At 39.6% G+C, this 144,179-nt stretch overlaps 1 protein-coding gene and 1 long non-coding RNA gene across 6 annotated transcripts; both read right to left on the reverse strand.

Moving 5' to 3' along the window:
- Positions 1-47,485: 47,485 nt before the first annotated feature.
- Positions 47,486-51,902, reverse strand: LOC137162833 (uncharacterized). The gene is made up of 3 exons (XR_010922516.1): positions 51,679-51,902; positions 50,625-50,704; positions 47,486-47,609 (listed from the first exon to the last, which is right to left on the reverse strand). It is a non-coding gene; the product is annotated as an uncharacterized lncRNA (long non-coding RNA).
- Positions 51,903-71,473: 19,571 nt separating this feature from the next.
- On the reverse strand, positions 71,474-115,726 carry POSTN (periostin). 5 transcript variants are annotated; one of them, XM_067563030.1, is made up of 25 exons: positions 115,578-115,726; positions 114,015-114,113; positions 107,251-107,315; positions 105,927-106,084; positions 105,022-105,186; positions 104,016-104,162; positions 101,356-101,497; positions 97,931-98,143; positions 97,547-97,681; positions 95,700-95,848; positions 94,975-95,111; positions 93,667-93,797; positions 91,109-91,239; positions 90,821-90,923; positions 90,104-90,171; positions 89,237-89,282; positions 87,698-87,769; positions 85,873-85,935; positions 84,342-84,437; positions 81,304-81,393; positions 80,417-80,497; positions 79,708-79,788; positions 77,363-77,449; positions 74,913-74,954; positions 71,474-72,714 (listed from the first exon to the last, which is right to left on the reverse strand). In XM_067563030.1, exons 1-25 carry the CDS (start codon positions 115,697-115,699, stop codon positions 72,674-72,676), a joined length of 2,664 nt encoding a protein of 887 aa, XP_067419131.1. In that variant the 5' UTR covers positions 115,700-115,726; the 3' UTR covers positions 71,474-72,673. The 5 variants fall into 5 exon arrangements, with proteins under 5 accessions (XP_067419131.1, XP_067419132.1, XP_067419133.1 ...); XM_067563031.1 differs by lacking the exon at positions 87,698-87,769; XM_067563032.1 differs by lacking the exon at positions 77,363-77,449.
- Positions 115,727-144,179: the final 28,453 nt, after the last annotated feature.

Genomic DNA, 144,179 nt, shown 5'->3' on the forward strand with positions numbered 1-144,179 from the left:
AAAGTTTTTTCTTGTCCATTCAAATCTCATCCTGAAGCTACAGACGGTGAACTAAAATCTGCTCTCAGTGATGAATGAAAGTCAATTCAATTGAAGTCTATGTCTGCTATATAATGTTCTTGAACTATAGGTTAGAGACTTATGTCAAATGTACAGTAGCAATTGGAACAAATTTCACTCCCTTTCCCTGGCCTAATGACAATTTGTTCTCATTATGAACAAACTGTGGATTGCTACTGGCCCAGAAAGAGCTTGTGAGAGAATTGTGTGAAAGTGCCTGGGGATCTGCACTCAGCTAAGATGTAGCAGGAGCCCCAAGTTGCAGTCAACATGCCTGTAATGAATCATTTATACACAGTGGAACACCTCCAAGAGGAGAGATTAAGAACTTTTTGCCCCAGAATATCACATAATTTAGTGACTGGAGTATTGTTTTACAGTATGAGAGATCCAAGTTCAAATCCTAGCTCCACTGTTAGGCAAAGGCAGGAATGGAACCTAGGTCTTCCATATCCTGTGTGAGTGCTCTAACAAGTTAGTTAAATATTATATGGGGGGCTGCCACATCCCCCCAAAAATATTTGGGCCCAAGATATTTAGTGAATTCTCATTACATTTGCTATCAGTTTCAGGTGGAGCGAAACCAGCTTTTTTTGGTCAATAAATGTTCAAAAAATTTGACCCAGCTCTACTTCAGTGTCTCCACTCAAATGACCTACTCAGAATCCAGCAGAGTCATCGAAAAGCTCTGCTGATCTTAGAGCAGGCTACTCCCCTTCCCTTCCCTCAGTCACTCCTGTCTTTCTTTTCTGACTCTATACTTATTCTGGCTTCTTCCTGGAGTTTCCTTTACAGATTGCTCATGGATATATGGATTTTTTTTTTTCTTCATCTGGGGCTGAGTTAAACAGATTTCAAAAGATGTGTAGCGCAGTAATGCCTTCTTAGCAAAATGGGTGATCAATGCCACAAAATTCAGACATCCAAGATCAATCACAAACTATTTGAATACATGAATCCCTTTATGTGGAGGGAACAATTATCATGTTGTTACTGTATTTTTACATGGAACTACCTCAAATAGGGCCTATTTAGTAGATGTCTGATTCTGCTCCCAGTTAGTCAATGGCAAAACTCCCATGACTTCAACTTCAAAATCAGTCCTTTATGCTCCATATCCAGGGAGGCACCTTTGCCTCATCTGAGTCCGAAGTGTGAGAAAACAAAGGAGTAAATTAGATGCTTTAAATGAAAAGCATAAGCCACACTGAAAGATCACATCACTGAAGCCGTGGAGAGTTACGGGGTTAAATATTCAGCTGATGTAATTATATTGATATCAGTGTCAACTTACACTGGCTGAAGAGATGGCTCACTGGTACAGTCATGTAAGGCCCTACTAGTTTAGAACTCGGGTGTGGAGAACGACTAAGCCACTGACAGCTCCAGGCTACCACCTAGCAGCAGCTTGTGAGCTGCTTCCCATGACCAGCTATGGGCACAGACAATGGGACCCTTCAAGTCAAGGGTTTCTGATTGGCTCCTGCCCTGTATAAACCCAGGGGTGGTGCGGGAAGTGTCCAGGCAACAGTGTGGGTCTCCTGTGGCTGCTATGATGGTTTTTTATCAATTCCTGGCCTTGGCTTGACCTAGACTTTGTCTCCTGACTCAGACCCTGAAACCTGACTTGGACTCTGACTCTTGGTAGTGACCCTGGCCTGGAACCTGACTAATACCTCCTATGCTGCTCCCAGCCTCAGGTTTGACCCTGCTCTGTTCCTTGGCCCTGACTGCCCTTCTTTGAGGTCCTGACAATTAGTAATTGTAAAGAGTGGAAGGCCAAAGCTTCAATGGGTTTGGGATCAGGCCTCCAATTCAGATGTGTGTATGATTGCTCAGTAAATGCTTTTACTGTGCCATATGTCTCTGCCAAACTGAGGCCAGAAATCAGAGTCTACTAAAGGTGACATGCATACTTATGGTTTCTTTATATGTGCCTTTTCTTGATTGGTGTGTGTCAGACTGAAATGTTTATTTCCTCTGTTTTCTACTTTTATGTAAGGAATGTCAAGTCTGAGCTTCACTGCTTGCCAGAAGTCATTCTCACATGACTCCACTGTGGATTGGGAGCTCTCTCAGGGCTTCATTGAAGGGACAGGGTTGCTGACTCCTTAACAAAGGCAGCTTTTCTCACAAATATTTGATTTGCTAACTAGTTTACTCTCAAAAACAAAACAAAACTAGAGCTGTGTGGAAAAAGGGATACATTGTTAAAAATATTCTCCTTTTATGACAGAGTTTTGAATTTATATATCTCTAACCAGGTCTTCCAAGGAGTTTTAAACAGTTACCCACTCAGTTAATCAGGTTTTACTTCCAAGGCAGCGAAGAGCCTCTGGGAACAGACCTGCATAGTCTCTGGACTGGAACTCAGAGGAGAGGGTGGGCATAGGTTCTTCTACCAGGCTACTAGAGAAGGTAGTGCAGAAACACCCTGACACATGGGGAGAAGGGCTACTGAATTTGGAACTGGGCTTCCAGGAGAAATCCCTGGGAGGCGTTGCTTTATGGTATACAACAGCGTGAGGCACCTGAGAAGGGGTGAAGAGTCAGTGGAGGAGTGAGCTTAGGTAGAGACAAAGAGTTATGCTTATTTGAGTTTAGCTTTTTGAACTTTGTTTTCCTCAGAATGGGTGGGACTAAATGTGATTTGGCTGGAGGGTCAAGTTCCATGAAGAGGCAAAAGACACATAACTCAGATAACACTGTGGTCAGTGAAACTTCTTCAGAGCTACTGACACTCACTCTACCAATGTCTAAGGGAGTGTAAGTTATTTCTTATATACCAAGAAGTTACTTAACAGGAGTAAGATGGTGGTTTAAGACTGTTCGGAAGCAACTTACTAAGGCATGTGTCCCCCAGTTCTACTGTTGACGTGGATTCTCCAACAATGGGATTTTTAAAATCAAGTTTGGCTATTTTTCTAAAAGATCTGCTCTAATTCAAACAGGAATTAATTCAGGTGGTCCTATGGCCTGTGTTAGACAGGAGGTCAGAGTAATTGATCATTGTGGTCCCTGATGGCCTTTTCTTTGAATATATGAAAGTATAAGACTAAAGCACCAGTCTGGGATGCTCTAGTTATACTTAATCCTGCTCGACAGGGGAGCAATAGACTACGTGACCTTGATGGTCCCGTCCAGCCTTACATATCAATCAATACTTTTCCTCTTTACATGTATATGTGAAAAACATGGGTGGAGGCGGGGGGAAGGAGAAAGGACAAGATGAAAAGGTCAAAGTCACTGGAACCAGTCTAGTAGCAGATTGAACATGACACTTGCATATTCTAATATGGCAAAATAAGATAACAAGCAGGGAATGGTAATAGTGGAAGGATGGGTGGGAATAAAAGTTCATAAAAGGGATAAACCTTATAATGCCCAGTGAATGTAGGAAGACTAGCAAAGTTGACTGTACATGAAGAAAAAAGTTTTATCCTTTGGTACAAAGTCTATTTCTCATTGAATTTGTTAAATGTGTATTCTGAACTGTTAACAGCATGCTTCTGAATATAACACCTACTGTATGAGAAAACAATACACTATGCCTGACTTAGTGTTTTAGCTCAATCACATGTCCTCTCCTTAATGTTCTCTTCTATTCTCTGTGCCACGTTTTGATCTCTCTCACGTTGGTTCCACACCACTATAACTCCATTGACACTGTGAAAACTACTCCTGACTTGTACTGGTTTAAAAAAGAGAATTATTTTAGAAACTTTTAAACTATTTAATGGCAAATATGACAGCATAAAATTAACTTATGGGGAGCTTCTTTGTTTCACTTAGCCTTGTTATTAAAGGGGTTTTTCTTCATAGACATATGGTTTTATTTAACTCTGGTAAACCAGTAATTTCAAGTGAAGAAAATACATTCAGAATGGAATATAGTTAGATGTCCCCCAGCAGGGAGGAGACTAATGCTGGCTGTATCCAAGCACTGTAGAGAAGCCTTTTTTATTCAGTTAATTTGCTGCTGTGAATGGGGACTGTAGCTGGTACTGGGCAATTTATATTAATAAAGTCTATGTACATGAAGTCAGAAAAGGATTTCCATGGCACAGCTATGGACATAAGCAAAACCTCACAATGCAGATAAGAATCAAGGAAAAATTACTATGGGGTGTACAAGAGACTGTAGTGGAGGTGGTAGGGTAGCACTATTGAGCAAGCCCCAGATGATGACTAAGAAAAGGCAAAACTTTTGATATATACGGAGTTAATATTAGAGGTGCAGCAAACTGTTCACTTTCACAGACTCCTTATGTCTAGCTTCTCTGATCTTCCCCCACTCCTTTCCTTTCTGTCATAGCTGGTGTTTCATCCATCTCACTGCTTCCGATTCCTCGCTGGTTTCTCCAAACTCTCTGATTTTCACCTTGGTCCTCTCTTGGCAACAGCTATGATCTTTCCTATGTGCTAAGCAGCACAAATTAGGAGTTCCAGGAAGTGTTCTGCCCCTTTGAGGTACAATGCTTCCTGAAGTTATTCCTCTCCTTTCCCTAGGGCAAGGAGTCTCGGTCCCATCCCCCCACCCAAGATCAGCCTGTGGATAGATGTCACAATCAAGCCCTATATGAACTTGTTTTATTATGTTACAGGCAGAGCTAATAGCGACCTAACACTTTCCATTTATAAGACAGTGTTTTCAGTTGCTTGTAACTGCCAAACTTGAATTGTTTCAGCTGAAATTTTCCATGGTGGGTGTTTGCCTGAAGTTGAATTATAATTATTATGATTTATTGTTACTAAATTTTGGCTAAAATGCTTCAACTGATTCAGAGAATGAAGTTAGGGAAAATGCACAATCAGCCTTAAATCTAGCGTTTCCTAATGTTTGAGTGCTTGACTCTGCAATCTTAACATAGTATTTTGTATGACAGCGATAGCTATATATATCCTATTTAAAAAAAAAAAAAAAAAAATCTTCACATATGCTGACCTGGACATCTTTACAGCTGAGAGTAAAGATAGTTTTCTGAGTATAACACAGGATTTGAAGTCCAGAGTCCTGGCTTCCCAGCTCTCTACAGACTTTCAGTATGACCTTAAGCATGTTACTTTGGGCCTAGTTCACATGAAGTCAATGGGACTCTTTTCTTTGACTTCAGAGGAAACTGGATTGGGCACTATAGTTCTGTATGCTTCATGTTCAGTTTCCCCATCTCAGGTATATTGTAAGTTTAATATATGAAAAGCTATAGAATTGCATGGTATTGCCTCTATATAGGATATGAGTACTTTATCAGTCCTGCCTGTAATATTATTGTCCCCCCCTCCTTCCATATGCTCAGTAGAAATAAAGAAAAAACATACTGTAACTAAGTACTCTTCTATAAAGACTGTGTGTGTATGTGGGGGGCAGAGGGGGAGGGAAAGTCCTTTGAAATGTCTCGAGTCTTTTCCTCACATTCTTTTGCAACTTAATAAGCAACTAGAGTTGACAGGGAAAGTTTTTTGCAAAATAATCGTTCAAATTTGTTTCTTTCAGTGTGTGTGTGGAGGGGGAGAGACAAAAGGGGGTGACACTCACCACCCCAGATTAACCAGTAGCCTAGTAAGTAGGGCACTCCTGTGGGAGGCTCAGGTTCAATTCCTGACCAGCTCTCGATGCAACAGGGCAATCCAGACAAAGTTAGGAAATGTGTGAAACTTTGAAAAAAGTTATTTGATAGTGAACCAATACAATACACTACAAAAAGTAGTAGAGCTGGTTGGGAATATTCTGACAGAATGACTTTTGCATCAGAAAATGCAGATTTGATTAAACTGAAATTGTTCTACAGAAATGTTCCGGTTTTTAATGGACTTCCACTGAAATACAGATAGAGTTCTAACAAACCTGCATGGCTCCCTGCTGGCTTACCTGTCAGGCTGCAGGGGAACTGGGGATCCAGGATCCACACTTCTTAGACAGCCATTCCATTCTGTCCCCAGGCCAGGGCTTCCAGCTCCCTGCCACCATGGTTCTCTGGATGTAGGCTTCTGGCTCTGCAGCAAAGGCTGGGATCCCTAGCTTGAGAAAGGGGCTCTTGGAGCTTCTAGGCTCCCCGTTATGTGGTGGGTGTGGGGGGGCGGGGGAGAAGCAGTCCAGGGAGTTGGAGAAGCTGGCTTCTCTGTTTCCATTTGGTTTTTCCAAAATGAAACCACCTTTCAATTTTTATGAAATGAGAATTTTTCAGAATTTCCTTTTCATGGGAAAGCTTGAAATTTCTAATGTTTGTTCCAATTTGGATTGGGAACTGGTCAGAATTTCCCCTGAATGGAAATGTCAAGTTTAGACCGGCCTAATTCAGTAGCCTCTGTACACTAATTCCAATATATTATGTTTTAATACATAGTTATACTGACTGGATCAAGGCTTGTAGAGGTCTTTTATATATGTTTTAGTGTTGATATTAACCCTTGTTGCTTATTCCCTTATCGGTTATGCAAGTTTGTCAATAGTTTTATTTTCATCCTTGATTGGGAAAAACAGGTTTTTTTTAAAGAGATTGCTTGTTTCACTGCTGATTATTGTCCCTTGCTATCTCTAAATTTATTTCTCAACTTTCCACTTTGTTTTCACACTTCCAAACAAACATAAAAATGTAAAAGCTGATTGTTCAGAAACTTGCATGCAAGTTACACAGATTGTAGTCCATTTGGCTGAGTGTTCTAGAAGGTAAACATTCACTAATTTGCATGTCAAAATATACCCTTCTCCCTTTCATCAAGTAATCAGTTAAGTGCTAATTGAAAACCAAGTTCTCAATCTTTTCCCAAATGTATATAGATAATGTAGCTGTACATTACTTGGCAAAATGTAATATCTAGACAGGCCAGCTGCTTAGAGAAGTATACAGATTTGAGAATACTTTAAGGATGACCTTGAATTTTGCAAGCCAGTGCTCTTTATTTTTTTAAGATATTGGGTTTGATCAGCTGCCGCTTTCTGAAATGCAGTTCTCAAGGGCCTTAGAGCTAATGTCTTTCAAATAATTTGAGACTTATTTCTCTGTACTGCAGAGGACCTCTTCAGCTTATCCTATCAAATACATAGTGTGTGTTTGTTCTAAACTTGGTTACCGTTTAAACCTTGGCAAGTATGTTTGGCAAAAACAATTTCAGTCATAAATTCTCAGAGCAGCCATGCTATCTTGGTTAAAACAATTGTCTTCTGCTGACAAAGCAGTTGTTGGAGGTACACTGTATACTGAAACTCTTTATATTTCAAAATCTAGTCAGTCACAAAAAACATGAAAGAAGAGTTCCAGGGTTTTTTATAACCTCTTTGGTTATAAGTGTATGTTTTCCCTCAAGCGTGTAAGTCAAGTGATAAATACACTTTCCTGAGAAGAAAACAGAAAGACCAAAATCCAAAAGTTTGGTCTTTTTAAAATTAATCATGAGAATTTACAAGAACTAGAATTTCTTCTACATAGCCAAACTATGTATTTTCCTTATCAAAGAAAACTCAAGTAACTTACTTGGGCCTTAGCCCTGCTAGCCCACACTCATGCAAATAGTCACATTGACTAGTTACCTGCTTCACCAAGGTGTTGTGGTTAAATTATTTGTTTTTGTAAGTCACTTTGCAAACCTCTAAAAGAAGCTGCTGTAAATCCACCTCCTTTATATATTGGCTCATGTGATTAAGGGTTAACAGGACTAGGCCCTCATTAACTAGTCAAAACCATGTGTTCAGTACAGTTCTCAGGTTTGGCAAAAGTTCCCACAATTAATCTCCAGTTTTGACTTTATATGACCACAAATGAAATCTTAACTTTTTACCTTCTTGACTGGGTGGCGAGCATCTCTCAAAGTTAAAGCATCAAAAGGCAGTGCCAAAATTAAAGGCCAGTTTCAGACACGTATATAAGGAAACCATGGTCAGCGTTCAAGAATCCATTAAGCATTCAGTTAAATGCAATTGCACACTCATATAAATAGGATTACTTTTGGAAAAGGCTAATTAAACTAGTGGAATCTCAGTATTCGGTCAGCAGTTGTGATGGTTGTCAGGATACATAGGACTGTGAATTACCTTTTTTATCCCCTGCCTCTAGCCTTGCCTATGGTGACAGGGTGTCAGCTTGCTAACCCCACCAGGCTTTCAGATACTCAAGCATTCTCCTCTGGGCTATGCCAGCTTTGTCTCCACCTTGCAAGTTAACAGGAAGTCCCCAAGTGCCTTTGAATTGTTCCCTTGTGATATCCAGCCCCTAACACTGGCTACTTGCCAAAATCCTGTGTCCTCTGCCCCCACCCCCCTCAAAAGGAGCAGTGTTGCTCAGTTTACTAGTTTTATTTGTATCACCAGTCCTATATAACACACAGCTCTTGTAAGCACCTAAATAAATTTGCTTTTCTTTTATTATAAGAGAATGGAGAATTAAATAGAAACACTGGAATAATGGAAACAAATGGTTACATTACAAAACATAATAAAAAAATGCAAACCTGGGTCTATCTTTATTAATAGTTACCATTCCTATCTAATAAAGTAGACTTTTTCTCTCCAAAGTTCAATCTGTTGCGATGCTGCCTGGCTTCACAGGAACCAAGATCCAATTTTTAACGAATGTCCCTGCTCCCCAAGTGAAAGCATCCAGTCCTAGAGTGCCTTTTTTCCCCCTCCCCTCCCTGGATTATACTAAAACAGTCTCATGGCTTTATTGATAGGCAAGATGATTCTGTTCATAATATTCCTTTTTGTACCTCCAAGTGGTTTGGATTGTTTGCAGTTGTTTTTGGTGGTTTTCTATTGAATGTTGTGGAGCAAGGGTAGGCAACTGAGCCTTACATGACATCACCAGCTAACTAGGATGGGTGAGCCTCTTTCCTGACTGAATGGGTCATCACCAAGACACATTCTCTGACTAAGTCCATAACCCATACTTTCAATATAATTACGTTATTCCTTAAATATTACCTGTATACGTGTCTCACTAAGGTTATGAATCTTGACAAGTTACAAGTTTTTTTGTGTGGAAACCTTACATGTTTTGCTTTATGGATATATATCCTGTAAAACCTTTGGTTGATGTAATGAGATTATCAGGTTTGAGATGAGTTTTTGGCAAAGAACTGGTGACCCTTCGCCAAGGGGTCTCAGTGTCACAGCAGTGTTAAAGTTTGATTAGGAATAAGGGCTTTTCATGCTCTGTTTTGTGTTATATTCATTTAGGTCCAAATGCAGTCATGTCAAATCACACAATTTTTTTTTAAATGAGTTAAACCTTTTTGTGCTTGTAACTACAGTGTTCAAACTGCTCTTGCGTATTAGCATATTGAGTTTGCAACACTTATCAACTCATTTCCTTCATCAAGCTTATAACTCTTAAATGCCAATGTCTGTGAAAGAACAAAACAAACTGAATATTTGCCTATGTATCCTGTTAGCCTTTTATCTTTTTTCCTAGAACAGATGATGGCCATATGCTTCTGTGTGCAGTAGACCATGTGGGGTGAGGAAGAATTTTGCAAGATAATGAAAAGTGGCTGGAATGCTCCTGTGCAAGCAAAACACAGGAATGTTGTGTGTGATTGGGGTTGTGAACGATGCCCTTCTTGTTCCAAACCCCAAAGCAGGCGGAGGAAACATTGCCTTTGCTTCTGTAGAGGTTTAAGGGACTAGCTGAAGCAATCTCAGAACCTTTAGCAATTATCTTTGAGAACTCCTGGAGGATGGGTGAGGTCCCAGAAGACTGGAGAAGGGCAAACATGGTTCCTATTTTTGAAAAGGGGAACAAAGATGACCCAAGGAACTACAGACTGGTCAGCCTAACTTTGATAGCCAGATAGATACTGGAACAAATTATTAAACAATCAATTTACATGCAACTGGAGGATAACCGAGTTATAAGTAATAGCCAACATGGATTTATCAAGAACAAATCATGCCTAATCAACCTAATTTCCTTCTTTGACAGGGTTACCAGTCTAGGGGTTGGAGGGAAGTAATAGATGTAATATAGTTTTGGTAGATTTTTAGCCAAGCTTTTGACACAGTCCCCCATGACATTCTCATAAGCAGTCTAGGACAGTGTAGTCTGGATGAAATTACTACAAGGTAGCTGCACAACAAGTTGGAACAACTGTACTCAAACAGTAGTTATCAGTGGCTTGCTGTCCACCTGGTGGGAAATGGGTCAGTCCTGGGTCTGGCACTTGTCAATATTTTCATAATGATTTGGATAATGGAATGGAGAGCTTGCTTATAAAATGTGCAGAAAACACCAAGGTGAGAGGGGTTGCAAACACTTTGAAGGACAGGATTGGAATTCAAAACGACCTTGACAAATTGAGGAATTGGTCTGATTTCAAGAATATGAAATTCCATGAAGACAAGTGCAAAGCACTACACATAGGAAGGAAAAAAAAATCAAATGCACAACTGCAAAACGGGGAGTAACTGGCTAAGTAGTACTGCTGAAATGATCTGGAGCTTACAGTGGATCACAGATTGAATGAGTCAACAATGTGATGCAGCTGCAAAAAAGGCTAATATCATTCTGGAGTGTGTTAACAGGAGTGACATGTAAGCAATCGGAGGTAATTGTCCCGCTCTAGTCAGCGCTGATGAGGCCACAGCTGGAATACTGTGCTCCATTTGGGACAGTACACTTAATGAAAGATGTGAACAAATTGGAGAGAATCCAGAGGAGAGCAACAAAAATGATGAAATTTAGAAAACTTAACCTATGAGGAAAGGTTTTTTAAAAAGGTGGTGTATTTCATCTTGAAAAGATGAGGGAGGGGGGACCTGATAAGCCTTCAAATATGTTGAGGGCTCTTATAAAGAAGACAGATCAATTGTTCTCCAAGTCCACTGAAGGTAGGACAAGAAGTAGCTGGCTTAATCTGCAACAAAGGAGGTTTAGGTTAGATATTAGCAAAAACTTTCTAACAATAAGGGTAGTTAAGCTCTGGAATAGGCTTTCAAGGGAGGTAGTGGAATCACCATCACTGGAGGTTTTTTAGAACGGATTGGACAAACACCTTTCAAAGATGGCCTGGGTTTACTTAGGCTATGTTTACACTGGCGGTGGCGCACCAGATCGATCTTTCGTGATTGATTGAGCGGTCAGTGAGACCCACTCAATCGATGAGGGAGTCGACTGAATAAGTCCACCCCCTCAACTAGCGTAGCGCTGAGCCGATGGGAACAGCGCAATGTGAACAGAGCGCAGAAGCAGTCGACGGGAGTTATGCAAACTACTCTGCGTGGTTTGCGGAACTCCCATCGACTGCCGCTGAATTTCCGGGTGAGTGTGAACAAGCCCTTAGCCCTGCCACAATGCAGGGGGCTGGACTTGGTGACTTCCCTTCGAGGCTCACATTTGTTATTTGAATAGGCTTTGACTTAGATATTATATATCTGATCTTGTATCCACTGAAGATAATGGCTAAGCTCTCAGTGACTTCAGTGATGCAGGATCTAGCCCTAAATGAGCAAATATGAAGGTATTTTTGAAGCTCATTAGGGTGCAATTCACCATGGAGACTTGGGCACCAAACTGCCATTTTTAGGCACCTAAAGCCAACATCAGAGAACCTAAAAGTTAAGTGCTACAGTCATGAGCACAAGAGGGGCTCAGACATTGTAATGCTCATGATTGTAGCACTTAACTTTTAGGTTCTCTGCTGCATAGTGGAGTTAAAAATCCCAAGTTAGGTGCCCAGGGTCCCCATATAATGCATGGGGAGAGCTGAACAGAGGTATTGTGAATGCTGATAAAACCTAGATGTTGGCTTTAGGTGCCTAAAAATGGTTCCCATCATCTTGTGTCTGGATGTAATCTACTACAACAGTGAAAGGGATACAGTTCCACATTATGAATCAAGAAATTCATTTATTCCTTTTCTTAGGGAAAATTCAAGCTAGTCTTTAAAGAGTCTATTGCAGTGTTTCTCAATTGGTGTTCTCTGTGCCGTCGAGAGCAGCTGTTCTCCGCGCCGCCGAAAAAGGGAAGATGTCCTGGATTTTTCAGCAGAGGGTATCAAGTGTAAGTGTAATTTAAGTGTAATTTAATTGAGGAACGCTGACCCAGTTGTTTGTATATAATTTGCTCATTTCGACATTTTTTTTGGCCCCATATATAAAAATACTGTTAAGAGTTTGGGGGGTTCCACAATTATTTATCGAGTTCAAAAGGGTTCCGTGGCCAAATTTAATTGAGAAACACTGGTCTATTGTAACACCTCGGTTTTGCCCTTCTCCCTAGCCATCATCTGAAACTCCCCCAGCTGAAGCTCATTATTTCATTGGTCTCGGGTTTCCCTCCTCATTTCTGGTATAGCAACAAGGTATAGCAAGACAAGCTGTAGTTCTGTCAGAAAGAAATCAGGTATTTTTGCTGACACAGTATTTAAAGAACAGTCTTAATCAGCCCCTTGTGGAGAGACGGGCTCTTTGTTTTGCAAGAATAGTAAGGGTGTAAAAATCATCCTTTTGTGTGAAGGATGTGATTTTTTTTTTGTTTGGTTTGTCATGTCATAGCATTATAACCAGTTTTCTGTACAATTTGATCAGTTTCTTTGCATTGTATTCATGAAAATAATGTAAGGGGTATGTGAAGCATTAATCTATTTGTCAATAGATATACATACATCACAGTTAATTAGGCTTGGCAGAAGTTTTTAATACAGATGTTTTTAAATGTATTTCTGTAATTTAAATTTTCACAGTTAGATGAAATTTTTGGGAAGGCACACAATTATTCAATGAGAGTGTTGTGATTCAAAAAGTTAAAGCTTTATAACCATAACACAAATTGTCCCACATCATATATCAAAATATGTAAAGTAAGTGTCCTTACATCAAACTCTAAGTTCTCAAGAAGCACTGGCCTACCTGTAAATTTCAGTTATCATTGATGGAAATACTTTTTCATCTGTTTGTGTGTGCATGGTGAAATTGACATTTACCAATCAAAATCTAATCCTTCCAAGCCTACTTATTGTAATATATATGCAGGCACTCTAACTGCTACACTGAATCCAGCAACATAACACAGTTGATTCTTCCAGACTTACAACTGTATTGAAGCCTAATAATTACTAGTGAGCAGTTGTTAGGGAAATCTAAGTATTCCTGAGCTAATTCAAGTGTTCCCTTTGCTTAAACTGAACAGTGTGACGGTCATCTCTTTTCAGCTGGCCTTTTGCAGCTGCCTGGCTACATAATGACCCCCGACCCCCCCGAAAGCTGTATGTCATATAGAGGGGCAGTAACTCTAGTCACCTTCAGAAGACAGTCTGTGTGTGTGTGTGTGGAATGTTGTATTTACATTTATAACAAAGAAACAAGTGCCTAGTCAGGACTTTGGGTTTTGACATAACCTAAAACCAACAGCTGCCCCAAACAATCAAGCAGTGCTATCATAGCTAACCTATAGCAATACCTCACTAGATGGTGTCTTCATCTAGTTGCCTGGTGTAGAGAGTACAAGAAAGAGCACTGGTTCGGGATATATCAGCTTGAACTATATGAGCAAACTGAAAGCTATTATCGCTGTACTGCAAGAAATGAAGAATGGAAATAGAGGTGGGTGTTGCAATGTTTGACTTGCAGTTGGCAATCCTCGGTTCCTTTTGTAGAAGGTAGACTGCTACCAATAATGCAATTCATAAGAAGGCCTAGAGGACCAAAAAGTGAGGCAATAAATGGACTTTTAAATTGATTCCATCACTCCTGGTTATATACAGGACTAAGGTCGCTGATAACCTGGCCAAAATTGGAAGATCAGGAAGTTTTGGAATAGCAACTATTGAAGATATATTTTCTTTGATAGCCGTCAGTTAGCTTCAATATGTTATATTTATAAAATAAACAGCAGGATTTTATTTAGGGCGACAAGGCAATATGCCATGTTTATTGTGAATACAAAAATTTTAAAAAGCACTTGCCTGCATACACACACACACACACAAAGTTCCACAAAGATGGAGTATAGTTACTAGCTTTAGTTGCTTGTGTTAGTTTACCAGCCAGGTGGCTAAGCACGAGGGAGGGAGCAGGGGTCTGTCAGTGCGCACCGATGCTCCTGGAGGATGATTGTAGAGCTAAACATAAAGTTTTTATTTCTATTTTTTTTATAGGGGTAAGCTTTTATGCTACTTTATGGGTTTTGCTTTGTTATGCTGCATTTGCATTTTGGTGTGATTATTAATTATTTATATTTTGCAATTATGACCATTGTTTTTTATAGTTTATTTTGTTTTTGTTTTTTGAGGTGGATTTTAGGGTTATTAGGGTAGGCAGTTTTCGGCCGTCTGGGTCGTAAAAGTTGTTGTTTTTACTTTTTTGAACGTTTGAAGCTGGTGCTCTTTTTTGTTTTTGTTTTATATATATATATATATATACATTATTTATTTATATTAATTTTTTAATATTTATTTAAAACTTGTGACTGGAAGACCAGTGTGTTTTAGAAATAATTCTTTTATTTAAAACATTTACTATTATAAAACATTTGTATTTAATAGAATTTTTTTGTTTTAGAACATTTGTTGATGTTACTTTAAGCAGTGATTTTAAAACATATGTATTTTAACAATAGCAACAATTTTACAGAATGATTTTTGGTAACTTTACAAACAGGATAATCAATGACCAGATGTTAGTTTTGGACAAACAGATGGTGGTTTTAAACAAACTTACTAATAATGAACAGATTACTTTACATACTCAAAATGCAAAGCCTTACAGAGACTGCTGTGGTGGTTTGTCACATACTAAAAGAATAAGGGAATTTTACATAGAAATAATATAATAGAATTAAGCTTTGGGACTACAAATAAATAGTCAAAAGATAAAAGATGTTCTGATATTAAAGCATCTTGGGGGGTGGGAAACATCCACTAGAAATGGGACCAAGATATTTCCACTCTGCAAGATGTGTTGGGAGCAGGCGTTAATATATATGCCTGCACTCTTGAATGTAATATTGTAAGGAAAGTGAAACTTTTCAGATGTGACATCTTGAATCAAGCACTTGCAAAGCACCCTGTAAGAGTCACCAAACTGATTCTTGAACTTCATAGCCTAATATAATTGTTGTGGGAGACAAGAAAAAAACAACATAGTAATAGCCTAGCATGAGAAAGACTCAACAGCATGCTAACAAATACAAGGCTTTATCCTTTCCTGCACTGCTTGCATATGAGATACAAAATTAAAATTCCCTGCTGCCAGGAGCAATGCCTGTTCAATCCCTGACATACTACCAGTAACCAGGCATTTAACAAAGGTTCCACTTGTGATCACCTATAGCTGGCTTTAGCATCAGAGCGACAGCAGAGGATAAAGCCAGCTGCATGAGTTGAAAGATGAGTGTATCTGAAACAAGTCATTGTTGGAGAAACAAGATAATGCAAAAGGCAGTGACCTGGTAGCTATAGACATTTACAAGGAAAGAAGGGGATTTAAAAGCAGAGTGGATGAAAATATTGTGCAGCTGGTTTCAAATGGTTTGTCAGCAAGGATAACTCTGAGCATGGAATTCAGAAAATGATTGAGACAGCTGTGGAGAAAACCACAGATATACTGGAGAAATACTTAATAATGCATTTTGTTGATTGCTAAATATGTAAAAAGTGATATGAGCCATCAGCTTAGCATGTGGCTGAAATAAGAGGGAAATGGAATACTGGAATATAGCAACAGAAGGACGAACCAATCCAAATAAATTTGATGTTTAGTGTACAAAGCAAAGCCCTAATATAAAATAATGGGTTCAGTTGACTTTTTTTTTCTCCATTGGAAGGCTAGCACTGCCTTGGAGAAGATGTAACATAGAGAAATTATAACAATTCCAGCTTTTAAGAGTATTTGTAATGAGGACTGGCTAAAAATACTAAATGTTTTTACCAAAAAAATCTTTAAAGTAGCCGTATAACAGGATCTGATACAGTTGAGAAAGGTGCTGTCCACTAGTAGCCTGGCACAATAACTTGGCTGGCCTAGCAGCTAAAGAGCATCTAATCTTCTGGAGAAGAGGGATCGCAGCCAAATTTGGAAAGATTTGTTCTAACTTTAATTCCTAGTGGATGAAACATAAGAATACTCATACTGGGTCAGGCAAGTGGTACATCTAGCTCGATATACTGTCTTCTAACAGTGGCCAGTGCCAGATGTGTTAGACGGAATAAACAGAACAGGCAATTATTGAGTGATCCATCCCCTGTTGTCCAGTGTGAACTTTTGTCAGGGAAACAGGATCCCAGATTCCCATGACCTCAGTAGGTGCTACATAAACATATGTGCCTCCAAGCTCACATTAGCCAATAGTGAAAAAGAAAAAAAAGAGTGATCATAGATCCATAGAAGATTACGGTTAGAAGGGACCTCAGAAGGTCATCTAGTCCAACTCCCTGCTCAAAGCAGGACCAACTCCCACTAAATCATCACAGCCAGGGATTTGTCAAACCAGGCCTTAAAAACCTCTCAGAATGGAGATTCCCACCACCTCCCTAGGTAACCCATTCCAGTGCTTCATCATCCTTCTAGTGAAAAAGTTTTTCCTAATATCCAACTTAGACCTCCCCCACTGCAACTTGAGACCATTGCTCCTTGTTCTGTCATCTGCCATCGCTGAGAACAGCCTAGCTCCATCCTTTTTGGAATCCCTCTTGAGGTAGTTGAAGGCTGCTATCAACTCCCCCCTCACTCATCTCTTCTATAGACTAAATAAGCCCAGTTCCCTCAGCCTCTCTTCATAAGTCATGTGCCCCAGCTTCCTGATCATTTTCATTGTCCTCCACAGGACTCTTTCCAATTTGTCCACATCCTTTCTGTATTGGGCGGCCCAAAACTGGACACAATACTTCAGATGTGGCCTCACCTGTGCAAAATAGAAGGGAATAATCACTTCACTCGATCTGCTGGCAATGCTCTTACTGATGCAGCCTAATATGTCATTAGCCTTCTTGGCAACAAGGGCATACTGTTGTCTCAAATCCAGCTTCTTGTCCCGTATAGCCCCCAGGTCCTTTTTCACAGAACTGCTGCTTATCCAGTCAGTCCCTAGTTTGTATCAGTGCATGGGATTCTTCCATCATAAGTGCGGGACTCTGCACTTGTCCTATTGAACCTCGTCAGATTTCTTTTGGCCCAATCTTCCAATTTGTCTAAGTCACTCTGTATCCTAATCTCCAGTGTATCTACCACTGCCCCCAGTTTAGTGTCATCTGCAAATTTGCTGAGGGTGCAATCCACTCCATACTCCAGATCATTAATGAAGATGTTGAACAAAACCAGCCTTCCGAAAACAGCCTTTCAAGGGGAGCATTGGGGGCCAAAAACTTAACTGGCTTCAAGATTGAGCTTGATAAATTTATGTAGGGGATGGCACGATGAGATTACGTTCAATAGCATGTAGCCGATCTGTGACAGCTAGCAGCAAATATCTTCAATGGCCGGTGATGGGACACCAGATAGGGAGGGCTCTGAGTTACTAGAGAGAATTCTTTCCCAGGTATCTGCCTGGTGGATCTTGCCAAAATGCAGGGTTTAACTGATTGACATATTTGGGGTTGGGAAGGAATATTTCCCCCAGGTCAGATTGGCAGACATCTTGGGTTTTTTGCCTTTCTCTGCAGAATGGGGTCTGGGTAATTTACAGGTTTAAATAGTGTAAATGGCAGATTCTCTGTAACTTGATGTCCTCAAATCAAGATTTTAAAAGACTTCAGTAACTCAGCCAGAGGTTGGGGGACTATTACAGGAGTTGGTGGGTGAGGTTCTGTGGCCTGCAATATGCAGCAGGTCAGACTAGATGATCAGCATGGTCTCTTCTGGCCTTAAAGTCTATGTATAGAAAAAATTGTTTTGTTTTTAAACTCTTGGCTAACTGCTTTTATTCAAGTAAAATGTTTGTTAGGCTTAAATTAATCAATTTCATTTAATTGAATTCTTCTGTATGTTTTGCAAGCTTTTCCCTCTTTCACATGTGCCCTCAGGATTAGAGAATTGGTATGGCACTTTCATGAAATAGCTTACCATGAAATTATTTTTATTTCTAGGACATCATACCACACAAGTTTAGGCATGTAACAGAACACAAGTGTCTCCACAGATGCAAATTGATGATTTTCCCAAACATTTTAAAATAGTTTGTAAGACCCTTGGTAATTGTTTTCAAATCTTTGTAACACATTTCCTCAAGTCTAGGATAAACTTAGTAACACCAATAGGCAGGTGTGTTCCTCATTATGGCCCCTTCATACTACTCCAATGCTCTAGAAAGGTTGGATCTCCCACATGAAGATTTTTCTGTGCAAGGAAAAGCCATAAACTGGTTGAGAGCTGGAGTTCCCAACAACATTCTCAACCACTCTTGGCATGTGGGCTGAGCCGGGTGAGAAAGAATGGTCCAATGGTTAAAGCATTAGTCTGGGACTCAGGAGCCTAGATTCAATTGATTGCTTCATTACAGGCTTCTCTGGGACCTTGGGCAAATCACTTCTCTCTATGCCTCAGTTCACCATCTGAGAAGTGGAGATAGGACTTTTCCTCAGTAGTGGAAATCTAGTTGGAATTGTATCCATACTGCTTTTGGAGTTGCACCACGAGTGTCAGATTAAATTGTTTTTCCCAGGTGAGTATGATACACACACCCCTGCCGCACACTCATCTATCCCCTGTAGTTGTAATGATACTTTGTACATGTGTGTTCCTCTGGAACTCATAGCAAGTACCTAAAGTGAGTCATGCTAGAGTGGAGACTTATTTAGAATTTATTCAACTCTGTGACCTCATTTACATTGGATTTTTGGCAATTTTTGCTTCCTTTCATATCCTGCGAAGGCGATGAACCAATGACCCTCTGGTTACTGCCCCAGAAGCCATATTTGAGACTCTTTCCTGCCTGCTGTGTTTATGCATAGTCACAAGTTATGGCAGACTTACTACACAATCCTTTAAAAAAGAAAAATCTAGTGTTACCTTGAAAAGCTATTGTACGTTAAGGCAACTCTGTAGATGATTTCTTCCCTCCCCCTCTTTCCTACTGACCATATATCTCACTTTAAGTACCCTAGGATGAATTTCATCAGGTTCTCATGACATGAATACCTCTAAATATTATTTAACCTGTTTTTTCCCCTCTTCTGGTTTGGGTTCCTTCACCCTTGTTCTTCATATTAATTGTGAGTATTTAATCACTATTCACTTTTTAGTGAAGCAAAATAGGCATTAAGCAACTCAGCCTACTTGACTTCATTGTAATTAGCTTTCCTCCTCTTCTGTGTAGAGGACCTATATTTCCCTTTGTCTTTCTCTTGCTCCTAATGTATTTAAAAAAACCTCTTCTTATTCTTTTTGTGCTTTGCTAGGTGTTACTCATTTTGTGCCTTAGCCTTTCTGATGTTGTTCCAACATGTTTGTGCTATTCTCTTATACTCCTCCTTAACAATTCAACCAAGTATCTACTTTTTGTAGGAGTCCTCTTTGATTTTCAGGTAATTAAAGCTCCTGTTGGAGCCATATTGACCTACAATTCTTGCTATCTTTTTTTCACATTGGGGATAGTTTGCAGTTCGATGTTTAATATTCTCTTTAAGAAACTGCCAGTTCCCCTGAACTCCTTTATCCTTAACATTTTCTTCCCATGGGACCTTATATTTGCTTTTTTTAAAGTCTATTTTCATTATTGTGCTGCTCTCAATCCTTCCTGTCTTTAGAATCATGGAAATCATCATTTCTTAATCACTTTCATCCAAACTGCCTTTCACCTTCAGATTCAAAATCAGTTCCTCCCTGTTATTCGGAATCAAGTCTAAAAGGTCTGTCCCCCTTGTTACTACCTGCATCTTCTGAAACAAAATTGTCCCCAATACATTTCAGTGAAAAGACTCCCACTGAATTCAATAGGCTTTGAATCAGGCTCCTAATGAAGAGTGCAGCTTTCAACTTACGTTTGTCACTTACTGTGATTGCAACAGCCAGTGGTAATTTGAGGCAGATTCTGTTTTGAGTTACAAAATTCTTGCTTACAAAGGTCTAAATTCAGAGATTAATGGAATCTGCTATTAGTGAGAGTAGAATTTGGTCGTAGCATTACATTTATACAAATGTAAGCTTTTGACTTTTAAATATGTGACAATTTGATCTTGCTAACACCCAAAAACTTTAACTAGTTTATCACACCTGAAGCATTGTTAATATAAATATTGTAATTAAAGACTTGCATTTGTTACTCTCCCAAGTCCTCTTTTGAACCAGAAATATGAAACTGTCTTTTACGAACCAGTCCATCACAAAGATTAGATGTTGTCAAATATTCTTTTACTTGTCTACAAATGTTTGCCTCTAGTCTGCTACACTGAATAGATTTCCTTTTTTGGATGGCTGAGATTTCATATAGTGGTTTTGGGGGCAACACAAGTCATCTTGGTATAACTGGAATAAGGAGACAATAAGGGTAATAAGGAAGTGAGAATCACAAACAGTGATATTTATAGCGCAATAAAATTTAAGGGGAAGGAATGGAATGCTCAAATGGATTATTCACCAAAGAATCTTTGAGAAGTAACTACGTCAAAATAAATCTGTATGAAAATCCAGACTAATCAGACTTTTCTACATGATCTATTTTTGGCTTGCTGCTTTAATATCTTTAATCTTGTCAAAGTCATACTGCTTTGGGCATGATTCAGGCATTCTTAATATGAAGAAAAGTGTAGGGCCTTCAGTGATCATTTCTATCTCGCTTTAACAAAACTTCCTGGAATCTAAAGGGGAGTCTTGCCTGATTAAGGTCCTAATCCTGGTGGTATGTTCTATACTTAGATTCTACCAATCCAGTAACAAATTTGAATTCCTGTACCACAATATCATGTCACAGACAGTCCCTTGGGATACTCCAGCCTATCTTGCCACCCAGGCAAGCTGGACATAGTGATAATTGGTAACTTCCACCAAAAATCACAAAATATTCAGGGTGCTTCCAGTCCCAAAAGACTATTCACTTATTCCGGGTGAGTTTGTACCTTGGATCTCACACCAAAGACAATGCTAGTAACCAATTCTATAGGAAAGTAATTAAGGATTTATTAACTAGAAAAAGAAATGAGAGTTATTTACCGGTTAAAGTAGGCAACAGATAAACACAAATGACTCAGTCTATGATTCCAAAAGATGATAGATGTAGTAATCTGTCAGCACTGATTGTCCTTTAGGCCTAACCCAGGTTGACCTTGGGGATCTCTGCTTTTTGTTTCTTTATTCCAGCCCTTTTAAAAGTCCAAACAGCAAAGAGAGAAACATTTATTCTTTCTCAAGAAGTCAAACAGGTAGGACAAGAGCTCCTGCACATAACCTCTTCATGGTTGGATGGGGCAGCAAAGTCTTTGGCCTACAATGGCCCATTTAGTCATGATAGTCCTTCTTGATGGGCAGGGGTACCATTCTTCCTGTATAGGTTCACAAGTTTAGAACAGGCATTTCTACAATTATAAAGCAAAACTTACATAACTTACAAAACCTTATAGCACAAGATACAGACATTACAGGTAAGATTAATGCATGCAAGAACTTAAAAGCATTTATAGAGTCTAATACTGAACATATTCTTATAAGTCCAATTTTTACAAGTCTTGAACAATACTGATATATAGGTGACCTGGTGTGGTTTCCAACTGTGAATTTGTCAGTGCTCACCTGACATGTACAGACTTGGCGAGAGCTGGCACCTCATTTGCCAGCGTCAGTGCAGACTAGCCTTAAGTCCCATTTTTAGGCACCATTGTGATCTATAAAACTCCTGCTCAGCTGCCATTTAACTCTGTAGGTGCCTAAATTCACTTGGCATGTAACAGTTTGATTCCCTGTCCCCCTGCCCTCAAGAAAATGCACTGCAACCTCAGTATTGCTAAAGGCATCTGGGACCAATCTCCTGCCTGAGCTCCAGAGCAAATCACAAATTGTGAAAGATAAATGTTTGGCTGCCCAAGTGATAGGAACCTGATCTGGTAGACTGTGCCCCTAAGGTAACACACACAAAACAGCCTATGGCAGAGGGGACAATGCCCTCCCTTCCAATCATTGGGATACTCAACCAGGACATGGTAGACCCCTGATTCAAGACCCCCTGCCCCTGGAGAAGGGATTTTGAATATGAATCTGCCACCTCTCAAGAGAGTGCCTGAATCATTGGGCTACAGAATCATTCTAACTCTTTCTCTGGCCCAAGTAATATTCAAATATTTCACTGATTGTTTAAAGTGGAAATACTTGAATAGGAGAGTTTGAGGGAGCCCCATTGAAATATTTCATAGCCTAGAGATTAGGGCACTCACCTGAGAGGAGAGAGATCCACATCACTCCCTTCCTCACACCACTGGAAGGAAGGGGGACTTGAACCCAGTGGATCATCCACATCCTGTGAGTACCTGATCCACTAGGCTAAAGGTTATAAGAAAGGGCCTTTTTTTCTCCTCCACCTGACAGTTTTGTTTCTGCCACCATATACAGCTTAGGTGGCTGAGTACCTATCTTGCTCAACTTCATGGGTCACTAGCAGAGCGAGCTGCCTCTGTGTCACCAGGACTTAGGCACTCATCTGAGGGGGTGGGGCTTAGCACACCCCCTCTGGTTGGTGTCTCCCATTGGTCAGTTTACGCAGCATCCCCACCTAGCCTGCTGTCTTTGTGGATCACCATCTGAGACGCCTGTCCCTTCCCATTCATTGTACAGGGAATCTTGGCACATAACGCAGGCTTCGAGATTACATTATTTTTTCTCTGAATTTTGTCTAGGTACCTAAATGTTAGGTGCTATGACCCTCAGATTTGCAAGGCCTATGTCCCTTTGAGGATCCCACCTACCATAGCAAGACCTTGATCCTGTAGTTGATAGCACTAGGGGTGGACTGCGGTGTCTATACAGAGCCCCACTTAAGTCAGTGAGGCACAGAAGTCTCTTAGGTGCTATCAACTGAAAGAGGGGCCCACTTTTGTGTTTGTGTGTGTGTACTGTTAGGGACCAAGAGCAGTGAGAATTCTCTGCTACAGAATCCGATAGCATGCCGATGTCAATTATGTTGCCATTGTATAAAAGGTTGCCAGTGTATGCTATCAATGTTAACTGCTGCTTCATTAGTTCATAGTGATTTGAGCACTTTGAGTCTATCTGGTTAGCTTAACATAGAGAAGGTTAAAGGGTGATGTTATGTTTGGATCCTCAGAAGTTACTTGCACTCAGAGAGAAACCAGCAGACAGGAACACAGGGAGATGTAAACACACACTGCCTGGTTTTATTCTCCTACTCTAAGACCAGCCGGAACTGGCTGAGCTCTTCCATAATAGGCTAGCTCTGCTAGCTACAGCAAGCTAGGCAGGACACAAAGTACACAAGTGACTTGATTAGTCTATAAGTATCTACATAGGGAACGCATATTTAATCATGGGCTCTTCAGTCTAGCAGACAAAGGTATAACATGACCCAATGGCTGGAAGTTGAAGCTAGACAAATTCAGACTAGTAATTACATTTCTAAGTGAGAATAAATTAGCTATTGGAACAATTTAGTAGGAATCATGGTGGATTTTCTATCACTGAGAATTTTTAAATCAAGATAGAATGTTTTTTTTTCTAAAATAGATGCTCTAGAAATTATTTTAAGGAGGTTCTGTGGCCTGTGTCATACAAAAGGTCAGACTAGATGATCACAGTGGTCCTTCCTGGCCTTGCAATCTATGAATCTATTATATTTCCTTGGAATGTATAGGGTGGTACAATGCTACTTTTGTATCTCTTTATATTGCAAAGAAACTGGTTTACTTACTAGTACATGGGGAATGTGAAGCTATTTGTAAAAGTATTATTTTGTGAAAAATTCTGGATTTTTCTTCTTGAGGTACCATTAAAAGCACTTAAATATCAAGGTCCACAAAGTGCAGTCACAGGAAAATTTCTAGTGAAGTTTCTTTGTAATGATTCATAAACAAAACCAGGCATTGGATGAAAAACCCATATTAAACAAGATAAGAAATGCTGACATTAAAGAATTGTCATGTTTTCCAAACTCCCCCTTCTACTAGATTAAAGGGTAGAAAGGGATAATATACATATACTGGTTTATAAGACTGAAATATAAAATGAAGGATTGTTAAATGGTGTCTTTAAAAGCTTTGTTAGCTGTATTCCAATGATTTTTAATTCTGTATTTGTTCATTATCCATATGAGGTAACACACAAGTCAAGACTTTGCTGTCATACACGTGGTTTTGCCAATTCTTCCCTTATATAAAATTGCTGATCAGCTTAAAATGATGCTTTTTCTGTCAGCAAAAGCATCAACATGTTGTGTAGGAAGCGGTAATTAAGAAGTACACAAACACGTAGTGATAAATGAAACCCCCCTTTTCTGGGAAGGCTCAGAAACAGGGTGACCCAGAACAACCTGACCCAAAGAACTGCAAACCCAGCAGTGAAAAATGCAGAAGGTGGATAAATGAAGCTTGTGCATACATAATGAACGGGTTACCTAAAACCCAAAGTGGTGATGTGTTAAAAGTCAGTGGGATAAAGATTACTTAACCTGTAATGCAGAAATGTAAAAATGATCTAAGTGAATATAGGCCCAAACTGGAGAAAAAACAGACAAGAAACTGAAGGATAGATTAAAGGACCAGACAAAGGGATTAGAGAAGGCGGCTACTATTGTGGAAGGATTTCCCAGTGCCTTGGAATATGGTAACTTGGGCTCACTTAACAATTCAGTCTTGTCTGTTGTTTTGTCGGTCATAAATGTATGACCAGACACTATAAGTGGCCATAAATCTGTCTGACATTGTATAACACTATAAGTGACCATAATTCTGTTTGAAATTGTATAACAAGGCAACCTTCTGACTCGGTTTCCCAAATTTTACCCCCAACCATTCTCTTGCCTTACAACACTGAATTCATAAATCCAAGTATATTTAGAATTAAACTTTTTTCATTGTCTTTTTTTAAATCATTATTTCAGACGCTTATCCTGCTTCCTTTGAAGTGAACTGCAAAAGACTCTTCATGACTGAACAGCAATGAAAAATCACCAAATAACACAATCAAATGCCAGATTACAAAGAATCTAAAGAGACATAACTGGTTCAGAAATTGGGCTCTGCAAGTGTTTACCCTTAAGGCCCAATCCTGCACTCTTCGCTCCATCTGCTGGCAATGCTCCTACTAATGCCTCCCAGGAACTCTCATTTCAGGTAGTTAAAGGCTGCTATCAAATCCCCCTTCATTCTTCTCTTCTGCAGACTAAACAAGCCTAGTTCCCTCAGCCTCTCCTCATAAGTCTTGTGCTCCAGCCCCCTAATCATTTTTGTTGCCCTCCTCTGGATTTTCTCAAATTTGTCCACATCCTTTCTGTAGTGGAGAGCGTGAAACTGGACACAATACTCCAAATGTGGTCTCATCAGTGCCAAATAGATTTAGGTCCTGCTTTGAGCAGGGGGGTGACTAGATGACCTCCTGAGGTCCCTTCCAACCCTAATCTTCTATGATTCTATGACAGAAGTTCAGAGTCAGACTCCATCTAAGTAGGGCTATTTAAAGAGTGTCACCCAGACAGTCTTCGGCATTCCAACACACACCCTTTTATGAAGTTCTAAACAAAATCTTCTTGCATGTCTGTGGTGGTTCTGTTACCCTCTGCCGCCAGCCTGTGGGAGTCCTGCCTGTGCTTAGCTGGCTGTCAGCTCCTAACACTTTTCAGCCATTCAAGCATTCTCCTCTGGGCTATGCCAGCCCTGTCTTTGCCTTGCAGGTTAACAATAGGTGCAACCCCAGTCAGAGTCCCTTTGAATAGTTCCCTCTGTGATATGCAGCCCCTGAGACACCAGCTACTCTCAGAAATCCCAGATCCTCTGTCCCCAAAAGGAGTCATGTACCTCAGTTTTACCTTAAATTACCACTACTATAATATGCATGGCAATTGTGAGTACTTATAAGACAAAAGTAGATTTATTTTAGGAAGAATGGCAAGAACTAGAAAGTAGAGAGTGATGGAAACAAATAGTTACAACACAAAACAAAATGAATATGACTCTGATTCCATTCTTAGATATTAATAGAAATATAAGTTACAAAATAGGTTCCCACTCCCTAAAACTAAGTCTGTTGTGGAGCTGACTGGATTCACTGGAATGAGGATCCATTTTTCATGAGAACAGCCCAACTCCCCAAGGTATCTCCTCAGTGAAAGCATCCAGAGTGTCTTTCCCCATTCTGTTTTATATGAAAGAGACTTTTGTCATTATTCAGGCAGTTCTCTGTCTGTAGTGTTCCTTTTTATCTCCAACTGGTTCTGATTGTTTGCAATTGTCCATGATGCTTTTGCATTGAAAATCTTGGGATGAAATAAGGCTAGACAATTGAACCTTGCATTACGTCACTGGCTAACCAGTCAGGAAGGACACTTCTGGTCTAATTGAATGGGCCATCATTGAGACATATTATCCTTTGGTGATTAACTTTTGCTCTAAGTCCATAAAGCATTCTTTCAGTATACATACATTATTCCTTAAATATTACCTGTACATTCCTCATCATGATTCTGAATCTTGACAAGTTAGGAGCTTTCTGTTAAATGGTTTTTTTTCAGAATGGAGAGAAATAAAGAGTGGTGTACCCAGCAGTCTGTATTGGGACCAGGACTGTTCAACATATTCACAAAGAATCTGGAAAAAGGGGTAAGCACTGAGGTGGCAAAATTTGCAGATGATACAAAATTATGCAGGATAGTTAAATTCAAAGCAGACTATGAAGTGTTACAAAGGGATTCACAAAACTGGGTGACTGAACAACAAAATGGCAGATGAAATTCAGTGTTAATAAATGCAAAGTAATGGACATTAGAAAACATAATTCCAACAGTACGTACAAAATGATGGGGTCTAAATTAGCTGTTACCACTCAAGAAAGAGATTTTGGAGTCGTTGTGGATAGTTCTCTGAAAACATTCATTCAATGTGCAGCAGCAGTCAAAAAAACCAATAATGTTAGGAACCATTAGGAAAGGGATATATAAGACAGAAAATATCATAATGTCTCTATAAATCCATGGTACTTCCACCCCTTGAATACCATGTGCAGTTCTGGTCATCCCATCTCATAAAAGATATATTAGAACTGGAAAAGGTAGAGAGAAGGGCAACAAAAATTTTTAGGGATATGTAAGATAATCTCTCCTCATAAAGAAAAAGGCTGGGACTTTTCATCTTGGAAAAAAGACTGAGGGGATATGATAGAGGTCTATAAAATAGTGACTGGCATAGAAAAAGTGAATGAGGAAATGTTATTGACTCCTTCACCTAATACAAGAACCAATAAATTAATAGGCAGCAGGTTTAAAACAAACAAAAGGAAATACTTCTTCACAAAATTCAGTCAACCTGTGGAACTCATTGACAGGGGATGTTGTGGAGGCCAAAACTATAACAGGGTTAAGAAAAGAACTGGATAAGTTCATGGAAGATAGGTCCATCAATGGCTATTATCCAAGATGGTCAGGGAGGTAACCCAATGTGCTGAGTGTCCCTAGCCTTTGTTTGCTAGGAGCTGGGAGTGGATGACAGGGGATGGATCACTTGATTGCCTCTCCTGTTCATTCCCTTTGAAGTATTTGGCATCGGCCACTGTCCGATACTAGCTTAAATGGCCCATTGGTCTCATCCAGTATGGTGGTTCTTATGTTACTATTTATGCATAAATATTCTGCAAGACATGTTTGGTGTAATGAGTTTATAAGGTCTGAGGTAAGAGATGTTTACAAAGAATAGGAGATCATTTGCCAAGAAGCTTGTGTCACAAGGAGGGAGAACTATTGGTTTACATGTTTGCCTCTGATCAAGAAGACAGCCAGTTTTATTTCAGTCTTTGCGCAGCATGGGGAATTTTTTTATATCTGTGATGCATTTTTAGGTGTATTTTACTCTGTTTTTGTTACATCCCATGTATTTGTCAGATTGCATTTCAGACTGTTTGGCTTTATGGGCTAACTCTGATACCTCTCCATGAACAGAGACCCTTCTCTGTAGAGGAACTAGTTCAATTCTGCTCACATTGTGGAGACAGGCTTTAGGGAGCTCCTGCTGCAGGTGAACAGGGTGCTCAACTCTGGCACAAAGCAAGGAGCTGGGAGACGGACTCATCTGCTGGATCTGCCACAACACAGGTCAACTGGCTGATCTCTGTTTGTGTACATGGGCACGAGTCTATGACCTAGTGGGAGAAGTCCTTCCTGCCAGTTCAGGAAAAAATCCACAATGCACCACCAGAAATGTTTGTGCTGACAGACACTGTGGTTGTTTTTATTAGACTCTCAGTACACCTGAGATCAAACTCAGCCCCTCCTTTGTCTCTGTACAACCTCGGTGACTCCATGGTGTTGCGTGGCATGTAACTCAGTGCAGAATTTGACCCAAACTAGTCTAGTAGACTTGACAGATAGTAAATAGTAAGTGATTTTACTGGAAATCATTAATTAACAGTTGTTATTTGCTTGGGGATAGATTGTGATATTTAGCCACAGCTCATGGGGAAAGGGGCAGAGCAGAGCCACGCCATCCCAAGAGTTGCTCTGGGAAGCCTGCTGACACAGAAGCTGTCTTCCAGAATTTCTCATCTGAGCAACAATGAACAATGGCCCTTGAAGGAGTGCAGTGAGCTCCTTCCGCAGCTCCATTGAGTCAGCCTGCTCTATTGGTCTGTGTGGGTGAAGGGAGTCTAAGACTACAGTTACTCCCTGCACCCTTGTGAGTTAATGTAGATGCAGGAATGGTAACTCTGTCCAGCCCTTATATGGTGTGTGTGACAATGGGAAGCTCTTTCCTCTCTGCTTTGCAGCCATTAAAGGTCTGGTATTAATGCAGTGCTTCTTGTCTTTATTGTATATTACGCTTTTGTCACTGTGGGATTTCCAACTGCCAAATGCACAATCCCTTTCCATCCATACATTCTGCAGCCAGCCTGTCACTCCAATCCTCAAAGTATGGCTGTCTCATTGTGTCCCTCCATTAGCTCTCTCACTGCAACCTCCCACTTCCTCAAGGATTAGTAGAAGCCACTGTGAGTATCTGTGTGTGTGGGACGGGCGGGGAAAGCTTAATTGAACAAAGAGCAGCAATAACTTAGGAAACAATTTGCTGCTCAGTTACAGACAGTCACTATGTGAGAATCATGTAAAGCAGCTGCCCTCGGCATTGCACTCTTTCTGGCTGGCCACTCCCTCCAATGAACTAATTGCAGATAAAAGGAGATTTTGGGATGGAGAACATAATCCCATGTAGCTGCCATTCTCGTCTTTTGTATGCTCCCCAGCCACATTTCTCTAGGTGCAGTATAGGTAGCATCCAAGTTAGACAGTAGCAAAGAACTTCAAAATGAGGTTATGTATGTACACTGCTTTGCCTTATTATTTATCTGTCTTTTGTATAACATGAATGTTACTGCAGGTGGTTCCTTTCTTATGCTTAGCATTAATTTAATTTTTACTTTCTTCCTCAATCAATGGGCTGTCATGGGAGTGGGGGAATAGCAGTTGCTTCTTCATTTCTCAAAGCAGAAAACATCAATGTTTAGGAAGAATGCTAATGCAACTTTTATAACACACTTCACTGTGTGCTTGCCTCTGCCACCACCCAGCCTTGTCTACCTCTTCAACTGCTGTCACTGTAACCCCAAACTTGTGCTTGAGAAATTCCAGGCTCTCTGAATGATTTGCTGAGTTGTATGAAACTGCAAATCTTTCTCTAGTGCTAAATGGAATGAGGAAACTGTTAATATAGTGCTCGCTTGAGCTTTGTTTGACCATATCCTAGTCAATGGTAAATTATCAAACTCATTGAGGAGCTGCCAAGGAGAGAGAGATTGGAATAATATCAAACTTGTAGACCACAGAATTGTGAGGTACAAATTGTATCCAATTCTCTGAGTGAACTATCATAAGTTATGTAAACAGTGGCACCAGAACTAGACTTAACCTCTAATAAAGTAAACTCTTGTGTTTAAAAAATTAAATTAAATAAAAAATCAAGCTGAAGATTGCAAATTTCTTGAAAACATAAGCAATGTCAGCTTGGGAATTATCTGTGGAAGAACACTTTCATTCCATAAGATGAAATACATTTCACTGTTAGCCATGACTATCCTACTCTAGGCCAAAGTGCTACAAAACCAAAAACACAGCAGGATGCTGCAGAAAATAAATATATGGTGCTTCTCTAAACCTGTCCCTTTCTAGCAAAGACTTGAATTGAGCCCATAAGGCTTTGAAATGTTCAGATTTTTTTTTTAATTTATGGATTTTTGTGTTGGCCCAAACAGGAAATGCCAAAGTACCATGAGAGAGGCTTTATTTGGAGTTTTTCCCAGCTTATGATCAAAAGCAAAAGTGCCAGAAATCCTGTAAATAATCTTATTTGAAATTTCAAACCTAGTTATATAAACTCAAGATCTTTGGATACATATAACCAGAGATTTATCCAAATGTTAAGAATAAAATATTTTACCCTATGGTACATTTGTATGGCCTACTGCATGTGTACTTTGACATGAAGGGCTAGTTTTTCAAAGGGACCACAAGCTGTCTTCAAGCCTTCAATATTTTGCTGAATTATATGTGCAAAAGCTGGTTTTGAGGTCCCCTGTACCCTGGAGGGATTGGTAGTGACAGGACTCTGGAAAAACAGGGATGTGGGAGTCAGGCTGGAAGCAACTCAACCACATGGACAGAGTCGTAAACAGAGTCTAATCAACCTCCACTTGTTCAGCTTTACCTGCATTCATCCTTACTTTTTGCAAATGAAACACACAAGTGAACTGGTCAAATGTGCATGATCATTGTATCACATCTGCAGTTTATTAAATGGATAATATTCTGCACTACTTGTGGTTTATCTAAGTAATTCATGGCCCTCACTGTAGCATCTGAGTGCATATATAAAATAGGAAAACAGACTTCTCTTGAGATATTATTGTAAAATATACTATAAATAGGCACTTATACAAGGGAGAAAGGTTGGAAGTAATAAAGGTACATGTTCACGTTTCTTATAGATTCGTACAGTATGACCATTATAGAATTAAACTAAAAGTCAATCTACTGCCTTTATGCTATTTGACATTCCTCTAGTTTTGTTTTGCTGAGAATTTTTCTTTGATACAGTACTGGTGTCTTGCTATGTTCATGGAAATTTTAAGGATGTGTTCATATAATAAGACAATTTTAAAAAAAGAGCACCTACCAGCAGCATCTGTAGTAAGGAATAGCAGAAGTGGGAAGTCTCAAGGAGATTGGGGAGGGGTTAGGTAGATGGGTAGTGACAGTACAGAGGAAAACGGATGTGATACTGAACTCTAAAATGGGGTGGGGAGAGAAAAAACAACAACAATGCTCTAGGCAATTCCCATCTAGTAAATCTGTTCAACTCCCTAGTGAAATAATGGAACAAACAGTAAGGAAAAACATTTTTTGGCAAATAGGATGACAGAGCCAACAGCAGAGGTTTACAAAGAACATGCTGTGCCAGAAAAATTTCACTGCTCACTTTGATCATGTTACAAAATGAGAGAGATGGAAGGACTGCACTGAGTATAGTGTAATACGTTTAGACTTTAAATGGAAATCAATTGATAATGCAGTTTGGATTGGCTATGAGCACTGTCAAATGGACTGAGACCTACTTAAATCACCATTAAGAATAGGTATTGGCAAAAATCTGTGTATCGAGTTCTGAGAGCTATGCACAGGGAATTTACAGGAACCAATATAAAACATGGGTTTGTTAAACATTTTTATTAATTTTCTTAACTAAATGAGGAAAAATCTAAAATACTTACAGCCAGTAAATGGCCAGTAAATGACAAAAGGAGAACAGTATAGGTTAGTGCATCTGGGAGAAATAGTCCAATCATATAGTCAAAAATATGTGTCTGCAATACAGTATGGTGGTAAAAAAAGCCAGAGTGATTTTTTTGGGGGGAGGGGCTGTATATAGAAATGTTATGGAGAAAGAAGCTGATAATTCTCCTTTATATGATTGGTCCCTCTAAATGGTTGCCTGTAGTTCTGGGTAAATTAATGCAAGAAAAATAGATTATCAACAAGGCTTGTCTACATGGAGACTTAGCACATGGCAAGCCAAGGTGTAAGTCTATTTCACATTAGCCTGCTGTGCCCTAGGTCACGGTGTGGACCTTGCTCATACACTTTAAAAATCCTCTAATGTGCTTTAATCTATTCCCATTCAAAGTGCAGTAAGGAATTTTTAGTGTGTGGCCGCAAGAGTAGGTTTAAAACTCAACTTGCCACAAATAAATGTGACTAAGATTAGACTAAGTCACTAAGTGACTAAGATCTGGAGTTAAGGACCAGATTCTGCTGTTGTTTCCATCAGAATAACTAAACAGAGTTTGTCCTTCTGCATATGATATAAGGGCCTAAAATAGAGATCCCCAAACTGTGGGACGCACCCCTAGGAGGGTGCAAAGGAATGTTTGCGGGGGTGCGCCTGGGCCAGCCCACACATGGAGTAGAGAGGGAGCATCACCCAGCCCCACACTGCCCCAAGCTCTGCTCTAGCCACATCGGCCGTGGCCTCAGTCCTTGACCTTGGCGCCTCCCTTGGCCACCTGTTGTGGCACCTGGCCCTGTTTGTGGAGCCCAGCCTTGGCCTCGGCTCGACCCCCTGATCCCCGCTTTGGCTCCCCTGTCATAGTGCCCGGCTGCGGTCTCAACTCCCTACCTCTGCCATGGCTATGCTACCAGCCTCGTTCCTGGTCGCTGCAGCCCCGCTCCCAACCTCACCCTCCTGACCGCAGCCCTGCTCTCTGCCCCAGCTGGCAGGGACGGGGCTACACAGACAGGAGTAAGGGGGGGGGCATGGGATAAAAAGTTTGGAGACCACTAGACTAAAAGCTGGTGCTCTAGTTCAGAATTAAGTCTCAGGCTACATTTACACTACAAGCTATGGCTCTGACTCCCCTACTCGTGTACACATGCTCGTCCTAGCTGTCATCATCAGGATGAGTATATATAGCAGTGTAGCCATGGTAGCGGCAGCAGAGACACGACTGAGCTACGTCGAGTACATGCCCACTGGTTTCAGGTGCATTTGTACTTGGCATGGCTCAGCCCTGCTTCCACTGCTGCTACCTGTGCTACTGCAGCAACTCTGCTATTTATACTCAAGCTAGCTCAAAGAGACCTAATGTGAGTACGTGTACATAAGTTGGGGAATCATACCCCAAGCTCAATGTAGTCTCAGTCCTCCTCCGATTGCAATAATGGGAGCATGATTGAGACCGAAGGGAAGTATATGATCAGCAACACATACGTTAATGGTAAAATTCCCATACCACTAAGGGAATTTCTTAGACTGGTGCAAGTCTACATAACAAATGGAACTGAGCAGAGGATATAATGGATGTAAAAGCACTGAACATTTTCAGAAATTACTTCCTATTATGTCGTGGAATTTCTAATGAAAGTGGTAGAAACTACATTGCTTGATAACACTAATGTAGACAGAGTACTCTGCAAAGTTAATCCAGTACTCACAGGGGTACACATAAAATTGTGCTTTTTTATTACTTTCATTGCCCTTTTCTAGGTCGTTATGACAACCTTGTATTGTAAAATAAATACACCCAGAAGATCATTAAAATACTCTTTTGGCTGCTGAAGAAACTGAAAGGTGACCTGAGGAGAAAAAGAACATACAAACCTGAGAGTGCCTTTTGGAAGATGCTGAATGCCCTTAAATCCCACTGAAACTGACAGGAGTTTGGGTGCCCATCACACTGCAGAACTGGGCCCCTAACCAGAATTAAGTGTGTCTACAATGCAATTAAAAACCCGCAGCTGACCCATGTCAACTGATTCGGGCTTGTGGGGCTCAGGCTGCAGAGCTGTTTAATTGCAGTGTGGACATTCGGGCTTGGGCTCTAGGACCCTGCAAGGTGTGAGGGTCCCAGAGCTCAAGCTGTAGCCAGAACCCAAAAATCTACACTGTAATTAAACAACCCCTTAGCTCAAGCCCCACGGGTCCAAGTAAACTAGCACAGGCCAGCTGCAGTTTTTTAATTGCAGTGTAGACTTACTCTAAGAAGCCAGGTGCCAAAAAAGGCGATGAACTGACAAATATGAAGGTAGAAACTTGAGACCATTTCATTTCCTTGTGTAAGATTTAAAGGAATTGACTTTTGGTAAATTATAAAGCTGATATTGTGTGTGTTTGGTACATGACTCATTCCAGGGAAGATAATCATGTACAAGTAAAAATGCACTCTCATCTTGCGCTTAATGAAAACGTTTGCTATGACGCTGCCTGTTCCAAATCTTCATTGTCATTCCATGCAGAACACAAATATATTCAAGCTAACTTTTGTTAAGGTAACACTTGTGGATGATGTTTTCTGAGATTTTCTAGTCAGTTGCTGCTTTTTGATGTAGTCTGAAATTTAATAAATGTAAAATTGTTAAGGCTTGGAAATGAAAATCATGTCATGTAGAATTTAATATATTTAAAATATTCAGAATGGTGGTAGTTTTTTACACTAGTACTATAAAACTGGTGTAACTGAGAGGAGGATCAGGCCCATAGTGTGTAGGTCCAAATATTTCCCATTGTTATGGCAGAACTGATTCAGAAAAAAATAAAGCAAGCACAATCCATTACCTAAATCACTGCTTGTTTAAAGACCAGATTGTGAATCCTTCATTCCCATTGGTGGACAGTTGACTTTAGAAGGACTAATTGTGCTAGTAATTGCTTACCAATTGCAATAAAGGATTCATAATCTCCCCCTAAGGGTAAATTTCAGAAGTAGCAATATTATAAAAGGAGATAGTGACAGGAGAGGAAGATGTTATTTGGGTCTGACTACTCATGGAAGAAGTTAAACATTGTACAGGTTGGACAATCACAAAGTTGCCTGAGAAAATAAGAAATATGGCCATTCAGTCAGGATGTTGTGTTCCTACTGGCATGGCATTTATCCACTGATAAAGACACCCCTGTCTCCTGGAAAACACTATTGATGGTGATGTGGGAGGTATTTTTAATAGACCACGAAAATCCTGGAACACTGTGAGTCAGTTGCAGTGGTCACATAGAGGGTATTTAGGAAAAACATAAGAGAAATATCTTGGTTGAGAAAGGAAATTCTACACCTAATCTGCATTTGTGATCAATTTTCTGATAAATTTATCAAACTAGAAGATTGGCAAAATATTTATCTAATAGTTTAAAACTTGAAGCCTGTTTCTGCTGTTTTTCCATTTCTGCTTATAATGTCAAAATATTGATAGGTCATGATTTGTGATTAGTCGTGCAACTTATATCAGTTTTTTTGTTTGATTTCTTGGATTTCTTGCATAAACTCGACTGAAAACAACGTGGCTTTCATGGGCTGACTAAAGGCAGATTCTGTCCCTTTGTATGAATCTGGGATCTGATTCTCCAATCAGTTACACTGCTGTGAATCAGAAAAAATTCCATGAAATCAAGAGAGTAACACTGTTGTAAGCCTGGTCTGAGAGGAAAATGAGGCCTTTTCATTGTACAGTGATATGGTTAAGATTGTTAGGACATGTTTTGTACAAACCCTATAGCTCAGAAAAAGGGACTGAATAAAAATAAGTATTGATGGCCAAAGGACAGATTTTAAGAACCAAGCATCACTTAGGATTTTTCATAATAAATCTGCCATAATGAACTGTGCTTTCCAATAATAGTAAGGTTCAATTACAGGCATCAAAACCTAACAAACTCATTCACATTCTTACAGTAACCCTTTTAAAAACAAGAGGCCAAAACAAATATTTCACAAGTTTGATCTGATGAATCCCAGTTTGTGCGGAAGAAATGAATCTGGTCAGATGATCAATAGTTCAGAAAAACTGGTGTAGCTTCTCTTATAATGTATAAACAATTCCATATTTTGGAGACTTTGCAAGACAAAACAAAATCATTTATTCTAAACAAATTTTTGTAATACAACACATCAAAGAACAAGGCTTTGGAAATCCAAAGAGGTTCTAGTTTCCATATGAAATAATTAAGGGCAAGTAAGATCATATCTTTGAATTAAATACATATTTACATTGGGTATTAGTCTTATTCAGGCTCACAGCTGGATGCATCTTTAAGAACTGGAGATCCCAGCAATTTTTTTTGGACTTGATTCTTTCTGATTAAGACTTTGTCTTTTAATCTCTGAGCCAAATTCAGAGGAGATGTTAAATGAACATAAATTCCATGTGCATAAATCAGTACAATTTAGTTTAACTTATGTGCCAGGGGAGTAGAAATAGGTCAAAATATTTAGTAGACAGGCAAATAAGAGGAGGCAAAAGTTGAAGTACACTCAGGGATTTTCTATATCCTATTACATTTTTATTGTTGTTTGTAGTGTTGTTGTAGTTGTGTTGATCCCAAGATATTAGAGAGACAAGATGGTCTGGGAAAAGTACTCAGAGCATCAGTTAAATACAAAGTGGAACAGATTGTTAAGCATAAGGAGGTAACACTTTGCAGGAGACCATTCAAGGTGAAGCGGGCAATTAACATCTCTGAAATTGTAAGACACCTGTTCCATCTTGTATTTAGCTGTGACACTCTGCGTACCTTTCCCAGATCTGAAGAATAGAGCACTGCATGCATACAAAATTTGTATCCACATCCGATCCCCGATCTGCAATCCACAAAAATGGTCTGAAGATATCTGCAGATTTGCAGGGCTCTAGATTTAAAATTTGGATCTGCGTCCGATCTACAAACATGATTCATGGATATCGAAGCTCTGCGTGAGCTTAAAAGCTTGTCTCTTTCACCAAAATAAGTTGGCCCACTAAAAGATATTACCTCACCCAGCTTGTGTCTATATTACATTTTTAGTTATTTTGGTTGCAGGGCATCTGGGCAATACTTGCCTAATCTTTGCTCACCGATGCTCTAACCCCTTCCTGTTTCTCTGAGCCAGCAGCAGAGAGCTGGTGCTGTGTGAGGCTCAGTGCTAAACATGATGTCTTCTGCAGCACTTTCTTAATCCATTCCTTCCATATGCAGTAGGACTGCACAGTTTCTAATTACAGGGGATCCTTTGTGACTGCAGAGAAGTGGTCTAGATTTCCCCCTTAATCACTAAAGCCAACTGGAAGTCTTAAATTCTTGCCATAGTTAGTCTCTCTAGGCCTGTGTGTAGAGCTGGGTGAAAAGTGTTTGGCTGAATCTTTTTTGACCAAAAAAAGGTCAAACAAACATTTTACATGTTCATGCTGACTTTGCTAAATTATGTCACACAAAACCACCTCAAAATATCCAAAAGCTTCATTTCAACATTTTTTAAACAAAACATTTTGTTTTGTTGATTTGAAATGACTTCAATTTTATTAATTCAAAAACATTGGTTAAAATGTTGAAAAATAAAATGTTTGACTCCAAACAATTTTTTTTTGAACAGCTAGTGAAGAAAAGTCTGTTATTTTCACAGATCTACCTGTGAGTTTCAAAAGGTGCAATGGAGCCTTAAAGAATGGAAAGTAAATACAGGAATGACATTTTGCTATCCTGCTGATGGCCCTAAGATGACAGAGGCAGTTATTTTTTTCTGAATAACTGAATGTCAGTGATCGGACTCCCCGTGCCATATTTACCTATGTCTAGTTGTACCTGTTTTACTCAATATTTAATCCCAGTTGTTTTTCTTAGTCTTTTGTTTTACCTATAGCACTTAAATTGTTTTACAAAATGGTGAGAGACACTGATGTAATAGTTTGCATATTGCTTCCCAAAATATACTGAAATGAAGGCAATGTGAAGATTAAATGGTGCTCAATCTTCTTATGAGAAACATGAATAGCAAACACAGTAAATGCATTGGACTGATAATCTTAAAAGTGAGAAGAGAATGGAGGGTATGATTCCCCCCCTCCTCCCATGTATTGTGGGAAAATCAGGCGTAACTCCTCTGAGGTCTGTGAAGTAACAGTATAAAATTAGTATATCTGACAAGAGAACCAGGCCCATCAAGGCTCTGTCCGAGTCATTTCTATGTCTGTGACAGAACTGATGATTCAGAGAAGAATAAACCAAGCATAAATCACTATTAACTAAATCACCACTGGTTAAAATCCAGCTTGTGAACCCTTCATTCTCCTTGATGGATAATTGACTTTAGTAGGACTAATTGTGCTAGTAACAGTTTACCAATAGCAGTAAGGGATTCATAATGTGCCACTGAAGGCAGGTTTCTGAGGAGAAAGGGAGATAGTGATGAGGGAAGAAGAAATTATTTGGAGCTGAACTACATGTGGAAGAAGTTGTTCATTGTGTTGACTTGGTCAACAGGAAGTTATCTTGACATTAGAAAATGTGGTAATGCACTCTGGATATTTAATGTTCCTACATTTGTAGCTTTCCTCCACTGAGAAAGTCTCCTATGCCTTTTAGGAAAATCATTTGTCGAGAGTGGGGAAATTGGGAAATACATTGTTTGAGTCCTTCCTTGAGGGACTAGTGATCGGTACCCAAAGACTAGTGATAAGAAAGTGCACCTCCACCACCAGCCCTCTCACTTATTGGGTTCTCTCTCCAGTCCTTTTTCAACATATAGCCAATAGCTGAATTGATCACACAATGTGGACTCAAGTGCCTGCAATATGCAGATGGCACACAGCTCTACCTGTCTGTTACCACCTATCCACTACCACTAAGATAGCCTGGTGTGAAGATGAGATCAGCTCATGGATGAAGAATAGCTGAGCAAAATGTAGGTGATGCTCGTGAGCAGAAGAAAGTATTTTGAAGAGCTTCCATGGTACAGACTCCTTTGACTGAAAGTTCACATCCACAATTGGTCAGATCAGTCCATCAGCTAGGAGTGCTCTTGGTGTCCTTGCTGACACTGAGCTCTCAACATTGTAACAACCTTGAATAATTCTTTCTACCAACTCCGAGGGGCTAGGAGACTCTTTCCCATCCTGGCGGATGAAGGCCTGGCCTCAGCTGATCATCACCTCTCAGCTGGACTACTGCAAGGCAGTGTATCTGGGCATGAAACCTTCAGCACTTAGGAAACTAATATGAAATGCTGCAGCTCATCTCCTCAGCTACACAGGCTTCTGTGAGCACATCACACATGTCCTCCACTCTCTATGCTGACTTCTTTTAGAATTTTGAATCAAGTTCAAAGTCTTGGTGCTTATCTTCGAAGCACTCCATGAACAGGGGCCAGGATACCTAAAATAGTGTCTGAACTTCCAGGATGAAGACTAAGGTCAACAACTTTTCTCCTCTTTCACAATAGAACTCTCAACCATATGAGTGAAGATCAACAGTGTGAAACATACAACTTTTTCTCTAGGGGTGGTCTGAGACACTGGAATGAACTCTCCCAGGAACTAAAAACTATCTGAGATGGTAACATTTTCCCCTCCAAGTGCAAGAAACACTTCTTTGACCTTGCCTCCTGTAATGAACAACAACAGCTATGTGTATTTATAACAAAAAAATACTCTACGACAAGACACTCCACTCCCCACGCTTTTCCTTCAGGGGATGAGAAAACAAATGTGACCGATGTGTAGTTATATTGTTTAATGCACTATTGGAAAGTTCTCACACTACCTTGATGAGTGCAATATAAAAAACCAAAATAAAACAATGAAAACCTGTTTTACAACATAATAAAATATCTTTTTTGGCCAAATACTAATTTAACAAGCCCTAGCCAAAATCAGATTTGTTACATTTCCAGTAATTCCTGTGCTTTTCTGATTATTTCAGACCTTCAACACAAGCCTTTATTGACACAAAGAAACAATAAAACTAAGTGTTGTTTTTCTCCCTAAAGTGGAGTTATTGGGCCAGATTGTTGTCAGGTACAAACATACATTTCATCTGAAGTGAAAAGGGTTGCACAGGTGTATCTGAGAGCAATGTGTGACTTTAATCATTGCAGCAGTAGTGTGTGAACATCCAATAAGCAAAACCAACAAATCTACCTATAGTAATTTCAGATTCATTTAGTGCATAGGAAGGGCCTCATCAGATTTCATTCAGCCGTGTTGATGTTCTCTGCTGCTTCAGTGAAGAGTTCTTTCTTCATGATCCCTCAGTGGGGAGCAATGCACAGTATCCCCCAATGGTGCAACATCCTTAATGAAGGGAAACCAGTAGCATCTAGAACCCTTTAGCAGAATCCTTACTACCTTTTTCTCTTCCATCCTCTCAGTTCATTTCCACTACCCAATCAAGTCTGGAAGTCACCATAACTGTACACAAACTCAAAGTGTCACTGGAGGAATTTTGGGTGGAACGTTTATGCAAATTAAGCTCTCTCGGTAGCCTTAGGTGTGGTGTGTGCTTTGAAAAACATTAACCCCACATTTAGGTGAATGACTGCCTGCCTGCCTGCCTGGTGGCCTTTGGCCACATCTTTGGAAGCATGGAAGGCAAGGTGGACCTCTACTTAAGTCTGCAATGCCAACTAGAATATGGGTCTCAGTTTACATACAGATGTTGGAGAAACTGTTACAGAGAGCTGTGGTAAAGTGAGCAATGAAGCCTGAGTGAATATACCATGCCCAGCTGGCCCAAATTTTAAGGAGTACTTTATATAATGAGCTGATTTTAATCAAAATTTTGGCTAACAGGGAGAAGAGAGTCCTCCAAGTTACCACCCAGTTGATGAAAGAAATCAGAGAAGGAAAGAAGGCAGGCAGCCAAAGAAGTTTATTGAGTCAAATCACCCAAGCCAGCTGGCACAGCACCAATGCAAACACCCAAGAGACTGATGGTGAACACTGAAAAAGAATTTAGACAACAATCTTGGGCTCTGACAAATCAGATAGAGGAACTAGACAGTAATGTCAACTCTTCCAGGACTTCAAGGCACAAGGAGCCACAGCCTGTGGCTATCAAGATGACAGCATTCAAAACTATTGTCCCGCATGAGTGAAAGAGCATTTCTTCTTCAGCTATAGGTGTGGCCAGGAAGGATACATTGCAGTGAAGTATCAAATAGAAAGAATCCCACGTTACTGTAACAGAAGTTGAGGATCAGTTATCAGGAGTAATTAAGAAATGAGCAAGGGGCTTGAGAAGGGAGCAACCCAGGCCCCTGGAGCCTAGAGAGATTCCTTCAGTGAGAACTAAAAAATCCCACCAAGACTGATAGGACCTTGGGCAGAGGTCACTGTAAAGATTGATGGGACAGAATGTAAAGCCATATTTCACATCAGATCCCAAGTGATTATATTATATTTCAATCTTTCTACCAAAAGATGCTCAAGCATTGCAATACAACCATTCACTGGACTTGACCTGTGTGGCCATAGTAAGGAAGAATAGTCCTACCCAGGGAATGTCATACTGGACCTGGAATTTCCTGAGAAACTTGTTGGAGGTCAGATTAATAAAATTTAAGGCCAGAAGGGATAATTAGACAATTTAGTTTGATCTCCTGTATAACATTAATTTCACCCAAGTTACCCCATTGTACTGAGGCCAATAATTTGTGTTTGACTAAAGCATATCTTCTGGAAAGTCATCCAGTTTGATCCAGAAGACATCAAGAGCTGGAGAATCTGCCACTTCTTTTGGGAGTTTGTTCCAGAGATTAATCACTCTCACTATTTTAAAAAAGTCTTTAATTTTTACCACTGACTTGTGTTAACAAGAGCCAAGCTAGGTGCTGCAGAGCTGTTTGGGAGAATCAGCATTATAGATGCTGATGCATTGTCCCAGCCTTCAGAAATTCCAGACTGTTGTACTTTCTGCAATGGAGTAAGAGCTGCTTGTAGTACAAGTTGCCTATGGTAATTGTTCCAAAACAATCCTCAAAGAGGTGTCACAGAATCTTTGGGCCTGCCACATGAAAGTGTTCCATTAGCTGCACTGACCTATGTTGTGTTTGGATCCATCTTCATTGCCTAGGTTGAGTACTGCTGACTGGCATAAAGCCCAGTTGCAGGATAATGGCATCTCTGACACTCTGATAGCTGGATTTCACCCCTTCTTTTTAGCAGTGATTATTCCATTGACCCCACGGGCTAAATTACAGTTAAGAAAATGGAACAAATTAAAGATGATTAATAGATTGTGCACTGAATAACAATGGACTCTGTGTAGAATCAGCAAAAACAGCCAAGGATGTACACAGTCCTCGCATTGAGAGCCCTGCATGATGACTCTGGATGTTTGGAAACACAAACGCATCATCAATATGTTGCCCAATTAAAAGAGAAATTGAGAGATGCTTAATACCTAGCTAGGGCCCATATGAACTCTGTTAGAAATAAACCATCACATGATACGATGGCATGTTCTCCAGAGCTCCTGCCAGAGGATAAAATCTGGGTGTTATTGGCAAATACAAGATAGCTGGCAGATGGAAGGCACTACCTTATATAGTAGAGCAGTGGTTCCCAACCTGTGGCCCGGGGAGAAAAGTGGCCGTCGAGAGCTTTCAAAGTGGCCTGCCACTCCCCTCCTGCTGGCTGCAGAAGGGAGCTGCTGTCTAAGGACTCAGGCAGAGCGTGTTGCCACACGGCTGAAAGATCAGTGCAGGCTCCTTGCTACAGCCAAGGGGACGGGAGATCAGCCCTCCCCTCCCCTTGGCTGTAGCAGGGAGCACAGCAAAGCGCTCTGCCGGGGTCCCTAGATGCTGGGGTCCCTGCTGGAACCAGAGGGAGGTGAGCACTGATCTCCCATCTCCCTGGCCCAGATGGAGCACACAGGGCTACAGGACATGTGCAGTTTCCCTGCTGCAGCCAAGGGGATGGGAGATCAGCAAGGAGGCAGCCTTCTTGCTGAAATCCTTCCATCTGGCTGTGAGGAGGGAGTGGGGGAGAGGCACTGCTGGTAGAGTAGCCAGGACCCACCATGCTTGAGGAGGGGCAGGACTCTAGAAGTCTCTCATCTACACTAGTGCTTTGTCTGTGAGGTGTGTGACATACTGTGAGTAATTTGTAGGTGTAAAATAGTGAATGTAAAAATGAACACAGTAGCATCAAAATGTTTACTTTAAATATGTAGTGATGTGTAGTCCTTAAAAAATGTACTGACGTGTAACCATTATGAGTTGATAGCCTGGTGGCTCTTCAGGGTTGTAAAAATGATATTTGTTGCCCTCGAGCCAAAAAGGTTGGGAACCACTGTAGTAGAAGGAAAAACTGGAGACTCTTCTGGTCTACAAGATCAAAACTGAGACAAATAAAAACAGTATGTAGAATCTCTTATTCCAGTAGAAGAATTAGTAAGCACTCCTTGAAAGATGTTCTATGACTTTTTGGACCTAAGCAGAAAAAGGGTGCTGGAAAGAAGCCACAACCCCAGGCTTGCATGGTGTATGCTAGTGTAGAGAGTAGATTATGGCTGTGGTTTTTCAAATCCTGTTAGAGCCCAGTTTGTTCTGTTTTAAACCCCATGTTGGAAGCATATACACATGTTGCTTTCACACTCATCCCCCAACAAGACCACCCAAAAATAAGGCATCAGTTCCATCACCATTTCCAGATCTCCTTGGAGAAAGAAAGGGTTCTCACTATACCCTTCTGTTATTGGACAATGCGGACATGTATTTAGAAGGGATTCCTACTGTCTTGGAACGTTCAGCACTAGAACAAGAGAGGGAAGGGCCTTCATGGGAGCCTTTGCCAGCACTAGACCAAAGAGCAACCTCACCTGTACCAGTGGTGCCCACACTCAGTACGGGTGACTGGGTTATCAGGCTAGTAAAAAGAGTAGCTTGCAATGCACCATGAGTGGTTGGTGAGGATCTGGTACATATAGTGAACGGACTGTGGTAGGAGTCATAAGCTTCTATAGACCCTATGAAAAAATAGGAGGAAAAATTGATCTGATGTCATAATGAGTGTGATTTTCCAGGTATTTGAAGGATATAAACCTCCAGGAAGGAAAAAAAAAAATAGTTTAGGGTGGTCCATAATGGTAAAATCTGTAACAATTGGATTTTTTTTCTTCTACTTAAATTGTAAGCTCTTTGGGCAGGGAGAATCTTTACTATATTTGTACCATGCTAGTACAATGGATCCGTGGCCTTTAGGAGTTATTGTAATGTTGCTACTACTAATTCTCTGCATTAAGGACACTTTTGTGCAGTGGTCTGAGATTAGACAATGGAAAATTCCCCCTGTGTTAGGGACCTCTTCTTCCACAGAAATGTCTTTGTTGCTTGCTGTAGCAGCAGCCCCTACCCCTCCTGGGGTAAGTGGAAGAAGGCATGCATCATATGTGGAGTCTGAGTGGGATGAGGTTTGGAGGAGGCATGAAGAAGCAGAGCTCCACTATGCCCAGTTCTCCCCTGGGTAAGTTAGGGCTGCCCATGTGCAGTGCCAGATGGCACTGAATTAGGGAGTTGCAACTGGCTTCTTGTGGTTCACTACAACCATTCCTTCCAAGTACAGCTCAGAGTGCAGAACCCAGGTTCAAATCTATACTACTTGGAGATTTGACTATCATCTAAATCATTATGGAATGAAATTCTTCTCTGTGTAGAAAACCAGTGTGAGGCCTATGAAACACTTAAGTCCTATTTTTATCTGAATTATATTGTCTAATTAAACTGTAAATTTCTCCAAGCAGGGGAAATGTTTTGTACAGCACTGTGCATGATTGCAGTACTCAATACAAATTAATAGTGTGGCACAATCCTGCATTTTCCAGCTATTTTGGAATAGCTATTTCCAGCTATTCTGAGATTCTGTGACCTTTTCTGCATGATCATGTTGAAGAACAAGAGGGACTGCTATGGAGACATTTGTTTAAACAGAGATATATTTTGTTATTTAACAAAAATGGAAAGGAATAATGAAAAACACAATATATTAACACAAATCCCCTTTCTCAGCAATGATGTATTTAACATTTTTCTCCATTATGAAAGTCATTAATAAGAATATTTTTATAGGGGAAACATAGAATCTGCAGACATACTTGCATGCAAAATTAAAACCACAGAAAAATTGTGCCAGACCCAGAAAGGATAACAATTCATGCTGTATACCTCCTTGTTAACCTCCTTGTTTCAACAGTTTTATCCAACACGGTCATCTCAAAAGCAAAGTGAAGTTCTCTTTTAATTGCCTATTGCTAGAAACTCCTCCAACATATGAGCTTGATTTATGTTTAGACAGGAGGGACAGCAGGCAAAGCCACAGAAGTATTGCTATCCCTTGATCTATCTATCAACTTAGACAGACACAGTCATTTAAAATGAAGATATCTGGTTTAATTTTAGGAAGCAAAGTGTTGACTGAAATTCTGTATCTGTGAGAAAGTGATTTTGTACAGCTTCTCTTCCTAGTAGATAATTTATTTGATGTTTCAACCGCTTTATTTTGGCATCTACTGTAAAAGTCCTCTGAGGCTCCACACAAACACAAATAACAAGTCAGATTATACTGAGAATCATGTGACTACAAAAATATAAGGATATACCCTGCAATTATTTACAGACACATGCACATTTTAATGATAACCCTTAGTCCTTCTTTATTTACCCACATCAGGCCAAATTCTGATCTTTACTCACTGTGAGTAATACCTTACTTCACAAATAGTCCTAGTAAAACAGTAGGACTATTTATGAGGTGAGATATTATGCTGTATGAGTAATGAGCACAATATCTATCTCTACCTTAGAATGCAAAGAGAGACAATGTTTGACTAATTTAGGGCCGTATTCTGAAACCCTGAGTCATCTTGAGTAGCATTTACATGAGTAGCATTGACTGTAATAGAGTTATTAGTGTAGCTACTACTTGAAGTCAGTGACGGTTGTAAAAATGGGCCTTAAGACAGGTTTATATACATGATTAGCTTTATGCTTGAGTAGAGTCATTAAATTGAATGAGATTATTCTTATGTAAATTTTAAACACATGTTTAAGTGATTGCAGGAATAAGGCCTTAGATTGTAAACTCTTCAGATCAGACCACATGTCTGTTTAATCTTTTTAAAATGCCATGTAAAACTGTGACACTGTGTAAAGGCTTAATAAAAATGACAAAGGAAAACAACACGTGACCATTTGGACTGCAATTACTCAGTTTTATACAACCATATGATCAAGCTGAAAGAATAAAATTCTAGGTAATGTATTAAATATTTATTTGCCTAAAATATAAGGCAACCAACGTTGTTACTAGAGTTGATCAGAAAATGTCTTTTCCTGGTAGAAATGTCAACTCTTCAGTGAAAAACTAAAGACCTTAAATTTCTGCAGAAAACCAAAATACTTGGATTTGGAAATATTGCCACAGTGCCTCATGGGAGTTGAGTTCAGGTGCCAAATGATCTTGTACCCCTCTGTAAGCTGGGCTCCCTGGCCCTGGCTGGAGTACATCTCCCAGGATGCATCACAGTCTCACCTGTTGGTGAGGGGAGGCAGTGCACCATGAGGGTCCCATGGCCATAGTGCATCCTGAGGCACTAGTCCAGCCCAAACAGAAGAATAAAGATGTGAGGTACCCAAATCACAACTTCCATGAAGCCTTGCAGTATATCCAAATCTAATATTTTGGATTTCCAATCAAATTTTGTTTTCAGCCAAAACTGTATTTTTTTCTTTGGGCATTAGAGTTTATTGATGCAACTGAAATTTTCCTTAGAAGACATTTATCTCAAAATTTTATTTAATCAAAACCACCATTTACTATTTTTTAAGTTTTATGGAACATTTTTGACTAGCCCTCAAGGTTACATCTACTGTACCTAGTCTCTGCCATGACTGTGAATATTAATTTTCATTCTGTGTCTTGCCTACTGTGGGATTTACTACTTCCTGCATTCAGCTGACCATGAAAGCTCCCCTGGGAGTCTATCAGGGAATGTATCAGGGAGGCAAATCTATCAGGGAGTCAATTCAGGGTAAAGAAGAATTGTGGGAGAGTGGAGACCACAGAACTGGAACTGCCTCAGGCTTCACAACTGCTTAATCTTGCCTCAGTGCCAGGGGATGGATTGGATGACCTCTTGCAGTCCCTGTCAGTCCTCCATTTCTAGGAAACTTGCCCACAGGACACATGCAGCTCCAGAAATACCAGATGGACACCACTACCCCTCAGGGTTTATTTTCACTCAATTTCTTCATGTAATCTAGTCAAAGTCTGCCAATTAGAAACGAAGCACTGGAAGTCTATAGTAAAAAATGAATTTGTAATTCAAAGTAAATTGACCTAATTTCATCTTAATTTATTTAAATAACATACTCTGCACAAAATAGTGTGTGGTTTTCATAATACAAGGAGGCATTATCTTGAGGGCCTGAAGGAATGTCCTGGTTTGTGGCTAATTTAATCAGATACCACATGAGGCATTGCAAAATCTCACAGAAGCCAGGGAAATTTTAAAAGCTGTGTTCTCAGAACAGATAAGATAAGGCAATGTAAATAAAAGCAGTAAAAGATAAAATTCATAGAGAGTATTTTAATAATGCTAAAAAACAGATACCATGACCAGCACAATAGGCTTGTACTTTGAAGCAATTCCTTAAGTGTCATCCAGGAAATGAACTCAGTCAGGAATGAAGGGTGTACCTAAGAAAAAATAAATGACAAGTCTCAGTTTGCTGAATTGCATTAAGTAACCTTCTCGATCTGCTGTTCAGTGCTCCTCTGTGTTGTGATAGAGAATCTGTTCTGGCTTGGTTAGTTCCATTGCTGAATTATGGGCCTCTAATGTTGTGCAAACTAATATTGTGCTTCCACAAATGTGAGTGCATAATGGATATTTATTTGGAATCATTTTATAGTACTACCACAAACACAAACATGTTTTGCAGTGTTGTCTGTGTTGTACATGTCAGAAAAGAAAGGTTAGTGGCAGAAGTGTAATAAACATTCACAAGCCTTTTAAAGAAATAAAGCACTTTACTCTGATTGCAATGCTATATATACTAACATTTTTTTTAATGTTGCATCAGCTGATTGTTAATTTGGTTGCTATCATTTTGCTTTCTACTGTATGGATTAAGCCTTGGTATTAAGGTTACACCCACTCTTAATTCTTCTAAATAACTCATTTTGACTATTTTAAAATTTACCCTTATTACTGCTCAAGTTAGAAACTTTACCATTTATGGAATATGTACATTAAAAATAGAGTTCAGAATTTTTCCCCTTGCAGAAATGCAATGTCTTTGTTCACAGAGGTTGCTAATAGTGTGAAGGTCAGTACCAATAAGCCATTACAGACATTACATTGCTAAACACTAAATTTGTTCTTGACACTAAATATTAGGCACTTTGGCTTGAACCTTTTCAGACAGCCACAGTGCTGAAGGTCTGCCTCCACTAGGTGAACAGAGCTACTGTGGGACACAGCAAAGCTATTGTGAGATGGGCTGGCAGGTAAAGATGATTCTTTTCAAGCACTAATTTCTTTCCCAAGGAATTGAGGTGCTCAAATTCCAGTGGTCCCTGGAACGTCAAACCTTAGGCTTCCTGTGCATCACTATATAATGCTGCTACCAAACCACAGGCTCTCCACACTTAGGTTAAGTGAGCAACTGAGAAAAACTGTCCTTGTAAATTCCCAGTGTTGGAACTTTCTTGTAATTCTTTGACTTAATGCTTGTAGGCCCTAATTGTGATCCCATTACTGGAAACCACTGCTGTCAACCTAGACTCCATCCTTCCTCCTGTGTTACCTGTTGGATGATGAATCACCTCCGATTGATTGATTGATTATAGGTTATGCTGTGTGCTAATAACTTATATATCTATAAAGGTACTGAGCCCATATCACTCTGGCTGAAATCAGAGCAGAGCTCCTAACTTGAGTTCATTTGCAAGTCAAATAGGGACACTGATGGAAAAAATGGGTAAGAAACAAGCACTTGTTGATAGAGAAGAAAGACACGTTTATGCAAAACATTTCACAAGCTTGTTGCTGCTTGAGGAAGTTGGGGGAGAGAACCACTGTTAGTTTCACAGACAGATGCATAGCTGAGTCAAATATGTGTTATTGCTACAGACTTTACAAACAAAAGGATAGCTGGAAAACAGGAAAAGCCTTGAGTGTTAGAAGAATCTCCCCTGAAGCGCTTCTATGGGGGCTAGGGTAATTGGCACTGAAAAACTACCAGGAAATAAACACTCAGAAGAAAAATGTAATGAGAAACTGATCCAAATAGTAAATATGACTACATTGTTTTGGCATCACTCTGCCATATGTAAAGTCTGAATAGATCTGAAGAAATAGGGAATTTCAGTATCTAAGGGAAGATCTACCATAGATAGTGCATTGGTGAATCTCAGTGGATTGCAGAAGCTGACCAAGGCCAAGATTTGGACATTTGAATGACCCAGGGGGATAATTACAGCAATTAGGCTCACCACAAATCAACATTTTTATGTTGGTTAAACTTAAATCTACTGCAGTGACATAGGCACACAACTCCCACTGAATTTCAAGAGAAACTCAAGCCTGAGAAAATGGTGGGCTGGTGCAATGGAGAGAGTGAATAAAGCCAGGGAATGGTTTTGGAATTAGATCTAATTCCCTTTTGACTCCTTCGACAAACCTAGCATCTTGCATTGCAAAGCTAATGTTTGCTTGTCTCTCTCCTTTATATAGACACCTTTGCCACATTGTAGGGTGCAACCCAGGTCAGTGATGGGTTGTATCATAGCCTGCCCTGTAATCCTGAGAACCTTAAATGCTCTGCTGCTGTGACTCATCCTGAACACTGACAAAAGAATGTCGTGAGTGTCTGTGTGTTAAACAGCTCTGACTCAGCACTTTGATTACAGTAGCTTATTTGTTACACCCCAGTCACACTCTGGTATCCACCAATTTGGGGAAGCTGACCCCATCCCCCCCAATCCCAAAGTTTCCCCAAACTGTGTGCTTTGAAATATTCAGTCCTTTCCTGGACCCTTCAGGGGAATAATACAGTTTGCTTGCTCCTCTACAGAGATAAATGAACAGTTTATCACTTTAACTGGAGTAAACAGTCTCTTCAGTTCACACATAGCACTTGAATGCTGTAGATTATGACTAAAACAACTTTAATAACAAAAGCAGATAGGATTTTAAGTGAGCAAGTATAAAGGATCATTAGGAATGATTATAAGCAAATAAAAGGAAAAATGCTTTCTAGAGATTTAGACTTAACAAAACTGTAGTCTTGGTTCAAGGTAAGAGTCTCACCACACTTCCCTCCAGCAATAGAGCTGACACCCACCCATCCCTTGGTCAGGATCTCTCCCCAAAGACAAAGTGCTTGGTTCTTTTGTCTTCTTAGGTGAAAGATAACTTTGGGTTCTTTGACCCTCTCTTTTACAGTCCAGTCAACCTTTGAAATGGTTTCTTCTGAAGATTATCCCTCAAAAGAAAGCTATTTTTTTAAGTTTTGAGGAAGAAGACATGGAGTCTGGTGGTGAAGGAGTTTCTGTGTGGGTTTCTTCCCCCACTGGTGTTTGCTAAAATGATCTGCCCCTGCAATCTCCTCCCTCTGCTGCGATGCTCAGTACTATCTCCACCCCTTCTTAGCTTAACTCGTTTGTTTATTTTCTATGTAAATGCATTCCCATTTTCTTCTAACATACCTTGGAAATATCTTCAGGGCAGTAGAAGCACATTCCTTTGTCTAAAGTGGGGTAACTTCAGTTTTGCCTAGCAGACACATCTTAAGAACAAATGTTTTTAATTTTGGATTTGTCCTACAAACACCACACAATAATATTAAGGATCAGTATGTTAATTTTCTACTCATATCTTACATGACACCTTTTAGATACAGGTCATGACATTAGTGAGTATACTGAACTGGTCAGGCCAGCTGAAACTCAGTAGCAGATACCAGTGAGTCTCTGGCTCTCTTGCATTGGGATGCTGTTAGGATCATGATCTTAACCTCAACTTTCATTGTTGATTCCTTTTTTCTCCCCCCAACTGCACAGTTTCATTTTTTTCAATAATGTATAAAATATCCTTTTCTACTTTGCAGATACATTCTGGGCATAAGAAAGTGTCTTTCAGTTCTCTCTTTTCATTAATAATATCTAAATTATTTGTATGCTACTTGCCTGCAATATATATGGTCTTACTTCACAATATGCTACATATGTGGAGGCCATTATTCATTCTTTCATTTTAATACATTGACAAGTAATGCTTTCTTCAGCTTCTACTTCTTATAAAGTGTGCAAATATTCCCTATCTTTGTGTGTAAAGCAGACAGCATGTACAGGCCCTCCTTCTGTCAGAGTAGTCTTTGATGAAATGGTTAATGGCTTTTGATTACTCTGAATGAAACCATTCTGCCTAGAAATTCTGTTTCCTCTTAATTTACTAATCCTGTTCATTTTATTCCATGGGTGCCCCTAATACAAGGCTCTTCAGATTCTGAACACTCTTTCAAACATTTTCATCCCAGATAGGCTTACCTCTGTTTTAAACTAAGTGTGCTGGAAGCATAATCTAAACACTGAAGATTGATTCGGACATTGAATACCTTAAAAGATGCTAATGAAAATTGCTGGATAGTGAACACTCTATGCAACTGGCTAATGTTCATTGCATTCTTCCTTTTTTGGGTGAAGAAGAAACAGTAAAGCTTAGTGAGACAGTGTAGCCTCCAAATTTAGAAACATGAAATACCTTCTGGATAAGTCAAGTGTTTTCCATGTTCTCTGAAGAGAAGGCTGAACGCTCTCTCAGATTTCAGACTGCAGTAGCCTTATGGATAAGAGTTAAAACAGCAAAGAATTTCTTTCCGGCCTGTTTTTATGGGACCATAGTCAGAATACAATGTACTCAGAGTGATTGCATTAGCATTTGTGTTTTGGGAATAAGTAGCCAGAAAGTGAGGGAAAAAGTATAAATTAGTTGAACGTATCTTTTCCTGCTTATTTCTAATCTTTTTCACTTTAAAAGGGCCATTTTCAGCTAAAACATGTATTAGAACTTATTTACAGCTGAGATAAATAGCTTGTGCCCTTACCTTCCCCCAGCTCTCTAAACAGAATTAAAATGCACATTGAATTTAATCAGAGCATTAGCAAAAATAATGATAGAAATAATCCCAATCACTTTGTGAACATGTCACTAGCGGAGGATTAGTGCTCTCCCTCTGGGTGTGTCTACACTGCAATACAAACCCTCAGCACCAACTTTCAGAGCCTGAGTCAACTATTCAAGCTCATGGGCCTTGGGGCTATGTAATAGGGTCTATAAGCCCTCTTCAGGACTGAGGGGAGGAGAGCTATCCCTACCAGCAAACAAACAGACCTACCACACCCACACACAGCTGCAAGAGCTGCCAATCCTGGAAGCAGATATCCACAGCTGAACCATGTGAAGGAGGCAAAACCCAGTATAAATAAGGAAGAGCAGCAAAGGAAGGGGAGATAGAGAAGCCTCAGAGAGCAGTGCCAGGCCAGGCCAGGCCAGGCCAGGCCAGGCCAGGCCAGGCCAGGCCAGCATAGCATAGCATAGCATAGCATAGCATAGCATAGCATAGCATAGCATCCCTAAACTTTTCAACAAGGCAGCATTATTCTAACCAACCCCACAAGAGAAACAACAACAACTTGATAGGTTGTACTGATTGGGTGGGGCACATACTGTGACACCAGAGGGGCTGAGCAAGGGGCCCAGCAAGGGACCCAACACGACCCCGATGGGAAGTGGTGACAGGCTCTAAAATTGCAGTGTAGTCATAGGGGCTTGGGCTGGAGCGCAGGCTTTGAAAACCAGCGAGAGGGGTGGGTCTCAGAGCCCAAACCTTTACACTGCAATTTTATAACCCCAAAGCCTGAGCCCTGAGGGCCTGTATCAACTGGCCTGAATCAGCCGGGGCTATGTGCCAGGTCTTTTATTGAGGTGTAGACGTACCCTCTGAACAACTTCTCAGCAACAACTGCTTTTCCTGGAGTGAGATCAATACCTGAATTTCTTTTTCTTCTGAGTTCCTGGGCTTTTTGGTTTGCTGTCCAAAACCAGTTTGTTGAGCTCAGATCGAGGGCAAGCCATTGTCTGGTATTAAACCGGACAGTCCTTTTTCTGAGGGGTTTGCCCTCTGCCTGGTACCAGTATGTATGAGATCATGCTGGTGGGGGTGGAGTCACACTGTCAGGGGTAGGCCCATGCTGTTCCCCAAAATGTAGGAATATCTGGTATTCTGGGAATGTGTGAGTGAGCACCTTAGAAGCCTGTCCACTACTCAGGACCAGTGGTTCTCCTATTATCCTGTATTAACCCAAATATGTACACTGAGGGATTTCTTATCTTGAGTCATCGTTTGCCTTCCTGCTTGTTTCCCAGCAACATTACTGATTTATCCCAACGTAGTCATACAGTAAACATACCAATAACCACTTTACATACAACATTAATAAATTATTACTGAGTAGATCCACATCTGTCACACACCTGACATCTTCTGGGATATCACCTTAACCTTTTAAAAACTTTCAAAATATATAACTGATATACATATACAAACAACTGCCAAGAGCTAGTGTCAAGGATATCTGATGTGATGAAAATAATGGCTCAGAAATAAAACAAACAAAAATGTAAGGGTGAATTCTCTAGGCCACTTTACCAAAATTTTAGAAGGCAGCTGTCAAAAGTTGGAGATATTGGGGCAATTTTTTCTTCATCACTAATGCCAAAAATAAGTAAGATCAGTTGTGCCACCCTTCTAGTGAGTAGTCCCTTTCAAGTCAATTGAATGATAGTGATTTACATCCAGTGGAGATCTGTCCAACTGTATAAATTCACTATTAATATTGGAACATGTCCCAGATATCCTGGTTCTTGCACTGATACTGAAGAGCTTCATGGAAGTGATGGTCATAACTACAGACCCCGTGCACTCCTGAAAACAGTAATTGTTCCCTGCCATACCCTCATGAACATAGCAACCCCAAATAGAATGGGAAAGAGCAGAAGGAAGCTAGGGTCATGGCCCTGTACCCCTGCACCATCTAGGATTGAAGGTGAAGAGAATTCTCCACTTTCTTAGGTGGTGGCACAGCAGTTGGTCCCTAAGAGACACAGTGCCTCCTAATTAGAGTGGTTGGCTCTTCTTTTCCCCTTTGGAAAATGTCAATGATTGGGGGAGGATCAGAGGGGAAATGTTTTTGTCAAAATATTTCATAGAAAATTTCAAAAATTTTGGTGGACAAAAATAAGCTGTTCTGGGCAAGGAATGTCTCACTCTGTGTATTTGCACAGTAGGAGGTGATCTTTGTTAAGGCCTCTATCTATATTACACTAGTGTCTAATAATAGTATGCCAACAAGGCATTTACAGCTGCAGAATACCTCCAGTGCAGACTGTCTTGTTTTAAATGCCTATACATTTGATATATGCTAGAGAACGCCAATAATTTTGATAAGCAACATGCTTAGTAATATATCTTCATCTGTTTTCCAATTGCATATGCTTTAGCACCAAACCATCATTGGTTTTCAGGAACTCCCAGACTTACCTCTTATGAAAATTCGCCATCATTTCAGTGATAGTTCAGCCGTGTCCTCACATAAGATCACAAATCAAACTGAGTTACACAACTGCTACAGAAAGGAGACCATGTGCCTGTAGTACGCAAATGTTCATGGTCTTCACAACTGAGGACGTGAGAGAGAGACTCCTAAGCCTGAGCCATTAATTTTAGGTGACAAATATGAGGAACTGTCCCAGATTGAGGCATCATTAGAGGAGGTTTTGGAACAAACTGATTAATTAAACAGTAATAAGTCACCAAGACCAGATGGTATTCACCCAAGGGTTCTGAAGGAACTCAAATGTGAAATTGCAGAACTACTTCCTGTGGTATGTAACCAATCATTTAAATCAGATTCTGTATCAGATTACACCAATTTTTAAAAAAGGGTCCAGAGGCAATTCAGGCAATTACAGGCTAGTGAGCCTAACTTCAGTACCAGGCAAATTGGTTCAAACTATAATAAAAAATAGAACTATCAGACACATAGATGAACATAATTTGTTGGGAAACAGTCAACATGGTTTTTGTAAAGGGAAGTCATGCCTTACCAATCTATTAGAATTCTTTGAGGGAGTCAACAAGTGTGTGGACAAGGGTTATCCAGTTGAGATACTGTACTTAGATTTTCAGAATGTCTTTGACAAGGTCCCTCACCAAAAGCTCTTAAACTGAGTAAGCTGTCATGGGATAGGAGGGAAGGTTCTCTCATAGATCAGGAACTAGTTAAAAAATAGGAAACAAAGGGTAGGAATAAATGGTCAGTTTTCAGAATGGAGAGAGTAAATAATGGTGTCTCTCAGGGGTCAGTATTGGGACCTGTGCTGTTCAATATATTCATAAATGATCTGAAAAAAGGGTAAACAGTGAGGTGGCAAAATGTGCAGATGATAACTATCTTGAGTAGGTTTGTAAATTCAAAGCAGACAATGAAGAGTTACAAAGGGATCTCACAAAACTGGGTGACTGAACAACAAAATGGCAGATGAAATTCAATGCTGATAAATGCAAAATAATGCGCACTTGAAAACATAATCCCAACTCTTCAAATAAAATGATGGGGTCTAATTTAGCTGTTACCACTTGAAAGAAAATAATTGTTTGCTTGACCACAGTTACTCCATTTTAGTTCTTTTTAGTGGTCTGCTTTCTTGTAGAGATTGCCTGCCCCCTTCTTTTTTGTTCTTACAGTGTTTGTCTTGTACCAGGGTCAGAGAAAGCGTTCCTAGAAGAAGCAAGAAAATAGCCTCAACTGGTTCTAACTAGTTATATAGCCTTGAGAGAAACCAAGCAGCCCAGAGAGATAAGCTGAAATCTTCTGTTAGCATGTTTTTTGTTATGAATACCTTTAGAAGAAGTAGGCCAATAGTAATAGGGATAATTTAAATGTACCTATAAGCATTAAGTATTAAGAATTTATGCATATATAATTTCTTTATCTATGTTTATATAAATATGCAAAAGAGCATGCCTTCGGGGTCTCACACTGACCACTTGCTGGGAAGTGTCTAACCTCTGCAGAAATAAAACTTGGAGACTGCCCAACTACCTGCGTGGATCTCTTTTCTATCTGGTGCTGGGTAAACGAACCTCATTTGAAATCTTTTTCCAACAATTCTGGCGACCCAGATGGGACTGACCTTGCATTCCAACCCTGAGTTCTGCACCAGCCAATGCCCCAGCCGGCACTAGAGTGAGTTCACCCCGAGAGCTTTTGGACTGGGTTTAAAACTCGAAAAAAGGCTGTAAAGCAGTTGAGACCCTTTGCAGTCTCACAGTCTCCCAAAAATTCAGATACCTGTATGTTTTGTGTTGTGTCTGTTAGGTTTTCTTAAAAGATTCCAAAACAGGCACCCTAGCACTGTCCTTGACGGTGGCCATGCGCTAAGCCTAAGAGTTCATAAACACGAAAATCCTGGGTGGCACAAGATTCTTTCGTGCACGGAATCTCCTCAGCTTTGAACACTCCACATCTTGAACACTGTGTGCAGATTTGGTCGCCCCATCTCAATAATATACATTGGAATTGAAAAAGGTACAGAAAAGGTCAACTAAAATGATTACGGGTATGGAAAAGCTTCCATATGAGGAGAAATTAATAAGACTGATACTTTTCAGCTTGGAAAAGAGACAACTAAGGGGGGATATGATAGAGGTCTATAAAATCATGACTGGTGTGGAGAATTTAATAAAGAAATGCTATTTATACCTCCTCATAATACAAGAAATAGGGCTCACAAATAGGCAGCAGCTTTAATAAGAACAAAAAGAAGTATTTCTTCACACAACACACAGTCAGCCTGTGGAACTCCTTACTAGAGGATTTTGTGAAGGCCAAGGTTATAACGGGGTTCAAAAAAAGAACTAGATGAGTTCATGGAGGATAATTACTATCAATTACTATTAGCCAGGATGGGCAGGGATTGCTGTTTTCCAGAAGCTGGGAATGAGTGATGGGATGGATCATTTGATGATTACCTATTCTGTTCATTCATTCTGAAGCACTTGGCAATGGTCTGACCCAGTATGGCCATTCTTTTGTTCTAAGTGTTGGCAGTGAGGAATACCAATCTCTTCACCCCCTTCTCTAACACCATGTATGTACAATTTCAACTCATAATCAAACTCTAATCTAATGAGGTTTTTTTTCTTAGAAGAAGAGTGAAAAAATATCAAAGAGAAGAGCAGAGAGGGAAAAATATCTTATTTTAAAAACAGGTTTAAAATGGATCAGAGAGAAGCTGAAAATCAAACACTACAGTTGAAATCCCAGCCCCATTAAAGTCAATGACAAAGCTCCCCTTGACTTGACTAGGGTCAAAATTTCACCCAGTACTTATGGTCATTTACTCTCTACCGTCAAACATATTAACAGCTGTAAAATTTCTGTTCTGACACCCTTATTTCACCTATATTATAGTACATTGCTTAGCGACCAATCTCACACATATTTTGTGGGGCTGAACTAATTAACATCTGTAAAGTGCATAGAGATTGTTGGTTGAAATGGACAGTTAAAAGTCAGTGTTGCAGTTATAAATGCATTTAAAAAGGGGGGAACTAAATTAGTATAATATAATTATAGAAGTAGAAATCACAAAACCATTGATTAAAGGCGTATTTGTACATTTTGCCATCCTGATGCCTTTTTTATTCCTTGAATGATAATTTTAAAGCCCAGAGATTTTTTTTTAAAGGGTTTATACTGTTAATTTGGTCAGTTTCCACAAAGAGCTAGGTTGTTATTTTACAACCTGTTCTTACCATGGGGCAGTGCGTAACTGCACCATCACATAAGGGAAAGACAAAAATGTTATATGATAGCCATGTGTTGCAATCCTTTTTGCTGTTTTTGGGTGCTGGGTGGATAGAAGCAGTTTGCCAATATTACATCTTAGGGCTTGTTTACAGGACCTCACGGTTTGGACTATGGGGTGCTGGATTGCTGTGTTCATTAGTACACTGCGCAGTGACTCCCCATGTGGACACTGCTGGTGTGAATAAAAAGGTACTTAGTTTGCATTATGTAGACCTGATGAAAGAGGATTATGTCAACATAAACTAAGCACCTTTTAGTTCACACCCACAGAGGGGGAGTTACAGTGCAGTTTGCTAGTACGCACTGCATTCACATCCCTGTAGTCTGAACTGCGGGGCCATGTCTTAGACACCCATTATCATCTCCACCCTTATCAAATTTCAAAACTCAACTAAAATATTATAATTACCCCACAAAATTAAATCTTGCTGTTCTGGAACACGAAGAGGAGGGTGTTATTTGGGAGAGAGACACATACAGCTCTGTTACAGGCCCCAAGGATGACTGCAGTACTAGAGCTGCCCAGCACTTCCAAGTATTAGGCAGGTCTGCAAAGAGCATCTAACACAACCCGTGCAGAGGTTGAGGAATTCTGTGTATTCAGCACAGCAAACTTGGTGGCTACTCTCTTAAGCTTGTGTGAATTGTATTTGCTATAGTTAGGCTATAATTTTAGACATTCAGGGTTAAATGTTCAAAAAGTGGAGACCCAGGAACATGTGCTAAAAATGTCGGTGAAAATGTTCACCTGTGTTTGTGTGCGTGATCTATACACACAGATGAGTTAAAGTACGTAAGATGCTAAACAAGCAATTTGTGGATGTCTTTACCTGATTTGCAGTTAAATTGTATTAATCACATATGCAGTCACTGATGCCCCTGTCTGAGTGTTGGCTTGTCGTGGGGTTTGGTTTTTTTTTGGTTTGTTTGTTTTTTGTTTTTCATGGAGCTTGGTTTGCCCCAAGTAACTTAGGTGCCCCAACTCTAACTGCACCAAGGGTGGGATTAATGTTCTGGAAGGACACACTACTGGACACCTCTACCAACTTTATACTACACAGGCTTTCCCCAGTGTAGATGACAGGAGACTGCATTAAGAAATCAGCATCAGTGTTTCACTTGACACTAGTGTATCTGCTCCTGAATGATGCCTTGTAAATCCAACCTAAGGTAGTCACAGAGAATGGGTCACTAGGTGAAACTGACAAAAATAATTTTCTTTCCAAGTCCTACTTTTTTTTTTTTTCTGATCTCCAGTATAATACTTCCTACTTTGAAGCATGAGAAAGGGATCTTGGCATTAAGGCCACAGAAACAGATATACCTATAATGTGACATTGTTTATTTTAAAAAGGCTCCTAAACTAGGCCAGTCAGACACAAAACCAAACGAAAGTCTATCAGTTCCGCCACACAGCTAGATGCTACTGGTCTTCAAATATCCCTTCATGCTGAGAATTGTACAAAGAGGTAGGAATCTTGCCCATGTATGATGAAGAAGCCCAGAGAGAAGGATGCTTTGGGAGAATATAATATTTGGGAGACATCAAGGAACTGACAGGTCTCTCCATCCCAGTAATCCCTAAGACATCTTTCTGGCATTTCCTCCTATCTCACTAGAAGGAGTGCTATATAGATTTATGCTTGGATACACTGATGCAGCTCAGAGACTATTGGCCAGCAAAGCGAAGCAAGCTATAAGGAAGTGGTCCAGAGAGAGTAGAATGGAAATGCTTCACTAGACTGGCCAAAGAATTAGGAGAGGTACAGCAGGGAATAATCCTACGTTGACAGGCAGATGGACTACATCATCTTGTAGCATTTTTCCATCTGTAACACATCTTGATTCACAGCTGCAGAAATAATAAATATCCTGACTACATGGCTGTGTGTCTGCTTTCCACACCTGTGCCGAGAGACAAATCAGCTCTTGCCACGCTGTAGAATCTATTAAGTTTCCTCCACATAAAAGGGGCAGCTCCCTCCTTCCTTGACTTAAAATTTCTGTGATCCATGTCATATAGTGAAAAAGGGAAAGATATAAGCCAGGGTACTTAACAGTTTTCCGAGGGGTGGGAGTCATGAGGAGTTATTGGCTAATTAATGTTTTGGATTACTGTTACTGCAATAATTAAAATTCCTAAAATACTGCAGGATAACTGATACCTACATTACTTCATTATACCTATATACGTGTTAACTATGGGCTGAGATTTTCAAAGGAGCCAAAGGGAATTAGGTATCCAGCTCCTATTGAAATTTAATGGAATATGACTTCCTATCAGCCTAGAAGGATGTTAATGTAAGAAAAATATAGAGGGAGTGTTGACTGTTTCTTTCCCACCACACAGAACGCACAGGTTCACAGACAGACTCTTGAGCTGAAGAAGTATGTTGTTTATTTGTTGCTTAGGTGAGTCCACCAAAACAGGACACAGCATAGGGTTAAATGCAAGTGTGCCCCCACATTCAGGTGCTTGCCTTAAATACACTGTTACAAAGTTGTTCATTATATACTGTATAAACCTTTTTCCTGCCTAGTACTAGTTTGCTAACTCAGTTGTTTACCTGATCGGATTGCTGACCCAGTTGTTTACCTGATCAGATTGGTGGTGCAGCTTTTTACCTGGCTGTTTTCTTTCCTTGCCAGAAAAGCAGGCATCTTTTCACATGTCCCAACACCTAAAATATACATTCAACATATTACATCTTACAAGGAAACTTTCAAAGGCACAAATAGCATTTGCCTACAAATGCCTAACTCCCATGTAAAATCAGTGGGAGTTAGGGACTTAACTGCCAACTGTGCCTTTGAAAATCTCCCCTGTAGTCTGTAGATTTTGTGTTAATATCTTGTACCTACTTCAAATGAAAATGGTTTTTAAAAATCCATATTATACTAAGTCTACTCAATATGGCCGCAATATCATCATTATTCAGAGTCCCTATCACTGTTGGCAAGCTGGGCTGTTGAAAAAGCTGTCAAACTTTTTAAGAAAGAAAAAAATATTGGATTAGCAATTAGAGTATTATCTGGTGAGACTCAGGCCAGATAAGACTGAAGTAATGCTTAGAAAATAAATACCAGAAGTAATGGGTGAATGTATATATGGAACAGAATTAGTAAGCCGTATTTCTTACAGAATACACATGCTATTCTTCGTGATCTGTACTGACTGCCATTTGATTTGTTCTGGTTGTGGGTACTTGAAAGAAGAGCTGTTCGGAATTTTTTTGACTATATGTTTTTTTGTTGGAAAATATCGATTTGTCAAAACCAAATGTTTCCGTGGAAAAGGTTGGTTTTGATTAAACTTTTCTCAGTCCAGGATGGAAATGAGAGAGTGATACACAAAATTAGGCAATCAATCATAACTTCAGCAGTATCACAATAAAGAAGAGAAAATCGTGTAAGTAGTGCTGGGTGGGAAATGGTTTTCCTGTCCGACAAAAAATTAGGGATTTAAAAAATGTTCACACTCTACATCAGGACAAAATGGAGCACTCCACACCAACATCTGTAGAGCTGAGTCCTGAATCCATGCAGGCCAACCTGCATCACTGACATCTCATAGACTCAAAGACTTTAAGGTCAGAAGGGACCATTATGATCATCTGTTCTGACCTCCTGCACAAGGTAGGCCACAGAACCTCACCCACCCACTCCTGTAATAGACCCCGTCTGACTGAGTTATTGAAGTCCTCAAATAATGGTTTAAAGACTTCAAATACAGAGAATCCATCAACTAGTGACCCATGCCCCATGCTGCAGAGAAAAACAAAAAAAACCCAGGGCTTGTGTCAATCTGCCCTTGGGAAAATTCCTTCCCGGCCCCAAATATGGCAATCAGCTAAACCAAGTTTGGGCAAACTTTTTGCCCTGAGGGCCACATCTGGGTATAGAAATTGTATGGTGGGCTAGTAATGCTCCAGAAATGAACAGTTCATGTTCAAACAGGGACAACACAATTTTGTTATCAAAGGGGTGGGGCTGTGGGGGAGGAGCAGCTGCTGCGTGGTGCTGCTTGGGGCTGGGAGCAGCTCCAGTCAGGGCGCCGCTGGGCCTACATGGTGGGAGAAAGACAGGGGGGAAGGGGTGAGGCCAAGAGGGGGAGTGGCCACTGCACTCCGGCCAGAGTAATGCTGGGCCCATGTGAGGGGGAGATGAGAGGCGGGAAGATGTGGGGCTGGAAGGGAGAGCGGCCGCCACCACGCTGTACAGCTTGTTCTGCAGTCTTTCCGCAGACCACCTGAATGGAGCTGGGGACCACTGGTTGAGCTGGAGGGCCTGATGAAAAGCTCAGACGGGCTATATGCGGCCTATGGGCCGTAGTTTGTCCACCTGAGCATGTGGGCAAGACTTATGAGCCAGACACCCAAGAAAAAATTCTCTGTGGTAACTCAGAACCCATCCCATATAACATCCCATCACAGGCCATTGGGCATATTTACAGTAAGTGGTCAAAGATCAGTTAATTGCTAAATTAGGCTGTCCCATCATGCCATCCCCTCCATAAACTTATCAAGCTCAGTCTGACCCCGGAGGAGTGAAAGCATCAATGACAACTGAAATTGTTTTTACTGTGAGGCACCAGGACACACCCTTGCCTCCTGCCCTGCTCAGAAGAACTCATGAAATGGACCAGCTGAAGCACAATGCAGGGAGGTGTACAGCCTGGGCTTCAGAATCATTCCCTGTTCTCAAGTAGAACCCAACCTGGGAACCATGGTGTCTCCCCTCATTTCCAGTTGCTACTGCAATTGCAGGTCTTGAGGCAAGTACAGCAGATCTTCGCACAACTAACAATGATAGTCTCCAGGGCTGCTGTCAATTTTATAGATGCGGAGGCAGCTAAAATCCTTGAGGACCCCTCTGGTGGAAATCGACACTGGACCTGGTGGAGACAATTGATGGGCCTCCCATTTCATTGGGACCAGTGACTCAAGAGACTGGCCCCTTAGAGACTGTAGTGAAAGGGCACCAAGAAACAATATACTTTGATGTGACCCTTTCTCCATACTTCCTGATCATTCTTGGAATTCCTTGGTTGGAGCAGCATGACCCATATATCTCCTGGTGGTGGAGGAACATTGGCTTCTCCTCTGAATACTGTCAGAAAGTGTGCCTCCAATGAAACAACCAACAATCAAGTGACCCACTCCTGGGATCCGAGGATGGGCAGAGATCCTCAGAAATAGAACTTCAGACCGGGGGGCTATCCAGACAGGAATTGTTCCGAGCCAGAGTCTCAGCCTCCCTGACAAGTACCACGACTACCTGGATGTGTTTGAAAAGAAAAATGCAAACTCACTACCCTCACACAGACATTACTACTGCCCAAAAGACCTACAGCGTGGGATAAAAGTGCACTACAGTTGGATATACTCCTTATGTGAACCAGAGCTGAAGGTGCTACTTGGGTATATCCAGTAAAACCTCACCCAGGGCTTCATTTGGCGATCAACTTCTGCAATGGCACTAGTCCTCTGTGAATAAGAAATATAGGTCACTACACCTCTGTTGTACATTGAACCAATTGACTAACTCATTCTAGACTGCCCGAGAACTGCCAGCATCTTCAGAAAACTAGATCTTCAGGGGACATACAATCTAGTGCTCCTAAGGCCTTGGGATGAATGGAAGACAGTTTTTTGTACTCAGCATAGGCACTTTGAATACTTGGTGATGCTATTTGGCTTAACCAATGCTCCTGCTCATCTCCAAGGTTCAGCTTGGAAGGGAGTACCACCCATCAGGACCTGTGTGGTGACCCCTCACAGCCCACTGACTGGCTGGTATGAGTACTTAAACCAAAAAAACACGAAGGAGAGCTGTCTGTGGCACTCTGTACCTCACAGTAAGCACCCTGGAACTCCCATATTCACCACTTTCATATAATTATGATATGTTTTGTACAAAGTATGCCTTGTGAGGTATCATTGTAAAAATCTTGATCTGCTCAACATTAATATCCTGTTGGATTGTATGTGCTATCATTATATGTGACTCTGTGAAGCATTGCTATATGTGTCACCGAAATATGTTGTGAGGGTGAGATCACCCACAACCAGCCTTTCAGGTACAACAATGCAGTAGCCATAGATAGCCAGACAGCATTAATGGCTCATCACGACCCACCAAGGAGAGAATCCACGATCTAGAGATTTCTGAGAGAGAGCACATATGCAAAGGAAGCTGCTTGACCAATGGCTGATCCCCACCGTCATAGCAAAAATCTTTCCAGCAAGCTGGAAGAAAATATAAAAAAGGAGAAGTAACATTATCACTTGCAATCTCATTATCACACCTCATCTCAACACCTGGCAGAAGGTCCAGAAAAAAAAAGATTTTGAAACTGAAGGAGTTTGGTCCCAGACTGAATAAAGGGTCTAATCTGTGTATTGAGGAACAGAAACGAACTTGGACCATCTGTCAGGGCTAGACACTGCTTGATTCAAATTCTGCTTAGTTCATAGAATCTAGACTGCGAATTTATTTTTATGTCATAACTAACCAACTTTGATCTCTATGCCTCCTACTTATAATCACTTAAAATCTATCTTCCAGTAGTTAATAAACCTGTTTTATATTTTACCTAAAACAGTGTGTTTTGGTTGAAGTGCTTGGGAAATCTCAGCTCAGTTTACAAAGACTAGTGTTTGTCCACCCCACACTGAGGGAGTGGCGAACTTAATGCACTTACACTTGCCAGGCTTTTGACCAGTGCAAGATGGTACAGTTCTGGGATGAAAGGCTGGAGTACTGGGGGGCAATTGGCTGGAACTTCCTTATTAATAGTTCATGAGTGGCTGGGAAATCATTCATGTAGCACAATTGGGTGTGTCCCTGCCTGTGGACGTCTGTGTAAATGCAGCGCCTCTCAGAGGTTTGTAGCTTGACATCAGCATCATCGTGTGAAAGGCAATCCAGGTTGGTGGTTTTGGAGGGGCTCAGCAGACCCACAGTCCAGGTTGCACCCTGGGGACTTTGTCAAACTAAGAACAATACAGACTGACTGCCTGTCTCTGCTCCAGACCCTGCTTGTCATTAGACCCTTAGACTCCTGCTTCTGACCCTGGTTTGTCTTCAACTTTGTTATTCAATTGCTATATGTAACCTGGCACCTGACCTGATCCCCTGGAAACCTGGCTGCCTGCCAGCCTCCTGATGCCTGACTCAGTTTTCCCTCTGGCCTATCTCAGACCCTGACCTCCTGGTACCTGACTTGGCCTGACTTCTAACACCTGCTGTGACCACTAGGTATGACTACCCATGTCCCCATCATGACATGCAGTGGTGAGGTGAAATTTGCATTGAGTTAGGACAGATCATTTTAGGATCCTCTTTTAATGTCCTTTGACTGACTGTTTGCATTTGTCAATTGTGCATATGCCCAAAGAACTATTAGTTAAAATCTAAATAAATAAATAATACATCAAAGTCAAAACCAAAAAATGGGATGCAATAATAGCAAACAGATTGTCTATATAAGATGCGATAGCATTATACAGATCCTCAGCTGCTCTGAGACTTGTACGTAGCACAGATGAAGAGAGCTGGGAGAAAAAGTAGTTCATCTGACCCCTTAGTTGCATGTTTCCTCATCCTCACCTCTTTGTTTGACCTGCAGCCCTGGTTCAACTTTCCCACTCACTAAGATGTCCATTCACTTGACTAGCTCTTCACCAACTTGTGGTCTCTCTCTTGCTGAATTTCCCCTCTCTAATCATCACCCACTTTCTTTCAGCATTGCCCCCTGCACATCTCAAGCCCTGTCACTCAGCTGTTCAATGACCACCAGTCTATCAACATTGATGATTTCTTATCTTCTTTCAGCCTTCTCCTCTGTGCCCTTTCTTCCACTGATATGGATGTTGGTTCTCTTCATTCTTCATTTTCCTCCATGCTTTGTTCTTTTGTCCCTCTTTCCTATCACAGGGGCCACCCTACTGACTCCCAGCCCTGGCTTACCCCCAACACCTGCTTCCTCTGCTCCTCCTCTCACACTATGAAGCAGCGTCCCTGAAAGAAATCCCATGACCAGCCATTTTCATCCACTAAAATTCATTCTCCCCTCCTTCAGTTCTGCCCCACTGATATCCATTCAGAATTCTGCTGCAAGGATCATTTTCCTAGTCCATCACTTTGACCTTGTCACCTCTTCTCTTGTGTTCCTCCACTGACTCTCCCTTCTCTATTGCCTATATGGCCTATCCCTACCCTACCTATCATCCTTCATCCAGCATCAAAAGGTTGATTCCCACCTCTGTTAAACCCATGATGCCAGCCTCCATTGCTCACTTATTAAATTTTCTCCCAGACTGCCCATCATACTTGGAAGGTGCTCTTCATAAACATCAGCAAAATGAACTCAATATATGCCTTCAAAATTCTCCTTAAATCCACTTTGCCACAATGCCTACAAAAACCCTGAAAATGGTTAGGTATCATCAGCCTATCATACTGATCAATACTGTCTCATTGTTTCCTCGTACTTCTCAGTCTGTTTGCACCCATTTGTTGTCTATTTTCACATTGTAAATTGTTTGTGCAGGGACTGTTGGATTGTTCTATAGCACTTAGAACAATGGGGTCCTGATCCATGACTGGAGTTGCCAGGTGCTATGGTAATAAAAAAGAATATATAATAATAGAGTCTGGTGTATCTTCTCCACTAGTGCCTTAAAGTGGGCGCTTCAGACAGAGGTGTAAAACTCTAGGTTACTGTGCCACGTTGCATTATGGAGGGAGACATCTCTTTGTGATCCCAGCTGTCATGATTAACTTATGCAAGAAAGCGTAAGGACTGATGGCCTTTGCAGTTTGTAATGTAAGTGCAGATGCTCTTTGGAGTTATACATCTTTTGTAAAGGTTACTTTTATTTAATGAGTCTCAAATCCATAAAATCAGCTCTGTGGTATTTAGTGGATGCCAGATAAAGCAAACAGAAAAGAAATATTGAAGTCTTTTATAGCATTAGGTATAAACTATTTTTGCTGTAAAAGAGTGTGGTAGGGAGTCAGTGTAATGAACTGAAGAACATATCACTAGGTTTGTGTAATTAGTTTACTGAGTCCTTGGTGGTACATCTTGACGGGCTCTCATATAGCATTTATGTTCATCTTTGCCATGAGAAATTACTCTTTTCACTCTCCTTTAGAACTTGTATGTGAAATTTACCCAAGTGTAGTGGGGGAGAACAAAGTCTATGTACAACTGAAGAACTATTTAGAACAAAAATGCTGACATTTTAACCATTTTTTGTCAAATATTCCAGTTTTTCACTAAAAACTTCTTGAAATTTCTTTGACAAATGTTCATAGACATTTTTTCATGTTTTTTGACAATGGAAAAATTTGTTGAAATTTGGGGGGGTTTTTAGATTTCAAAAGTTTAAAAAAAAACAGTAGACGATTTTGGAAGTTTCCAGTGAAACTTTATACCTTGGGTCTGTGTGGGGAGGAGAGGAGGGGTTTCTGACCAGTTCTTGAACAGTTTGCAAGACTTAGTTTGGGTATAAGTGATCCACAGGTCTTAGCCCTGTATCGAAGTGAATTTCAGCCTGCAAGAGTATATGGGGATCTGGCTTATTTAGATATACCAGTGAGGGTGGGCCATACTACATGTCGCAGTTCTGTGATGAGCCATCACTATCATACAACATTGATTGTATCCTTTTCTATTACTGTACTGCTTTATAACATTGATTTTACTTCAATTTTCTGGAATTTATTCTTATGAAAAAAATTGAAGTAAAATAAATAAATGTGAAAAAGGAAGACAGCTTATGAATCAATGTTCTCTAGTGACTGGAGTGGAGGAAGGGGATTGAGTCTTTTTTCTTTCCATTATTGATTTGCTGTGAGATCCTGGAATTCACTTCAGCTAACCTTTTTCAAATAGGGATACCTGAAATCAGTAAGAAAAGGCCATGACTAGGCTGGTCAGGAATTGTATCCACAGGAATGTATTTGTTTCAAAGAAACTTTCATTGAAAAGGTTTTTCAGGTCCAGAATGGAATCTCCAGCTGGATGGACAGACCATCACCCCACACACAGACACTTCAATGGGACTCTTCATGTGCTTAAAACTATATAGGATCAGGTCCCAAGGGCAGAATTTGGCCTTCACAATGTAAAGCAACTGGGGGCTGAATGCTCAAAAGGAGTTAGGCTCCAAACTTCCATTTGGGAGTTACAAGCTGAAATAAACTCCTTCTGAGCATTCAGCCCTGGAGGATTTGCAACATATGTCAGATGTTATGATAGTGATTATGCGATGGTCAAATGTTCACTGTAGGTAAGAAAGAGATGGCAGTGGCCTAGTGGACAGCACTGGAATAGGACTTCAGTTTCTTAAGGTCTACTCCTAGATTTGCTACTGGCTTGCTGGGTGACCTAGACAAGTCACGTCATCTCTCTGTTCCTCAATTTCCCCATAGAATCATAGAATATTAGAGTTGGTAGGGACCTCAGAGGGTCAACTAGTCCAACCCCCTGCTCAAAGGACTAACCTCAGCTAAATCATCCCAATTAGGGCTTTGTCAAGCCGCAGCTTAAAAACGTCTAAAGATGGAGAGTCCACCACCTCCTTAGATAACTCATTAGAGTGCTTCACCACCCTCCTAATGAAAAACTTTTACCTAATATCCAACTTAGACCTCCCCCACTGCAATTTGAGACCATTGCTCCTTGTTCTGTCATCTACTACTACTGAGAACAGCTTAGCTCCATCCTCCCTGGAACCCCCTTTCAGATAGTTAAAGGCTGCTATCAAATCCCGCCTCGTTCTTCTCTTTTGCAGACTAAACAAGTCTAGTTCCCTCAGCTTCTCCTCATAAATCTTATGATGACACCTGTTTCATGCACTGTTATCTGCTACAGTTTGGGGCTGGTGCACACCTGCTGAACAGTTTTGATGGTCTACCTATAGAGGCAAAGTTACCGACACTCTGAGAGAACTGACTCATTGGTGGCTGGTGAGACATTATTTTTAACCCCTTATGATTATCAGTATAGTTCCCCCTAAATGCTCTCTCCCTTTTCTTATCCTCACAGATCACCTTGTTTTATAGATAACGATATAGGTGAACAGAGAGGCGAAATGGGTAGAGTATTGATGGCAGAGATCTTGTTCTGAATCTGACCACATGAGACAGTGAGGTTTTTGGTAACATTGTTTTTGTTTGTGTTTTTTTGAGCAGGAGAGGATGGAGGGGTTACACATGGATGAACTTTTTTACAAGCTATATTAGATACAGACTTATTGTCAGTCTCAGAGTACTCTTGCCATTGCAGCTGTTCCTCTCTCACTTGTGTATTACAAGCCTTGAAAAGAAGATCCCCCAAGCCTTCTCCCACAGAGCTCTTTGAGGTTGTGATAGTATAAATGATTTTTATCTACGCTCTTTTTGTCTCTGAGGTAGTTCCCCTGTAGACTCCAGCACCATTTTTAATAAGTGGAAATGTTATAAGAGATGTAAGGGGTTATAGGAAATGTGAGTTGAAGTGGGTAATGTTTTGAGCAAGTGCGTGCATGTGTGCACATACAGATCTAATAGAGATTCATTTTTCTTAATTTAGAAGTGTTAAGAAAAAGAAAGAATCTTGTTCTGACAGCTGGCGCAAAAATTCCATCGAAAGGGTGTATATAGTACAGTTGGGTACATACATTCTGTACTAAACTAAGCATTCAGAATGAATGGCACATTTCAACTGCATTTAAGGAAATAAAATGTTGATAAACAAGTCCCCTTATTATAATCTATACCATATATGTTGGTGTATTACCTAAAGTAGAATTAAATAAAACCACATACTTTAGTGAATAGTGAAGGTATTTGCTTGAATGCATCAAAAAAAAAAAAAAAAAAAAGTTTGTGAGACACAAAGAAATCCAAAAAATAAACACTTCTCCAAAGTAAGAGTCTTTCTGACCATTTTAAGGATTAAGTAAATTGGGGCATGAGTCGTTGAAGCATAAAGTGGTGGCAGCTATGGTCTGGCTTTACTCCTTTGCTCCCTCCCTCCTTGCAAAAAGGGTATCGGCCTCTTCATCAATTTCCCTATCTGGAATGATCTGTAAGCTCCTGTGCAGGTCCAATCTTTCCCTCACAGGTCTCTTTCTCTGCTTCTCGGAGGCAGGCAGAAGAGCAGAGGTCTCAGAGTTGCAGGCCCTGAGCTTCTATCCTGCAAAATACCACCTGACTATGCAGGTCAGTGTGACAGGAAGGCTGAACCAGGTGGAATGTGGAACATATTTCATAAAGCGGTTCAGCTGAGAGCTCTAGGGAAATGTGCTGCTCCTGCCCATTTCTTGGGCAGCCTCCACCAGCAGAACTCACGTACAGCCCTGGCTAAAGTTTAAAGTTGTCCTCCTGCCAAGGGATAAAGTCAGTGAAGCTATGCTGATTGTTGGAGGACCAGTGCAATTTGAATTGTCGGACCACTGTCTTGAGGCCTACCATAGCTTAAGTTGCTTGCTTGACTATTCTGGCCTCTATAGCCTGACATCTTCCAGTTGGCAGAGACAAAGAGGAATAGTGAGTAACTTTGCAGATATCTCAGTTTCAGCATACCACAGCACATAATAAGATGATATACACAACATGTATGTTTGCAGCTGCACATAGATAACGGTGATGGGAATAACAAGTTACCCTTGTACGTCTGAGGGTACATTTTTCTATTGCCAAGGGGTATATTTTCTCACCGCCCCTCCTGTCACCAGATGTTGTTTTAACAACCCCAATTAGTAAGGTGAGAATGGAATGTTGTCAGGGGTGAGAGTCCAATGTAGGTGATAGAATATGTAATAATTAATAGATAGATAATGAGGTGAAAGCTGTGTATAAAAAGTCATCACTCAGACAAAGAGGCTTGCTCCATCAACTCTTGATTCCGCGGGAGGTGCTCCCGGTCGGATCAGACGATCCACTGACTCACCAACGGGACCCCTGAAGAAAGCCATTCCTGTATACAGCCTTCTGAGTGACTTCTTAGCTCTCCAGGTTTAGTGAGAATGATATATTGTAGTTAATTTTAGGTTTTGTATTTAACTAGTATATTTATAGAAAACCTTGCACATTAAACCTTATTGATCTGCAAATCAGATATACCAAGTCTCATTGGTATCCACACTGATCACTAAGTCAATACTGACATGCAATCACAGAGGATCTGGTCCCCAGTTTTAAAAGGCACCCACCATATTAAGTCACCATATAAATTCCTAGATAAAGATACTATATTAATCCAGTAAGACTAAATGGTATATCAGGTGCTGAGCACATAACTACCCCGGTCAGTCATTATTCAAATTGACAAAGGACTGCCATGGAGTGTTTTAGAGCCTTAATATAGCCCCTTGAAGTCCGTGGAATACTTTCCACAGACTTCAAGGAACTATGGATCAGCCACTTAGTGAGCTGTGCTGTGAAAACCCTACAAATTGAGTTTTAGAAAAAACTCCATATGCTAAGCGGGAAAAAGAAAAAAAATCTACTTGTTTATATGAACGCGTGTCTTTGTTTAAGAGTTTACCCTAAGGATCTTAAGAATATTTAGAATTAGTCCTATCACAAAAGGGTTTACTTACAAATAAAAAGAAGCATAATTCAGCCAGGTGTTTTTTTTAATGAGTATTTGTTTCAAAACAGAAGAATAAAAGCATGTTTAATGATTCCTCTTAAACCTTGGTTCTGCAGAATTAAGGCACCTTGAAGAAATGTTTTTTCTTTCTTCTCCAATAGTTGCAGTCCAACATTTGACATAAAAATATTGCAAAAAGCAAATGACTTAGACACTTTATGAGTACAAAACTAGAGTTATAAAAATGACATAATTTACAAACAAACCCACATTAGTACCAGACATTAGCAAAGCATGTTTTGATATAAAAGCTTTCATACCAAGCCCCAATTATTGTTATGCTTGTTTCCATGCAGAGGCAACCCTTTGCATGCATTTTATTTATCGCTTAGACTTTAACAATTGAAGGGCATATATTTACTTAAAATGTTATCCATTTAGTATCTTAAGTTTTGTGTTTGCTGTAGGATTCCTATCATAGGAATTATTTTTATTAATAGATGAAAATGTAGCTAATACAATCCTACACCAAAGAAATTTTAGGAAACTCATTTGTGATATTTTCTTAGAACGTCCTTTAGCCATATTACCAGGAAATGTTTGAATATGTAATGCAGAATAAGACGATACATTTAAGATATGGTATAATTGTTAATTTAGAAAAGGTAATGTTGTTGGTGTCGTAATGACATTAAAAACATGACAAAAGTTGACATCAAAATGCATGTTACTGAACCAAAAGTGCTAGGTTTACAGAGCTCTCCTTAGATTGCCCATCATCAAGTCACCTAAACTACATATTTCTAGTAATGATCTAATTTCATTTATATTTCTCATTTATAAGAAATAAAATTTACATTCTGAATTTTTCCCTGCTCAGTTTGAGCCCAATCCTGTAAACACTTATTACCAGGCATAGGGTGAAATCCTGGCTCCATTGAAGTCAATGGGAGTTTTGCGATTGACTTCCATGGGTCCAGTATTTCCCCCAAAATAATGCTTACTACCAAGAGAGGCCTCATTTACTTTAATAGACAATTCATGCTAGTGGCCACTATGTCCAGTAGTGAATGTTTACACAATCAGACCCTTTGTGTGGGCTCATGGTTCAGTTTATACTTGGTTAGCAAATGACACATTCCTCGTGATTTTATTTTAAAACAACTTCTTTTCCTCTCAAAGATCAGGCCATTCATTTTTAGTTCTGTGGACTCTGTCTCGTTGGAAAGCTCTAAGGACGAACTAGTCTTGTCCTCCTTCTTGGTGTTCCTCCTGGTAAAACATAATAAGAGTATAATGGATAGTCAATAAAGGTCAGTAGAGTAGGTCAGTAAAGTTTACAAACATATTAATCTGTCCTAAATCCTGCCTTGCTCCTGCAATTAGTCCAGTGGGAGTCAACGGATCTGGCTTTAAACTTCATGCATATCCACTCATTTGATAATAATAAGAACATAAGAATGGTTTGACCTAGTATGACCAATGATCTAGCTCAGTGTTTCTCAATTTCATTCCCACCCCGGAACCTTTGCGCGCTCCTGCCATACCCTCCGCCGAAAAGTCAAGAAAATCTTGCTCTTTTCGGCGGCGCGGTGTAGCCTTGATTCGGCAGCACAGCACGAGCAGCTGTGCGGCGGTGCCATCAGCTGTTCGGCGGCGCCGATTTTTGTTAATTTCGGCAGCGTGGTTCTGCTTCTTCGTGGAACCCTTCAACTCAGCCCGCGGAACCCTTGGGTTCTGCGGAACACCATTTGAGAAACACTGATCTAGCTAGCCCAGTATTCCGTCTAACAACGGCCAATGCCAGGTGCGTCACCGGGAATGAACAGAACAGGTAATCATCAAGTGATCAATCCCCTGTCACCCATTCCTAGATTCTGGCAAACAGAGGCTAGGGACACTTCATAGCATGGTTTTGCATCCCTCTCCATCCTGGCTAATAGCCATTGATGGACCTATCCTCCATGAACTCATCTACTTCTTTTTTGAACCTCTTATAGTCTTGGCCTTCACAACATCTTGTGCAGAGTTCCACGGACTAACTGTGTGCTATGTGAAGAAATACTTTCTTTTGTTCATTTTAAACCTGCTGCCTATTAATTTAAATTAATTTAATTTAGTGACCCCCTAGTTCTTCTGTTATGAGAAGGAGTAAATAACACGTCCTTATTTACTTTCTCCACACCAGTCATGATTTTATAGACCTCTATCATGTAACCTTTATGCTACACTAAAACCCTGGATCCAAATACCCCAGACTTTGAGAATACTTGGAATCAAGACCCCTCTGAATCCCATCTCTAGTCTTAATGGGACCTTACACAGTTATTATTTATTCCTCATCGCAGCAAAATTCTCACTGACTTCACCTTACCAGTGCAGGTCAAATCCAACCCAGCTATCTTCCAGTGATGCCCATCTGCCTACAGGGGCATGCACAGGGATTTAAATGTGACTACTTTTGGAGGGGTACTTTAAACACTGATCCGCTACCCAGCACCCCTTCAGCCCACTGCTTCTCCCCTCCCCCATTGTCCCGAGCTTCCTTCTGCACACCCCAGGTAGGCTCCAAACACTTATTGGAGGCTGTGGGTGAGGAAGGGACAGGACTCAGCAGGCTTCCTTGCGCCCCCTCTGGCAGAGCTGTGCTGCCAGTGTGGCTTTCCTGCTCTGAGCACCATCTAGTGGGAGCACTAGCTCAGTGGGAGCACTAGCTACAGTGTCTTTCCCAGGCATGTCCCTTCAGCTGTGCTCAGTCCGACTCCCACCCTGGCAGAAAGGGAGGAGAATGAGGAAAGGGGAGGGAATCCTGGGATGCGAGGCTGAGGCAGAAGCTGGAGGTGATGGCGGAAATGGTTATTGGGGGGCCATGCCCCTGCTTGCCCCCCCCTTGTGCATGCCTGTGCTGCTACCCCAGTGAAAGCTGATGAAGCACAAACTCAACTCAGGGCATTATTAGAGACAATAGACTTTGCAGTAGTGTAACCAAGGGTATGACTGGCTTGTCTTCGCTGCTGCTGCCAATTCATGGGAAACAAGGACTCCAGCTTGAGTATCAGATACTACAGGATGTCACTGCAGTCCTGGCAGTTAGGAAACTAAAAACCAGCCTTTTCTTGTCAGGTGACCAAGGTTGATATGGAATCCATAAGACACAATGAAGATGCGACCCCACATTGCCATTGTTATAAAGACTGTATTCAAAGTGGAAGTACAGTTTAAAACCTTTGTGTCAATAAGTGACATGTGCAACCCAGTTTATACAGAACACATAATCTCTAGGAGTTGGTTTTTAGTCCTAGTAACATTGTAAAAATACATGGTTAACATTACCAACCCTTGTAAAAGAACACAGTGAAAGAATGACTAACCTTCCTTTTACTGGAAAGTATTTTAGTCTCTGGAAAGGATTATTGTTTAAAAATAGACTTTAAAAAAGTATAAATGTTTAAATGTTTGCTTTCCTGTACCTGTTACTTTTTTGGTTCCTGATACTCTCCTCACTGGTGCTTCTACAAAACAGAAATATTGCAGTCAGAAGAGACATAAACAAGTACTTGAACTAGAGCTCGTTCCAGAGCTTATCTGAAACTCATAGCTTCAAAGAGAAGTCAACACTGTTGTAGCTCTTTAGTGAGCTCAGGATTATTGATGACCTGCAACACAAAGGCTTGTACTAAGAAAAAAATCAAAGAACATTTTCATTTTGTTCAGTCTACAAACCACAAAACAAAATCGTCCTTTAAAAATACAGAATTATCCTTAACGTGAGTTAGGATGGACGGTGCAGCTGACAAGGATTTTTTTTCCTGAAAAGGGTAGCAAATTGATAACTTACTGATTTCAGAAGATAAGCGTAAGTTCTGTACCGTTGCTATAGTTCTTGAAGGTGAACCATCCTTGAGGTGCTAGTTGGAAATTCCAAATAGCCATGTACAGTATAGTGAGTATTGTGATGTCACAGCACCATTCTCTATACAATTCAAATTCCCAGAATTCCCTTCTTTTGAGGTGAGAGGCTTACAGGAATGAAGCAAATAATACGGTGGAGAGGCATAGACACATACGTGTTTTCCAAAATATCCATTTGATCTGTGATTCTACAGGCATTTGCTAAACGTTGTGGCCCACATCTGTAGTTTAGTGCAATGAAAACATAAATGTGAGAAAATTCCACAGGAAGAAAAACAAATCTTCTCTGACATCTTCACAGCAGATCTTGACTCGGATATTACATGCATGAATGGCCTGTTAATGTCAGTTGGGAGTTCTGACATTAAGGAGACCAAAATATCAGAGTCAAGATCAATTGATCTGAGTGGAGAAGTTTCCCCTACAAATCCATTAGATTAAGAGCTGTATTTACTAACACGTGCGTTAACTAGCTTTGCACTTTACTTTGTTTACCTGAACACTTTGATTTTGCAAGTCCTTTCACAATGAACAGCAGGCTACAGTAGTTTCTCACACCTACATACAGTCTTCACTTTTATTTTCACTGGATTACAAGCAAAGTTAAGTTTTGAGATTCTACATTGGTGAATAGTAAATTTCGAGCTCCCTATGTCACTTGAAAGTGTGGAAGATGTGGGCAGAAAGTGGCTGAATGAGACACATGGTCTTAAATGCAATCCTCACCATGTTAATCAGATCCCCTTTCAGGGACATATCCTCCCAGCTGAGGTTGCTCACAAAGTTGTTGCACCAGCTTTTAGTCACATAGCTAGCTTTTAGCACCTGTCTCACTGCTGCAAGATAAGACTTCTCTGCCTTCCCTGTCTTGCTTATCACTGAAGCTATACACACAAGGCTCCATGCCTTCTTTATGTATGATCAAGCCCTGAGTTAATTGTGCACCATTGTGCAGTGTATGTCCTATATGTATCTACACAGTTGTATCATGTGTCCATTATACACAGTGGCACTTCATTTTGAACAATTGTGACTATTTATGTAGAAAAAAACCAAACAAATCCTTTGGTATATTGTAAATTTATCCTCTGAATTTTTTTCACATTTGTAAAATCCATTAAGTTGACATAAGATGAAAACATAGTTGAAACTAATTAATTTCTTGGTAATTCAGATAACATCTGAGAAACTTCATTCACCAGAATTTGTTTCTATGTAGCCAGTATCTGGAATGTGAACAGTTAAGATATATATAAACTTTAGCGACCAACTTTGAATTATAAGAAATGCGAATTCAAAGAGGATACACACACAAATACCATAAGAAATTGCTGCTTTGTTTTAACTCACAATAGGTACTGTTAGCTAAGTTACTTGCAAGTAGCTGCATGTTAAAGTAGAACATCTAAATTCATCCCAGGCACAAGCCAGGAATGAATTTAGTCCCTAAGAATTTCATTGTATAGCCCAGTGATTCTCAAGCTTTTTCGTACTGGGATCCCACTGAACCTCCTTCTCATTTAACAATATGAGAAGGCCGGAATGGTTGCAATCCCCTGACACCTATTTATGTCTCCTTCCCCCACAGCCACCAGGGATTATGACCTGGCAATTGAAAACCCCCTGCCATAATGGATCAACACTGAAACAGAAAATAAACTAAATTTACTGAGAACTTACATGTTCTTCTCATAGTGCTGCTTACAGAAAAAGGCAATAATTTTATTATGCACAGTCTTTCAGTCTTTCTTGCCTAGATTTTGCAGATGGACATTTTTCCTTGTCTACTACACGACAATGAATTTATTTAGGATAAGCCTCAAAATAAACTTTGAAACGATTCTCTGCAATGTCAGTGTACAATCCAATCCTTTAAAAAAATTGACATAACTCTTCCTGCTAAAACGGTAGTTTCAGAGCTAAACAACAGCTACTATAAAACCACACGTGGAATGATCACCGCAGATAAAGATGGTCTCAGTGCTACCGCATTATTAGACAAACTAACCTTCCAGATGGACTTTCTTGATTTCTCTCTCGATAATCTGTGGCTCTCCCTCAATTACTTTAGTAACCTTGGTGTACTCAGTTCCAGCTACGATAAGCATTAAAAACAAATGAGTTAAATCTGGGATAGCATTTTTCCATGTGAAGGGTGCCTGGGCTGAATGCATTTAATTCTGGAAGCATAGTGGTGTGCAGGATGCCATGATATAAGTATCGTACAATCCTGCCAATTTTCTCAGCCTTGGCACAGTGGAGTTGCCTTCTCTAGGGCTGAACTGGGGCATTGTTTCAGCAAAGCCTGCCAAGTGTAGCAAGCTCTGCTGGATTATATATAATTTTATGACAGCCCATTAGAGATTCTGTTGCTTTACACAAAGGCAAGACGTACATTTGTGACTGGACTCAGGTTTGTGCAAGTGCTTGGGAAATTCTCTATTGTAAAACAGAAATGTTTTGATGCAGTCAGAGGGGGCAGCGAGCCATCACCACAATTATTACAGCAGCCACAAGGCAGCTGTTCTTGGCTAGAGGAGTACTGTACTGTGGTGTAAAAGACTAGATTAAAACATGGAAAAGTGTAAAGAAGATTGAAGAAAAACAGATAATCTGCTCATTTGATCCATTACATAAAGCAGGAGGCTTTTACTTACCACCTTACAATAGCAAGGAGAAGAAAAGAATTCAAGAGACTATGTGGTATTACCCAATTTATTACTAATAGTCAATGTAGCACTGTTGTATAAATCTGTAGAGTGATATATCTTTGTTAATTCATTGTATTTAATTGAAGATCTTGATAATTTAGAGCAATAGCTAAATACTGAAGAGATCCAAGTTGTCAGGACTCTTATTCACAAGAGTGGAGCATTGCAGACACATAGGAGCTAAATTCTGCAAAATTTTTATTTCTGGAACCCACACTGTAGACAATGGAATTTAATTTGTCTGCTATGCCTAGTTTTTAATTTTTCAACTTAATTTTAAAATAGTTCTAATTGAATTTAGTGCAGGTAAAAGTTATCAGATGGGCAGCCCTGGAGACTTTACTGCTAAAGTATGTACACTATATTCAGCAGTAATGCAAGCTTTCCCACACTACCCTAATCATGGTGCCTTAAATCCTGACCTAGAGAAAACTATGAGTAAGGATAATGCAGTAGTTCAGTCCCCATGACCAGTCTTTTGTTTGTTTGCTGAGATTATCAGTTAAGATAGACCAGTGAGTGTTAACCGTGACTGGTTTTACTTTATAAAAGAGCTGTGAGCTACATCCTGCAGCCTTTACTAAATCCTTATTTAGGCAAAGCTCTAAGGCCCAGACCTTCAAATGTATGTAGGTGCCTAATTCCAATGGGAAGTTAGACATCTAAATACCTTAGATGATCTGGGCCTAGCTGACTTCTCACTGAACTTGTCTGAGAAGGACTGTAGGAGTAGGTCCAGGGAATACATGGTTCTTTGTGACCTACTTCACTGACTTCCAGACTTGTCATTAATAAAAAGATGACAAGAAGAAATGGATTCAGTTAATCTAAATCAGAGGTTTTACTGTATGCCTTGAGAAACTCCCAAATATTCTTCGAGTAATATTCTTTTGAGTTTATCAGTCAGGCTAATACTTAACTTTCCCAGAATACTTGAATTCTTTTTCACTTTCATCATTGCTATTACAGGTAGTTGTTCTAATCTATGCAATAAGCAGAAGACATTCCATATTTACAGATAAAGAATTAATTTCATAGGCAAAAATTCTTCTACTTTTTTCTACATCTACTGGTTATTTCTTGCTAAAACTGTTAGAATTGAGAGAAAGACAGAGCGAGAGAGAAAATCATTACCAGGAATGCTGTACTTGAAGAGAATTAAAGTTAATACTTTGACCCACATTACCTGTCAGTATTTAAAGAGAGATACTAACATGCCTTTGATTGTTAACTTGAGGGCAATGAATATTCATTTCTGGAGAACAGAAAAGTATAATGGATTTGGCCTGTTATAACACTTTCCATTTCTTGAATGTTTCTCAAAGTTAATGATTTCCTGGAAAAAGTTTTGCAGATAATGGAATAAATCTTCATTGCTCCCCTAGGTTTGTATTAGATAACATTTTAAAGACTGAAAAACAAACAAGCCTCTATCTCTTTGTTTATGAACAATGTGAATATGAAAATTGATTGTTTAAAGTTTGGCATTTTATAGCTCAGGACATTTTCATCATTTTTCTTTTGTAGATTTATATTTTAACTAGAGGTCAATCTTTAAAATGTTAAGAGATCAATTTGTCTGAGAGAAGTTTCCATCACCAGAACCTGTTATGTAGAGGTTAGTTTTCATACACTTACTAACCTCCCTGCAGGAGTCTTTTGATTTCTTCATCTTCAAGTAAATGACCATCACCTTCAATGAATTTGGTCACCTTGGTAACCTCTGATAGGATACATGTTTATGGCATAAAGTTGATTTACACAAGATATTTAGAATTCTAAATTGCAGTACATTAACTAACAAGCTGAATAACTACAAAATCCATTTATAAAAATAAGTTCCATGTCAAGCACCTGATTGTTATCAGCATGACAGAAAGCAACCATTTTGATCAGTTCTCGGTATACAGTATACATGAGCAGTTCCACTTAAAAAAGAATTCATTTGCTAATGAAGTACTTATAGAGACAGATACCAATTATGGGTCATTTGTAGTTTGCCTTTCACAGCTCCTTCTGGGACTTCCTTTCTTATCTTGATGTGGAACTTGACATGTTGAGAAATAAAGCTCTCTACTTCATTTCAAGCACATGTTTATATAGATCCAAACAGTCCTCCACTATGAGGTTTAGATTTTGAGGAACACTGCATCTTTATAATAGATCAAACCAAATCCTCAGATCTGAGCACTCCTAAACTTTGCAGTGTTTAATATCTAGCTCTGAACTTGTGGCGTGGGCTCTCCTTGTGTATGTATATTTACTAAAATTATAGGATGCATAATTTTCAGTAATTAAATACCTGGGTAAATCTCATGGAGCCTATATTTTTTTTAGAAAAAAATACTAACCCTCTTCAAGCAATTTCTTCAAATTTTCCTCAGTATCTCCTCGTCCACCTGTAGTAATTCGGGTATATTTGATTTCAGGACCTGAAACAAAGTTTAAAAGAGGCACCATTGAAACAAAGATTACACTAATGTGGTTTAATATATTTTCTCCTATGAGACATTTATGATGTTTTTGTCTTTAACAAAAGCATCATGTTCAAAATTATAATTAAAGATATCCCAGACCTCAATATTGCATTTTAGGGTCAAGGCTCCCCCCAAATTTACTTACTTAGATTCTTAAGTGCTTATGAAAATTTTACTCATCATGCCTATAATTTTATATTAATTAATCATTTATTATGTATTAATTTATGTTAAATGCTAGTAATACATTACTTACTAATATTACATTTTTACATTTAATTTAGGCGATGTTGCCACCACCCAAATTTTGCTTTATTTGAAATACTGATAAAATTGTCCTTTCCATAACATCAATCGGTATTTTTATATCCTTTTTCCACAAATATCTTAGCTTGAGAATGGGCCCATTTTCACTGAAAAACCAACATATTTTTTCTTTTTAAGAAACGATCAAGCAATTCCACCCTAGCTTACATTAGTGAAACTTTTGCAAAAGGGACTCATTTTTGAGACAGACTTCTGATGCTTCTACATTGTGTTAAAAATATTGCACAGACTTCTATGCACATCTGTGTACAAACCGCAGCCAGAAGTTAGCTCCCTTAGGAGTAGTGGGAAGGGCTTAACGATTCTGGATGAAATTCACCCAGCCGCAGAGTGCGGCACAAGAGCCAAAGTGGGACTTGAGAGATGAATATACTGGCCTGGTGCACAAAGGTAAATTTCAGCCAGTGTGAATAGAAAGCGGATTCACAATTTACCTTGAATAATTCTTTCTTCTGTCACTTCTTTTTCAGTCACTTCCACAGGATGTCCATCAATGATTTTGGTGTATGTTTTAATAATAGGCTCTATAATAATATATTAAAAATTTAAGAAATTAATAAAGTGGTGAAGAATATACTGGCTATGTCATTTTGGTGATCCCCTTTTCTCACTGGAAAGAAAATAAACTGGTAGATAGGGCACCAGACTGAGACTCAGGAGCTTTGCCAATGACCTGCTGTGTTTTCTTCAGCAAGTCATATCACTTTTCTGTTCCTATATTTCCTCTTCCACCCTTTATCTGACTTGTCTATTTAGATAGCAAACTCTTCGGGACAGGAACTGTTTCTTACTATGTGTTTGTATAACATCTATCCCCATGGGACCATTATCTTGATTGGGGCCTGTAGGTGCTATGCAATACAAATTAATTATTAATTAATAATCCAAAATTTGGTTTAGGCCCATCTTTGTTAGAAACACTTCAAGGACCTGGGGAAGTGGGAAGAAATGCCAGTGTCCATGTGGAAAGTAGAAGGCAGTTTTGGTGAATATGATCTTGAAATGATAGAGTTCATGATTCTAAGGAGTCTTAGGAGGGAAAACAACACCATAAAGATAATGCATTTCAAGAAGACTGACTTTAGCAAACTCAAGGAATTGGTAAATAAGATCCCATGGGAAGCAAGTCTAGCGGGAAAAACAATTTGAGAGAATTGGCAGTTTTTCAAAGAGACATTAGCAAGGCCACAAGATCAAACCATCCCACTGCATAGGAAAGATAGGAAGTATGGCAAGAGATTGCCCTGGCATAACCAGGAGATCTTCAATGATCTTAGACTCAAAAAAAAGTCCTAGAAAAAGTGGAAACTAGATCGAATTATGAAGGATGAATATAAACAAACAACACAAATATGTAAAGACAAAATTAGAAAGGTCAAGCACAAAATGATATTAAACTAGCTAGAGACATAAAGGATAACAAGGAAACATTCTACAAATACATTAGAAGTAAGAGGAAGACCATGGAAAGGGCAGGCTCCTTACTCAGTGAGATGGGGAGGGGAGAGACAATAGTAGAAAATGTGGAAATGACTTTTTTGTTTTAGTTTTCACAACAAAGGTGAGTAGCAATTGGATGTCTAATATAGTGAATGCCAGTGAAAATGAGGTAGAATCTGAGGCTAAAATAGGGAAAGAACAAGTTTAAAATTACTCAGACAAGTTAGATGTCTTCAAGTTGGCAGAGCCTGGTGAAATATATCCTAGAATACCCAAGGAGCTGACTAGGAGTTATCTGAGCCTTAGTGATTATCCTCAAAAACTCATGGAAGACAGAAGAGATTCCAGAGGACTGGAAGAGGGCAAATATAGGGCCAATTTATAAAATAGGGTATATGGGCAACTTGGGGAATTACAGACCAGTAGCTCAACTTCAGTACTCAGAAAGATAATGGAGCAAATAATCAAGCAATCAGTTTGTAAACACTTAGAAGATAATAAGGTGATAAGTAACAGTTAACATAGATATGTCAAGTACAAATCATGTCAAACCAACCTAATCGCTTTCTTTGATAGGGTAACAAATCTTGTGGAAAGGGGGGAAGCGGTAGATATGATATATCTTGACTTTAATAAGGCTTTTGGTATTGTCTCATCTGATCTTCTCATAAACAAACTATAGAAATATAGCCTAGATGGCACTACTATAAGGTGAATGCATAATGGATTCCCAGAAAGTAGTTGTCAGTGGTTCAGAGTCAAGCTGGAAGGGCATATAGAGTGGAGTCCTGCAGGGATTGGTCCTAGGTCTGGGAGGGGTTGCAAGTGCTTTGGAGGATAGGATTAAAATTCAAAATGATCTGGACAAACTGGAGAAATGGTCTGAAGTAAATAGGATGAAATTCAATAAGGACAAATGCAAAGTTCTCCACCTAGAAAGGAACAATTAATTACACACTTATAAAACGGGAAATGACTGCCTAGGAAGGAGTACTGTGGAAAGGGATGTGAGGGTTATAGTGGATCATAGGCTAAATATGAGTCAACTGTGTAATGCTGTTGCAAAAAAGCAAACATCATTCTGGGATATTAGCAGAAATCTTGTAAACCAGACACGAGAAATAATTCTATGCTACTCCAGGCTGATAAGGCCTCTCTGGTGGTATTGTGTCCAGTGCTGCACAGTACATTTCAGGAAAGATGTAGAGAAATTGGAGAAAGTCCAGAGAAGAGCAACAAAAATGATTAAAGGTCTAGAAAACATGACCTATGATGAAAGATTGGAAAAATTGGGTTTGTTTAGTCTGGAGAAGAGAAGGCTCGGGGATGTGAGGGGGGGCAGGGACATGATAACAGTTTTCAAGTATATAAAAGTTTGTTACAAGGAGGAAGGTGAAAAATTGTTCTTGTTAATCTCTGAAGATAGGACAAGAGGAAATAGGCATACATTTCAGCAAGGGAGGTTTAGGTTTGACATTAGGAAAAATTTCCTAACTATCAGGGAACTTAAGCACTGGAAGAAATTGTCTAAGGAGGTTGTGGAATATTTGTCATTGGAGATTTTTAAGAGCAGGTTAGACAAACACTTATCAGGAATGGTCTAACTTTTACTTAGTCCTGCCTTGAGTGCAGGGGACTGGACTAGATGACATATGAGCTCCGTTCCAATCCTACACTTTTAAGATTCACTTCTATGTCCAAGCACATTCACTTTCTATCACATGGCTACCCACTGCACTTTAGAAGGCAGAAAACAGTTATCAAACAGAATTAAACTGAGAAAGATGGCAACACAGCATGGAAAGTGCTGGAAACATAACGTCAGATACAGCATGTTTGGGAAGAGTTACGCAAAATCTGTAACAAGTAGGAATTAAATGCTACTGTATTGCCTGAATGAAATAAAAAAAAACAAATACGATGTCTCATAAAAAGCCACATAGCTCTTCACTGAAATAAAACCTGACTTGGAACTGTGAATCTTTCATAATTACTCTAGCTAATAAAGTCTAGCTTTTGAAAGTTTATTCACCTCCATGAATCACTTTAGTTATTGTCTCGCCTTCCCTGAGCAATTTTAATTCTGGTTCCCCTTCAATCACTCTGGTGACCTTTGTGATGGTTGGATCTGCAAAATATTATTCAAAAAAGTAAATTGACATGTTGAAAATAGACATGGACCTTTGCAGTGCATGGAAACAACATATACGATATTCAAAACTGCTAAGATAAAAAAAGCATTAACACCCTCCATAACCCTCCTGACAATTTATAATATACTATTCTGATTATTTATTGTTATAGTAAAACATTTATATAATGCCATATAGATAAAATATATGAGAAAATAAAACTAAGTGTATCCATTCATGAGAACAACTGTATAATCTTGCATTTTCTCGCTCATATCAGTTGGGGCTATAGTACCCCTCATCTTGTTGTATATCTGGAATGTAAAGATTTGTTGACTAGCCTGTATCCTGTCTGTGGTGAAATCATCTTTCCAGGATCTGCAGAAGGAAGGACACCTTCCTGGGTATAAGTTGGGACATGTCTCCTCTGTGGCACTGTCCCCAGTCCTTGGAACCCCTACAGATGCTCCCCCACCAGTGCTCTGCATGGAATGAGCTCTGTGGGGATTTGCAGGGTGGGGTAGGGCATAGGAGGACTCCTGGCTCTCTTCATGGCACTGTCTCCTGCTAAGCCCTCGGATAGCCAGTTAGTTCCGCTTCAATCCATTTTACCTCCTTGTGGAATCTCTCTGTAGCTGCCACTGTGCAGCCAATGACAGCATATCTCAAGCAGAGCCATTGTGGAGGTCAATGGAGCAGCCTGTAGGAATTGGTGTGCATGGCGTGGTAGGGACAGTTTTCAGGGTGGATGGCTATTGTCTTTGCAGCTCCAGTGGTGAGGTTCCCATTGATCCTCATCTCAATCTTTTAAACCCATTTTATACTGGCTGCAATAAACTACACATGATTTAAGACAGTGAAGAATCTGGCCCCTAAGTCGCAATCAGGGAGGAAAAGTCTCAGTGTCTGGCTGTGACTCATCTCTAATTGTAGGGTAGCAGTTGAGTAATGTCTGACTAAGTTTAAAACATGACATCCGTGCAGATTCTTTACAGAATATCATGGTGTTCCTGAGGGAGGGATGTGGCTTTGTACCTTCCCTTACTTTGTTTTTGGTGCTAATAGCATGATGTAGTTCTTAAACTTGTTAGCTGACATTTATTGTACAATTACTTTCTTTGCAACAGATAGTCCCCTTAAAATATATATTTTTTAAAGTTGACATTCCATAGAAGTTGATTCCATAAGAAGTTTTTGTATTATTAATCAGGATTCATCTGACATTGCATTGTCATACAGATTTGTTTATTGTCAAATAGTTAAAACAATAAAGTCCAGACTTGCTGAGCCTCCTATATGTTTGCAATAGGAGGTGATGCACAGGGTCCTAGATAAGGGTTTAGCTAGTTAGTTAAATAACTAGCTAAATTAACTTCAATCTAGAGCACACTCGTGCATCACAAAGCATATAGCTCTGGCAATAAATCCTACCTTTAATAACTTTTCCAACTGTTGCACCACCACTTACTTTCGTGATTTTTCTACCTGGTATTTCTGACAAACATACATAAGTACTTTAGTGACCACATCAATAAAAGCTCTGCTCAATTGTTGCTATTCTAAATTTAGAGGCATTTTTTTGTATTTTAATTGAGGGCATATTAAGCAAATATATAACAACACAATTTAATAGAATTTATCACAAAACTCAATAAAATAATTAATAAAATGGGTGGTTTTTAAACCCCGCTCTTTTAAACATTTGATCTGTTTTAGTTTTTTGTCAGACTGGTGCCACAGAAGCATGTGGCGCATAGAGGGGTGGGTAAAGCAGTACTTTTCTGCATAGTTAAGGATAGGTAGCCCACCCCACCCTCTGAAGTGACTCTAGAAAAGTAGTTATCTTCACTTAAATCTTCCTCTTGCACTATGATCTGTCCATGACTTCCTGCCAAAGCTAGAAAAAATAACTTTTGGGCAACTCTGCCGCCCAAGATTTTTTTAAAAGGCAATTGCAGGCATTTGTGTCTTTTGGGCCTGCTGCAGCTGCTGCTGGTGAGCCAGGAGAGCCAAAACTGGCTTCGCCAGGAGAGTGCCGGAATCATCAATGGTAACACTATGGGCAGAGTCAGAATCCTAGTAAACAAAAAGCATGCACTGGGGCATAGCCAGAGGTAGGATGATTGCTTTGCCAGCCAGTGATAGTTGACTGGCTGGAGTGACTCGTCAATGCTCGCTATTTTGTACTGTTATTTCCTTTCACTTGGGTGAATGGTTTTGAGCTGTGCGTCAGACAGTACCAGCGCACGCCATTTCACATTGTCATCAACTGTGGAACAAGCAAGATCATGACCCTTGTGTTGGGAAGAAACCCTCTCAACAATGACGAATAATAACCTTGATAGAAACATTACAAGCATTTATTTAGTCCCTTCTTCGCTTGGTTTGACTTCAGCATATTCCCTTTGGAACATTCCTGTGGGACATGGGAGCTTCCAAGTGATGTGTTAGGTGCCTAAGGAAGCATCGGAACAGTGTATTACCTTATGTACCAAGTTCATGAGGCAGAATTTAAATAAATGAAGAATTTTTATTTTTGTATAGAATTTATAAAGGAGGCATGAGATTTTCAAGAGCACTCAGTGTTGACTTTATTCTGTTTCCAAATAACTCAATGGGAGTTTTACTTTGGAGTTCAGCAGTAGCAGAGTTAGCACAACACTGAATGCTTTTGAAAACCCCATCCAAGATTTCTATCCTCCTTTCTGTGGTCCCACCACCACTCTTACAGCCTGTAGTACAGGAGACGAGATTACTCCTGAGAAACGGGAAAAGAAAAGTAGTTCTCCTCAAATGTGCATATCAAATGGCTAGGAGAAACATTGTTATTAGAACTAGTTGAAAAATGGAAATCTATTTCTATTAAAAATTTTGATGTTTTCACTTTGAACTGTATGGAACAAATCCATTTTTTGTTCAATGTCCCATTTTTTTTAATATTAAAAGAAAATTAAAGAAAATATTATCAAAAACTGTATTTGATTTTGTTTTCATTTACTGAAAACCCAGTAATGTTTTTGGTACTTAAAAATCCCCCCCAAACCCCAACAAAATTAAAACGTCATCCATTTTCCGTGGAAAAAAATTGCTTTAGAAAACAGGCCTTTTAAGACCGATCTTTTTATTAAAAAATGTTTGGCCACCTCTAGTTGTTGTCTCTGCTTTTAAAGCAACATGTGGAAACCAGAACTTGTTCTGTTCCAAAATTCATCTTATTACATCAGTGTATTTCAAGTTGAAAAGGAGCCAGTTTTACCCTTTTTTCTGATGATGGGCTGGAGGCTGCCTTCAATCACTTTAATATTTGGCTCCACAATAATTTTAGTTGCTGAAAGTACAGAAAGTGGAATATGAAGCATATTTACATAAAAGCATCCAAACAAATTGATCTCTTTATAGTCTGGATCTTTCATATTTGGTGTGGCTATAAGGAATCAGGCACAATCAGTGTGAAGTATTATATGTAAAAAGGACTTTTTCAGAGCTCCAGAGTAAAAATCTATTCAGGTCTAGCGATTAAGCTGTGACACTATACACATTATACACAGAAGGAAACCATTCAACAGAAAAATCAACTAAATCTATAATAGGTTTTATTGTTTGTATAGCACCAATACTGTTCAAGGCTTGAGGGCTATAGCATTGGACTACACTAATACGCTATTTACTTTTGTCAATATCACCTGAAAATATCAGCTTCATGGCAACAGAAGATAAACAAGAAAGTAGAGTCACCTACAATTCTCTACTTTCTTTTAAAATTTGAATTTAACATTTTTTTTCAGGAGACAGCACAGGTGATAGGGAGAGGAAAAACAGACAGCGTCGACGCGTATCATTCTGAGAACTGAATCTAAACTTCGGCCTATCAGTTCCAAATTCTCTAAAGCCCAATGCAATGTTCTCCATTTCTAGCTAGAGTTTTAGGCACCAATCCTGCAAAGACACAGGGATGTGCCGAAGTCTGACGTGCATAAGCCTTTGCGGCATCAGTGCCTTGGGCTATGGCGACACAAGAGAGTTTACAGAGGCACAGCTGCACCGATGCAGCGTGTAATAATGCAATGGGAATAATCCATCCCCAATGAGCTGAAGAAACTCTCTCACTGACATAGCACTGTCCACACTGGCATTTAGGTCAATGTAACTTATGTCACTCCGGGGGTGACTTATTCACACCCCTGAGCAACATAAGTTGTACCGATATAAGTGGCAGTGTAGACATAGCCTTAGACTACAAAACTTAGGCGCATCAGAGCCTAATCCTGGTTCACTCAGTTTAATCCCTGATGGAGAGTGCGAGGGAGTTGAAGAGTACAAGCACCCCTCTTTATGTCTCCCCACCCTACAGAGTCCAACCATAGCGACTGCTTCCTTCTAGTACCCCCTACAGCACAAGCCAACCATGGATGCACAGAAGAGGTGGATACAGGGGATTCAGCAATAGAGCTGATGAAGTAGAGCTCACACTGGTGTAGAGGTTGATGCTGTCTCCTGCCACTTCTTTGAGGCAATGCCCCCAACATAGGGCTATGGCTGAAAGCTAAAAGAGAACTTTTTTCCCACTTCCCTAGCCCCGGGAATTTAAACTGCTGCTTTCCCATCACGATATGAACTATGAAAATACTGCATCAGGTGGCATGATAAATGCAAACCTCTTTATCCATTAGAATATCCTAACTTTATAGAGAAGACTTTCTTTCAAAAAAATATTGCCAGTGCAACTTGAAAAAGCATTTTTCAATTAAAAAGAATGATCACCAAATGTATCTGGAAGTATTGCAAATGAACTTACTATAAAATGTCACGGGAATCTCTTTGAAGCGGCTGCCCTGAACAAACTGTAAATAAAGAAAAAATTCAGCACATGTATAAGGACTTTTACGATAAAAACTCACTTTTTAATACATTAGATACTATATATACCAGATCCAAAGCCCACTGCGATCATAGTCAATATCCACATTGAACTACCCAAGGCATTAGATCAGGCCCTATGCCACTATAGAACAGGAGACGTGAGGGTGTGAAAGTCTTAGCCCCTGGCTATACAGACTACAAGAGATGTTTGCAGACGATACACAATAGAGGCAATTCCTACAGCCTGTAAAAAGTATACAGCATAATGATCTGCCCATTTCTGCTTCCCTGTGTGGAAGGGCCAAGCCTCTGAGCTTCTTTCTAGAGGTGCCTCCACTATGCCTCCTTTTGCCCCTGATTCATGCTGGGGGCTGGTGTTTGTGGAGCTCTTTTGCCACTCCAGGTTTCTCGCAGAGAGGGGACTCCTCAAGGGTATAGATCCATTTGGCTTTAGAACTGATTTATGTGGCTGGAGGGGTGAAATTTAACCATACTGGAAATCTGGATCTGCTCAGAATGTGTCAGAGACTTCAATGTGTACAAATGTACTGTAACCAAAGACACCTGGAAGGATATTTGTTTAATCTGGTATTTACGAGCTTAATTTGACAGTGAATATAATATAATATAATGGCTTGTGTGATGACTCTATGGAAAGTGGATTCTTGTTCTAGGACAAACAGGTCTTTATCAGTCAGATGAAAGCGTTGTTCTTTGAAGAAATATTGGTAGAGGGAATCCTTCTGTTTGCATATATATATGGCTAAAAGCATAAACAATCAAATCTTTATTTAAAAAGTACCTTAATCTGGACGTATTTAATCATTTTATTAAGGATGGTGAGCAACTGATCATTTCCAACAGGTACATCTGCAAAAATGAATGCAAGTATTTTGGGAAACGGAAACAGTTCTAAACATCTTCAGTTGACCAGCTGCAAAGGACTGCAGTGTTCTGAACTGAAGGCATTTCTTGAGGTTACTAAAAAGCATTCCAATTTGAATTTATAACTAAATGACACAATGTGAAATTCAGTAATATTTTTAAGGGAATACAAAAACGTTATTTCCCTTTAAATAACGGTAAAAGCAGCTTGCTATTATCAAGATTAGAGAAACTTTGAAGAAGCAGTATTCATGCATATCTGACACCTATAACTGTTTCCTTCTGCAATTGTTCTTAGCGATCAGAAGGGATCGTGATTATCATGGACAATCTTAACATGGAGTCCAAATCTCATTCCTCCTCCTGGCTACATAGCCTGTATCATATGTATCCTACTATAAGCCTGAGGTATTCTTATAGTTAAGAAAGCTACCACAATACCAGGCAAGGGTTAGCCAAGAGCAGATTCCTATTTGTTTTTATGCATTGTGTAATTATAAAGATAGTGATATTTTTTTTAATGACAGAAAACTACAGAGTACTGCTAACTCTTTGCATATACTTAAATGTGTCTAAGAAGAAATATATAGAGGTTTTGTATATATTTATTCCTGGCCATAAGCCAAATACTCACCTACTGGATACAAGAGTTTATCTATCACATGAATAACACCATTGGTTGCCATGAGATCAGATTCTTTTGATTGCAGGTCATTGACCAGAAGTGTATCATTTACCTAACAAACAATGAGAAGAGAACTCAAGATACTAAACACGTATACTTCCAAAAAAGCATAGTCTCATTATGACAGTTTATTACTGTTCAAGTACATATCTTTCAGTAATGTACAGGATTTAATATATGCACCTCACATCCCAGTTCTCTACTATAGGGAGCATTATATGTTTTTTTATTACTTACTATTTTCAAGTACAATTTGCTTCCTTGGATCGGTTTGAGAATGTTTGTCACGCCAGGTTCAAAACCGCTTCCAATGTAAATTCCTTTTGTCAGGTGATAAAGAAGAATGTTCTTGAGAGCATTTTTGTCCCCTGTGAAAACATCCATTGAATGGTACTACTTAGTTCATTTGCAAAGATACCAAAGATTGATGCTGGAACAAGACTATTGCTTAGAGAGTCACACAGTATGGCATATTCAAAAGCACATACAATTCCTCCCCTTGGAAGTCGATGAGAGAGAGAACAAACTATATGTGACAAGTGTTAGTCACATTGCTTAATGAGAAGACACTAAGAAAATACAGTGATGAGAGTGGTATTAGAACCTATGTAGAATAAAATGGAAAAACGTTCAACATTACTTAACTTTGCTCCTGTTCATTTGCTTCTAAAAATCACAGCTCTGAATTCTCAAGTGCTTAAATACTTTTCTGTTCTCCAACTACTTAAATCCCATAAAACATCATCTACCAGAAAACAATATAATAATGTGCCAAGCCCACTATGAGTAAAATGAGATCATGTTAAACAGTCTGCAGTATATTAAACAAATTCAGAAAGCTAAGTCATTTAAAAAATCCAATGTGATCCATGCTTTATATGAATTCTCACAGTGAAAATAATGGCAGAAAATAGGGAAAGTAGATGTTGGGTGAAAAGTTAAGTAATGAATTAAACAGAGTGACAATGGATTTAGTTTGTTGAAAGCAGTGTTGTTGTAGCCATGTTGGTCTCAGAATATTAGAGAGACAAGGTGGGTGAGGTAATATTTTTTATTGGACCAACTTCTTTTGGTGAGAGTGACAAGTTTTTAAGCCTGGTCTACAGTAGGAAATTAGGTCAGTATAACTATGTCACCCAGGGGTGTGAAAAATCCTGAGCAGTGTAGTTAAACCGACCTAAGCCCCAGTGTAGACAGTGCTAGGTCAATGGGAAAATTCTCTCTTTGACCTAGCTACCACCTCTCGGAGAGGTGGGTTAACTACACTGACAGGAGAACCCTGCCTTCGGTGTAGGTAGCATATTCACTGAAGTGCTAAAGTGGTTCAGCTGTGACATTGCAACATTTTAAGTGTAGACAAGTCTTTATACAGAGCTCTTTTTCAGATCTGGAAAACTTACGCAGTGTTTCACAGCTAAATACAAGGTGGAACAGCTTGTTTAGCATAAGTAGATTACAAAAAAAAATTATAAAAGACAAAACCACCATCTTACCCATGGGTGAACATTTTTCACAAAATGATCACTCTATATATGACCTCTGAATCCTTATCCTCAAAGGAAACCTGCACAACAACTTCAAAGAATGAGCCTCAGAGCTTAAATTCATAATTTGGCTTGATTCTAAAATCATGGACTGAATAGAGACATTGGATTTAAGGCTTACTACAACAATCTATAAGTTATGGTATAAATAGCAAAAGTAGCAAAACTGCAGCAAGATATAGGAAGGATCCAGTGAAGATCCTTCCTGTGGGTTACAGTGGACAAGAAGTTGGATTTGGGTCAACAGTGTGCCCTTGTTATCAAGAAGGCTAACGGCATATTGGGCTGCATTAGTAGGAGCATTGCCAGCAGATTGAGGGAAGTGATTGTTTCCCTCTGTTCGGCACTGGTGAGGTCACATCTGGAGTACTATGTCCAGTTTTGCCCCCCCCCCCCTCTCCCCCCCCCCCCCCCCCCACACACACACACACACACACACACACACACACACACACACACACACAGAAAGAATGTGGACAAATTGGAAAGAGTCCAGCAGAGGGCATTGAAAATGATTAGGGGGCTGGGGCACATGGCTGATGAGGAGAGGCTGAGGGAACTAGGCTTGTTTAGTCTTCAGAAGAGAAAAGAGCAAGGAGGGATTTGATAGAGGCCTTGAACTACCTAAAGGGGGTGGGAGGATTCCAGGGAGGATAGAGCTAGGCTGTTATCCATGGTGGTAGATGACAGAACAAGGAGCAATGGTCTCAAGTTACAGTAGGGGGAGTCTAGGTTTGATATTAGGAAAAACTTTTTCACTAGGAGAGTGGTGAAGCGCTGGAATGGGTTATTTAGTGAGGTGGTGGAATCCCTATCCTTAGAGGTTTTTAAGGAGTGGCTTGACAAAGCCCTGGCTCTGGCTGGGATAATTTAGTTGGGGTTGGTCCTGCTTTGAGCAGGTGGTTGGATAAGATGACCTCCTGAGATTCCTTCCAATCCTAATCTTCTATGATTCTAAGATATGCTTTTCTCATAGCAGGGTGAGGTCAGAGATGGCTGTTCTGGAGGCAGGGGAAGAGAAAGAAAAGAAAAGGAGGGATGCCAATTTATAAACTCTGATCCCCTTGCCTGGGGGTACACAAAGTTCCTTTCAGGGATGGGGCCTTAGGTGGATCCTAGGAGTAGGAAGCACACAGGTATCAGGCACATTAAATATTGAAGGTGTAATCCTGCCCCATGGATTTTTGCCATAGATTTCCATTTCATTTCACCCCTAGTTAATTACATTTCTAATATTCTTGTGCTACTTACTTCTCAGTATTTCCCTTTCTGCATCAGTCAAGCCTTTAAAGGCGTCATTAGTTGGGACAAACAAAGTCCATTCTCCAGGTTGTGATAGAATATCATCTAAATCGGCATCTTTCACCAGGTTAAGGAATATGCTAATCAGAAAAAAAAAAAGAAAAACACACCTTAAGTTACGGTCAGTTCCCAAAGATTTGCTTACACAAGGAATTTTGAAGGAAAGTTCAGCACTTAGTTAAGTCTGCTTAGTTAAGGCCAGTTCCTGTCAGCCCTTCACATCTGTGTAGTGCCTGGCTCTGCATTTATTCCCTTTGATCTCAAGGAGGAGGGAGGATGAAGGAGGTGGTAAGTCATTAAATGTGTCAAGAGCAATGGCTAGATTAAAGAGGAAGGGAGTAGAGGCAGATGAGGATGTTGGTGACCTCGATGCAAGCAATGTTCATGGAGTGGAGCAGTCAGAAATGAGATTGCACAGAATCCAGGGGGGAAATAGAGGAGAGGAAGGCAAGACAGCAAGAACAGACAGTATGCTCACGAGACAGGAGATAAAAAGGAAGAGGGAGATAATAGTAAGACAAGTGAGTTCAAGGGAGTAATGCTTCATAAAATGGGATATTAGAGCATGTACGAAGGCTATCCTGTGCACAGGCAAACTGTGTGCAGGGTTTAGGATTTGAGCCAAATTAAGGCCCCCAGACTGTTGCTATACTTACCAATGAAGAGTAGTCCTATTGAAAACACATCCTCTCTGCTCCCCTACTGTCTCAGCCCCTCTGAACATCTTGCCAGTAGCTGAGAAGGCATGACTGTGTAAAGGCCCTACATTGCCCAGGGGTGCATCTTGTCCTGGGACCTTACCAGCAGGGGAAATGGGCTGGGTTTAGACCTTTATTGTCTCTGGAATGGCACAAAAGAGCTGGGCTAGTGCCATTCTGCCATTCTGCTATGTATAAAATATACCTGCTTGGAAAATGGGGAAAAAGTCCGTTCCCCCCCTCCAATTTTTTTTGTCAAAATTGAATTTTTCAGAGTAGCTCTACTTTATAGAGAGGGAAGGCTGGTCTGCACTACAAAGTTAGGTCAGCTTAACTACATTGCTCAGGCCTGGGAAAAATGTCATGTGCTGAACGATGTAATTAAGTTGACCTAAACCCTGGCGTAGACACTGGTAGGTCAATGGAAGAATAGCTACCACCTCTCAGAGAGATGGATTGACTACAGTGACTGAAGAACCCCTTCTATCGCTGTTGTATGTGTCTACGGCAGTGCTGTGCCGCTGTAGCATTTCTTTATGCTGTGAAAACTTTTGCTTACCTAAAGCGCTTATCATTCTTCAACAATTCACGCAGTGACTTTTCCGCTGGCTTGATGATCTGTCTGAAAATGTGAATAACACCATTCCTTCCCTCTTTGCTTCCTCTTATCATGCATGAATTTTCAATACATACAGACTGATTAGAAAAAACACAAGACAAAATATCCAACGTTATATTCACAGTGTCCATGCCACAGCCATGGCAACATGCTTCACTGAACCATATTTTTGTAATCACCCTGAAACACAAAGTCTTCTGTAGCCTCTACAATTTAAAAATAGAATTTATCCAGCTTCTCATTTGCAAGTTATTTGTTCCGCCTCTTTAAAATAAAAAATGCAAAAGGAAGCAAAATTATGTGGTAAATGAATATGTAAATATTTTGAAACTTGATTACTTGTGTCACTTGAAAAAAATTGTTAACTGTTCTGAAACTAGGATTTTTTACTATTAATCTCAACCTCAAACCTGAAGCCTTCACCTAGTTTTCCACTCATTCATCTATATCAGCCAAAGTTTAATTTAATTTAATTGCATTATTCTTTAAAATCAAAGATCTCTCTTGTGTACAGTAGTGTGGTAATTGTTAGTAATTTTGACTTTCAATGGTGAGCACTCTTATGACACCAATAGCGTTGTCTTCTATAGTGATTCTCCAGATTCAGGGTTTCGATAGATTTTATTTGTCACTGCCCCAGGATTTGGAAATCCTCATTCACTTACTGTGCGGTATACGAAGATTCTGAGCCTTTTTCCTCCCAAGGTCTCCACGTTCTGTCCATTATAGAGCTCATTGAGGCCAATTTTCACTTTCAAAATGTGGTTTTGCATGATCAGTTTAAGAAGGCGTTGGTCCATCCTCAAAGTGGCATCTACCAAATCATTTCGACAATAATGTATAAATGATCCCTTCATTCAGATAAGGTTCACAGCACACACACTATGTTTGATTATCTTGAAAATGCTTGTTCTTTTATACATTGTTTGTATATGAGACCAATTATTTTAGACTTAATAAAACTGAGAAAACTATTCACAGGAATTAAATTGGCTAACTCCTTTTTATGATTACAAATTCATCTGTAAACAGGCTTCTAATTCATTAGTAGACATGATGATTTATGTGTAGTGTGACAGGATGCTGGCTGATAACTGTAGGTTGAGCCAACCCTCTGTCCCTGGAGAAAAAGAGGGAGTGGAGCCAGCTGAGCGAGCCTGCAGGGGCTGGGCTAAGAGGGAGCAGCTGTTAGATGCTTGAAGGAGCTCAAGGGGGGCTCACCCAAGACTCACAGCAGGGAGGTCGCAGGAGCTGTAGGAGGGAGGAAGGGGCGAATGGTCAGCCTGGAAAGGAGAAGCCCCAGTTGGAGGGGAGCTGCCCTGAGTGAGGGGCTGAGACTGTGTAGCCCCTGAAACCAGACTGTACTTGTAAATAGTTGGTGGTGGGAAAAGCCTGTGAATAAAAAGCACCAGCGGGAGCATGAAGCTACGATCTGTGCATCGTTTGTGGGAGCAGAGGCAGGGCGCAGAAGGAGGGCCTGTGCGAACCTGCTATAGTAGGCATGTTTTAACCTCTTGATTACTTGTGAAGTATTTGTTGTAACTCTTGCTTTGAATATTCACCGTTTGTAATTCACTGTGTTGTGACTTCTAAGACTATGTCTAGACTCACAGCGGCAAATTCACTGCTGTGAGATCGATTTATCTGGATTGATTGAGTGGAAGTGGAGACCCTCTCAATCGACCCGGAAATCGATGCTTTTAATCCACCTCCGCCAGCTGGAGTAACACTGCATCGACAGGAGCGCATTTTCTATCGGTGCAGCGAACTAAAGACACCACGGTAAGTAGGAGTTAAGAAGTCAAGAGGAGATACTCAAGCTACTCTATATAGCTTGCATATCTCTCGTCGACTGCCACCGAATTTGGCGGCAAGTGAAGACATAGTCTAAATCATATAGAGCTGGTTTTTATCTCTGATTGGTTGACTACCAAATCCACAAAAATCTTTCAGGAGGGCCATGTGGCCACTCCTAGTACAAATACTCATTCAAATATGTATTGACACATACATAAGTGACATATTCTCATTGCTCAAACATCATGGCAAATAAAAATATGCTTGTGTGAAAGTACCTGGACAGTAAATAAAGGGAGTTCTGAGTACAATTCAAGTGAATTACGGGATTTTATTTTAATATATTATTACATTATTCATCTAGCTCTCCTGCTAAGCTTCAGGGTATATTTCACATCTTATTTTAACACTACTTTTCTGGTCAAATAAAGAGGTTCTCCACATAATGAAGAAAATAAATTGTGTAGGCTTAAGTAAGATGCAAGTGGCATGCAGGTGTTTTGTGGTCTCTCTGCACAGTGATCAATTTTACCTACTGTGCGTATTGAAAAGGACAAAACATCTTTTGTTCTAAGTTGAACCAATTCTTTTCAGTCTCAGAACATAGACTGGGGAAAAACTTGGTTTTGGAAAACCATGATGACAGAAAAGATGTTTTTCATTTATTTTGACACTATTTAAGAGAGAGGGAATATTCTCCTCCAAAGCTGCCTACCTGAGAAAGCACCATTCAGAGGAGCCAGCAGAGTGTACTGTCCCTCTGGCCTTAGAGTAGAAGCCAATCCTAGCTGTGCCACAAGGTCTGTGAATGTGGTCTGTTGGTCACCTGCAAGCTCAATAACTTGCTTGGCTGTAAGTGATAAAGGAAAGGATCATTAATTTTAGCCTGTTAATTAGTTTTCTTGCTTCAGCCACCTCCTTTCCTATAAATTACAATTCAATACAAGAAGGTAAAGAAGGTCTGGATAAGGTACAGAGGAGGTATGCACACAGGTCCTCTCAATAAACAGGCTTGTATAGATTTATCATGTGCAGAATGTCTTCTAGTCAACATTCCTTATCTCTGTGATACATACATGGAACTATGTCAGTCACTCACCAGAGTCAGGAATCAGCACTTTATCAATGAGGTGGATAACACCGTTGCTTGTCACAATGTCTTTGCGGTTTACCATCTTGACTCCATTTACAGTCAGGCTTTCACCATCACAACCTACTTCAACTGTATTCCCTTCCAATGTCTCATAGACCGCTCCACCCATGATGGCTTCAGAACATTGGACAGTGTTTAAAACATGGAACTTCATGAGAGCTGAGGAGAAAAGCAGAGAGAGGTCCATGTTTAGGCACTTGATTGTAGCAAGATTGCTTAAGACAATTTAATGCATTAACTGGATTAGTTTTGTTATGAAATAATTTTGAACTATCTTTATTTCCCAAATTTCTCATGCCAAGTTCGACAATATGAAATATAATATTCTCTTAATGACTGTACAGATAAACTCTTTTTTCTAGGCACTGAAAATAGGGTAGTTTGTACAAGAACTCACAGTGCAGATTCCTACAGCATGTTATGGTCAAGAAATCTTTTTAGCAATTCCCATGACATCAGTAAATACACCCCAGTCTGTTAATAAGATCTGTATAAGCCAGAGGATATAGTTTACAAGCCACAGATAATATTAGGTTGCATGTGGAATGCAACATGCAACTCTATGTATTGGTTGTTCAGAACCAAGCCCCAGCTTTTATTACTATTGTTCATTATTTGTTTCTAGTAGCTCCCATAGAGTGTTTTTAAAATTGGGGGAAAGGCACCTCCAAGAAATATCATCCTGCTAGTGATCCAGTGAGAGGATTTTTTTTATAGCTAGTGACCTTACCCCTTCAGACACACCAGCGTCATTAGTTGTCAGTCATTAAACATCTGCAACCAGTCTATAGAGAGGCTGACAGTAGACATGGATGTTTACTCTTCTCCATAAAATGAAGGGAGTGTGAAATGTGGTTACTTGCTGGCAGTGGGGAGAGTCTTTTAGACATGTGTTTCTGAGGACAACATGGGTGGTCTGAACTTGGTGGAAGAATTTAAAGAAGGCATTACAGGGCTCTCTGCTGATTTGAACTCTACTTTTTGCAGATACTGAAAACACTGGAGGCCAGCTTCTGTCAACATACAATCCTACTGCCTTCTGTGTACGATGAAGGAGAGAATTCAGCCCTCAGGTGCATAGCCCCAGCAGAGCTTGCTTTTCCTCTTTTTTTTTTTTTTTTTTTGGGGGGGGGGGGGGAAATGTATGAGGGGGGTTCTGGTGCATTGGACTGTAACAAAGAAGTGAGAATCGGAGTCCTGTCTTCTGAGTATGGCCCCCTGAAGAGAAGATGCAATGTTTAAAGGTGAACTCAAAAGCAACATTATTTTTTTTAAAAAACATCACATTTTCCATTTTTATGATGCATAAAGAAGTTCTCTGAGATTTCAAAAATTTCTCTGTTATTGGCTATTTTTTTAAATTAGAAGTATCAGCCCAAATTCTCCACTATCCAGCATTTGCCATTTTATGCTGCTCAGATGATGTCAAATCTGATCTGGCCCTCATGAGAATTCCTTTAGAGTAGGGGAGCTTGCAGCTGGTGTAGCATGACAAAGAGTGCTTCCAACCTAAATACCTCACCCCTAGCGGAGTGCACATGTAACAGCAATGGACCCCAGTTGTCTGCAACCGGGATCAGACCTGGAACCTCTGGAGCTTAATGCATGAGCCTCTACTGCATGAGTTAAAAGTCACATTTCTCTTAGCTATGGCTGAAGCAGGCTCATCAATTGCTAGATGGTCTAGCTGCCCCTAGAGGGGGACAGAGTGCTACCCCAAGCAGGCATAGGTCTCTCTCTCTCACACACACACACTCTCTCGCTCTTGCTTGGAGTCATAACAAGGGTAGACTGGAGCTCTGCCAATTCTCAATTTGCATACGGTCCCTTTGGGACAATCGCTAGCTAGCATAAGATAGAGAAACCCTTAAACTACTCTAAATTATGTGGGGTGCAGGAACAGAATGAAGCTGCCCTGAGAATCAGGTGACTGTTACAGTTCCCAGCCTGCCTCCCTCACCAGGTCCTGATTTCTTTTTGCTGGAGAACTTCTTGGAGGATTGGCTTACTAAACTAACTTACTACTTTAATACCTAACTCCTGACTGACAGTTGGGAGAATACCTGTGTTTTTGAAATATTTAACCAACCCCATCCCCAGCTTCAATAAATTGGTGGGAAACATCCCACAGATTTCAGTCCTCCAAGGAATTCTACAGCAAAAAGGAGAAATCAAAACATGATATATCTAGACTCCCCTTCACGCTCCCCATCTTCCCACTTTTTTTTTTTTTTTTTTTTTTTTTTTTTTTTTGAGTTTGAGAAGAAAACTTTGGAACCATCTTTACTCACTGTAAAGGAGCACTAAAAGGCAGAAAAAGTGTCTTCTGCAGTTCACCTTTAAAACACTTTAAATATGCAGCATAGTGCATGCAGAAACTGCAGTCTCAGTCTTTATGACATAGTTTCCGTAGATTGTTTTCACACATCCCGCTTGCAGTGCTTATTTTGAATCTCTTGGGGGGTTTTTTGGTTGTTTTTGTTTTTGGTAATTTAAAGCCCGAGAGAAACTGACTCCTACATCATGTAGCAATTGCCCTTTCTTAATGAGGGGGACAGATGTTAGCTGTAACTTACAACTATAATGATTCTAATGGGACTTCCTTTTCCGTTCTGTGGAAAGTAAATGTCATGGGGTATACATGCATTTAACCAGTGTTGATTACATTTAGATGCATAGTCTTTCATTTGACAGTTTGGTTGTTTAATGAATCTTATCCCCAAGTATTGGACCACTGCAGATAATGGGCTGGAAAGTGCTGTAATGACCATGCAATCCACTTATGGACTGGGATTCAGTGACTGGCAACGTTTCTTGAAAGGATTAAAATTATATTGTTTTGAAATCATATTTGCACAGAGAAACTGAAGACAATCATCTTTCTTGACCTTCACTTACACTCAACAGATGTAGGCAGGACAATAAAATTGGCATCTTCTCCATTATTTAAAATGCAATTATTATTATTATTTTGAACACAGCAGAAGAGATGTGCATAGCATTTCACAGACCACAGTGTCTGTGGTTTTTATTTCTTTATGTTACAATAGCACCCAGCAGGCTGAATTAGGATTGCAGCCCTATTGTGCATTGCAAAAAAATTTACATGGTAGAATTTGGCCTACAGAATACATGTACTCTTACTATGAAAGAGTTATAGCTGAGAACTCTTTTGAGTTAAAGCCCAGATCCAGATGCCCCAGAATATAAAGCTGAGGTCCATTTCTATTAAAAAATACAAGCAGTTATAATTTTCTGCTCACTCTTTTGAGAGATGTGTGTGGTTTTATAAGCCCTTCGTTGTAACTCCTGATTTGATTATGGTTGAAATATATTTGCATTTTTCCCCCTATACAAAATCACTGATATACCTTCAGAGGCCACTTTATCACTCATGATCCTTTCCAAGACTCCCCGTGGAAGTTTCTCAAAAGCTTCATTAGTAGGAGCAAAGAGTGTGTAATGGCCAGGCTTTCCAAGTGTGTCCAATACACCAGATGTAATGGCAACAGCCTAGAAAAGAAATGTAATGCTTAGTGAGATCATTGTTCAAATACATTAATCTTATGGATGCAGAAAAACAAAAACCTTAATTTAGAAACCTCAGAGAGTCAAATCTTGCCCTTGAATGCTCACATTTATCTCTTGTTGAGAACAGTGGAATTTGTTACATATGAATCTGTAGGCAGAATTTGGCATATGTATCTGTAGGCAGATACTATATTATGATTTAGCACTTTAGGATTTGTATCCAGGTATTTTAATGGTAGGTTGAAATGAATTATGAATTAGAAAAAAAGCCTATTCACATAAGTAAAATTACAGAAACAAAATGTAGAAAATTAAACACTGTAGGGAAATAACTTGGCTCAGCGCTCTGAGTTTCTTTGATAATTTAGCAGATACTAAGAGACCAATTCTGATACAATTGATAATGATGTGTAATTCGGTTGACTTCAGCTGAGGTAAACTGGATTTACCCCACTCCGAACCATATCATAATGTAGTCCGTTAGATTCACGCATCACAGAAAAACACTCAGTGATAACTTTAAATAAAGCTGATGAAGTGAAATTCTATACACAAACTTTTAGGTTAAATGAATACAAAGAATCCTGAGAAAGTTCACTGTATGGAAGAACATATGCACATAGGATTTGCCATAGCAGATAAAACCAATGCTCTATCTAATCCACTATCTTGCCTTTGGCCTAGTAGCCAATATCCGATACTTCCAAAGAAGGTAAAAATCCCTGATAATAAACCTAATGAATTATACATTGTTTTATAGTATGTTGTTTCCTAAGCCTTCCTAAGGCATAAGAATGCATTTAGTCAAAATGTTTACATGGTTTAATTTCTTCAATTTTGTTCATCTTGGCTAATGAACATTAGTGATGAAAGTTATCTAATCACAATAGATATGAACTAGGATTGAAATATCCAACCTCAACAGGGATTCACGTTTGCTTCCTGGAAACTAGGTATGTGGGAATCAGTCTGAATGAAATCTTGAACTAACGCAATCCCTGTCTTGAAAGTGTAACCAAGCCAAAACTTTTCTGGTTTAAAAAAAAAAAAGTTCTCTTAATTTGCTTATTTTAAGTTCTCCCTCCTCCACGTCCTCCTCATGTGATTGTCCGCTTTCTGGTTTCATCCAGAAACAGGTATACTGGAAAAAAATATTGAGAGTCTGTTTTATAGGTAGTTTTGGTCCAGTTGATACCAGGAAGAATTAGGAGTCTTTCAGGAAAGCATGAACTCATAAGATTTTCAGACCATTTTCCAGATACAAAGGTTTGGCTAGATCTAGAAAAGTGCAAATAAATGTAAAGGTGAAATCCTTGCTGCATAGAAGTGGATAGAAGGTGTCCCATAAACTTCAATGGGGTTGGGATTTTACTCCAGAACTTTTGGATGCTCATCTGAATTGACCCTCCAACATTTTTTATATTTAATTTGCCTGCTGAAAACCTGCCCTAAACTGGAACTCACCAGAGCAATGGGGTTATCATGTTTTGATTTCATTCATATAGAACCCACTACTTCCAGTGTCACAACATAAAACATTAAAATAAGTTATCTTGATTAATATAGTTATTTACAGAACAGTCCAAGTGTACTTGAAACATGTTGCTGAGCAGGTGGGAACATCTCTAAGCCAATTTATTAAAAACTGTCTTCAATTTTAAGATTTCTGGGTTTATTGAAGAATTATAGTTACAGGCTGTCATGAATGTCTCCCCTTTGTGATTTGATCATAACAGCACAATTATATTTTGACATCGTATATAACGCTGCCTACCAGGAAATAAAAAAAGCAGCCTTATATAAATATTAGCTTCACACACCTTCCTTACTCTTTCTTATCTCTTCATGTTACAAAGAGGGAGCCCAGTGGGCCCGTTCTGTTCTCTGCTGCTTCTAACTTTTCTCCTTCTTCCACAGAGAGAAGAAAAGATGAGGAGAATCAGAGGAAAGGAAGGCAAATGAGAGAGCTTTCAGTTCTGGAGGAGAGTGAGGCAGATACTTGGAAAGATTCCACAATAGCCTGGTACCCCAGCCCAAGCAAGGCCAGAACATATCTGTCCCTCTATTCTCTGAGCCACTTTCTTAAATCATCTGGATCAATTAAGCTCCCATGATGATATCTCTGTTATTTCAATTGTTTTTAATTATTTCCCCTATTTTGGATCTAATTCTGATCACAAAGGACCAGATTCTGCAATCTGTACTCACACCCAGGACTCAAGGAGTAAGTATTACTCACTGCAAATATGGGTGCCAGAGTCTGGCCTAGTGATGTCAATTACATGACCATCATAAAAGCAGGACTGGGCCCTTATGTAAAAATATATAGCTCTTCTACAGTGTATTGTTTAGTGGATTAGTCCTTGATTTGGTTAATTTTACACCTCCCCCCCCCCATCAATGTGTTAATAATCTTTTCTTACATCTAAGAATACAGTGGGGGGAAAGGAAAATTACAAGGCCAAAGAAGCTTGTTAAAATTTTATTTTTCCCCACTCACTCTAAGAGATGAGACATCATCTTCAGCTTCAAGAAATTCTTGAATGGTATTTCCAACAGGGGTCAGGACGCGGTCAATGACATGAACGACACCATTTGTAGCAATCTGGTTGCCATGGATTACTCTGGCACAGTTAACAGTAACAACCTATGTTTAAAGAATTGAACAAGAGAATATTAAGCATTGTCTTGACATCCTATCTCTTATAATTGGCAATCTAAGCATTAGATGGTGTGTTTGCTTTTTTTTTTTTTTTTTAAATGTAGTTGAATTTTATATGACTTGAAATGTTGGATACCTTTTTTTTCAGGAGAACATCCTCCTAGTAATCATTTACCAATAGATCAACTTGTGCAGGTCATCTTGATTTCCAACTATATTACGATTGCTTAGCATTCCTTATCCCTGAATGGTTAAAATAGGTTCTTGTTTTTGGTTACACTGATTTAAGTGCCAACCTAACATGCAGTTTCCATGAATTTAAGAGAATAAATACTAGTGACTTGACTTTGGGAAGTCAGGTTTATAAAAATTAAATCTCATCTATGAAGATAATATAAGCATTTCTTCTATGACTCAATATTTTTGTTACATGCTGCAATTGGAATAAAAAAATCTAATTAAAATGTATTTTGTAATATATGAAAAAGTGTGTAATAAATCTAACTTCTGAGACTTAGAATGATAATAATTCATCCTAGCCACAAAAGGCTACCTCTTCAGAGGAAAGTTCACTCAGTGTTTTTACTGCTTCCTTAAAATAAAAAATGTTACCTAGTCCTTTCTTCCATTAGCCTTCAGTGTATGAAAGAGTCCTTTAATGGACAGATTTATTTTGTATTCCCAGAATTTGTAAGGTAAGAGGTATAACTGACATGCCAAGTGACAATCTCATTATGACTTTCTCTCTTCTTTATTAGATAAACAATAATAAAAAAAACATAGAGTTAATGCAAGTGACCACCCTGAAATACAGTATAAAAGATGCTAATGGAAATAAACTTACCCCATTAGGATAGTGATTAATAAGCAGTTTCTGATCATTGTACATGGATATAAGAGTCAGGCCATTCTTAAGATCCTTTGTCAACATGCGCTTGTTTACCATATGGTTGTGGAGGGCATTGTACAGTTCAATATTTACATTGTTAACCAAATTATTATGAATTTCCTGAGGAAGAAGATTCAGTTAGACATTTCCTGGCCACTCTCTTAATAAGCTAGTTATACAGATTTCTTTGTCACTAAATATGCTTTCAATATATTTTTGAATGTATATTTCATTTGACTTGGTAAATTACTTCAGTTACATACCTTATTGGTATGCAGCTGGCTAGAGGATTCTCTAGACTGATTAAGTATCAAAGACATTACATTACATAAGCAAGGCACTCAAGCTTTTTTTTGGTTCAGTACTGGATTTGATTAACATTGTAGTTCTAGGGAAAGTTCCCTAGAGTCACCCACAAAAATGACTATCACCCTTCCTTGTTGGAATTGCTTCAGTTTTCTGCACTATTCCCAAAGCTATGCAGGTAAGACTAATAATAATAATTGTTATTATAAAGCACCCAATCACAAAAGCAATCAGGGTGCTGAACAACAATCATAAAAACATTTTCTCATTGACAGTGCTCAAACAGATGTCCTTTTGCAGCTGTTCATTGTTTCTAGAATTAAAAAAAAATGCAAAATACCTGTGTTCTTTAAGCATAGTATATTATAGAATAGTATAGTAACAGAGATTAAATATTTATCTCTGATATATAAAAAGCATCATCATTTCTAATGTGGTTTAAAACACAGCTACTGTAGTACAAAATACTTATACATTAATGTGTACTCAGGTGTGCTTATGTCTACTTATATACATTAATATATGTGTGTGTGTGTGTATATATATATAGTTACTGTCTCCAACTGCTTCCATGCTTCATTGCTTGGTGCAAAGAATGTGAATGATCCCCGTCCTTCAATCTCTTCTCTCAGCTTTGACATGTCAGAATACTGTTGAGTGGAGGTCGCTCCCACAATGCCCAGGGTTCCATAAACATGATCAATAGGAGCAACTAAAATACACAAGACAAGAGTACTTGTAAATTCTTTGAGAAGTCAGTCTCTCAAAATCATCCCTATTACCATTGTTTTAACTGGAGGAGAGAATCAGCTTAATAAAATCCTTTCAACTAAACATTGCTTTTTAAATTCCATCATTTGTGTTCAAATTAAGTAGAATTTGCAATATATGCCAAATCCTCATTGCAGATAGTGCCCAGAACAAATAACTGGACAAATATTCAGAGGGGAGGAATTCTCCACCCCAAGTTGATTTAGAAAAAATCAAAATGACATTCTAATTTGACTTTTTCTAAATGAAATTGACGAGTCTCCCCGAGCTGCCTGGAGTTCTGGCTGTCCATCAGGTAGACTACTGAGAAGCCTGGAAGCCCCAAAAACCTGGCTTGAGTTAGGGCTCCCAGGGCCCCCAGGATCTCGGCAACGCATGAGACAGGTGAGCTGGCAGAAAACCAGGTAGATTTCCCTTGGAAAATCTGCTTGGTTTCTATGGGAAAATTGGACAAAATTGAAAAGTTCCTGCAAAATGTTTTGATTTTGACATCAGCATTTTTCCATGAAGTAATGCTCCACTGGAAAATGTATGACCAGCCAATTCTACTGAACAGCCTTTGATGCCTCTTACACACCTCTAAAACCCATTCCTCCCTTGACTCTGGTGCCATCTCACCTCCAGTCCCTGGTTATGCACCTTCGCTCCCCTTATCCAGTGCTACTTGATCCACTGAAAGCAACGATACACGTGACACAGAAGGGAACTCCATGTTGCACAAGGCATGCATGCCTCCTGTACAATCCCCCTAAATCCTGTCCCTTAAATAGGGGTACTTCTGCTGCGAGGAAACCCACCATGTCAGCGAGGACTTTGCCAGAATTATCCATAGTGGGAAGGTTCATATTTTAAGGGTTTTGTCTTAAATTTTCAAAAGTGGCCTCTCATTTTAGATGCCTCAGTGTTTGGGTGTCCAACTTCAAACACCCAGGGGATGCTGTCCACACTCATCAACATCAAATGAGGTTGTGGATGCTCAGTCAGCACCTCTGAGAAATGAGATCTAGATGTCTCAGATTGGGAACCCAAAATTACAGACCACTTTTAAAAATTTCCTGGGTTAGAATGGGTCCCACATGTTAAAATCATGTGCATCTAAGACTGTACCTGCCGGGCAGCCTCTCATTCCATCCATCTTCATGTAGCCAGGGCAACATTCATATAAGACAGTTCTGTAGGGTATAGATAAAAGCTAAATTAAATGAAGTACAAACTTAAATTACACCAATTACAGTTAATTATCTTAGTTTTACTTTTTTTCAGATTATCTACTTCTATTTGGTTTCCATGACTAGATTTACCTAATCATCTTATTATTTTTTTAACATTCAGCAACCTATTTTCTGTTGGTATCAAATCAGAAACTATTAACTGGCTCTACTAGGCTGTGTTCAGTGGATACATAGCATTTTAAATACACAACACGTTCACAATCATGAAGGTTAACAAGGAGCTTGGAATGGATGTGGAAGGGGAAGCGGGGCTAGCGAAGGAATTCTTAAAGGGGGATGATGTGATGGCAATAGCAGGTGAAAAAAATGAATCTGATGGTGACATTTTGGTTAGGAAAGAAGGGATTGAGGAAAACCAAAGAGAAGATTACAGGAGGAATCAAAGAACCAAGTGTGGAGGAAGGGGAGGATTATCAAGGTATGGACAAGCTTTTGGAAGTGTGCATGTATGGGGGAAAAAAGTGCCAAGCTTTGGAAACAGTCTAAACATGAAGGGTAAATTGATGGTAATTAGAATCATGAAAGCAAATAAGACCACCCAGCGATAATGTGAAAGAATAAAGGATGCGGGTTAGGAATGGGCCCTGGGGGATGCTGACAGAAAGTGGGAAGAGGTGAAGCCACTGAGGAAGACACTGAAAGAGAAATTCAAGAGGTAAAAAATAAAACCATTCAACTGGTTGTGTTGAAAGCAGTGGAAAAGTCAAGGAAGATGGAGAAGACAAGGGAAAGGTCATTGATAACTTTAGTGAGAGCTGTCTCATTAGTTCAAGTGGAGAGGGAGTAAGCCAGCTGATAACAAATCGAGGAAAGAGCTAGCAGAGAGGAAGTGAAGACGACAGAAGCAGGAGCTTCGCCATGAAGGGGAGGATGGAGATGAGCTGGAAATTGGAGAGTGCCTGATGTTCAAGGAAATAGCCCCAACTTGAATTTACAAACTGTAATCAGCAACTGGCTGGTGTTAAATGTAGTATTGCATTTAGCATTATGGATTGCTCTTTATTGTACCTCATTGATTTGAAGGAAGTAACAGCTTTAAAATAGACATCTTTAACCAAATGAAGTCAATGGAGTTACAGCAAGGATGAATGTGGCTGCCAAAGGATAAAGAAAGCCAGGAAATTATATGAATTTACTGAAATCTGAAAAGTAACATAAATCTTTAAACTCCTTCTTCTGCAGTTATTGCTTTTCAAAGTAATTACTGCACACTGAATTACTAGAAAAACATGCAATCAGAGCTTTACATGATGTTTTTTTAATGCATGTGGCTGATCTGGGATTAATTCACAGTCCCTTCAGGCTGTGCTGGCATTCTAGATAGTGATTCATTGAGGACTGTGGAATCCAAAACTAAAATCAGATCAAGGATCTCAGTTTTGAAGCTGGAAGCTCCCTGGAGGTAGTTGTGTGGGTTTTTGTAGCTTTTGGTAATGAGTTAGAGCTGACAAAGTATTAGCAACAAATACATTAAACTAAATGGCTTGCTCAAATTACTGAAAGTTGGACTTTTCAGAACTCCAGAATAAAAATCTATTTGAAGACACTGAAAAATGAAGGCAGACTGGAGTAAAAACAACATTACAGAGCATAAGTTTAAAATGAGACTCTGAACTACATAATTTATTGCAAATTGATAGCTGGGAAAGAACAAAGAGCTTTTAGTTATAGAGAATTTGCTCTGCCATGTTAGCCTTTTTTGTGCTATGAATGTTGGTTGTTTGACTCCTTTTTTTCTCTTTTTAATATGATTTTAAAATGAATCCACTTATTTTTCACCTGGCTCTGTCTTACACAAGACAATTCTAACTGAGCTTCAGAAAGGTTTTGTGCAACTCTTAGTACCATACTTCTCTTTGGATTAAGACAATTCTCTTTACACCCATCCCCCAGAAAGGCAAGACAACTATACATTGTAGAATACATATTCCAACAGGCAGGTGAGCATGCAAACCCTGGCGTGTGTAGGTCTAGATTTACTTTGGAGAAGGATTGTGCCTTCCCTCTGGCTCTCCAGTAGGCAGCAGTAGTGAAACCCGCTCCCTCACAGTGGATTCAACAAATGTCCTGCTTCCTCCCTGTTCCTCCTCACCCTGTGTCCCCAGAGATACACATTTGGGGTGGTTCCTCACCCTTGCACCAGTACACACTGTGGGGAGGGGAATTCTGCAGCCTTCTTCGCACGCTCCCTGCTCACCCATGCTAGAGTCAGACAAAATCTGGCTCTTTAGGAATCTCTGCTGCAAACCAGCAATTAGCATGCATCTGCCACCCAAGGAACTGCTTTGTTACAAGAAAATATACTTCTTTTAGATAGAAAAAATTCCAAAAGGAAACTGGAAAAAATATCCTGTGTTTTTCTGATATCTCACTTAGCTTTCAATGACAGGAAAGAGGGACGTAAGCACCTATCAGACATTGCATTTTTATTCTTCTCACTATATTCAGCAGAGAAAAGATTCCGTCTTATATGAGTGCAATTTATGTGAGGCATAAAACTGGCCAAAGAGCACAATGGACAAAAAAAATGCTTCTCTGTCCAAGAGCTACAATGCTAGTACCATTGGGTTATCATATTCATTTTAACATACAAAATGCTTCCTCTGAGGACTGCTAGTAATTCAAGTCTGGCCAGTTCTTACTTTTAGTATCCAAAGCCATATGTTCCCTCATGGCTGACTGCAGCTAGAAAGCAGATGTATCAAATGTTTGTGAAGTGTGGGTAGATGTGATGGAATAGGGGTGGTTAATAAGCCTGATCCCGAGGCAGTCGGAACATGCAGCTTCCACTGAAATCAATGCAAGATGCAGCTGCTCAGCATCTTTCAGGCTGAGGGGCAATTTAGAGGGGGAAGAAAGAACACAGCCCCCTTGTAAGGAGATATTGTATAAAATCCAAAGCACAGTTGTCTTTATAATATTACTCTCCAAAAACTTTTGTCTACATAAATCTGCAAATTCAGCATATGGTGTCATGTTATTGAAGAGAAATGACTATTCAGATAATGATGTAATGCTGCTTTCTTAAGTAATGAAAACCAGCTCTATGCCACTCCCATCTCAGCCCCAGGGATAAAGGGCAATTCCAAGGAAAAGGGGGCATGACCAGGGCATCTCTATGGATAGCAGCGCAGCCTCTTGGGGCTGGTGGCTTAGAGCCGCCCCGAATCTTGTTTGCAAATGATTTGTCTTGTTAGCAGACATAGTATACTATTAAAACTACAAACACCTTTATGATCCAAGAGTGTCTCGGTTTCCACAGTGCCTTCGGCTCAGTAGTTAAACTGCGGAATTGTAAATACAGTTGTAAATGGGAAATGATAGAATGTAGTCAGGGGGAGTGTGCAGGAATTTAAATTTGACCCCTTTTGGAGGGCCACATTCTGTGCCTCCCACCAGTCACAGGAGTAGCTTACTCTCCTCCCCTCCCCCACCCTACACCGGGAGGCGCTCGCTTTCCCTCATCCCCCTGCCAGCAGAAGTTCGCTCTTCCCTCCCCACTGCCACCGCAGCCCCGGCATCAGAGGAGTTCTGTGCCCCCAAGATGAAAGTTACTGTGGAACCGTTATAACTATGAGAAATAACTTCTATTTTAAAGTGAGAAGGAAGCAAATTCATCTGTTTAAGAATGGCTGTAATTCTGTTTTTGCTGTTGTTAAAAATCTCCTATTAACAATTACAGTACTTTAGGCACCATCTAAATTAGACCAACTGTTCTACTGTTAACCCACAAAAAGTACCTGTATGTCTATCATTTAATCCAAATCCAATCCACAGTTTTTCCTCAAATCTACTCTTTTTTGTATTTGCCCAACCCAAAAAGTGTCAAAGCAAAGCTCAGAAAGCATGTGATACCTTTGAGCAACCTCTCTGTCATTGAGCCCAAACTACCTTCAAAAGATCTATTTTGAGTATTCTAAAATCTCTTCATTGCCTAAAATATTTCTTTTGTCACTTCGTGATGTCTCCACCACAAAGAAATAACTTCACTGTGGCTCAGCCGAGTAATGACTGTCTGTGTCATCTTAAAGCACTCAGCAGCCTTTCACTTAGATGGTATTGGCAAGACATGACATGAATGAAGCAGTAGGTCTGCAGAGGCAGTTCCAAAATCAGCTTTGAAAGTGTCCAGAAGAGTTCATTCTAAAGCATTTTCAGAAAACATCCTTCTCGCTAATGTGTTACTAGTGGAAGAAAGTGCTGTGCCAAAGAAGACATTGGTAATGCAGATTTTACATAAAAGGTGAATAAATATCTTGGACAACGTACACCATGTGCTCTGAAGAAAACAGATGTCAGTACTGAATTGCAGTGCCATCAGAAGAAGGAAAGACCGCAAAGGGGAAAGGCCACAAAACAGACCAAGGCTAGTAGTTGGAAGGATGAGCAAACACAACTTCTACAGTACCCATCTGAGTCTGGGAAATTAAACAACATTATCTCCACAGAATCCCCCAATCTTATGCATAATTGAATTGATCAAATTGCACAAAGGGGAGAAAGATCCTGATTCCGCTGCAGAAATAAAACATCTTGCGGAAACATCAGCCTAACTCAGAATGGAAGGGTTAGAATTTTATATGCTAAATTATATTTTAGAGGAGCTTCTGGGGATTCAAAGAGGTATCTGTGCCTATTCTGATGAGAATGTCATTGTACCTTTGGTGATAATGTGAATATAATAGTGCTGCTAACTATCCCTGGCTCTTGGAGGAAATATGAAGACTGAGTATGAACCTAACTGAGTATACAATAGCAGAAAGCCCAGTGTTAAATCCTAGCCCCATTGAAGTCAATGAGAATTTTGTCTTGGACTTCAGTGAGGCCCAGATTTCAGGCCTGAAGTCTCAGCTGACCTTAGAGTTCAGAATTACTAGAATATTTGCAGTACAAAACTAGACATTGAAAACTTTGCTTGATTAGTGTATCAAAAGCATAACTGGCACCATAATTCTATGCTATGCTGACAGACTGCTGAAAATATTTTCTTATAAGAAAAAAAACTGGAGACCATATCCTCCTCCTACTTTTCTTCCCAATCTTTTTCCTCAAGGTCTACTCCAGTATTGTGTCATGAGACAGGATGTCTGTCAGGAGTCTCAACAAATGCAAAATGTCTCATGTACTTCTAACACTGATCAGCATCAGGGGAAACCACAATACAAGATTGCTTCCGGTCTTTGCTGAGCTACTGTATATTCACAAATCTAATTTCTAACAGTGTGAAGAACATCTGTGTAGGCTTTTTTATCATGCACAACACCATAAGCTAAGCTCCTAATGGGTTACACTTCTCTTAATATGTGCATAATGTCCAATAGCCTCAATGTGGGTTGTGTGTACTTACTGAATTCCAAATAAATCAATTAATGGGTGTTTGGGTCTTTTGGGGCTTACTTAGAAATTCTGGTTTAAACTGAAAGCAGAGGCTAAAAATGTATTTTAATGTACAATTGGTTTTGAAAATAGCCATTAAGTAAAGGAAAGTGACCATGTTCCTTTAAATGACTTGTAAAATGCCAGTCACTTCCTGTCCGGGTGTCTGTTATCATTTATTTTTTGTAGGCTAGGGCTAACATTTTCAACAGCATCTAAGTGGCTCACTGCATGAATCCCATTTTCAAAAGTATTTTAGGCATTTCGGAGACTAAGTCCCATGGACTTTCAATAAGATGTAGACTTCTACGTGCCTAAATCATTTTTGAAAATGGAGCTTGTTACTTAGGCACTTTTGAAACTTTAGGCAATTAGATCTACCTAAATGCTGACAAAGATTAGTGGTCAAATAACTTACTTAATAATTTTTGCCATAATTGTTGAATAAATTATCCAGCCAGTAGACGTTCAACAGCTAAAGGGAAGGTAGAATGTTGTAAAACTACTAATTGAATAGTTTAGTTAATCAGTAGTGATCAGTTATTCTAAGGATACTAATTTAACGAGCTCTACTAGTCACAGCAGTACCAAGAAAAGCAGTGCAGGAAGAGTTCTGGGTTTGGGTACCAGGTTAAATATATCCCAAAGATACTGCATGACCAGAAGTTGAATGAATGATTCTGATGTTATTGCCCTGAATTTTGTCAGCACCATCATGGGATAAAGAAACAACTGATTTCATCTTGAAATTATGAGGTCACAATTACAATAAATGTAAAGAAACAAATTTCTCTAACGTACTAAAAAGACACCAAAGTCACTTAATTTAGTAAACAACAGATAAAATAACTTCCCAAAATCCTTTGGCATATTTCTATTTTTGTTCCATGCAGATAGATAAAGGTGTGGTCCGAGCACAGGACTAGAGCCAAGAAATATTGAATTCTGTCCCCAGTTTGGATAGTTCTTCTCTTTATATAATTGGACAAGTCACTTCATCCCTCTATCTCAGTTTTACCATCTTTAAAATGGAGCAGATGACACCTACCTTCTGTGTGTATTGTGAGGATTAACTAATATTTGGAATGCACTTGGAATTTAAGTGCTTTGCACTGTATTGCCATTTTCCAAATTGACATTGCTAGCAATGAGAGTTGTGCATTTGAAACAAGTATGTAATATACCCCTAAGGAAGAAGAGATCTGTAATAATGTTATACCATCTCCATAAATACTGTAATGTCAGGAAACAAATAGCACTTACGCTTTCTTCCCACAGATAGCTCCCTGATACCAGTTTCTGCAGGTGCTGAAATATTTCTTTTTGGTTCCCATAACTTGCTGAAGAGCACAAACATTTGGACTGGAGAGAAAAAAAGAATCAAGGTAAAAAAAGTCTTCGTATGTATTTGAAAAAGTGTGATTAAAATAGTTTTGAATACAGTATTCAATGGACAAGAGCCAGAAATGAACATCTGGTCCTGATTCCCAGAGCAGGTGTGATTTCAGTCAACCACACTCCGATCTCCTGCCACCGCCCTGCAGAGTTCTTTGGAAACACCACACTGCCTGGAAGCAAGAGGTGATTCCTTCTCTGTGCCAGCTCAACCCTATGTCTCTAGTGAACAGAGACTTCCAGCTGTGCCGAATCAAGCTGTATTATGCATAGCAGTTTTTTCCCTGAAGTGAATGACCATCCATTAGGAACTGAGCTGTGACTATCACCGAGCTCTTTTAATTGAAGTTCTTCTTGCGCACAGCTGTGTGACTGTACCTCATGTGGGGGGAAGGGCAGAAAGCTGACCTTCTTTATCCAGTAAGGAACCCCACCTTCAGTAATTCAATCAGCTGTTTTGATTGCCACTGTTTGGAATACCAAGAGCACCTAAATAAACAGTCTAGTAATTACACAGGACCAAAGGGTAAACTGCCATATTAAAAAAAAAGTCTGAAAGTTCAAATAAGGAAAACTTTGTAATGTTGTTGTGTGCAAAAGAAAGTTTCTTCAAAAGCAAATTTCCATTTAGTCACTAATTTATATATTACAGTACAGCAGTTTATCTGTCGGTGTGTTAGAACAGAACACTTTAGAACAGAGGAAACTATTAAACTATTATTTTACAAAGCCCAGTTCACCTTGTAAGCAGGAGAAAAAGAAACCTTTTGATTATTTAAAAATAGCCCACAGAGCTAAACTATCTTTTACTAATAAATCCAAAAGATATGTTTAGACTCTTTAATTTTATTCTGAGACCATTTGTTAAAATAAATAACTTCTAATCACTGCATTTGAGTGTCTTGCTGTGCAATATTCTTCGAAAGCTTAAGTGGGAACTGAGCTTTTGAATAATGCTTTTTATTGTGCATTTACAAGTTACCACAGAATTGGGTAGAGTTCATACTTCTCACTAAAAGACTAAAAAAAGAGAGTAAATGTTGTGGAATATACATTAATGCTGGTAAAATATTTGATGGTCCACCTTAAATATGTCTGAGCACACATTACATCTGTTGTAAACTATAATTACCTTCAGTGATACCAAAACACATGCATTTTACTTATGTCCAGATGTAATTTTTAGCTTTCAAACAGTTCATAAAGTGTAACAATATTTAATCTTATTTTGTATGGTTTTTCTACAAAAAATAATTAGGAAATATATTTAATAAAATATGCATTTTGGAAGTAATATATCTGGCTTACACTCAGTAAGAACGAGCCATGCACAAATATCACTAATATTATACCTAATTTCTAGCTGAGTGCGGAGGAGAGAACTTTAAACGCTCCTTTTAGGGTATTACAAAAGAGAAAACATGTACTTACCCCTGCTCACGTGCCCTGATTCGACTATGGGACAAAATCTTGTCATAATGAGCCGAAGAGTCTGCTGGATCAAAAGCAGACAACAAAAAAATGAAGAAGGTGGATAAAAAAAGGATCTTCATCCTTAGTCCCCTGTTCCTCCTGCCTAGTCTAACGAGAGAACTGGAAAAAAGTTTTGGAGAGCTCACAATTTATATACATGCTACAGTGTTGTGGGAGGGAACATTGTATCAACCTGAGACTTTATACCACCCTCCCAGGAATAGCAACTTCAAACTGCCAGCTTCAGTCAGTTGAATTAATACCATTCATCAAACATGCAAAGCATGTGTCTTCCCCCTCTCCCACCATTCTGGCTAATTTTCTTTATTCTGTAAAGAGCAGATGTTTATCATTTTGTTCAGTTGACTCTTAAAACAACAGAGTAGTTAAAGAATTTTAGGCTGTGATTTATGATTTGATATTTAGAATGCAGAAGCATCTAGTGGCCCCATTGGGATCAGAATTGCATTGTGTCAAGTGAGGTATAAATGCAAAGCGAGATACTGTCTCTACCTAACAGACCTATACCTTGCATTTTTATTGGTTTTTGTGTGTTCACTATTGTAACCTGAGTTCACTCATCTCATTAGTGAAACTGATTAATGTTACCATCAATACTTGTCAATAGCACTAGTGAAATAGTGTTTGTGTCATCCAAAATTGATATGAATACACTTAATTATTAATTAGTTACTTAGTAATATAATTTATGATATCTTAACTAGTGAATTAATTTAATGCTAATAATGATTCTTAGTATTTACATAGTGCATTTATGGATTCAAAGCATAGTACAGACATTAAGTAAGGCCTGGTCTATGCTTAAAACTTAGGTCCATATAGCAACAGTGCTCAGGGTGTGAAAAATCCATGCTCTGCCGACCTAACCCCCAGTGTAGATGCAGTGAGGTCAATGGAAAAATACTCTGATCAACCTAGCTTCTGTTGCTTAGGCTACGTCTTCACTGACGGCAGCAAATTTGCTGCCTTCAGATCAATTTCTCTGGATTGACTGAGCGGTCAGTGAAGACCAACTCAGTTGATCCAGAAATTGACGTATTAAGACCACCTTCTCAAGTGGCGTAGCACTGCGTCGATGGGAACGCAGTTCCTATAGGTGCAGTGCAGTGAAGATAGCGCGCAGAAGAGAAGCAGAGGAGTTGATGGGAGTTACGCAAGTTTTTTGCGTAGCTTGCGTAACTCCAGTCAACTGCTGCCGAAACTCGGAGGTAAGTGTAGACAGGGCCTTAGGGAGCTGGAGTTCCGACCGTGACAGAAACACCCCCTCCATCACTGTAGTCTGCATCTACACCACGGAGTTACAGCAACATAGTTACGGCACCATATCTATGCTGCTTTAGCTCCCAAAGTGTAAATATGGCTTGAGTAATCCCCACAAACCTCCAATGAGGTAGGTGGGGCAGACCACACCAATCTATTAGAATTCTTTGAGGGTGTCAACAAGCATGTGGACAAGGGTGATCCAGTTGAGACAGTGTACCTGGATTTTCAGAAAGCTTTTGACGTGGTCCCTCAGCAAAGGCTCTTAAGCAAAGTAAGCAGTCAGAGGATAAGAGGCAAGTCCTCTGATGGATCAGTAACTAGTTAAAAGATAGGGAACAAAAGGTAGGAATAAACGGTCAGTTTTCATAGTGGAGAGAGGTAAATAGTGGTGTTCCCCTGGGATCTGTTCTGGGACCTGCGCTGTTCAACGTATACATAAATGATCTGGAAAAAGGGGTAAATACTAAGGTAGCAAATTTTCCAGATGACACAAAGTCACTTAAGAAATCTAAAGCTGCCTGGGATGAGTTACAAAGGGATCTCACAAAACTGACTGACTGAGCAACAAAATGACAGATGAGAGTCAGTGTTGAAAATGCAAAGTAATGCACATTGGAAAATATAATCCCAATTATATATGCAAAATGATGGGGTCTACATTAGCTTTCAAAAGAACCTAACAGATTGTAAAACAGAAAATATTTTAATGCCACTATATAAATCCATGTTACATTCACACCTTGAATACTGCCTACACTTCTGGTCACCGCAACACAAAAAAGAAATATTAGATTTGGACAAAGTACACATAAGGATAACAAAAATGATTAGGGATATGGAATAGCTTCCATATGAGGAGAGATTAAAAAAATTTGGGACTGTTCAGTTTAGAAAAGAGATGATGGCTAAGGAGGAGAAGGGGAAATATGACAGGTCTATGAAATCATCAATGATGTGAATAGGGATGTGTTATTTACCTTCATATAACACAAGAACCAGGTAGTCACCCAATGAAATTACTAGGCAGCAGGTTTAAAATTAGGTAAATTCATAAAAGATAGGTTGATCAATGGTTATTAGCCATTGTGGTCATGGACACAATGCCATGCACTGGGGGTTCCTAAACTTCTGACTACCAAAAGCTGGAACTCAATGACAGGAGATGGATCACTCAATAATGGCCCTGTTCTGTTCATTCCTTCTGAAACTTCTAGCACTGGCCACTGTTGGAAGACAGGATATTGGGCTAGATGGACCATTGGTCTGTATGGCCATTCTTATATTTTTAAATTTTAATCTCATTTGATAAAGAAAGGAACTGAAGCAGGGAGGTGAAGTGACATGACCGAGGGCACATTGTGAGTCAGTGTCAGAGGACTGGACTGGTATACAGGAGTTCCTGACCTCCAGCTCAGTGCAAATTTCTCCAGTTCAACACAGAAATATTTTTACTATATTTTAAACTAATAAATGCATACAGTTTGAATTATAATCCATCGTTTATGAAAATGGGTAAATTCTGAACCCTACATTTAACAGACCTACTGTACTGCAGTTGAACTGAAATAAAAAATGATAATGATCAGATTTTGAAATTAAACAGGTGTGTGTATGTGTGGTGCAGGTGAGTGTAGTGCTCATAAAAAGTACTGGAATGACATTCCTGGGACTGAAGCCCTCTATTCCACTAAAGGACAGGTACAGCATGGACAGTGGGACAGTGGAACTTTCCCCATACCTGGTGGGATCATACCTAAGGAGGAGGAGATAGCTAAGGAGTATAATAACACTTCACACTAATATGTCACTTTATGTCTTCAAAGGACTGGATTCTAGATGACTCCATGCAGGTACATAAAGTGTGGGGAGAAAGTACAGAGAGCTCTTCTCTATTGCAGACAGAATTCCAATGCTTGTCCTATCTGCAAGTGTCATAGCACCATCAGTAGCCCTAGTCCCTCCAGAGCGGGAAGAGTGAAGACCATCAATTCACCCCTTCCATACCAGTTGGTGGTCCAGGGACAGTGATGGGGCAAGAATATGGTACACCTCTAAAATAAAAGGTATAGGATATTCTCTTTGACATGCTGCCTCTAGTGCCTTGGATGCCTTCTGTCACCCTGATCTCTGCAGACAATATGCCTCTGGAAAAAGTCACTATTCCAGGGCCCCTCCTTTGCAATTTACAACTCTGGCTGTGGCTACCAGAGCCACTATATATAAAACCTTAATTAATTAACCTTTGTAGGTAAGTAATATTATTGTTCCCATCTGTAAGGGATGGTCTAGATAATACTTAATCCAGCCTCAGTGTAGGGGCCTGGACTAGATGACCTATTGAGGTCCCTTCCAGTCTGACAATGCTATGATTCTATGATTTTACTGATGAGCAGACTGTGAGATATGAAGGTTAAGTGACTTGCCCAAGGTCATAAAGTGACCATGCAATTAGAATTTAGGAGTTTCTTGCTCTTCTATGCCCATTCTGCCTTGGTTTCTAGACTTCCAAAAAGGTTGCCAATTACTGCCACATATGATGTTCATGGATGTTGTGACTGAGTACTAAGTGAGATCACCAAATTAATTTACCACAGAACAGAACAGCAATAAAATGCCAATGTCTTTTGTTGATTATTGAATTGGGCTGGATTTGCACTTAGAATTTGGGTTTTAACTTGTTATGCATTGCCTATTCCGCAGTGGGCTGTATTTTATACTGTAGTAGGTGTCATGATCACACTAATACATATCTTTCAAATCTCATTTAAAATGAAACCAACCCACACCCTTAAATATTAAGGTCAACAGAAATGGGATTCAACCTTGTTCCCTCTTCTATGCTTACCCTGTGAAACCTTCAGTGGGGCTCACAGAGCATGAGGTGAAGTCAATGCTACTCCATGAAACACTGAGTTCCATACACTTAGAGGATCAACCTCCAGGTTTGGAGGAGGAGCATGGTGGATAGGGCAACTATTTCCAGGCTCTTCCTCAGCTCTGGCTAGGCAGATTCCCCTCTTCCCCCTTCATCCCTGCCCCCAAATACACACTTCCTATAGGACCCAGCTGAATGGACTTCGTATGCAGGGCTTTCTGTCAGCTTGCAGGGGAAATATTGGGCCTTGGCTCTTAGACTGATATCCCTTTCTAACATCTATTGCTCATTTGCAGTTCTCACTGATGCAAATGGGAGCTGCACAAATGTACCAATGGGAGTATAGACCCCATATTAAGCATTAAATCAAAACTATCCCAAGACTTTTTTCACTTTCCATTCATATGTAAAGAATAAAGATTGGTGTTATGTAACTCTCATTTCCATTTCAAAGGCATAAAAAGAAAATTTAAAATGAATATTACATGCCTCACTTTTAGTATATAGCTACTTTAATATCAGAGGGGCTCCCAGAGGAGGTAAGAGAGCACCGCAAATGCTGGTGAAAAATATAAATATTAACTGAGTCACACTAATCAGTCCCATTTAGAAGAAAATCAACCTTAATTTGTAGCATCCCTAGTGACATGTCATTATACTGTTAAAATACTGGAAAAGTAATATGGACAAACGTTATATCAAAAATAAAGCAACACAGATACAAAATTCTGGGAGAAAATCTTACACTCCTGAAGAAACCTGAATAATGCAGGTAACCCTTCTGTTCATCTCGTCATGGGACATGATGACAGACACAGATTTTGCCATGTCTAATAATAGTTTTGTGCATTCCTGGAAAGATTTTTTCAAACATTTAACTGCAAGCACATGAATAATTCCATGGCAATGTAGCCATGTGTTTTTTGTATATAGTCACTCTTTCCTGACAAAGCAAACCTCAGGCAATATTATGAACAGTACAGAAATAGTATGATTCTGATTGATATGTGCAGGTATTTGCAGGATTGAGGCCTTTGTGAGCCAAATGAAAACATTACTGAAAGGAAGGAATATCTTTGACCCCACCCCTAATATTTCTGTAATGTTCACAAACGATTGGCCTCATATTGCCTGTATTAAGCGTTGTCAGGAAAGAGTGACTACACAAACAAATACATGTGGTCTCCAAGGGTATGTCTACACTGTAGGTAAACACCGGCAGCTGGCCTGTGTCAGCTGACTCAGGGCAAAGGGGCAGTTTAATTGTTGCGCAGAAGTTTGGGCTCAGACAGTAGCCTGAGCTTTAGGATCCTCCCGCTTTGTGAGGTCCTAGATCTGGGCTCCAGCCTAGAATTGTCACCTTTCTACTTGCTGGTAACTTGGCCCCCGAGGCTCTGCCCCCTTCCCTGCCTCTTCCACCCAAGCCCTGCTCCTGCTCCGCCTCTTCACCCCAGGCTCCACCCCGGCGAGCGCTCCTCTCACCCCTCCCCCATCACTCGCTGGTTCGTCTCCGCCTCCCTCCTTTCCTACCCAACTGGGCTCCCTCTGCTCCAGGGCTGGGCTGGGAGCTGCTGCAGCATGACAAGGAGCCTGCCGGCAGGTAGGAGGCAGCCCCAGCTGAGCAGAGGCTGGCATAGGTAATAACTGGACTTTTGGTGTCCGGTCAGTACATATGACCGGACAGTGTCAGGTCCCCTTCTTGACAGGAAAGTCCGGTCGAAAACCAGGCATATGGCAACCCTAAATGGCACCTGGACACAGAAGCCCAAAACCAGATTGTTTGGGTAAAACCCAAATGGGTGGCAACCCTGCTTCAGCCTGAGCCTGAACATCAATACCACAGTTAAGCAGCACCTTATCCTGAGCCCTGTGACCCTGAGTCAGCTGACATGGGCCAGCTGCACGTTTTTAATTGCACTGTAGATACACCCCAAAACATATGCTCTATTTCAAACAAAATTAATTAAGGGAAGTTCTATGAACTGTATGATACAAGAGGTCAGACTATAAGATCACAAAGGTCCCTTCTGGCCTTTTTATCTATGACTCTATGGCTAAAGAAATCCTATAAATCCTGGAAATAGTCATTTTATAATTGATCAAACTGACACAAATTGTGCAACCTTACCAGTTAGCAAACATACATTAAAAGAACATTAATTGCCATAAAAATTTAGAAAAGAAAAAAACAAATGGATTTCATTAATCAAATTCCAGATAAATAATTGTGGCCTACAAAATATATAGAAATGTCTGATTAAAATAAATAACCTATCCAGACCTTCAGTCCCATATACATACCATTAGGTATCAGAAAAATGTGTTTATTTTAGAATGAAATGAATGGCACACCAAAGGAAAAATATTTGTTTTCTTAAAATTTAATAAAGGTTATATGTTGTGTTTGTAATTTGCATCCCAAACTACTATGATGGTTACCCAATCCTGTATTATATTTTTTGATCTATTTTAAAAGTTTTTAGCAATGTTATTTTGACTGGGCTTATTACTTTGTGGAATATAGTACTTCCCAAGGTATATGCACCTGATAATCTAATGAAAAAGACACTAAAAATACATTAAAAATAAGCAAGGGATGACATTCCTTTGTTTTATTGATGATTGCAAAGATTACATTTGAGAAGAGAAATGTATCAGAACAAGTAAGAGAAATGTATCAGAACAAATACAGGGATAGATCACAAAATTCATTCTTTTAACAAAATGTAGATATTGGTTTCTGTCTTTAAAGTCATTTGAACAATTTCTAGATAAAAATTGGAATGCATCTGTACTAAATTTGACTAGTGCTACTTGTATTTCTCTAGAGACCTCTAGTGGAGAAAACCCAGTAATATTTATTTCCCCCAAAACACTTTGAATATTCATACTAAATAATTTGTTGGCTGAATAAAAAGTGTTTAACCGAAAAAAAATTCTTTAATTATTTTTACAAAGGTTTAATTTTATTCCATGACATGGAAATCTTTGAATTCAAATATTTAAGAGTTTGAATAAGCAAACCTTTAGGGCATGTCTACGTAGCCAGTGGCAGGGAGCCTCCCAGCCCTGGTCGATAGACTTTGAAGTGCTTGAGGAGCTCATGTTAGCACTGTAAAAATAGCTATATAGATAGCGCTTTGAAGTTGTAACTCAGTCTGGAGCTTGGGTTCTAAAGCCCACCTCCCTCCCTAGGCTTCAGAGCCTGAACTTCAGCCAGAGCCATAATATCTACACATATAGATTTTAGTCTGTTGTTCCAGGCGGGGAGACTCACTGCTGTGGGCTGTGCAGACATACTCTAACAGTCACTGTAGCTTTAGACAAGAGCCACTGCAGCAGAAAGACAGCCACTATCATACTCCCCACCTGCTGCTAGCGCTGCCTGTGGTCTCCTTGAAGGTTTAGTCAAATGAGAAAACAAAGAAAAGGTTTTAATGTCATTGCTTTGGGTGCTATGGTTTTTCCCTTTAAAGCCTGCAGGTATTGTCAGATCATGAAACATGTGCAGTCTCTACCATATACTCTCTTCCTCTATTCATTTAATAAATATTTCTTCCTACCTGTGCTCATTTCTTAGGAGAGTTGAGAACTGGAGGGAGGGAAATGGGAAAAGAAACCTTAGGATGAAGAGAAGCTACATTGTGACTAGTGCTATTTTCTGAATATTTGACCTATTAATAAGGGCCCAGTTCTTCAAAGTATTTAAGCCTGGAGGTTTTGCCGCTAACATCAATGGAACCAGGAATTCATCCTTGTAGTATCCCATAACTTGCTACTGTTGTTTTTTCTTAAACGACAAAACTTATCTATGGGAAGGCTAGGATGCCATGCAGAAGGAATGCAAGTAACTCTTTCTCCAAAATTAGAGAACTGGGCAACACATATAGGCAGGAAATTCAGTGCTGATAAGTACAAGGTAATGTAAACTGGCAGTAAATGTTTAAACTGTGAAAGAGTTCCGAATTAGTGATAGATGTGTTACTTGGCTTTTTAGGCTTTCTATCTTTGGACTAGCACAGTGAGGGCTGCTCAGGCTACATATTCTGTTGTTCCTACACTCTTATTTTTAGCATGCTAGCTGAATCAGAGCTAGCTGGGAGTATGTCTCCTGGAGATGTACCATAAGAGCCTCTAAGAGGAAGCCATCAAAAGGAGACTATCTGTGCAAAGAGGATCTTGATATGAGTCAACATGGTTTTTGGAAAGGGAAATCATGCCTCACCAATCTACTAGAATTTTTTGAGGGGGTCAACAAGCATGTGGACAAGGTGATCCAGTGGATATAGTGCACTTAGACTTTCAGAAAGCTTTTGACAATGTTCCTCACCAAAGGCTCTTAAGCAAAGTAAGCAGTCATGGGATAAAAGAGAAGGTCCTTTCCTGGATAAGTAACTGGTTAAAAGATAGGAAACAAATAGTAGAAATAAGTTTTTAGAATGGAGACCAGAAAATAGTGGTGTCCCGCAGGAGTCAGTATTGGGACCAGTGCTGTTCAACATATTCATAAATGATCTTGAAAAAGGGGTAAACAGTGAGGTGGCAAAATTTGCAGATGATACAAAACTTAAGATAGATAAGTCGAAAGCATACTGTGAAGAGCTTAAAAGGGATCTCACAAAACTGGGTGACTGGGCAACAAAATGGCAGATGAAATTCAATGTTGATAAGTGCAAAGTAATGCACATTGGAAAACATAACACATATATAATGATGGGGTCTAAATTAGCTGTTACCACTCACGAAAGAGAACTTGGAGTCATTGTAGATAGTTCTCTGAAAACATCCACTCAGTCTGCAGCAGCAGTCAAAAAAGCTAACAGAAAGTTGGGAATCATTAGGAAAGGTATAGATAATAAGACTGAAAATATCATATTTCCTCTTTATATATCCATGGTATGTCCACATTTTTAATACTTCATACAGATCTGGTCACCCCATCTCAAAAAAGATACACTGGAATTAGAAAAGGGACAGAAAAGTGCAACAAATATGATTAGGGGTATAGAAAAGTTTCCATATGAGGAGAGATTAATAGGATTTGCACTTTACAGCTTGGAAAAGATATGACTAAGGGGGGATATGATAGAGGTCTATAAAATCATGACTGATGTGGAGAAATTAAATAAAGAAGTGTTATTTACTTCTTTTCATAACACAAGAACTAGGAGTCACCAAATGAATTTTGTAGAAAGAAGGTTTAAAATGAAGAAAAGGAAATATTTCTTCATACAATGTACAATCTACCTGTGGAACTCCTTGCCAGAGGATGTTGTGAAGGCCAAGACTATAATGGGGTTCAAAAAAGAAATAGATAAGTTCATGGAGGATAGATCCATCAATTGCTATTAGCCAGGATAGGCAGGGATTGCTGTTTATCAGAAGCTGAGAATGGGTGATGGTATGCATCACTTGATGATTATATGTTCTCTTCATTCCCTCTGAAGTGCCTGGCATTGGCCACTGTCAGAAGGCTGGATATTAGGCTGGATGGACCATTGGTCTGACATAGTTTGACCGTTCTTATATTCTTATGTTCTTAATATCTGTGTGGCAATGGGATGCCCAGACATGAAAACAAATTTTCTCTGTTTATTGCACCATTGCCTAAGGAGCCACTGTTTATTTCAGTGTGAACTGATCATGTGTAGTGGCTGCATAATCATCCTCATAGATCATTTTTCTGCTTTGCCATAATGTAACGTCTTTGCTTAGAAAGCCTATTGTATAACTGTGTTCCTGTTCATTTTTTTGGCTGGTTGTGTTGGTTTGAATTTTTCTCCTTTTAAATCTCATCTGCTAATTTTCTCCCCAAATTTCTTATTTAGTAGTTTTATTTCTCTGCTCTCCTTGGTATTTGAGACTCCCTCCATATTTGATTATTATGGGGCAAGATTTACAAGGGAACTTTGGCATTGTGACTGAGTATTGCAATGCATAATTTTTTAGGCGTCTTGGAAATCACAAGAACAAAATTGCGATTCACAAAGCCTGACTTTGATGTTAGGCTCCCTATATAATGAATAGGGAAAGAGAAGCACCTTAGACTGTGATCCACAAAAAAGCCAGCACACTAGGCAGGGAGCTGCCTAAGCTAGCTAATGGTGGATGCCAACAACAGGCATGTATCCTAAACCCTGTCCCTCATGGAGATACATGCTATCTCCACTAGCGATTCACAAGTGCGAACCCTTCTTCTGGAATCAGGTGGCTTAGACACCTATGGCATTTCTTGTAAGAATGAGTTAGCCGTATCCCTTATGGCTCTGCCCCTTCCTACCTCCCCAGTTCCACTTTGGCTTGTCTCTTATGTCAGGCCTTGGAGGAGTCAAATGAAGGACCACCGAGCGGGTTATTGGGGTACAGAGATAAATTCAGCAATAGAAATGACAATGGAAAAGAGTAATCATCTGTTAGGTAGGCCAGAACATCATCCTATCAGTTCAGAACTGTTCACTGTTGCACATTTATTCAAATCTATTATAGTTTAAAAAAGTCTAATATGATGGAAGCTCCATCACTTTTCTTATTGGTTTGTACATCTCATGTTTTGTGCTTCCTCGTTTTCTGTGCAAATGTTGAATTTAGTCATATTTTTTATTAAAAAACATGATATCATTTGATTACCTGTATCATAAATAAACTATGCACATTTTTAAACCATGATAAAACATACTCAGAATATTAAAACGGAGACAGATAGATACAGTATATTATGATAAATAGATAACATTAGATGTCATAACGGGGTGGACCGGAAGTTGATAAGAGATTGGAAGACAAACATTACATGAGGCCCTGATCTATTGTATAAGCATATATGTAACTTTAAGCACATTAATAGCCCCATTGACTTCAATGGGACTACTTGTGTGTTTAAAGTTGCATAGATGCTTACGTGCTTTGCTGGACTGGGGTAACAGACCATAGAACAGGAGACTGAAAAAAAATCCAACTGTATAAGAAAGAAGGTAATGGAACTGGATAAGGTATAAAGTCGATCTTGTGGGGACAGTATATTTCTAATGGTACTGCTGGATTTGAGGGAGATAAAGCTGAGACTGTGTTAGGTGCAAGAATATATTTGGTTTTAATGGGAGATTTGACAGAAAAGTCCTGAGCATGTTCAGGACTTTCTTCCCTCCAATATTGATTCATGCATTACCATAAACCACGTAGAAACAGCTTCTGCATCTATGTGTCCAAGATCTATAACTAATTTTACAATGTGCACTGTGATGTGCACTCAGAGTTCTGAGAGTTCCATTAAGCCCAGACTGATCATGGGTAAAATTTTCAAAAGTGCTTAAATGACTTTGGTGCCCAACTCCATTGAAGGTCAATAGTACATAGGCTCCTAAGTGAGCCACTTTTGAAAAGAGTTATGTTTAAAGTCTCTCTATATCAAGATGCACATTATAGTTCTTGATTTTTACAGAATATTTCTTATTTATTTAAGTAGAATATACTCCTTGATTTAAGAAGTCAGTATTCTTAAATATTTATAAATAAACCATGAAGTACAGTATTCCAATATTCTAATAAATTATTCCTAATTTTAGAACTCTGCAGGAGTCTGGTAATAAAACTGATTTACAAAAAACAAGAATTCATTCTATTATTTATCCTATAAGGTCTTTCTGGTGGGAAAGTGTCTTCTTCTCTGTTTTGTATAATCCATAACTGTGTTTACATAAAAGAATACAACATCCAAATTACAGTTTTCTCCACAGTAGGGTTTCTGTATTCCTTTCACGTGAGCTGTCATTTACTGACAACATTATGTGAAAACCAAGCACACATAAATCTTTTTAAAAAATGAAATATGCAGCAACAGTTGCCCTTCCATCTATTCTAAACCTGGCTTCCTCTTTCAATTAAAATAGATCTAGAAAGAATAAAACAGGCATACATTAGTATTCTCAGTGAAAACTAATGTTGATTCCTAATCTGACAGCAGGTGATGCTCTTGCAGTAATTCTTCCTCTAAGAATTAGTGTATCACTAAAGAGAAGATCTATAATATTATTGACTTCATTTACCTATATAGCACACTGTAAGTACCAGTGTAACAGTGTGATAAATGTAGATTGAACCAATCGATAGAAGTTAATAAGTGATTCAGTCAAGCAGCAGTGGAATGTAACACGCAGTGATGCTTAAGAAGCAGCAGGGGTGTGAGTCAGCAATCAAGTGTTTTCTCCCAGGACTATTTCTAGACTGGCCTGACGCTAGACAGTGCCCTAGGTAGTCTAAATTATGTGCCCATGCTCCCATATTTTCTGTCCTAAAGTAAAAAAACACAAGCAAACACATAATAATGTGTAGTTTTTAAATGTGAGCCTATTCTTTCCCCTAACATATCCCCTTGGGTCTGGTTAAGGTATCAAGGTTGAAATGCAGCAGAGAAGTCTTTTCATAAATTAGTGCCAGATTCTAATGTTTATTAACTTCAATGGAAAAGTTTCCATTGATTTCAATGAGCATTAAATCAGGCTCAAAGGGGGTAATAAAGAGGATTATTTATGCCTTCTAGTTTTTCTCTCATTTTCTCCACTGGGGTTAAAGGAATATGCTTGTGTTCTGTAGATTGAACTAGCTTTGCTTCTATCTAGATTTTCATTTTTATTTATTTCCCTCCCAGTTTCCTCAAGCCTGTGAAGATCTTGTGGTGCTGTTCCCTGAAGAGTCCTTCAATGCCTGGATATTTTCCAGCTTTCCCACATATTGTAATGCCTCTAGTGTCAAGAACTCTGATAGAGGTGTCCTCAAGATGAGTGTTATATGAAAAGATTGTTGTTCTGTCTGCTAGTATTTGTGCTTATTGCTACTGTGAATCTTAGATAAAATTAGCAGTACTTGAACATTTCTTGTCTCTGATACTCAGAGTAATCCTGTTTCCTATCAATGTTTTGTCTCTGACTGACTTTGTGGTAGCCTAGAATGCACATGTATTAGGGCCCATTGAAAAGCTCTCTGAAGTAAATGGAAAGACACTGCAATTTCACTTGGTTTTTGAAAATGCTGGTCACATTGCATTCCATAATTCATATTTTACCTCCATTTAAAACAAACATCAAAGACTTGATTTGTTTTCTCAGTGTATTTATCTTTTTCCTCAACCAATGTTAATGTTATCAAGATTTATCAATGAAATCTTTCATTGGATAAATTGATGAGTTTACTTGGAATCCTTTTGTCTTCACACTTATGCTTATCTGCAACCCCTGAAAACTTCTAGCTGGAGCTGGGAGAATCATTGATTTTTTTTTTCAGTTTGGTGACTGAACTGAAAAATCTGGGGGAAAAAAATCACTTCAGGTTGACCTGAAATGACTTTTTCTTGTTTTTTTCTTGCTGAAAGAACAAACAAAAAACAAAAAACCCTTCTTATTGGGTCAAGTGAAACATTGTGTTTCGACCCGAAACAAAACGGTTTCTTTCAGTTTTTTTTTTTTCCTTAAAAAAAAAATTAGCTAAATTTCAAAGCCATGAACAGAGGAAGCTAACAGAGGAGTTTTGGACAGAGTTGGAAGAGGGAATGTGAGAGGTTTTCCTTCCATGTTCAGCTCTATATCAAGGTGATATCAAGGTGATCAGTTATGGACCAGTGTTGGGGACCTGCAAGGGATGTGCTGTTTTCTTTTTCCTGCCTGAGAGTGAAGGGATATCCTGTGCATGAAGTGAAAGCTGTTGTCTGTGCTGCAGGAAAAGATTATTTGATTAGAGGGGCAAGTAGAGTTGCTACTGGGAATCAGAGAAACAGAGGATTTCCTAGAGAGCAACATTTGGGAAACACCAGTACCTCAAATTCAAGGAAATGGCCACCAAGGAATCAGAGAGAGAGAGGATGCCTGGAAAAGACCACAAGAGGAAAAAGGTCATGGTGGCATTCAACACAGCTGGAGATAGAAGAGGATGGGCAGGCTGTGGCCACTAGAGAGAAGAGGATCAGGAAGAATTCCACAGAGCTAGAAGTTTTGAATCAATACAAGGTCCTCGGTGTGAAAACTTTGGAAAATACCTCTCAAGATTCAGCATGACTAAGAGAACAAAGAGATGTATGGGACACAAATGTGGATGACCGAACCCTGTAAGGAAATCTAGCTTGCCTTCAAAGAGTTATCCAATTGTCCAAGGAAGATAGAAGATCTTTGTTAGAAATTCAGTACTCAGAAGAATCAAAAGAACATTGTGAAGGGACAGATGGGCAAAAGGACAGTGCCTTCCTGGAGCCAAGACACAAGATATCACTCTAAGATTGGATACGCTTCTGAAGTCAAAAGGAAAGACTCCATTGGAGATGGTTCATTGAGCTAGTTGGTATTACTGAAACCTGGTGGGATGATTCACATGAACGGAATGTTAAAATCAATGGTTATAACTATTTTGAAAGGATCAACTAGGCAAAAGGGGAGGTGCAGTGGCACTCTTTGGTAAAATTGGCATCACCTGTTTCCAAGTCCCTGATAACTCAGAAGAAAATTATCTTGAATGCTTATGGATCAATGTCCTAACAGATAAAACACCAGATGAGGTATTAGTTGGTGTCTGCTACAGACCATCAAATCACACTAGGGAACAGGATGAATGATTCTTTATGCACCTATCTACACTGTGTAGAACAAAAATGCTGTGTGATCATGGGGGACTTCAGTTTGAATAATTAATGCTGCAGGTCTCATGCTGCCAGTACTAAAACATCCTTGGAATTTCTATACAAGGTCAATGACAGTTTTGTAACTCAAAAAGTGTTGCAGCCAACATGGAGAATTAGACCTTGTCCTAACAGATGACAAGTAAATGATCACAGAACTACAAGTTAATTGTGGCTTAGGTGCAAGTGATCATGACTTGAGCACATTTATAATGTACAAGCAGAATAAAAAGTCCAGCCCAGTAATATATATATACTTGTGGCTTTACTAGGGCCAATTTCACAAAGCTGAGAACAATTATGAGCCAGAGCAGCTGGGAAGAATAATTTAATCAGAAAAATGTGAATGATAATTGGAAAACATTTAACATCACCTTACTAGATGCCCCAATTCCACAACTGAGGAAGAAGGATGTGCTGGTTAAAAAACCAACCTAGTTTAGAGTGGAAGTGAAGGCAGCTGTAAAAATAATATATCTATATCTATCCACACGCACACACAAATAGAAGAAAGGGGAAATTGCTGGTAACAAATCAGAAGTTAGGAATTGTAGAAAATTTATAAGGGAAGCAAAGGGACACAAAGCAAAATCTATGGCCAACAGAGTTAAAGACAATAAGGAGTTTTAAAAAAAATATATCAGGTATAAAAAGGATCCTGTCAATGATATTTGTCCATTACTAGATGTAAATAGAAAAATTATCAGTAATAATGGGAAAAAAGGCATAAGTGTTCAGTAAATATTTCTGTTCTGTATTTAGGAAAAAACAAATAATACAGTCTCCCCACATGGTGAAGATAATACTCTTTCCATTCTACTAATATTTCTGGAGGATGTTAAACAGAAGTTACAAAAGTAAGACATTTTAAAATCAGCAGATCTAGATAACTTGCATCCAAGTGTTTTTTTTTAAAGGCTGGCTGAGGAGCTGCTGGATCATTAATGTTGATTTTCAGTAAGTCTTGGAATCCTGTGGAAGTTCCAGGAGACTGGGAGAAAGCTAATGTGCCAATTTTTAAAAAGGTTAAATGGGATGACCTGGATAATTATAGGCCGGTCTGCCTGACATTGATCTCAGGCTAAACAATGGAGTGGCTAATATGGGACTTGATTAATAAAGAATTAAAGGAATCTTATGAAATTAATGCCAATTAACATGGGTTTATGGACAATAGATCCTGTCAAACTAATTTATATCTTTTCTTTATGAGATTACAAATTTGGTTGACAAAGATAATAGTGTTGACATGATATATTTAGTCTTCTGCAAGGCTTTTGAGTTGGTATCGCGTAACATTTTGATTAAAAATCTAGAATGACATAAAATGAACATGGCACACATTACATGGATTAAAGTCTGACTAACTGATAGGTCTCAAAATGTAATTGTAAATAAGGAATCATCATCGAGCAGGTCTGTTTCCAGTGGGATCCTCCAGGGATCAGTTCTTGGCCCTAAGCTATTTAACATTTTTATCAATGACCTGTATGAAAACATAAAAGCATACTTTGACTGACAAAGTATACAGAAGACACAAAAATTGGGGGAGTGGTAAATAACGAAGAGGACAGGTCAGAGTGATGTAGAATGTCAGAGTGATGTAGATCTCTTGGTAAACCAGACACAAGCAAACAATGTGTTTTAATATGGCGAAATGAATGTATACATTTGGTAACAAATAATATAAGCCATACTTATAGGATGGGGGACTCTACTCTGGCAACCAGTGAAAAAAATTTTAAGATTGTGGTTGGTAATCAGCTGAACATGAGCTCTCAGTGTAATTCTATGGCCAAAGAAGCAAATGTGATCACGGTATGCATAAATAGGGGAATCTCATGTAGGAGTAAAGAGGTTATTTTACCTCTATATTTGGCACTGGTGAGACTACTCCTGGAATACTGTGTCCAGTTCTGATGCCCATAATTCAAGAAGGATGTTATAAATTGAAGAAGGTTCAGGGAAGAGCCATGACAATGATTAAAGGATGAGAATACGAGTCTTGTAGCAATGACCCAAGGAGTTTGATCTATTTAGCTTAGCACAGAGAAAGTTAAGGGGTGACTTGATTTAAATCCATAGGTATCTACATGGGGAACAAATATATAATAATGGTCTCTTCAGTCTAGCAGAGAAAGATATAACATGATCCAATTCCTGGAAGTTAAAGCTAGACAGCTTCAGACTTGGAAATAAGGAATACATGTTTAAAAGTGAGAGTAATTAACCACTGGAAAAATGTACTACCATCACTGACACTTTTAAATCAAGATTGGATGTTATTCTAAAAGATATGATCTAGGAATTATTTTGGGGAAGTTCAGTGGCCTATGTTGTGACAGCACATCAGACTGGATGATCATTCATTCTGGCCCTGGAGCCTATGAAAAGTTTTAGACTCTTTTGGAATTTTTCTCTCATTTTTTGACTGAAACTATACACTATATTTGACCCAAATTCACAAACAGAAATTGCATTTTTCAGTGAATAAACTATTTACCAACAATAAATTCACTGAGCTCTACTTTTAGCACAACTAATGCAGCATCCTGCATCTTTGCAGTTAAACAGCTCTACTTCTGTTAGTGGGAATCTTCTCTCTCTCTCTCTCTCTCATGTCCCTTTAAGACTTTTGAAATATTACTTCACCTCATTTCAGGCTTCTATTGTTCTTTAATGCTTTGAGGCAGACCCTATCCTTTATCCATTACCATAATACTGAATCTGCAAGTGCACTTGTTTTCTTCTGCCTTTATTCCTTTTTTTCTAACCTTTTCTTCTTAATGTTTCTAGCCTTTTGCTCCTCTCCTGGCTTAATGGCAGAGGGAAAGGAAGGATGCCTCATTCCCTGGGGAAGGTCGGTTAAGAATCCCCCAATTCTTTTGATGGAGCTCTTTGATAAGGGAATATTAGTGTCTATGTCACTGAGAAATCAAAACTATGATATTCCAACTAGTCATTTCTGCCAACTTTTGTCACCCAGACCTTATTTGAATGCTGTTTTCTGGAAGTCAGATGTCAAAGCCGCCGTCAAATATTTTGGAATGTAGAATGATTAATACTCTCAACAAGGTGTAAAAGTCTTTCTAATTTCTATAGCTTTTTGGGTTGCTAGTAATGTGGGTTAGTTTCAAATCATTGCAGAAGGGAAATGAAAGATTAATTACAGATTATTCTGGATAAAGGCTGGAGTTTGTTATATGAGCTGGTGACATTTGCTGCAATAAATACTAAATGTAGGATAACAGAATTATCAGCACAGATTATATGTCACTCTCAAACAAATTAATGTGATATATAATTCCATTTCAGATCTGAAAATTAAATTACAAATGCATATTAAAGCCTGATTTTTCAGAAGTGCTGAGCATGCACTGAAGCCAATGGGGGATGGCAATGCTCAGCAACTTTGAAAACCAGGACTCAGCAATTTTGGGCTTGATCCTGTCAAGTGCTGAGAATCTCCTATGAGTGTCCAGTGTCCTCAACTCCCATTGAAGTCAGTCAGCACTCCTCACCTTTCCGGAGATTTTCATTACCACCTTGGTTAGAAATTAGAGCTTGATCTTGCAAACCCTTATCCCATGAATAGTTTCCCTGATTTCAGAGAGATCTGTGGGTGTCCAGCACTTCTGATAGTCAGGCCACCTTTATTTAGGTGCCTAAACATGGAATTAGGATCCTACCTTTAAACTTACATGGCAGCTATCTGGTAATGGGATCTGCTAGCAACGATCCTACATAAATACAGAGTCCTGTAATGCCAGTGAGATTGTGCGTGAGTATGGTCACTTTACTCCTTTTCATAACACAAGAACTAGGGGTCACCAAATGAATTTTGTAGAAAGAAGATTTAAAACCAAGAAAAGGAAATATTTCTTCACACAATGTACAATCTACCTGTGGAAAATATTGTACAATGTACAATCTACCTCCTTGCCAGAGGATGTTGTGAAGGCCAAGACTATAATGGGGTTCAAAAAAGAAATAGATAAGTTCATGGAGGATAGGTCCATCAATGGTTATTAGCCAGGATAGGTAGGGACTGCTGTTTGTCAGAGACTGGGAATGACCAATGGGATGGATCACTTGATGATTACCTGTTCTATTCATTCCGTCTGAAGCACTTGGTATTGGCCGCTATTTGAAGACAGGCTACTGGGCTAGATGGAACATTGGTCTGACCCACTATGGCTGTTCTTATGTAAGATTTAGGTGCCTCAGTCCAACAGATGCCACAAAACCCCTGCTCAGCTTCCACCTAACCTTGTAGGTGCCTAAATCCCCTAGGCACCTGAATTTCCATTTTGAAGTTCCTGCAGTACCTACATTTTTATGGTTGGGCATGTGCACATTTGCATCAGTGCTGACATGGCGCAGAACTCAGCCCCTAACTCATACCTATGCCCCAGTGCGATTCACACAGTAGGTTCTCCTCAACCTTTCTTGCCTTTGAGGCTCAGGGTAGGTCTACACTGCCAGCAAAATTCAGAGGCAGTCAACTGGAGTTACACAACCTACTCTACGTAGCTTGCATAACTCCTGTCGACTTCCCTTTAGCATTCCATCTCCACTATGCTGCGCCGATGGGAAATGCATTCCCATCGATGCAGCGCAACCCCTTTTTTGGGGGTGGTTTTAATAGATCGACTTCCAGATCGATTGAGCGTGTCTTCACTGCTGCTCAATCGACCCGGAAGAGTCGATCTGAGGGCGGTGAATTTGCTGGTGTCAGTGTATACATAGCCCCAGTTTGATCGACAAGCTTGGAGCACATCTAAACCCACACAAAACATCCAGAGATGGTGGTGCACTCACCTTATAACTTTTACTTCAGTGGTTAGGGCACTCACCCAGATAAACAAGAGACCTGCGTTAATCCTTGGCAGAAGAGCAATGGTGGAGATGTGGGGTTTGAGATTACAGCATGTGTACACATACCAGAGCTAGCTTTAATCTAGCTAGTGCAGGTATCAATAGAAGTGACACCATTGCAGCATGAACTGTATAAGTCTTTCCATGACCCTGGGCACCTACTTGGGAAACTAGCCCGCACTGAAATCCATGCTGGTTTGGCTTCGCTGGTCTTGGTACCCGAGCTAGCTACACGTGCTGCAGTCATGCCTCTGACTGCAGTATAAATTTAGCAAATGGATTAAGCACATGCATCCATTGCTGGGCATGTGCAATTAGACTTGGTATACATTGAATTTACCAAGATCAAATTATTTTTCATTATTGTTAGGTGTAGTGGTTTGCCATGGGAGGAGGAGAGCGATCTATTGTAACTTTTACCTTATTTTACTATTAAATTCTGACTCTTGCCTTTTTTTCCATGTGCTGACCATGCCTAGTAAAATATAATGTGACAAGCCACTAAACATAATTATAGCTACTGTCGTGTTTCTTTGAAAATATAAATATAAAAATATAGTGTAGATTTCTTTTTTTGGGAGGGTAGGCAGTTCAGATGAAACCTTTATGTGGAATGTCAGGAGCACAATTGCTGTTTCAGTAGTTGATTGAGTTACCATAGTAATACAACCCTGTGGCTTTTGAAAGAGTTATTTATCTTAATAACTGTTTTTGATTTTATTCCCAATCAAATATAGTCAAAAGAACAGAGACAATTTCTTTCCATACCTGTGGTAAACAACGTCGAGCCCAACAAAGTTTTCTTTTGACCTATTTGTGGTCCCAGCAGAGATTAACCCTGCATTTAAAAACAAACTCTTATAGGTCCAAAATAAATCTTTTGAATGTGAACCAATGCTACCTAAATTGTAGTAGCAAATTTTCACTTAAAAGACCATATCCTTGGTCCTGCCTAAGTCCTGCCCCTTTGCATTGCTCCCACAACAGAGATGATTGAAGTGCCTTCAACAGGCAGCTAAGAATTCCCCCAGCATAGTTACTACTAATGGAAATAAATGTCATACCTTGTGAGTAAGGATTGCAGGATCAGGCCTTATTTGGTTCTGGAGGAGATGTGTTAGAAGAAATTTAAATTATGATCTTCAGGTTTTAAAGTGTGTGTTGTGAAACTGATCTTACATACAAAGTGTGCACCCAGCCAAAAATGACATTCGTTAAAGTTAATTCAAAGATTTGTGTTTACAGATATGTATAATCCTCTCTTGAGTATAAAAAGGGTACAGAGTGATTACTGTGGTGGGCACAATACACATCTAACTTTTCTGACTTTGAACAATAGAGTTTCCTAATTTCTTCTTCCTTCTGCTCTTATTTTTTATGAATAATATCATATAATTCTTGTGATCCAAACAATTATAGTACATGTTCTTATTCTTAGATTTTCATAGGGAGAATATTGTTGCAAAAGAGGGTGAATTTTCCATTCAAAGGATAGTTTTTACCTTTTCAAGCCATGCACAAACCTGATACCAGATTGTTTGTATGACTTTGAATACTTGTAATTTCTATGGTACAGATTATGCCATTTGAGCATTAAAAATATAGTAAAGGTGGTGCAAATCTGGTTAAAATACTGCTGAATATACTGAATTTTAATCAAATTATTGATAATAAAGCATGGTTAGAGATGCCAGCAAATTCTTTCAACAGCCAGCCCATGACTTTATCATTACATGCTGACCTGCCAGCTGTGGCACATCTCTTTGTGGCATTTAGGTTAGATGGCTTCAATGCCCTGGATGTGGGGTGGTCCTAGGACTGATCCATCACTTTCAGCTAATATAAAATACCACAGCTTGATAAACATGAGGGTTGTAAAAAAGGGAATGCTTCCTAGCACCTGTCCATATGGCCAGAGATTGAGTTTAAGAAGGTAATTACAGTTTTTAATGCTGAAAATTGACAGAGGGTAAAATTTGCAAAAGCACCTTCATGATTTAGGAGTCTATGGCCCATTGACTTTCCATGGGAATTTGGCTCTAAGTCGCTTTTCAAAATGGGACTTAGGGTGGGAGCTCAGTGCCTAAATACCTTTGTCTAGGCTTCTAAGTCATTTAGGGCCTGATTTTTAGGGGGTTTAGGGGGCCTAAGGATGATGATAAGCACCCGAGTGATTTTCAAAAGCGTGGGGCTAGGTGCCAAGGTACTTTTGAAAATCCAGAGGGGCCTAGCTGCATGTTTAATCCCCTAAATACCTTTAAAAATCTGTCTCATAGGCAGCTTTGAAAGTTTTACCCTGAGTCCCAGATACCTCTCTGAGCTCTTGGCTGCCTGTGTACAGAACTTCACACTGTAGGGCTTGAGGGGAGCTTTTTGATACTTAGGAGACACAAGTGCTGTTCAAATCTTTGGCAGTATTTGAGACACCACAAAACCAAGCTCTTTAAAAGTTGTTTTTAAAACATTTCTATTTCATGAGGCATTTCTGAGTGCACATTCGTTTTTTTTCCTAGCTTTCTTCTTATCTGGGGCAAAAACCTGCCATCAGATGCATGAGTGAAACTCTCAGTGATTTAACCGGGAGCTGTATGTGCCCACCTCAGAGCAGAATGTGACACTTTTTAATGGGAAGCACCCCTAATCCTTTTTATGAAGTCTCTAATAAAGAAATATGACATTACCTACTGGTTACTGATAAAGAGGAAAATACTGAAAACTCATGACTGATCACAAAGGCCCTGATCCTGCATGGATTTATGCACGTGCTTAGCTTCAAGAATTGTGTAATTCAGTTGATTTCAGTGGGACTGTTCATTTGCTTAAAGGTAAGCATATGCATCAGTCTTTGCAGGTCAGGGCCAGATTTGTGTTTCCGAAGAAAGAAAGGCAACTCGGCGTCTCTGGCCACATTTTATCACGTGGTACAAGAGAATGACATGCACTGCTGAGCATACATGGTAAACATGGATAGTGAATATGGATAGTAGGTATCATTAACTATATTGAGGTTACAAATGAGGCCATTTTTCTAGGCGAAAAGTTTGTGGTTGGAGGGAAAAGTTTATTCGGGTTTTGATCAGCAAGTCAGCATTTTCTATGTAAACTTGAAGGATTCTTTATTTCAGCTATGTTCTAAAGCAGGGAATAAAAATACATTTATTTTCTTACTCCCTGCCAGTTATTTTTCATTTTTGATCTCCACATGCTGTCCTGGAAAATTACAGCTATCATTTGTGTGGCACGCCTTGGTTGTTTCAACTAAGGGAGTGTCCATGTTTGTTTACATTGTATAGCTGATAACTTAAAGTGTAACTGATTTAAGGACACATAGACAGTGAAGGATAAAATTCACTCTTAATACTAATAGGTATTATTCACTTTGTCTGCTCAAAATTTACATCACAAAACTAAATTTCTCCTTCAGTTAATTGATCTTTTTGTGTAGCGTGGGTGTGTTAAAGAAAGAGAGACATAGTTTTGAGAGTTATAATAAGCACGGTTTCATTTAAGTAATGCAAATGTCATTCCAGTAGCACTGCGTCTCCATGGTGCAAACATTATGGACTTGTTATTATATAGACAAGGTAGTGACTCTACAGTTAAGGCTGTGTTGAGGCTTTTTCTTACTGCAGAACTAAAATCCTTCTGTTTTGTACTTTAATGACTGAATTCAGTCCTGAACTCTGCCACTGGAACCCTTCAAGAAACAACTGAATTTGCAGAGCAGGCCTTTGTACAGCAAACATTTAAAAAATGCTCCCTTTCCAAAATTCCCCCACATTACTTTGGGTTCCTGTAACGAAAAATACAAATGTTGTACAGTTCCAAAGGGGTAGCCATGTTAGTCTGTATACAGCCAAAACAACGAGAGTCCTGTAGCACTTTAAAGACTAACAAATTTAATTTCTGCAGGCATAAGCTTCCATGGGCTGTAACCCACTTCGTGAGATGTAAGGAGTAGAAATCAGATAGGAGGTATATATATACATCTAAGGGTAAGGAACAACAGTGGGGAAGTTAGGTGTTAGCAAAATCCATTCAGTTAGAGTAGTTGAGGCCTATTCACAACTATTGATTAGGAGGTGAGAATCTGTGAACAGTGACAATTACTTCTTGTAATGAGATAATAATTTCAAGTCCCTATTTAGACCCAGTTTGATTGTGTCAAGTTTGCATATGAGTTCCAGCTCTGCAGTTTCTCTTTGAAGTCTGTTTTTGAAGTTTTTTTGTAGAAGTATAGCAACTTTCAAGTCAGCTACAGAGTGTCCTGGGAGATTGAAGTGCTTTCTGACTGGTTTATGGATGTTACCATTTTTTATGTCTGATTTGTGTCCATTTTTTCTTTTGCGTAGTGACAGTCCGGTTTGGCCAATGTACATGGCAGAGGGGCATTGCTGGCACATGATGGCATATATTATATTAATAGATGTGCAGGTGAAACAGGTTTCACATTTCATGTAAATTCATCTTTACAATCTTTCAGACAATGAAAATCTTTACAGTATCTTAGATTTATATACTCTAGCTCTGCATGCTGCATTTTGCCCTACCCCAAACCTACTTGGTAGGACAGCAGTCAATAGGACACTCTTGCCAGGGATTCCTTGGTGGAAGTCCAAGAGCTTCTCAATCAATTTTAGTTCAATTTTGTATTGGGTTATATAGTTTGTCACACCTGGAATTTTAATGGGCTTTCTGATTGGCTGAGGGTGTGGGGAGAGGAACACCCTTCCCTCCTTGTAGGTTGTTATTGGGAAAGGCATGAGGCTCATTTTGAGCCCTGGCAGTTACAGTAATTGTTTCCCTCCCATTCACCTGTGTGCTGAGTGGAAGGCTATGGCTACACTGAGGGCGGCAAAGTCTCTGCCATCAGATTGATTGCTCTGGATTGACTGAGCAGTCAGTGAAGACCCACTCAGTCGATCCAGAAATCAACGTATTAAGACCACCTTCGCAAGTAGCATAGCGCTGCATCAACGGGAATGCGGTTCCCGTCGGCACAGTGCAGTGAAGACGGCGCACAGAAGAGGAGCCCAGAAGTCGACGATAGTTACACAAACTTTTTGCGTAGCTTGCATAACTCCCATCGACTGCCACTGAATCCCAGAGATAAGTGTAGACAGTAGGAAAGAGTTAGATGGGATTGTGTGACTGTCGTGCCACACAGTTGTTCCACTCATATTTTGTCTGATTTTTACATTCAATAAAAAAAAAAAAATCCTCAATATTTCCATTAATGACTTGGATAATGAAGGGAAGAGTACAATTATAAAATTTGTGGATGACGCCAAGTAGGAGGGGTTGCGAACACTTTGGAGTACAGGGTTAGAATTCAAAATGACCTTCACCAACTGGAGAATAGGTCAGAACAAGATGAAATTCAATAAAGACAAGTGCAAAGTCCTACTCGTAGAATGAAAAATCAGATGCACAACTACAAAGTGGTGAATAACTGGTGGGGGTAGTACTGCTGATAAAGCTCTGGGGATTATAGTGGATCACAAACTGAATATGAGTCATCAGTGTGATGCAGTTGCAAAAAAAGATAATATAATTCTGGGGTGTATTAACAGAAGTGTCATATGTAAGAATTGGGAGGTAATTGTCCCACTCTACTCAGTACTGGTGAGGCCTCAGCTGGAGTACTGTACCCAGTTCTGGGCATCAGACTTTAGGAAAAATGTGGACAAATTAGAGAGAATCCAGACAAAGGCAATAAAATGATAAAAAGTTTAGAAAACCTGACCTATAAGGACAGGTTAAAAAACTGGGCATGTTTAGTCTTGAGAAAAGACGACTGAGGGGGACCTGATAGCAGTCTTCAAATATGTTCAGGGCTGTTATAAAGAGTACTGGGATCAATTTTTCTCCATGTCCACTGCAGTAGACAAGAAGTAATGGGCTTAATCTTCGGCAAGTGTTAGATTTTAGGAAAAACTTTCTAACTAAGGGTACTTAGGCTCTGGAATAGAATTCCAAGGGATGTTGTGGAATCCCATCAATAGAGGCTTTTAAGAGCAGGTTGGACAAACACCTCCCAAGGATAGGCTAGGTTTACTTGGTCCTACCTCATCACAGGAGGCTGGACTTGATGACTTTGAGGTCCCTTCCAGCTCTATATTTCTATTTCTATATTCTCTATGATTCTATTTTGACTGGTCAAGCTGGAATCATGTTCAGCTACGTAACATTTTATGATTCATAATGGGATGTAGGGTAAATTTTAAGGGGGAGGGAAGGAAATTTAGGCCAGTTTTGGTTAAGAGTTCAGGGGAAGGGAGGGGTTCATTTCTTGGGCCAGGACATGGGGACAGGTGTTGGTACAGTTCTCTGATATTCCCCACTAGATACTACTTGGGGTTTGTCTGGATCGGGGAGCCCTTGAGGTGTATTCAGGAGCTCTGATTATTCCCTTCGACACCAGTCTCATGTTGGGGGTGTCACGCTGGCTGGATTGAGGGGGGGGGGGCATTTGTCATATTGGTTAACATCAGTGTGTCAAAATCATAATAATTTATGTAAGACATGCCATGTCAGGTACTGTCAGAAAGGCTGTAATGTGCTAAGTAAAATGGTAACATTGTGTTCATGTGTTATATATGCAATGGAAGCTATGGACATATTTGATGTATCTGTGTTTCAAACTGTGCTGTATAAGATACACCCCAGACAGGATGGCGGCAGAACAATGGTCTGCTTAACGGCCCATTGAAACTTTCACAGATGCAAGGGGCCCGGGGAAGGAACTAGTGACATACATAAGGAGTCACCAGGACTTGCTCATGTGACTCTGAACTCCATTTTGGTGCCTGTAAAATTCCACAAGACAGCATGGCCAGGGCCAGGGGGTATATAAGGCAGTGGCCTGGGAAACCATTTTGTCTTTTGTTTCTATTAAGCTACAGACGCATACCTGCCTCTGGATCAATTCACTTGCATCTGAACCGAAGGACTAAGACCCATCCAGGTACTGGATGTATGCCAGAGGAACTGTACAAGCCTGAAAACTCCACAATTCTCCCAGAAACTGGATGTATATGGACTTTCAATCATTTGTATGTATCTGATTTCCTTTGACCCTTTAACATTTCTCTTATGGTTTCTTTCTTTCTTTTATAATAAACGTTTAGTTTTAGTTACTAAAGGATTGGCTGGCAGTGTGGTATTTTGGGTAAGATCCAAACTTATATTGATCTGGTACTGTGGCTGACCCTTTGGGGTCAGAGAGAATCTTTTTAGTAAAGAGCATAGAGTTTACTGGACCTAGTGGCTGATTGGGAGCCAGAAAATGGAATGCAGTAAAGAGGGCTGTGTGTATTAGTGTACTGGCTTCTTGATAATCGGTTTGGGGGAATCAGAAGCACAGTTTGTGGCTGGTTGGGAAGTCTGGCTTCAGTGCCACCCAAAGTGCTGGGAGAATCTGTTCCCTTTTTACAGCCTGCCCTGACCTTAGCATTTTCAGGTGGCTTCCCTAGGCATGGAAGGTTCACAGGGTTGGTCCCGTGACTGCTATTTGACATGACTGCAGCCTCAGTCCTATCTGTATACCTATGGAAAGGATAGATTCCTGATACCAAGTCTGTTCTAGGTGTTATCTCTGTGGCTTAGTTTGCTTGAATAGTTGTATGAGCACTATCCTATGGCACAGATCACATTCAAGAATTTGCAGAAAAGAGGCAGGATTTTCAAATCCGACTCTTGAATTTACATGGAAACAATCAATTTATTTGTGGTAATTTTAGCCATCATAAATATATTTAGATATAAATATTTCAATCTTAATATGTAAATCTTTATCCGTACTGTTAAAAATGTATGAAAAAGTAAAAAGTGAAAACTATTCTATGTTGTTATAGGCAACAGTGTCTTAAATTGAGTTCTCTTAATGGTGAAATTATTTTCAGCTTAAGGTCATAACTCATATTTGGATGGAGACATTATTGCAAATCTAGGGAAAATTACTGAACCGGTCAATTCCTAATAGTTCCCAAATTATACAATAGAAGATTTTATTAGAAAAATTGATATGAATAATTTAAGCAGGAGCATCACATATAATTGTAGGAACAAAGAAGAGCCAGATTCTTTCCAGACTTACTTTAAGATGAAAATCTTAGCAACAAAAGCTAAAATATATTTTGCTAAAGGGTCAGATTCTGGCTCTTCCCACACTATTGTGCATTTGGAGCAACACCATTAAAATCAATGGCGTTACTCCAACTATGTACTGGTGTAACTGCGATCAGGATCTGGCTTAGGAATGTTTTCCTTAAAAATGTGTCAAGAGCAATTAGTGAGATAGAGCATAAAAATACATGCAAGATTGTGTCTTAGACTCCAATCCAGAAAGTTTATCCACACAGACAGACCTTTGTGCTAACAGAAGCCCCATTGATTCTGTAACAGGGCTTGACTGTGTTTGACACCTTGCCTTCATCAGCATCCTAAATTAATCAGACTATCTAGTTGATTATGTCAAGAGGCTGGTGTCACAGATTTAGTGGTAATTGTGTCTTTGACCCCCTTCTGATCTTCCTTAAGGGTACCCACATCTCTTTCTCAAGACTGAGGGTTTAGGCTTGCAGTGCCTTTGCACCTCATTGTGATTTTCCACTAGGTCTGACTGAGGTCCAGCACCTGTGGTTAAATCTTCCTGCAAAGGCTATAAAAGTGTACACCAGTTACCAACCACCCTTCACAGAGCAAACTGCATTTTTTCTTAAGGTAAAAGCATTAGAGAGAAAACATATACAAGCAAAGTTCATATACTCATGCTAAAAGTTTACCAGAGTTCACCCATCAGTCTTAGGGGGCCCTAATAGGACAAAGTCTTTCCTAATCTCCTGCGAGGGTGAGGGCCCTTGGA

Source organism: Emydura macquarii, unplaced genomic scaffold (genome assembly GCF_026122565.2).
Source record: "Emydura macquarii macquarii isolate MOO-44397 ecotype Brisbane River unplaced genomic scaffold, CSIRO-AGI_Emac_v2 contig_2473, whole genome shotgun sequence".
Classification (NCBI taxonomy): Eukaryota; Metazoa; Chordata; order Testudines; family Chelidae; genus Emydura; species Emydura macquarii.

Bases quoted from the DNA above. Each gene is read 5' to 3' on its own strand.
- POSTN (XM_067563030.1), bottom strand. From the start codon at position 115,699: ATGAAGATCCTTTTTTTATCCACCTTCTTCATTTTTTTGTTGTCTGCT. The intron at 90,172-90,820 runs GTGAGTATTTGG...TCATTTTTGCAG, and splicing joins TAAACTCTTGTATCCAGTAG to ATGTACCTGTTGGAAATGAT. The intron at 84,438-85,872 runs GTAGGATTTATT...AATATTTTGCAG, and splicing joins AGTTGGAAAAGTTATTAAAG to ATCCAACCATCACAAAGGTC.